At 38.9% G+C, this 144,179-nt stretch overlaps 5 protein-coding genes across 8 annotated transcripts in view; 4 read left to right on the top strand and 1 right to left on the bottom strand.

Moving 5' to 3' along the window:
* Nucleotides 1–3,650, top strand: part of LOC124167173 (glucose-6-phosphatase catalytic subunit 1) — an 8,923-nt gene extending 5,273 nt beyond the window's left edge. The window contains exon 5 of the mRNA XM_046545000.1: nt 2,532–3,650. Coding sequence (XP_046400956.1) covers nt 2,532–3,100 — 569 coding nt within the window. The 3' untranslated portion in view covers nt 3,101–3,650. The remainder of the gene's footprint in view (nt 1–2,531) is intronic.
* A 15,221-nt stretch (nt 3,651–18,871) lies between these two features.
* On the top strand, nt 18,872–41,287 carry LOC124166580. Of its 2 annotated transcripts, XM_046544145.1 has the most exons (6): nt 18,872–19,491; nt 19,626–19,783; nt 19,900–20,104; nt 22,701–23,589; nt 25,024–25,164; nt 40,290–40,378. In XM_046544145.1, the coding sequence occupies exons 1-5, from the start codon at nt 19,440–19,442 to the stop codon at nt 25,139–25,141; spliced, it is 1,422 nt and encodes a 473-aa protein (XP_046400101.1). In that variant the 5' UTR covers nt 18,872–19,439; the 3' UTR covers nt 25,142–25,164; nt 40,290–40,378. The 2 variants fall into 2 exon arrangements, with proteins under 2 accessions (XP_046400101.1, XP_046400102.1); XM_046544146.1 differs by lacking the exon at nt 25,024–25,164 and having other exon boundaries at nt 40,290–41,287.
* A 15,207-nt stretch (nt 41,288–56,494) lies between these two features.
* On the top strand, nt 56,495–66,474 carry LOC124167034. The gene is made up of 7 exons (XM_046544805.1): nt 56,495–57,194; nt 58,454–58,729; nt 60,671–60,760; nt 61,471–61,572; nt 61,790–61,845; nt 63,741–65,176; nt 65,832–66,474. The coding sequence occupies exons 2-7, from the start codon at nt 58,557–58,559 to the stop codon at nt 66,399–66,401; spliced, it is 2,427 nt and encodes an 808-aa protein (XP_046400761.1). The 5' UTR covers nt 56,495–57,194; nt 58,454–58,556; the 3' UTR covers nt 66,402–66,474.
* Nucleotides 66,475–79,080: 12,606 nt separating this feature from the next.
* LOC124167375 lies at nt 79,081–109,807 on the top strand. Of its 3 annotated transcripts, none has more exons than XM_046545394.1 (4): nt 79,081–79,259; nt 89,169–89,265; nt 99,373–99,465; nt 107,560–109,807. In XM_046545394.1, exons 1-4 carry the CDS (start codon nt 79,226–79,228, stop codon nt 109,661–109,663), a joined length of 2,328 nt encoding a protein of 775 aa, XP_046401350.1. In that variant the 5' UTR covers nt 79,081–79,225; the 3' UTR covers nt 109,664–109,807. The 3 variants fall into 3 exon arrangements, with proteins under 3 accessions (XP_046401350.1, XP_046401349.1, XP_046401351.1); XM_046545393.1 differs by having other exon boundaries at nt 79,081–81,297; nt 89,169–89,270; XM_046545395.1 differs by lacking the exon at nt 79,081–79,259 and adding an exon at nt 81,210–81,297.
* Nucleotides 109,699–142,359, bottom strand: LOC124167376 (hemocyte protein-glutamine gamma-glutamyltransferase-like). Its single transcript, XM_046545396.1, has 15 exons — nt 142,259–142,359; nt 132,828–132,877; nt 131,675–131,869; nt 128,837–128,973; nt 127,027–127,162; nt 125,875–126,101; nt 124,197–124,371; nt 122,587–122,844; nt 120,644–120,812; nt 119,419–119,516; nt 117,843–118,009; nt 116,621–116,744; nt 114,514–114,674; nt 114,140–114,276; nt 109,699–110,023 (listed from the first exon to the last, which is right to left on the bottom strand). The coding sequence occupies exons 2-15, from the start codon at nt 132,841–132,843 to the stop codon at nt 109,870–109,872; spliced, it is 2,154 nt and encodes a 717-aa protein (XP_046401352.1). The 5' UTR covers nt 132,844–132,877; nt 142,259–142,359; the 3' UTR covers nt 109,699–109,869.
* Nucleotides 142,360–144,179: the final 1,820 nt, after the last annotated feature.

Here is a 144,179-nt window from a genome sequence, read left to right as displayed (position 1 = left end):
AATCATAGATCATAGGTACTACACTGCTGTCTTCATTATGCCTGTTCTACAAGGAGTGTAAGCAAGGTACATATCCCATTGTTACAATTAGCAGTCTTCCATGTAGAGTGCATCTCCAAATTCACATTACATATACCCTTCTTATACCCCTGCTCAGGGCTTCAGTTCTTTACACTATGTATTTCTTTGCCTCATCTTTTGTGCATTTTGTATCTTTAAGTTTCTCTCCTATTATGTAGTCTGCAAATGTGTGCGTTTACAATGATTGCTGGAAGTTTGTAATTGCTTTTTCTTCCGAAATTGTCCTGCTCTCTTCCCTCAATCATTTCTTTTTGCTCATTTATATTCACTCTCCATCCTCATTTTCACCACTTTGTGTGCCAACCACCACTTCCCACTCTCCCATCTGAGCAAAATCGTAATTACCATGGATTTCATTTACATTAATTGCCTTTGCAAAAATAATTCCCTGGAACTGGGAATCGAACCATGGACTATAGGATCTCCACATTGGCCTGAGAAAGCCATTGAAAGGTCTGTGGATTGATTTCTGGTAATGGGGAATTTTCACCCATGGCAATTAATGTGAATTTCACCACCATTCATGTATCAGGCCTGAAATATTACAAAATATTTCATTATTATCTTCCCTTACAGAACTAACCCATCCTCTTCCACTTCACTGCGTTTCTGAAGGTCACTTGTTGGTATTTTCATAGTTATCACCAGAGAATAAATTTTATTGAAAAAGGGAGATGGCAATTTTTCCACAAATTTATTTTAAAATGTTTGACCCATTTTGGGCCATAAAACCGACATTTTACTTGAAAATAATGTGACAGTAGAAATACTTCTTACATTATTAAATAAATTTGTGGAAAAATTGCCTTCTGTCTTTATCATAAAATCAGGACGTCATTCCACTACATCTCACCTACCTCTGTTAAATTCAGAAAACATGATGTTGGTATAAATATACTTTCATTTGTATCTTTGAAATTCTGTTTATCACTTATTTTATATTTATACCTTTATTGCTACTTTTGTTTGGCTCAATTCCTATTCTATTTTCTACCTTATTAAGGCCCTCTTTGGAAAGGGTTAGTCTTTTGCATTATCCATGTCCATTCTTTCTGCACTTTTTACTAATGCGTCACATAGACTACCTTTTGTTTGACTCCTACCCTTAAACCTATGGATTACTCCTACCCTTAAACCTATGGACAATTAGTGGAGGAGATAACCTTTAATACAAATAGAAAGGGACATAGGAAACTGGTGTTTGTATGCCAACATGGTGCTTCTAATGTAGTGTCACTGATCCACTAGCACAAGCTAGTAGCCAGCAAGATTTTTGTCAATCTTTACTCTTTTAGAAGCTAGACTTCTCCAAAAGTGCTGGGCTCATATTATCTTGTGACTAATTTTTCTTCTGTTTGTGTATCTCCAATTATTATTTTTTTAATTTTTCTCACCAGCATTGCAGTCACATTCCCTAACACCCTTCCCATCTAAATTTTCCATCAACAGCCCTCACTTACTTGTTCTGCATGTTGCCATCCAATCAAAACTTTTGTTTCAGTAACTGTTTGTATGTATTACGTAATTGTCTCAGCAGTTATTCTGCAGTTAATGCAGTTATTCTGTTATTTTAGAGTGCTTCCCGGACTTAATGAGAGCTTTCTTCCCCAGTTCACAATCTTTTTAACGGAGCGTGGTCGCACAGTACGAAAAAGGCTTGGAAAACAGTAACGCAGTGCTCCCATGAATGCAGCTCGCGCACGATTGCTTCCATTTCACGAAGGGGATTCTAACGGAAATATTAAGCCTACCTAGCATCAATGCAGTAATTCCGATGATTTTGCATCCGATTTTATTTTTTTATCGATCGCGGAAAAAATTGAGCGAGAGTAAAAATCATGCGGGTATAATCTGCAACGTGGATAAACCACAGACGGATAATTGGAAGTCTGCTGTATATTTAAATTCTCCATGCCTTCCCTCAATCTCTGTTTATCCTTTTCCTTCCACCCTACATTCTCTTGATCCTGTACCTACCATACATCTGACACCTCACTATTGTGTGCATTGTTATTCTTTGTAAACCTATCAGTGCTAAGGTTTATGTCCAGGTAAAGGCCAATTTTTTCCTTTGTTTATCGAAACGTATTGCTGGACTGGCTTGTGCTTTTTGTCATTAATCCAAATGGTTTTATGCGATGACGGCACACTATCATTATTTCCCATCTCATGATGTATAACTTACTCATGAAGAAAAGTCTGCTGATAATCATTTCCTGACTGCCCTGATCCTATTCAAACTGTTTTTATACTTCACTCAATAGGAACTTATAAAGATGCTGTAGTACAGATGTACTGGGAGATTACTGAGAAGATAAATTATTCAAATCATTGCAATTAGTGGTGAAATGTAGCTGCTTCAAGAATTCTGTCATTAGTTCATATTAGAGGGATTGATAATGGGAGCTGACTTTGAAACTTGATCACTGCGATATTTTTTACCTCTCCAGGTGCATATGTTGCCAACAAAATAAGTTTTAGCTGGAATGAAGAATGGAGAAGAAAGCAAAAGCCGTGGAAAATGTTTGCCCTCTCTCTAGCCCCAATACTCATTGCTGTTGCGTCGTACTGGATTCAGAAAGGTTTAGGCATTGATCCTCAGAGGGCAGTACACTTAGCCTTCAAGTGGTGCTTTTCTCCACATGACATCAGCGTCCGGACCACACCTGTGTATTACCTAACCTGCTGTTGTGGCTGTATGTTTGGACTGGGGGTGGCGCTGTTACTCCAGAGAATGGCTGCTAAATTCTTTGCCCATGGCCATATTTCTTCTCGTGATTCCACCTTATATCTGCTGTATGGCAAGAACAGTTCTCTCTTCAATGTTGTACATGCCATCGGGATTTTTGCATCTGCATGTCTGTTATTCAAACTTCAGAATCAAATACCCACTGACACTGTGACTGTGTTCTATTTTCACCATTTTGCCCTCAACTTTGCTGCCCCTTTCCTTTATTATGCTTTTGTACCGATCATTCTCAAAGTCATATCCGTAAAGCTTAAATTGAAGAAGGATTAAGTTATTTTCTATGTCCTCAAATTTGCATCCATATCCCGTGATTCTGAATGTATAAAATCTTGTACATTTACATTTCCCATTAATGACACATTTATTCAGGGCAGGGAATACTAAGACTGTCAAAAACTGAAAATCTGTTTCGTTGGTAGTATAATTTTTTAAATTCAATTTGCATTATGACCACCTTTATTTATATGTACCATCCTGGTTGATTCTCCAAGGATAACACTATTATTTTTTAAATTTTAGATTGTTCAAATGTTCATTATGCATGGTAGCTCTTTGGTTGTCAACGTGATGACTACCCAAAACGTATTTGGTATCATGACTACAGAAACCTGCTGGAGTTTCAGTACAAAATTACCAACAAAAATTTCTTGGTATTTTCTCTATGGCCAAGAAATACTTCTTTCATATTAAATATACGTACATGTTTACCAGGAACAATAGCAGGAAGTTTATGGATGCCACCCATGCAAGGAAAATTTGTGTGATGTATTGTATTTGTCCAAGTGTTGTCACCTGAATAAAGCTCACACTTGCTGTGCAATCCACGTCAGGATCTAACCCAGGAGCATACATTTGTACTCTGACCCACCATTTTATTGTATAGTTACTTTCATAATGTCTGATAATTACCAACGATGAATTTAACTTTCAACATTATTCAGACGAAATGTTCATGATTGATGTAGTAAAAGGTATACATAGTTTACTGATGAGAGATGAGTATGAATTGACAACGAAAATTCAGTGTAGGCAACCCACATAACACTCAAGCAAACTTCTGAGTAAATTTCAGGCTACGTTCGTGCATATCACCATATGTAGTATGTGTCTCCTGTGTAATTTGACAGCTAAGTACCTGTCTCTGGTATCCTATGCCATCAGTCACCCGGTGCCAGTAGGAGAAAGTTAATGCCAGCCAATTATAGAACATTGATGCCTCCTGTGATCCACGCTCAATTTGGCAGTGTGGTCTGAATCACAATTTTGTTGAAAGAAAAAAAACTAACTACTATTTCAAAATGTGCATGCCTATTTTACTCTGAAATAACTCAAAAATCTAAGTCAACAGAAAATGTGATAAAGTTGTTCCCCAGTGTAATTAGTCAAAGGGTTAATTTTTATTGATCATTATGAATGACAGTTATTATAGGCTTATATACTGTTTTGTGATAATATGATTGGTTGAATTCTGTATTTTCAATCTTCAAATTATCTGCCTCCCATTTTGAGGGTAAATTTTAGCCAATGTTTTTATTTTTTATTTTATGAAATAAGGAAAATTAATCGGAAGCCTCATTACATATTTTATCTGACATGGAACATACGTAAAAAATACTTCACTATTTAGCATGTAATTAACTTCTCTTTTAAATTATTGTATCATAAAATTGAGTTGCTTGGTGTTACCCTTTATAATTTGTCTTTGAAGCATATGCCAGGGTAAGCATGTTGAATATTATTTACATATACTCCTATTCATTCTTTTCATACGTTCTTCCATCTCCTCATTTTCCCTACAGTTCCGAAGTTAGGTGTTATTAAGTGCAACATCGTGATTACTGTGTTGACTACTGGCATTTCCTCTTTTGTTTTCAATACCTCTTTGATTAGTACATATGTATTGATAGGTCTCCAATCTCATGCCTCATTTCTTTTTTTACTTCAGTATATACACATCCCATTCACCCATCTGCCTTGTTCTCTTCATGCTCCTTCCTCTATTTACTCTATATTTTTTGACCATTTTCCAATCTGTGGCATTAAGTAGGCCCTTGGTGCATTTTTTGATGGTCAACTTCTGGAAATTACGACATCAATTGCTGTTCTGATACACCAAGTGAAGGAAAGGGATGTGACCAATGGAATGAGAGCGTTCCCTTTGCTTGTGCTCTTCATTTAAGAGGAAGACAGTTAGGTCACTTTTCAAATGCAATGGGGTTTCAAGTTGAACATTTTTCTTCCTATTCTTACTACATAAATATTATGATATTTGATCAAGTTTTAATATGCTACTATATTGGTGCTTATGAAATGTTTTCCTTAAAGGCACTGTACATCCAATCACACTTCTTGCACCAAGTTATCTATCTTTGCAATTAGTTCTTTAAATTTCCTTTTTCTCTCCATAATGCTAGCATAAAGTCATGGGAATTTATGAAAAAAGGGAAGAACCTATTTGATATGCCAATTGGAAAGCACTTTCTCAGCCTATTATGCAGTTTTCAGTATTCTCTTACCCTTCAGCAGGACATTGACAACTTTTCTTGTTGCCATTAACTTCTCTCCCCTCCTGCACCACCATGTCAATCATTGTACTATGTATATCTCTTCCTTGCTATTCATCCCACCTTCTCCATCCTCCTCTATTTCCACATCTGGAGTACACTTCCAACTTATTCTCATCCTTCTGCCTTGTCCAGAGATAATGTGAGAAAGAAATCATCTGTGGTTGAGGTGGTGGGGCAAAAATTTTGTTCTTTTGAGATATTATCAGATTATTCCTTAATTTTTCTCTAATGCATAATATGTAATTTGGTTTAGTGTACATAGTTCTAATTGATGTATCACTGTGTAGAATAACCAAAATCTCTTTATTGTATTGATATACATATATTTTGTATTGGACAAGATAATGGAGTTCTTCTGTTTTGTCCCATTAATAACCATCCATGGCTGAAACAAATACATACAAGATTTTTTCTTGGGTTGTGCAGAAATATGCATGTATTAAGGTGGATATTTTGATCTCATTGTGATCTGTTGTGAACCTAATAGCAAAAATGAATGTAGTCATGCCGTGGGAAATCAAAATTTTGTTTTTAATGGATGTAAAAGCTAATGTCAACTTAATATGTGACGATTGTAAGAATTTGTGTTGTGGCCCTTATCCATATCAAGCGTCAAAAATAGTTACCCTCCCATTCTTTCCTTATGTGCATCATTTTTTGTGCATGTTCACTTTACTTAGCTATGAATTACCTTCTCCTGTGGCCATTTATATTCATAAAAATGTGATATATAGATATATGTATTTACTAATGAAGTGATTGCCAACTTGGGTGTTCTTCTCAGCATCTCATGACAGTTTTGATAAAGGTATTAATTAAAAGACCATCTATTTTGAAATTGCTATTTAGATTGGGGGCCAGAGGTCTTGATGCATTTTAGGCCATTAATATTCCTCCTTGCTAGGTCTATTGTTAAAAAAATACTCAAATGTATAGTTGGTGAGGATTTTATTCTATTTTACTGATTTTCATGTTCAAGTGATATGAATCGAGTGTTCATACCAAAAATTGGAAATTCAACTACAGTTGAGGACCTCAAATCCGGAAGACCAGAAATCCGGAATGGCTCACGGCTTACTTTGCTACGTAAGCATCTAGGTAGAGGTGTCATAGGTGACCACATGCACACCCTGCAACGCACACACGTCGCGAGAATGAATTGACGAGAATATAGGTGGTTAGGAGTAAAAAATTAACAAACAATATGGTTGATTTCCAACAGTAATAATACATTTAATGACCGAAGTAAGCTTTAGGAGCACAATACATAAAATACTAAATTGCCTGAGGATAATGTACTCTTGCCGTTGGGAAGAAGCCGGGCACGAAAGAGTTCCTTCCTTGTCTGAGGTCAGTAGCAGAGAGAGCGAGTCAGACCGCTTACAAGATCGCGGCCGCGCTCGAAGCAGGCGTGAGAGGGGAGGTGTAGGCAGAGGAGGGGAAACAGGTTTCACGCTGACGATTCACCTTACAATTGGGTAAACGGTGGCGGAAAGTAATTGAAGTTCACACATGCCGTAAAGAGGCCGACACCGTTGGTGAATTCACTATAAATTGTGAGCAGTTCACAGGACGCGAGGATCAGCGGCACGCGTGGATCAGTCAGGCACGACGTACTCTGGAGCTTCGCGAGACTGGTACTCAGGAGCTCGCGAATTGTCTCCTCGTGGTGAAGTCTCAGAGGGGTCAAGTCTCAGAGGTGTTAAGTCTCAGAGGGATCAAGATCTCGGAGGGATTGAGAAAGTGCCCATTATGGCACAACCCTTCACTATGGAAAAATACGAATGACGAAACAAGTAATCAGCTTCACTCTCCTTGGTTGTATGTCTTAGAGAAATGGAGAATTCACCTGTCCCACTTTAAATCAAAGAGGAGTTAATAAAAATGGGAAATACCTTTGGGAAGGCCCTGAAGACCAGAAATCCAGAAAAACCAGGAATCCAAAAAACCCTTTGGCCCCAGGCTTTCCGGATTTGAGGTCCTCAACTGTACGTCTTTCTTGATAAAAAAGTGAAAGAAAATGTTATTAGTGGAATCTGCAATGAACCAAGGTTCATTGTATTTTTAAGGATGAGGTAATGAAAGTCAGGTTAGCACGGAAGGTTCACTTTTGTAAAGAGAAAAAGGATGACCTATGTTTTAAGGAACTTCGACTCTATGCTGCTGAAGACTATCACTATTCTATTAGATCTTTTGTATTTTATTTGATCTTAAGTATGCATGTCTTTTTTTTTTTAATGCCAGAAGGTATATAAGGAGTTTAAAACTCTTGGACATATCACTGACAATAATGATGAAAATATTCACCTTGTGTGCTATAAGCATTGTCCTATTTCTAGTCATTATCTCTTTTTCATACAAATTAAACTTATGCCTAAATGTTGTCGTAAGGTAATTTTTCTCCATATGAATTTGAACTGCAGCGAGTTAACATTTAACCATTATGTAATGGATGCATATAGTATTTGACATGGGAAGGAGTCTAATCCTCAACAGTACTCTTATAACATTGGTTTATTATTGCAATAATTGTTTTTCTATCAATTGCTCTTTCATAAAATTGTGGTCATTATTCAGCAATTTATTTTACAATTCTGCCTTCTATTTTCTGTTTCTGTTTGACCATTTCTCTGACAGCATGTTTCTGTCTAATCTATTATTTTCAAGTTATTTTATCTCTGCCTTATTGTTTTTTTGTCACATTGAATCTCATATAGACTTATTGTATGCTAAGTGCACACTTGTTCAGTTTGCATTTGTGTGTCGTCATCATAACTGATCAACAATCCTAAGATTGGTTTGATGCAGCTCTCCAGTCAGTTCTCCTATCAGCTTATCTTTTCACACCTATGTTATCTTTTCACCTGTTTCATTTATTTTGTTTGAGGTCTTCCTTTTCCGTTCTTGCCTTCCACTTGTCCCTCGACGATTGTCTTCATCAGGCCATCATGTCTCAAGATGTGGCCTATAAGGTTGTTCCGTCTTCTTATTAAGGTTTTCATGAGGCTTCTCTTCTCTCCTACTCTTCTTAGGACTTCCTCGTTACTAAATCGGTCGATCCATTTGATCGTCATCATTCTTCTGTTGCACCACATTTTGAAGGCCTCTATCCTTGCTTTCTCCGCTGCTGTCATTTTCCATGTCTCACTTCCTTATAGGAGCATACTCCAGATGTAGGTTCTTATAAATTGTTTCCTTACTTTCATATTTAAGTTTCCCGCTGTAAGCAGGTCTCTCTTTTGGTGGAATGCTCTCTTCGCCTGAGCTATTCTGCTGATAATTTCTTTCTTGCTTCTCCTGCCACTTATGATCCTGCTACCCAAATAACTGAATTCATCTACCTCCACCAGTTTTTGCTTCCCAATTTTAATGTTAGTCTTGACGTCTTCTTTTATGGTGCACACTAATATCTTGGTTTTCTTTGTGTTTATTTTCAATTGATATATAACCATTACCTTATCCATATTAACCAGAATATTTTTCAAACCCTCCTCTGTCTCTGTTATGGCAGCTATGTCATCAGCAAATCTTAACATGCTTATTTTTTTCTCTATGGATATTCATTCCCGAAGCCTGTTCTATGATTTCATTAGTTGCTTTCTTGATGTAAACGTTGAAAATCAGGGGTGACAAAGCATAACCTTGTCTCACTCCTTTCCTAATTCTTGCTTCTTCACAGCTGGGCCCATTTTATCATTGCTACTTGGTTTTTGCATAAAATGTGGATGATTCTTCTGTCATTGTTGAGAACTCCAATTTCTTTTAGGATTCCAAGCATTGTGTTCCAATCCACATTGTCAAATACCTTCTCTAAGTCCACGACCCCAACGAGCATTGGTTTGTTCTTTTCCATTCTCTTCTCTATGAGCAGTCTAAGGGCCAATATTGCTTCCCTTGTGCCTCTGCTTCTTCTGAATCCAAATTGGTACTCATCCAAATACTCTTCTACTCTTCGTTCTATTCTTCTATAGACGATCCTTGTCATTATCTTCGACGCTTGCATAGTTAGGCTTATGGTCCTAAAATCTTTGCAGTTCTCCGCTCTTTTCTTCTTGGGAATAGGGATTATAATGTTCCTCTTGAAGTCCTTTGGTATCTCACCTGTCGAATACATTTCACTAATGATTTTGTACAGCTGGCTCAACGTCTTCTCTCCTGTATTTTTATTAATTCTGCGGGAATATTGCCAATAGGGTGGTTTCCTATTATTTTTTTATTGCCTAAATCGAAAGATTATTACTCCTGGAGTACGCATTTCACGCTTTTAGATTTTTACATGACGATATCTATTTTTCGCGATTAAATGAGAAGTGAAAAATTTCAAGCGCGCGAAAATGCGACGCGTATGTAGGAATGATGGGGAAAAGTCCGTGCGACGCATTTCTGGTTCCCCCGCCCGCCTTGTGAGGTGATCTTGATCAAGGCTCTGAGCGCTGATAGGATGCAGGATGCTAGAGGGTTGCTGAGTACCTTGCTGGCTGGTAGCGCTTGGCTTAAAAAAGGTTTATTAATACCTTATCAAACGAAGAAAACTTTCCGACCTTAGCCAGTTTTAATAGGTGATTATTAAGACATGTTTCCCTGAGCTCTGTGCCTCATGCATGCATTGGTAACCTCAGACGATGTATAACTCCTATCCTCTCGTGTAGGAACTAGGTCCCTGTGACGTCACGTGGAGTAGAATCGCATGGGCGCCAATCTGGCCTTTTTCAAATGAGGATAAAATTTGACCCTTGCCATTCGTCTAAACCGGTATTTCAAAAACCAAATAATTTGTGTATTATGAATACACTAATGGTGGGTAACGAATCGCAATCAATGCCTTTCGTTTTCTTTGATGAAGGAAACTACCCTATTCCGATGCTTTATTTATCCTAAGGTCTCTTACAGCCGCATCAAATTCCGATCTTAAAATAGGGGCTCCCATGTCATCGGCATCCACTTCCCTCTCATTCTCAATAGCATTTGTTCTTAGGCTACTTCCTTTGTACAAATCTTCCAGATATTTCTTACATCTCTTCCCTTTGTCTTCGTTTTCAATCATTAGTTCTCCGTTTTTGTCCCTAAGGGTATTAAATCTTACGCCCCTTTCCTTAAAGTGGTTCCTCACTATCCTATAGGCGGCCTCTACTTTTCCATGTTTAAGATTGTTTTGTACGTCTTCACAAACATTTTTCATCCAGGTTTCTCTAGGCTTCCGTGCTTTACGACATATTTCGTTCCTTATTCTCTAGTAACAGTTCTGTCCTTCCTTTGTTTTCGCAGCCCCTGTAGCCCTGTCATGGCATCTTCACAGGTTTTGGTGTAATTTTAATGGTCTACCTTACCCAAGGATAGATCTATACCCCCTCAGAACACCATGGCTTTTTGTACATGTTATTCAACGAGAGAACCCGCTTATCTATCTAACCTCTATACCTAGAGGTCAACCCAACATCCACAACCCAGTGGACCGCACTTGTTGGCTTTAAACTTGGCTATGAAGTATTTGCTTGTAATAATCATATTATGAGTTGTATTGCTTCTCTTTTTAAGCTATGATTTTATAATGGCTCAGGATTATGTGTGTCATGACACAATTGGTATTGAGTAACCCATGTATTGTACGAAAAGCATTTTTTCACTGGAAATAAATCAGAGAACTAGCACAATGTGATTTTATGGGATTGGCTATATTTTTTAATGACTTGGGGGATAAGGAGGCCTAAGTGCCCTGTAGATAGAGCATTGAATTATTGACTGTTGTTTTGGACTCATTTTTTTTTAAATTGGTCAGAGAACTCTGTAGTGACCTGAGGAGAGTGATTTTCTGAATATGTAGCAGAATTTGTTGGCAAGCCATAGATAGCTCAATTAATTGGTTTAATTAAAGTCGAGACTTATGGTAACAAAAGGTACCAAACGAGAAAATTCAGTCTTATATGCCAAACAAATTTTGACTGTTTACCCTTCGGATTTTTTATTAAAAAAAAAGGAGAGGATGAATGTGTTGGATTTCTGGTGAAGTTTCACTGAGTGCACATTGCTGTGTGCTGCGTGCGCAAGCACTTGACTGCTCCCCATATCCTCCAAACTGCAGTGACCACTATGCTCATACTATGATTGGTGAAACTGTGAGACTATGAGGAAGTAAAATGACATAATGTTGACTTTGCTCACAGGTATTAGTTTTTAATCAAAATTGATGAGAGCTCACAGAACCATCTTTAGTAGAAAAGGAGACCAAAGATTAAATTTACAGGCCAATTGTTTTCTTTTGTATCATGGCGTGAATTTCATTTGAAAAAATAAAAGTTAGTGAACTAAATAGTCAGTTATCTTAAACACAATTTGCAAAATTACTATTAACACGTTTGCAGCATTATGACCTACAGGTTGGTCACACCTGACTTCCTCACTGCTTGACAGGAAATTGACCTATTTTCTTCATATGAGGCTGTTGCCATTTAGTGAAAACAGAAGTTAGAGATATGAAACATAGTGTGTCTATGCTATATATGGTACAACGAGAGGTTGAGAGTGACCCAATGGTGGGTTTAACAAACATTCCGAGTGTTACATGACTCCACTGAATGCCATCGCTTAAGAATTGAGTTTGATATCTTAAGGTGGAAAATATGTAATGTGATTGGTGGCTCCAAGGAGACTGCAAAGAGGAGGCCCTATTCCATCCTATAGAAGGTTGATTTCTTTTGCCACTTTGTTTGTATTTTAATCGATTTTCAAAAGTGTCCACGGAACTGTGATAAGTGCATTGCGATCTAATTATTTTTCAATATATTGCAGTAAGGTCAGTAAGCAAATGCGAGGAATAAGTATTGAAGAGTTATTAATTTGATAAATAGCATCATCATGAATCAGGGGCGCAGCTGGAAATTAAGGCTAGGGTGGGATTTAGGAGCAACTAGACCTGAGGTGTGTGTGGTATAAGTGGGAGGTGCACAACCCCTCAACATTTTTGCAACATTTCAGTTCGATACGACCACTAGAAGCCATTCCCCAAGCACTTTTATGTTATACTATTAACTCTGTTTGAATCACTGGGGTAGGCGACATTGATTGGTAGATATTTTTTTCCATTTTGCAAATACGGGAGGTGCAATTTGGGACTTGGTTAAATACGTAAGTGCATAGTTGCTGTGCAATGCTGCAAACGTGTTACATTTACTACCCAAAATAACAATCGTGGCTAACCCATCTTTGTTATGCCACTGTGAGATAGCATTGTAGATCTCTAACTTTGCTCCCTCGAAGCACTTAGACTAAATTCTTATGATAATCAACCATAATTATTTTGCCATATGGATATTGCGAGTTGCAGGATGAAATATCTTACAAAGCAAATGAGTTGTGACTTGAAATGCACGTTCTCAAGAGGTTTACAAAACTCTCTCATGAATTCTGGTTTCTCCCCTTGCTACCTACTACAATTTACATAATGTTTCTGTTGCTGAATTTCCTGTCACTCTGTTTTTACGTGAATTTCTCTTAATTTTTGACATTTTTCTTGTTGTAGGTAGTGTTTCTCATGTCAGTTTGTCACTAAAGTTAATCAAGGCTGTACCCAGATAAAATATTTGGGGGGTCCATATGGAGGGGGACTGCATTTCATAGGGGTTTAATTTGGAGAGCTTCTCTTGAGACTCTCTCTCCAAAGCATTTCTGGGTCTGAACCCCAAATCGAACTAATTCTCCATACATGCGCCATGACTCAGTTCAGCCTTGAAAGTATTCTCATTGTGGTCATCGTCACTGTGGAAGAATTGTCTCCTTGTCCTATCGGTATAGTTTCTGTGCCTAAGTTGAGGTGCTGAAATCTCTTTGTGTGTGTGAATTTTATGTTATACTGCTGCTGCTGTATTTTATTGTATGCTATAGATTTTAACTCATGTAGTTCAACTCATTTTAACTCTTGTTCTCTCTATATTTCTAATATTTTGGTCCTGTCATGGTCCTATCCCACCTCTATTTATGCAAGCTTTTAGCAGAATTAGCTGTAATTTTGTTGTGTGCAGCAGAGTTCATTACAGTATATTTTTACTCAGCATTGAGTGGTTACTGATAAGTTGTACCATTTAGTGTGGTTAGTAAAATTGTGCTCGGATTGTTAACATTTTAAGTTTCCCTTTAGAAATTATGTGATAGAATTAGTTTGTATTGAATTGTTGATTTTGAATTCAGAAATATGTACTTGCTCAACTATTTTTTATACAATTTTTGGAAGTGTTAATGAATTTGAATTTTTCTGATGTTGTATACTGTTGTTTTGTGTCCTCAAGATAAAATTCTAGTATTGGTTACATTATGTATTAAGTTCTTGTGTAAAAAAAATCCTTTCTCTATTTAACTGCATTTTAAATAAAATATTAAGGTAACTATTGGGTTTTAATAGTGCTGAAAATTATCCTTCCTGCAGCTGCTGGCAACCGTAACTTTCTTATTTTCTTAAATTTTCCATCAAATGTTTTGGGACTAAAATAAAAAGAGGATGGTGAAGTGGGAACTTAGGAAGAGATTACTCAGGTTTTTAGGTAATGAAAGTTTACAGTGAGCATCTTCAACCCTTATGTTTTATTCTTATTTTCTCACACACATACCTTAGTACTCACAGGGTAGAAAAGGATGTTGAATCTGTGTGAGAGTGGTTTTTTTTTTCAATCATTTACTTTTTCTTGGGTGAGTCAAAGTGAAAAAAAATTCACTTTTTTCATTTTTTAACATCACAAGTCAGTTTCTTTTATTACAAAAACTCAATTTTAAAGCCATGAAAACACTTTTTCTTGAGCTAAATTAAATTTATCACATCCACATAAAGGATAAAATATAAATGGTTTTGATATGTAATTGTTTCATTCATTGGGTGCTGCAAAAAATTTGAACAATGGTAACATTCAATGTGCTGGTATAATATTGGCTGTTCAAAGCCCAATTGCATTAATTATAATTCATTAATAATTGATGCCTTTTATTTCTTAAGTACATACTTATATATTTTTTGTTTGACTTGTCCTGTGTCATGTTTGAAATGATCGCTGGATTAATAAAATTTCTACTCATTAATCATTATTATTGTATACCAGTCTACTCATCCCCAAAATAGAAAGAGGAGAAGATGGAGTATGACAAATCTCTCGCTCTCGGAGAAGCAAATTCAAGGTTTCCTTTTTTCAGCTAAATTGCTCGGGTACTTTATTTGTCCGAATCATTTATTAATAATGTCTGTAAATTGCTGGATAAAAGTGATGAATACCTGTTTCAGTGTAATTGTTCTGTGGTCAATGTTGGTAGAACAAGAAGTTCCCGCTTAACCCGTGTGCTCATATGAGTTTACTTGCTACATTTGCTCACCATGCTGCTGCTGTGAACGTACTTTTGCTTCGTCCCTGCTGTGTTTTCAGCAGTTAAGCTGCATGGGACGGATAGGTTTCTCTAGAGCGAGCTGATTAAAAGTTAAAATCAAGAGTTGCTACCTCACAGTGTTTCTCAAACTCAGTGTTTGGTTAGGATAGTTCTAAGCATCCCACAGGTGTGTGGATTTCACACGTTCAGGGTATGGGGGTCATTTTTTTTCTGGGCCGCGTCACACTTTGAGGATTGGTTTTTGGGTGTCCTTTGGCTTCTGCTTGGATTTGAACTTGGGGCCCTTCAAATAGTAGCCGAGCACTTACCATATTTATCTGAATGTATAGTCCCCCCTTTTTTTCCAGAAATGCCTGTAGTGAAAGTAAAGGGGGGACTATATTCAAACGCATTATTTAAATTTTTCCCGAAACTGAAGCCTCAAAATTAGGGGGGAGACTATAATCGGAGAAATACGTAGTACACTTGGCCACCATTCTCTCCAAAGAGTTGGTTAATCAGAGTCGATATAAACTCCCAGTTTGCTAATCACTTAATTGAGGAAAACTGCCAAAGTGTCTTCATTGCAAACATCTTTCATGCTCAACTTCATCATTGAGTACTCATCGGAGTTGGTCCAGTTCTCTTTGAGAGAGGACGTCCCGTATGATATTTCCGTCAGTGGAAGTTGATCATGATCTGGGATGGGAGAAAGTGTTAAGTGCTGTGAGTGTAAGAAAAATCTGGAATGTATGTGCAGGAATTAGTTTCATTTCAAGTGTGATTGATGAGTGCATGAAAGGAGACTGGCAGTGTATTTGATGTAATCCGGAGACCATAGGCGGATGTAGTGGGGGGGGGGGGGGCACAGGGTCATGTGGCCCCCCTCAGACCCTTAAAAAATATGCAATATTTTTAATACGGTCCCATTATCATTGTGTTTGTTTTATATTACGAGGTGTCCTTGTGCCCCTCCCAGAACAAAATCCTGGATACGGCCTTGCTTGTGCCTCCCCCAGGAAGAAATCCTGGATCCACCCCTGCCGGAGACCAATACATACATTGCTGCTGAAGGAAAGAATTATGAGGAGTGTTAACCCTTGACTGTAGGTGCGTACAAGAGGAAAACGTTTTCCGTGCTACCAGTGGGGCCTAAGGATATTTTAAACCTCTCTCTATGGAGATCTTTTTTGGTTTGGAGCTACACTTGTATTCAACTTCCACTGACGGAGATATCATACGGGACGTCCTCTCTCAAAGAGGACTGGACCAACTCCGATGAGTACTCAATGATGAAGTTGAGCATGAAAGATGTTTGCAATGAAGACACTTTGGCAGTTTTCCTCAATTAAGTGATTAGCAAACTGGGAGTTTATATCGACTCTGATTAACCAACTCTTTGGAGAGAATGGTGGCCAAGTGTACTTCGTATTTCTCTGAATATAGTCCCCCCCTCCCCTAATTTTGAGGCTTCAATTTCGGGACCCAAGTCAAAGGGTCACCCGGCCCTTACCCCAGCCACTAGACTAGACCCTCTATCCCTATCTTAACACAAGTCCGCAGTCAACTTATTGCGTTGCCACTGTTTTTTTTAACCAAATACATATTGCATTTGATTTTCAATAATTTACTTTTCCATGAGAATTAGCAACGTTTTTAAGCTTTGTAAAATTTGAAATGGATCTCTGGCATTGGTAACACTGAAGTTAGTGAACACAAGGCACTAAGACTATAAGTACTGAAGTTTCGTAACATATTTGTAACAAAACAAAAAATTCATTTAAAAGTATAAAAAACTGTAGTATGCAAAAAAATATACCATTGCAAAAAGTAATGACATAATAAATACTTCACAACTGATTCCTGTAGCAAAGAGGATCATAAATAGGGAGGAGGGTCTGGCTTAATTGCCGAGGAGTGGCCTTAAGATCTGACTAAGCTGGTTCTCAGGCCAGGCCTGAATGCATCCGACAGTTGCTACCTCAGTGGTCACTTCCCTTCTCCTGCACCAGTTATAGCTGACGTCCTGTCATTTGTGTTGAAAAATGTGCAACAGCTTTACTCGACGATAGGTCCTCTGAATATGAAAATGCTCATCAGCTCCTCCCGACGTTCGGTCCGTAATGGTTATTGGGAGATATCCAGCCTTTCCGTCCCAATTCAACAAAAGGGTGAATGCTAGAGCTAAGTTATTACGCCCAAGATTCAAAGCATCTATGTGGGAATTATTATGATCCTTGATAATTCAAAACAGCAAGGTAAGATCTTAAAAATCTTCAGGTTCACTGCTGTAGTTAAAGAAGGGTAACCATTGAGTTTCAGTCACTAATTGAATTGTATACATAAACCTGAGTAGTAGGCCCGGGGTTGTGGCTTGAACAAGATATCAACTCAAAAAAATATTTTCAGACATTTTCAATGTGAAAGGGGAGAGGGGATATTCATTTGCATCAAGTAAGTATAACATTTCGAATAGGTAAGGGCTGCTTTTTAAATGCTTACTATGCAGGGGTGCAGCTAGGAATTAAGGCTGGGTAGGGGTTTAGGTGCAACTAATACCGGGGTGTGTGGGGGTATGGAATACCCACCAGGATAAGCGGTAGGTGCGAGATTAATTAATACAGAATTTTAAGATAAATGGTGAGTTTTACGGTTTTCTGAGGGATATTTTATTAATCCTTGCACTATTGTATTAGTAATACCAATCCCATTAAGTAAAATGGATTAAACTTAAAAATTTCTCTGAGCTCTGGGGGGGGGGGGGTTTATCCCCAAAAACACCCCTCGGTGCACCACTGTTACTATGTATATATATTTTTATGCCACAAGTATAACCCAGTTTGGATAGGACACTGGGGAAAAGACAATAAAAATGAGAATCAACCAAATTCAAATATTCAGTGGCACTACCACCTTTTTCAGAGTCAACGAACTGGAGTGGTGAAAAAGGAGAGTTGAGGGAATGCGCGGAAGCAATTATTTGTTGATGTTAATTCAGGAGGATGAAATGCTTTAAGAAGCCAAATGTGTGCTAGTTAAATCAAGATCAACTCCCCTCAACCTTCGAATCAAGTACCATAGGGTGTCCTGCATCTCCCCCCACTTTGCATTCTTGATCCTTGTGGCTGCTTATCAGCTGGAATTTCAAGATATGTTGTTACAATGTTTCTCTTTTGGCATCCCCAACACCCGCTTAAACTTCATTCATTCAAATGAAACAAAAACATTGTCAACATTCACTTGAAATAAGTGAAGTGGCCCAGAAAGCCAAGTGTACCTGGTTCAATTCCAACAGGGCGTACCACTTACCTTGAATGGAGCAAAATTCATTTTGCAAACATCTTTCATTGAGGATGAGAACTAGTACGCAATAACTATGGTACAGTTTAAAGGGAATCAGTGATAGATGTCTCTCCCTATTATGGTATAATGAACAATTCTTCATAGAAATCGAAATTAATGAGTTGACCTAGAGGTCTCAAAGCTCTTGGGCCTTATTTTGATTAAGTTCCACAACTTTTTTCAATGGATCAAGTTTCCCAAAAAATATTTAATTTTCCAGTCAGCCCTGAAGCCTAGCCTTATATAGCTGTGCCTTATAATTTTCTTCTGCGGTGCAACTTATAAGACATAATGTAATTCATGAATGAAATTAGATGCATATTTAATCGAATCGAATAATTTAATATTTTTTCCTCTTCCACAAATGTCTTGGTGGAACATTTCTTCATTATCATGGATAGAATTTCTAATATGATAAATGAATCCATCAGAAGTGGAACAAACGTTTGTACCTAAATTTTTTCTCAAACTGTTTTTGTTCGGATATCGTCAGCTAAAAATGTCCAGAAACATCCGTATACGAAGGTTTTTTAATTATTTGCATCCAAGTTGTTTAAAGAAATTTCATTCATTTGATGATATCTGCCTTATGTTTAATTGTGTTATTGTGATAAAATTTTTATAAAAATTTTATTGACTCTTTTATAATAATACTATCAAATTTATTTTTCTAGAAGATTTAAAAAATTATATTGATGCACTTAAGGCTACATTATCCATTGAATGAAGCTGGTTGCTTAAGTTTTTGTAGTACCTATATCCTTCCTATGGTGCGCTTCAGTTTAAATTCGCCGCCATTGTCATTTTCATGTCCTGCTCTCTACAGTCCAAAAGCTTAATTAAGTAAGGTCAATAGGTAACGACAAGGGGTCCAAGAACTAATGGAGAATTTGTGAAAGGTTTATAAAAGTGTGTGTCATGAGCCATATTATTAGCTATTTTTATCATTGGTGTAGTGAAAGTGCTGTAACGGTGTAATATATTGAGCTTGGATCCGTGTTTGCTACCCGCGTATGGGTAAACGAATTATCTCATTGTATCGAACTGTTGCCTGTCATATGGGCTATGGAGCCTGGCGCCATTGATCAAGATCTATGTGGGATTCATTTACTTATTAAAACCAAACATTTGGTTGTTTTAATGAATTATTTCAGCACCTCTCTTTAATGTAAGAAAATCGTGCATTTGACAAGTGATGGATCCCAGAGTTGCAACAGAGGAAAGGGAAGACTGAATCATTGAGATGTGAAATACGAGGAATATAATATGCCATTTTTGGCATATAAATTAATTTCTCGTTAATTGGCTGTGAGATGTCTGTGTGATTTACTCGTCGCGAGAGTGATGCTGATCTCTCGGAGATGAAGATTCACGAGGATTTCTTATTGCTGAGCTGCTTCTGCATAATCAGTGGTAATTAAAAAGCTCAGGATTTTGTTGTGTTTTGGGAAACCTATCCCCGTAATATGGTTGGGTTAAGATCCTAGGCTGACTTTTTTGTATTTATCTCTAAGGTTTTCTTTAACAATTTTTAATTTCATTTGTAGATTTTGTGTCCGCCTCGAATGGAGAGTGTACTGATCTTCATGGAAGAACAATTCTCCCAGGGTTACATTTCGTACCTGGTCCAGATACTTGTACCCTTTGTGTCTGTGAAAATGGAAATCCGAAGTGGTGTAAGGCAGTACTCTGCTCACCTCCGCAGGTAAAAGAAATAATATTCGCGAGTTTGTTGTCGCCCATCGTTATAGATTCCATACCTAGCAGTTTTTCTTTTAAAAGATGAATAAAGTGCATTACAATCTATTATTATTATTACAGGAGTGCACATCATTTCGCTTGGGAAATTCTTGCTGCGAATTTATCTGCCTTGATGACACCCTCCCAAAAACCACATCTGATGGAACAGGGAATGAGAATGGTGCAGACCTTGGCCTGCGGCTCATAGCAAGTGCTGTCACAGCTATATTGTCTCTGTCTTTACTGTTCTTCTTAATACATCGTTTGCGACAGAGAAAAATAAGAGGTGAGCGTGATAATTTTCTTGGAGTATTATCTATGAATACACGAAAATAGTGGTTTTAGAATAGCGTCAGTCATGAATTCATCAGTGAGCATTTTAAGAATCCGTATTGATGTATCGAACGTGCTCGGTTTGCAGCTGTTGAGATTGAGGTGATTAAGATGATGATGAACTTTTTTGAAACTGAGAAAGCGAAAACAAAGTGTTTATGTCCGTTAGAAATTGTTTCAAAAATATTTATTATTTATTCTATGGAATTTGATATGTAGTCGTCGTTCAGTTAGAATTAGCAAGTACTGCGAATAATTATTAAATTTCTTTTGCCAGTCACCAATGTCAAAATTTGAGCCTACCTACTTGTAAATGTCCCTCATATCATTTAATAATTGATGAATTCGGTCTAAATATTGCACCCAAATCTGAAGCAAAATGCCTACGATTTGAGCTGTAAGTAGGTTTCAATTGAAATGGTGTCTGTTATACCTCATTAACCTGGAAATTGGGAATTAAGCTTGTATTTTCTGAACCAGGCACTTCTCCATAAATTATTACTGTATCACTTGTTTTATTCGGGAATTTTTTGTATTCATCATTTTAAGTCATCCTTAAAGCATTACTGAAATCGACCACAGAGGCAATAATGCATGGTGAAATGTTTTCATGAACTCCTTTGAAGTAGGAGAAATCTCCAGCATCAATTCGTGCAATCCTTTGTTTCTCATTGCTTTCTTTTTTATTTGTTCTTTTCTTTAAATCATCTTTTTCTTACTCTCACAGATTTTGTCAAGCATTTTCTCACTTATTTATCCATCTGTATCTCACCTTATATTTTGTGCCCCTAAACACAATTGAAAATCTTTACCAACAAGATGAAGGAACTGTAGTAGGTTGTACGCAGTGTACTTGTTCTGGGTGTTGATGTTCACATCCCTGGAGAGGAGTATAAGGAGGGCAAAGCTCTTCAATGCAGGGGCGAGGCAACTGTGGAGAGAACTCTGTAATGATGGGGTCACAGCACTACAGAGCATCAACAAACCATCAGCAGAAAATCCTGTCCATGTTATTTCCTGATTACAGTGACCAGTGCCAGAAATACAGTAGATTTTAATCAAAAAAGTGTAGGGGAGACTCTAGCAGGAAACAGAAGAACCCCTTAGGCAGCAAAATTGTTAGGACAGAAGAGAATGAAACACATATGCCCAGCCACACACTGGCAGCCATCTTGACTTCCCAAGTGTAAATGTGCAACTCAATCGTTCTTTCCTCACTGTTTTCAGTGGTAATGTAGGATAGTACCGTAAAGGGTTCAGTCAGTCAGTCTCCAATGTATTAATCTACTACCCTCCTTGCCGTGAAAGTGCCTGGTCATGAAGGAATGCCAGGGTCACAAAATGCATGTCTACAGCTGCGGGAAGTTTGTGTAAGGCACTTGTAAAAATGAAAATAAGTCAAATCGTTCCATTCTTTGTTTATTGTATCCCTACAAAAAGACAATTTTGGGATTTTGTTGCTAATATTCATAGCTTTTTTTGTTGAAATTTTTAACAATATTATATCATAATTGTTGCCATCCACTGTCGGTGTCAAAATGATGTGCTGCTGTACTTTGCAAATTTATATCTAGACTTCAGTGCATGCCATAATAATAAATAATTAATCATTTTAAAGGTAATTTTATTCTCAATTCTGGTTTATTTTTTGTTTTATGAAAACTTCAAAAATCATGGGAGTGAAATAAATGCCTCCACACACCATTAAATTAGCCGTTTTGGCAACTTCATAAACTTTGCAACTCAACATAGGGAAAACTACTGCTTCTACAACATTCATCTTCCACAATAAGTTGCAAAGATTAATGTAGATCAATGAAGCTTTTGTTTATTTTTAAAATGCATCTTTTGTTGTAAAATTACGAAAATGTTTAAACACACACTAATCCTACAGTTTACCTCGAAAGAAAAAATAAGATTGATGGAAACAATTCTTAATTTATTTTGAGTTTTTCTATGATCCGTAAATACATGATTTTTATGTAGTATAGATTATAAATGGGCATTAAAAAAATATGTCGGAGGGAACGAATGCTGCGTTGCCACGTCTCACGTGCGAAACTTTGCTTCCTGGTTTCCAAGTAGGCTTCCGCGGAGATTATGATGAATTCTGCTGGTTTTTCCGGGTACCCGGAACATGACATTAAGAGAAGTTATTAACATTCTCAAATATAAATACTATTATAGTTTATGAATCATAGAAAATTTGCAAATAATTAAGATGTGCTTCTATTGATTTTTTTTTCTTTCTATGTGCTACTGTAGGTAATGTTTGCTCAGTGGTTCATCACCCTCAAGAGGTATCTGACATAATTCCGAGTGTATACCATTGAAGAAACTTTTTGACCTCGGTATATCAGATTTATTTTACATGTAAAACGTAAGCTGTTTGGCGGTACAAAGACTACACTTGCTCTATCGCAATTCTCACAATATGCCATCCACGCAATACTGAGTTCCACTGTGTATTGTCTATCTGGTAGTGGTGATATTTTCATTTATGTTGGGCATATGAAATGGTTTGCTAAAATTCATCATTGTAATTACAGGCCGTCAGAATCGTCAGCTCACTGAAGACCAGCGGAGCTTGGGTAGTATTGGTTACATAGCTGGCAGCCTGGGCTATTTACCTGGAAGCATTGGTTACTTAAGTAACCAAGACCATATAGAATTCCATTATGAGGAACCCCCTGCTCACTATCCTCTCTGGAAGCCTCCTGGGAATTATTTCCCCAGGGGTGAGGCGCCTCCTCCGTACGAAGAAGCTGTTGCCGCGGCCCGAGCAGAGGCAATCGCCGCTGCCACTGCTCTTGGCGAGCGCCCCAATCCCCCGACCAATCAGACGGGGACGAGGTCGAGGCACAGGGAACCAACCACAGAGCTCCAGATGACGGAGGTCATCTTTGGAGTCCCTGTTGGTGTGAGCGGAGCACCAGGGTGTTGCAGTGGGTCTGCCGTCATGACGACTTCTGCCAATGTGGATGCCAGGGTTGGCATGGGAGCCGAGGAGGCCATTCGCTCGGATGCCTTCTATGAAGATGTAGCAGTCCTTCCGTCTTCGTCTGTGGATGGTGTGGTGACGTCAGCCATGCAGGAGGGCCCGTCTTCGATATCTGCTCACCCGTCGGTTCATGTTGTGGGCGTGGCGACCAGCCCGTCATCTTCGTCCGTGGTTACATTGGTTGCATCGTCCAACTTGGTGATCATGAATGACTTGAATAAGAGCACATGCAGCTGTCCCGATGACAATGATGATTATCGTAGTGAGTGTGAGAACTGCAAGAGTGCTCATGGGAGTAGGTATCTCGATCAGCTGGAACCGAATATTGCTCCACAAGAAACCATGACATTGCAACGTCGACCGCTCAACAATTCTCAAAATGCTGCCCATGGTTATACCACTAGTCTCACATTACCCAGTCAGAGCCGAAGGTTGCGGTAAGTAGATTTTCTGTTATTTCCTTGCAATATTAAGTATATGTTTCCCATTTCATTAATCACTCAAAGCAATGGGCATACATGCACATCCACATATCAGAACTCTCACAGTTCTGTGGATATATGTGTATAAATTTTTGTTGGTTTTATTTGAAAGTAATGTTGGTGCTTTTATGGCTATCAGTATACATTTTTACTGTCGTAATCATGTCTATTGTTTGTCAAATGCATATTCCGTGCGTAATGCATCTATAGGTACTTTTATTCTTAACTGAGAAGCATAGTTCCTGGGTTCTGTTAGGCTATTGGTTATATTAAACTGAACTACTTTGAAAATCTGTGATGTTAAGTTTAGGATTTATTTTCCCTATGTCATTTTATGCACGTATTTTATTGATTTTTATGTTGACCATTGCTAGTACACTGAGGGATTGAAAAGAATTAGTCGAATATGTACTGTTTTTGTTTTAAAAACAATTTGAAACTCTGATTTTTCCACTGTTTTTCTACTTGAAGACGAATTTCAAGGAACCTGTCCTGAGTTTTTCATTACTCCTCTATTATAGTGATTTTTAGAGAAATATTTTTTTAGCATATCGTGAATGAAGATTTAAGTATATTTTCATTGTGATGCTGCAGGAAGCATGGATCATCTTAGAATGGAGTTCAACTTAGATTCCTGCAGTTCAGTAAAATCTGGTTATTAGTTGGGAAACTTTTTGGGAAGCAAAGAAAACACCTCTTAAGCTAAATTTTACCACAAATTTGTTTGCATAGTACAATTTGAAAATGTTATTTTGTTGTGCCAGGCGTTGTCCATGATCTATTTTAAGTCTGGTAATTCCTTTTGGCACAGCAGTTGATAGGATAAATTTTTCTAGAAAGTCACCCAAAAGTAGCAATCATAATGGTAATGTTATGGCTTTACATGGCTTTGGGGGATTTGGTGATTCCTACAGTCTTTCTTACTCAGTGTGTTATAATTGTCAAGAGCAGTTTAAACCCTGTAGTTTAGGTGGTGGATCTGGAGATAGTTTAGTAGATGTATGCATGCTGTAGAAATAACCATGTGTTGGAACAGATTTACTGTATTCTTTCAAGTCATCTAATATTGTTGTTGAATTGGCAGGGTGCAATCCTTGCCTGCCACACTTAAGGTCATGGGTTCAAGCCCCGCTTGGCTAGGTTGCCCTTATTCAGGGCATAGATGTTTGCGATAGTCCATTGCTATTTGCTGTATCCCTCCAATGGAAAGGGCTAGTATATAGTGCTATTTTTGGGGTGATGAATTTAGAAATGAATGAGGATATAATAATATTACATGTGATTAATTTGGTTGGGGTGAGCTTTTGCTTCTGTGATTTGTAATTGGTATTTGCATGTTGGAGAACTAACCATTTAGCGAGCAACAATCCTTGTTTGTTGTCTCCGCAGACTACCATCTATTCAAGGAGGCACAGGGTCAACTTCTGTCCACGGTGCTCAAGAGAACTGGTTTTGTAATATGCCTGCTGCCTCTTCCACTTCTTCTACTTCATCAGAAGAAGAATAAGCCTTTGCGTCTTTTGGCCTAATGTAAGAATTTATTATATGTAAATACTGCGATACATATTAATTTCTTATCTATTACATAAAATTGGCTGCTTTTGATATCTTAATGTTCTTTCATTGCCTGATGCTTAGATTATGTGATTGACTGTGCTGCATTTACTCCACAATGGTGTACTTTTTGTGATATCTCACTAAAGGAAATGGTATTGTGTGTGGGTTCTTGCACTACATAATTGTGATGGGAGAATATCTGCACTTTTTCAACTGGCTTTGCTTTCTGGGGTTTATTTTGATTGATATCTTATGTTGGCGTACGTTGGAGCTTTTTTTACCTTTTTTCCAAGGATGAGTCTGTTCCTAAATTTTTTCGGTTCTCTGTACCGGTCCGGTTCTCTCCCATCGGTTCTCAGTTCTCGATACTCTCGGTTCTAAGGATGAACTCTTATTATCTGGCTTAATGGCAAATTTAAATGAACAACCACAGGAATTTCACTGAAGATGTAAATTAGCAGGGAAGCTCTGTAAAAAAAACTTAAGATAGTGTCCATAATTTCATTTGCCGAGTAAAAAAGTTTAAATAGGTAACACGTTGTTAAAGAATGCATCATCGGCCATTATGTCACGTTACATCAGGCAGCCACTGGTTCTTCCTACAGGTTTTGATTCAAAACATTCAACATTTTTACCCTATCTGGGTAAAATCTATTATTTCTTTGGCAGAAATATTGCCTGCAGTATTGAGCAGGTGTTCACTGAAAACAGTAGTAGTCGATGTTGATTTTGAAGGGCCACGAAAACTACGTTTGAAGCCCAGTTAACATACTACATAGCATCAGGATCAACTCCCCCATCTTCTGACGACATCATCCGTTAATTTGTTGTAACTTTTGGGTCAGTTCAAAATATATTCTGAATTCTGTGATGTAGCTTAAATTGTTACTTTAATTGACAACTTATTCGCATTCACTGCTACAGTTCTTATAACCTCAGCAATAAACTGCTCAACACGGCAGTACAGCTAATCCAAAATTGTAATGCAGTGTTGCGTCCTGCAGAATAACCACACTTTTCCATTCATCGCATAAGTTTATCAACGTACGAACAAGCTCTCCTAATGCATCTTGCCTCTATGTCAAAGAATTACTGTATATGTATATGATTCAATCGTAAGACCACTAACAGACAAAACGATTTTCCTTTGGCCACGTTCATGGCATGGCACACGGCGTTGCATAGAGTCGTCTTGTCTGAATTTCACGTGAATGGCGGCCAGCAAAAAGTCGTCTCAAAAGCTGGCAAAAGCCGCTTCAATGTAGCATTGTCTGTATTTCTTGCTTTAGAGGGTGCATTGCCAGTCCGCATTGAAATGGGCACTATGCTGTCAATACGTCGTGCCGTTGCAACGGCACGATTCGACTCGTTTGACATATGGGAAACTGAAAGAATGGCACTATGCTGTGGACGGCTGCAGGTGAAAAAGCGGCCGCGGCTACGGAAATGTTACAATGTTGGTGAGAGCGACTAACTGACGAATCCTTAAATGCGCGTGTTAGCGAGCAACTCTCAAAAGAAAGAAACGTGAACGCCATTCAATCGGAATGTAATACATGCATTTTTTAATCTTTTTTCACTTTTCGGGCTTGAATATGCTGCAGACCATTTTGGCTTTGGGTGCTAAATTCATATCCTTGCCACCGTACTGTAACGGTTCAAACCGCGAGAGCCGCCCGCTCGCCTCCCGTTCGATATCTCCCCGTACATGTGATAGTTAACTCTCCACTTCCCCAAAATATAAAATTGCCCCTACGGAGACTTACCGTTTCCGGGCTTAAAATCAAGTTCCCCAATTGTTCGTGCCTGCACGCACACTCACAACAGGATTTAAGGAAATCGTGGCAATAGCAAAACAAATAACTTCAATGACATCCCTTTTACAATTGATTTTTAATAACTGAACTACCATAGGTTCCAAAGTTTACACTGACACTAAAGTATTCCCCAAACACACACACAATAAATCCCCATTCCAAAATCCATCGGCGTCACCTCCAACATGAAATATGCACCTTCGGCTTCTCCTTCAAAATTACAATCGCACTTTCTCAATGATTATTATTTAAAGAAAAATGATGTTTCCAACAACAAAATATACCCACGCTCTTTGGCGAATGAACAACGTTAATAGTGTGACATCAAACTTACACAAAAAAACTTTCCGTGCAATGCAAGTATAAATTAGGCGTTAGTCTGTTCAAGTGGCCACCCGTCTTGAATTCGGGCTCAATGATCCGCCAAGTGACACTAACATTCAGATATTATGCTCAAGCTTCACCACATGCCGCACTTAAGTCTTGCAGGGCCGTGACTAAGACCAGCCAACAGTGAATTCACTAGGGCCTTATTGTGGGGAGTACACTTGGGACTTTCAAAGGGGGGAACAATCTGGATACAAAAGGATCTATTCGGGCTTTGGTAAATTCCAAGCTTACTTCCTTTATCCGATGTTCTCGCCACCCCTGACGAGCTGTCCTCGTATCTGCCTCCTCCACGTGCCGTAGCTTGGCTGCTGCTGCTTGTCACTGAACACCACTATTTGACTTCTGTCGTGTCAGACTGTAGGAGAGAGAGAGAGCTAGCCTTCTCGTCTCTCCCTTTTATCACCTCTGTACTTCCCAAAATCACCTCTGGTGCACTACAACGCCCTCTTTTTCTCCAGCCAAAAGGTGGGTTTTCAAACGCATTCCGGGAGAGAACCACTGCGTCGCCTCTCCCGGAAATTCACTCTCACACAATTTCACTCGACTTCACTTACATAAAAAAATATTCTACAATAAAAAAAAATAAACCCTTTACATAAATCTAGTACAGAACTCCGTAAAAAAAAGAATGCTAAAATTGTGAGCGTGCGCGCAGACGTAACCCCCCCAGCCTCGATGTTTTAAAGTGATGCGTCGGGCCGGCTCCGGTCCGTACCGCTACAGTACTGAGCTGGTTCCAAAGTACGGACTTTATTCCATTGGTTCTAGATACCAGTTCCACAGGCCAAGAACCGGCAGTACCAAGAACCTAGCACCGGAACTGACCCATCTCTACTTTTATCTAAATATCTGGCTTGGCATTGTTACATTTTTATCAGGGGTTTCAAAAGAAAAGGCTCTTTTTTATTTGGGCTTGCATTCTTAAATGCTGGCCATGTGTCTTATTGGTGATAAATACATATTTCATATTAACTCAGACATTCCTCACTATCTATTTTTCGTAGCTAACAAGTAGGATGTCCTCATGTAGTATTTTTTATATGCTCATACACATGGCGATGTATGTATTAAGCATTCATCTTTCATCACTTAAATGCCTAGATCTGCTCTCTTTCTTGTCTGAAATTGGCTGCTGGTTTATCAAAGCTCACCTGCATAACCCAGCCGAATCTGGATGATCTGATATGCTGCACTCTAAGTGACATTAGCATCCCCTTGAAGTGGTCTATATTGACCTGCTCTGATATTCTTCTTTTTCATCCCTCTTATTCAAGACCCAAATAAGCCAAAGTAATGCTCCACATTTGCTGTTTTCTAATGTGGCTACTTGGTCACAGATTCTCTTGTTATTGTCTGGAAAAATACAAGGGAAGAATATCTATTCAATCTTGAATTCATTTTTTTTTAGTCACAGATTTGTCCTTAAGTGATGAGCATGTATGATTTATTTCAATAGAGGCTAGTGAGATTAGAGAAAATTAGACCACCTACAGCTGAATAAGGAATAGCTTTAAACCATAGTCTGGATATCTACCCATTTTTGGTCTCCTTTGGGGCCACCATTGGACTTCCTTAACTCCAATGTTAATTTTTGGAGCAAATTTCGAGCAAAAACTCCTCACTTCACTTACACCCTTAAACACCCTGAAGGGCTAGTCTGTAACTGTTTTCTCCAAAAAAAAAGGGGGAAAGGAGCTTCGTCAAGTGCCTGCACGAGAGTTGTCGCCTGCCTGAAGTCTCTAGCGCTTTCCGCCAGAGAAAGGAGACAATTTGTTGCCTGGAAGAATACTAGTCTCCCAACCCAAGTCTGTAAGCCCTCTCAAGCGTCTTCCGGTGTCCCAGACGGGCACTTCAGCTATGTCCCACTCAAGAGACCAATGTATGTATCTCTTTCTTCCATGGAGAGAATGCGTGTCTTGACAGTGTTTTGTTGTATTCTCTTAACATGGCGTGTTTTCTTTTAAACCATAGAAGATTATTGCTTGTATATGAGGGGCATTTGGAAGAAGTGAGGCTGTAAAACTGGTGAGAAATTGTTGCGAGATATTAATAAACCGTTCTAGGTGAGGGAGGAATATTTCTGGCATCTATTTCAAGTGAGCCGTGACTTTGCACGATACCTATGCAGTGAACTTGAACCATTTTTAAGAAGTCATTCATCGGGTTTGATTGTCTGGACTCAAATAAATATTTATCTAATATACTCCTGCTTGAGGCAATATTTAATGTAAATGCTTTCCTTGTGTCACTAGCTAAATATGATGGAATTTTGAGAACTTCTTGTCAGAGTGATGATGTTGAAGTCAACCACCAAGGGATTCCTGCTGGATTTTTGTATTTTTCCGCGCTCATCTATTTTACCGTGATCAAGCAGTGATTTTTTTTGCACCATGAGCGATTTATTTAGAGTCGTGGGCTGTGATTTTTCGTCAAAAACTCCGATTGTCATTCTCTTTTGACATAAAATACCACCAGATAAATATCTTTGAATCGACAGGGTTATGTACCAGCCGCATGTCGGTAAATGGGCTCCGGTATATCTAAATTACTATGTAAAATAATGTTGTTCTGTAGGGAAAGAATGCTCTCACTCACGATCATGACAGGGGAAACACTTCCTCGGTTCTTTCGCTGTTCCTCCGTGGAAACTGACCTTGGAATGGATTATAGAAAGAATCTTCTAGTCAACTGTGCAAAAGAAATTCGGCCTCCTCTTTTGAAAAGAGAAAGTAGCCGACTGGAAAAATATTGGACTAAGAATGGACTGCCCGTAGAGAGTAGAGTTGAAAGGGGCATAAGCCATCAATTGAAAACATTAACTGAAAACCACCATTGTAGCGGCCTCGGAGGATAACTCGTGTCATCAGTCGTCACATATCATCGAAGTCAAGTTCAAGAAGTGAAGGATAAGGTTGCGAGTTGAAGGTCCCAGCGCTGCATTTTCGGAAGAAAGCAGTTGAAGAAGCATTCCCTGGTAGATTCTATCGACTCTTGGTAAACTTTCATGAGACTCTTCTTGTTGATAAGCAGAAATTCGAAGATTTGGATAATCATTTGCATGAACAGTCATGAAAAACTGTTAAATCGGGCAAAAAAATCTTGTGCTGGAAAAATTTTTATGACTCTAAATGCAGGAAAACGCAAAATATGGAAACACTAAGTACGGATAATTTTTACATTGTCCTAATAGGTAATGAATCGGGACCCCAAAAAGTAAATGCTAAATTCGGGAAAACATTGAATGCGAAGATATTAAATCCGGATCCGAATGTATTTACTAAAATGAACTTATTACCTTCAGCACAGACAGTGTGAACAGCTGTCCTTACAAGGTTTTTTTTTCCCTGTAAACATCTTTGTTACAAGCATTTTCATTGGATGCCGTCCCAGCATCAGATTTGCCTAAGAAATTTTTCATACTACTCATGGGCGAGTTTTCTCCCATATGGTCAGGAGAAACAGTTTTCTCAACCCAGTTACAGACTTGGATCGGGAGAAAACTGTGGGCAAGAACTCTTTCTCCAAAATAAAGAGCCTAAAGTTACAGACTTAACCTTCTGGTCTGAAAAGGGATATCAGTTGAAATATTTGAGTCAATGTTACTTGCATAGCATGTTTTATTTCTTTGTCTGAACTGCCCTCTTGTATGGTTATTGTTTTAAACTTCGGATGAACATAAAGTGAAATAAGGTGGTATGTAATTTGGAATCTGAAATAGCTGTGTTTACTGCTGACTGGTTTGTAATGTCACTTTATTGCAGGTACTGTTTGGTTCTTGTTGTAGCTTTTGAGCAGTCAAATGTTCAGCATCTTGGTTTATATGCACAGATAGGGATATTCCCCTTGAAGAATATCATTTGACCTAGCCAGTATTCAAACCCGTGTCTTTCTATTGACGTTCAGGTATAATTCTTGTTACACATCCTAGTCATCGTCTTCCTGGGCAAATTTGAGACTGGCTTATATCTGTGAACTAGATATGAGCATCTTAAGTCCTCATTTTTGCACTGCTGGAGGGATCATATTAATTAAGCTACTGTCGGAAAACCCAGTCTGAAATATGCATTGGGCCAAGATGGCTTGGTGGTGCAACTAGTAGCATATCTGACAGGCAATTGAGAGATCAGGGTTCAAATCCAGGCTGAGCCAAGTTACAGTTAGTTTCCCATATTTTTTACTAATAGAAAACATTGTTTTTAATTTACACATCGTTGAAAAGCTAACACTTTTGCCTATTATTCAAAATAGTCTTCATTTTTTTCACCACACTTTTGTAGACGGTGCTCGAGCTTTTGTATCCCTATGTCAAAGAAGTCTACCGCCAATCCACTGAGGAAGCGTGTGACCAGTGCTCTGACTTCATCGTCGCTCTTTAAACATTTGCCTCCTAAGTGTTCCTTTAGTTTGGGGAGTAGGTGATAATCTCTTGAGGAAAATTCCCAAATTTCTTCAAAAGCTCCTGAGTTTGACAAGTGGCATGCGTTCAAGCATTGTTGTGAAGAAGCACTACTCCCTCCATCAGTTGTTCTCTACGGTGATTCTGGATTGCTCGCCGGAATTTGGTCAATGTTTCACAGTATTTTTCTGAGTTTATTGTCATCCCAGGCTGTATGAAATCGATGAGGAGTACCCCCTTCCGATCCCTAAACACAGTCGCCATAACCTTTCCTGCCGACTGCGTTTGTTTGAATTTCTTTGGTGGTGGTTGTAACGTTTTTAAATATCCACTACTAACTTAGCAAATAATTTCAGTACAATTCAAAAACAAGCTCTACATTTTGAAACTTGGGAGCACAAAACAACATCAAAAAGCCACCATGACTATTACAATACCATTTGTACTACCCGTACTACCACTCACTGACCCAATGCCATGGACTGCACCAGTGGGGATCTTGAGTTCTGCCGGATTCCTTTCCTCCCGTTCTCTTCTCCTCTCGCAGGCGCCTCCTTTTCTCTGCGTTCTCTCCTTCTCCCTGCCGATCTTGAATTCTGCCGTATCTCTTCCTCCGCTCTCTCAATACGCTGCTACTTTAGTCTTTCTCCCGATCTTTCTTTATAACACCTCTGCCTCCTTCTTCTCTCCATACACGACTCTCCTTTTCCGTTCACAACAATCTCCCCGTCCCTCACTACCACTGTTAGTTTTAAATTATTTACAAACAACATGGTGGCTTGTTTACATTATGTTACATGGTGAACCGGAGTGACAACACAGATGAGATTGTTGTTTTGTGTTGGGGGTGTAATGAAACACCCACGTTTCATCTCCTGTGACGATAGAGTCCAACAACTTCTCCTTGTTGACTCCCCACTCACAATGTTGCAGGTTCAAGCGAGCACATTCAAGGCTTTTATCTGCCAGCCCAACGTTTCTGTTAAAGTTCTTTCAATTTTGCCTTGAGAAGCTTCAGGAATGTGTTCAACAAGTTCACGGACAGTGACCCTCTGATCTTTGAGTAGCTCACTGTTGATCTTTTGGAGAATCACATCCGAAACCAGTGGTTTTCCACTCCGTTCTTCATCGTGAACTTCCGTGCGACCCACAGCAGAAGCTCTGCATCATTTGCAGACGTGCTGAATGGACATGCAATCTTCATCATAAACCTCAGTAGGTTGCCGATGAATCTACATGGGCTGTAACTTCCTTGTGTGGAGAAATCTGTAAATTACTGATCAAGTCTCAAACTTGGCAGGAACGGGTTCAATTAACACTTCCATTGTTGACGGTTGTGAAGCCAACGCTGAGTGACGTAGTGAATTGTGGACGGGGTGGCTGCAAAAACATACCGTATAAGCGCGTGTAAGAGGCGCACCTTTTTTCCCAGATATTGCAGCCGAAAATGGGGGTGCGCCTCTTACACAAACTTCTTATCTTCCCCCCCTCCCCTTCACCGGTTGCAAGTTCAAGGGGAACTGTGTGGCCTTGGTTTTCAGCGTGAGTCAGTCATCTGAAACCCTGGGTCAAAATCAAGCGGCAGGCAGGGGAGTTTCTCCCTTAGTGACGTATTTTTAAAATGCTCCTGTTTGAATTTCTTGCAAGCATCGCGCCGTCACGTCGGTACCCCAGAGGTGAACATTGAAAAGATCGCGCGGGGTGATTCGCTCCGGAGCGCGCGCTAAATTTATTGCCATGAGTGGGCATCCCGCGGCATTTATACTGCATATAGTAATATTGGTGTCACAACCTGCGGTTGAAAAAATTCGAACGAGTGTGCTCATTGTTGGACTTAATGGTGGATAGAAGAAATCGGAAATGCTTATAAGTGAAGAGCGCTGAAGGAGAGGTCGAGGGGAAGAGGGCTCCCTCCCCTCCGTATTTAAAGCTACGAGCGAAGGAGCAAGGGAAGAACACGTCCGATCTTGCATGTGACGTCGTTGCCTTTAAAGCGAAGGGGCAAAGGCGCAGCAATGTGATATACGCAGTTTACGTTGCCGGAGTTTCCAGTCCGTCTCGTCTTGTTTGAATGCGCTTATGCTACGCTTGTTTCTTCCGAAATTGTGCTGTTTGGACTATGTTGAATATTAGTAGCCTTATTTTAGCTATAAATCTTTGTGTCAATCAATTAGAGCTCAAAAAACTTAAATGCTGTAAGATATACGTCGCGTTAGGTCTAATTCTTTCTAGAACCTCGTGCGTGTCATACAATTGCTGAAAGATATCGAGATATCTTCGAGCTCAGAAGGTGACTCACGTAGCATTTGACCTCCAGAAACTCGGGGAATTGAACCTGGTAGACCGAAAAAGGTCAGTTGGTGGAATGGGGTAGGGATGAAACACGTTTCCATTGTTCCCCTGCAACTTGATATTTTCCTGTGGAGTCTCGGAAAGGAAAAAAACGGCAGAGGCATTAGCTGATGGAGAGCCGAGTGTAGTTCCATTAGGCCCCTTGCACACACACCGATTTTGGACGGCCGGTAAAATATTGGCCGATATTTTACCGGCGAAGCGATGCTTGCACACACGCCGGATTTTTACCGGTCAAACGATACGTTGCTAAGTTTTTGAGCCGGCGTCGGCGATCCACAGTGACAATAGCCGGCAGCTAACCGGCATTTTGCCGGTGCCGGCGTGTGGTCGGTACGTGTGCAAGCTCCAATGCTCTCCCATTGTTCACTATTGGAATGTGGACGGCCGATGTTTTACCGGCCGTCCAAAATCGGTGCGTGTGCAAGGGGCCTTAAATCTACGACGTGGTTATTATCCTACGGCGCTGAGATTGCCCCGATTGTTGTTCAATCTCTTGGGAAAGCTCATGCCATTTGCCTGTCGTGTTTTGCCTTAAAATTTTCCACTGCTGCAATTCTATTGCAATAGTCCTGCGAGAGCTTTTAAACAAAATTGTTCGTGAGTAGGACAAGCAACGTAGAGCGATGGCATATGCAAAGAGAGGATCGGAACTCTTTCTACTCCCTCTTATGCCGCCGCAGTTATCAAAATTTCCTCTTTCAAATAGTACTGAAAGAGGACATTTCGATAACTGTCGAAATTCCAGGCTTACGTCTGCAACACCGCACGATAGGATAAAAAAAATGTCGCAAAATTTTTTTTTCATTATAGCTTCGATTCTCAAAATGGGGGTGCGCCTCTCACACAAGCTTATACGGTATGTAGTTGACAGGAATTGCCCTGAGGAAAAATTCCCCTAGACCAGGAATCGAAACCACAACCCTTTATCTTTCTGTGTCTAACATCTTTTAGCGTGAGCCTCAATACTAATAAGCCATGGGATATTAGGAACCTGGATACCAAAGTGTTCTGCACTGTGGCCCAGAAAGCCAAAGGTTTGTGGTTTAATTCCCAGCTTGTTCAGTGGCCCAATGATTTATTGCACACAGATACAGAAATTTCCACACTTTCTTTCCTCTTTCCACACTTTCTTTTCCGTGCTGTCCCTTCGAGAGCGGACTGTCGACTGCCAAAAAAAAGGAAGTCCACCCTCCCGCTCTCACCGCCCAGGAACGGCCCGCCGGCCAACCACACCCACACATTCAAACAGGCGGCAGGAGATGCACTCCCCAAACACAGCTTATGGAATTTTCTCTCAAGGCAATTCATGTCAGCTACCATAATTTTTTTTTCTAAATTGTTACAGTTGACTAATTTACCCTCTGTACCTGCCCAGTAATGGGCAGTAATGGGCACCCAGCCAGTAATGGACACGGGCGGACAAAACTGCTCTCAAAATCACCATTTTGACTGCTTTTGGTTTGAATTTTGCGCCAAAATATACTGCAATATATGCAGTTGGTAAAATGATAGAATTTGATGGAGTTAAGTTGGCATACACGTGACCAAAAATATTAAACACGGCTGTCACCGCGTGAATGGCCTGTTTGCTGTCTTACGTGTTTAGGTAGGTAATTATTTAAGTCTGATGTTATCCGTTAAGTTTGTTGTTTATTTTCATTTAAAATATAACCTCTACATTAAATATGAACTCAACTTCCATATTTTGTATTTACATTTCCAAAGTTATGAATTTGAAGCACTTTATAGGGGGTGTCCACTACTGGCAGCCTAGTTTAACTTGAATTCCAGTAATGGACCCTGGTGTGGCCATCTCTGGAAGACCAAATCCAGTAGTGGACACCCTTGGTATTCTGTTAATACCCTTCTGTATTTAGTTTGATTTCAGAAAAAAATAGATAAAAATCACTCTAAAAGGGTTTTCTTTCGCTATACGGAGGAAAACATGAATAGAGTGAATCGGAGGAATTACAAAAATTCAAAGCCATTGGAACTCCCTCTCCATTCGAGGAATGCATTTTCAACCCTAAAATTGAAGAAAAAAAGGTTAGAAGGAGACTAGGCCCAAACCTTCCGTCCATTATTACATCAGATTCATTTAAGATTTTTCTAGAGAAGAAAAGACAAGAAAAAGAGGAAAGGGAATTAGAAAAACTGATGAGAAAGCAGGAAAGAGAAAATAGAAAGACAGATAAATTTAAGGAAAAGAAGAAAATGATGATTGAAGAGAGTGACGATGATGAATCTTTTTCAGTACATGATGAATCTGATACTTCCAAGCTTTGGACTAGCGAAGAAGAAGATGAAGCGGCATCTTCTAAACCCTTCAATGGACAGGTTGAGAAAGGCAATTTCATTGTAGCTAAATTTTTATACAATGAAAAAACAAAAAGAGAAACCACGAAAGTGTTCATTGGAGAGGTGATGGATATTAAAGCAGGTCTAGTGACAGCAAAATTTTTGAGAAAGTCCACCAAGGTTGACAATGTTTATATTTTTCCAAACGTTGAAGATGTTCAACGTATTAAGTTAAGTCAAATTCTACAAATTATACAACCGTATCAGATTGTTAGAGGTCGGCACTACTTCCGAGGAATTCAATTAATAAAACATAACTTGGAAGTTAACATGTACAGTATGTATTTTAGTAAGTAGTTATCAGAGGACCTCAAGGTTGATAAAGTTTCTTTTTCCTTGTGTCATATCAGTTTTGAAAGTTAATAAAGCTACTATTTCTTTTATTAAAACTCTTTCTTATTTTCCTAACCAGTGTCCAAAATTGGGGTGTCCACCACTAGCTTCTCTGTGTCCATTACTGGCAATTCTGAGATGATTTTACAGATATGCAAGTACAGTAAAACTATGAACCTGCATGAATAACAGGATATGCAGACTTAATGAGAGAAGTCATTAGCTATCAATATTGATTATCAATTTTTTTCTAATGATAAAAGGAGACCTGCAAAAAATTATTAAAGTTAAAATTTTCTTAAGGGTGTCCATTACTGGGCAGGTCACCCTAGTATATCAGGAAGAAGGTTAACACTAGGGATGAGTCGATTCCACTTTTTTTCGATTCCGATTCCAATTTCGATTCCTTCAAATCGATTCCCGATTCTCGATTCCATCGATTCTTGTTCATTCTAACTGGTGGGATTTTGATTTATCTGTAGCATCGCCATCATTAAAATTTAAGAATTGAATGGAATAAAATAACTAGGGATGGACGGATCCAGGATTTTTAGAGCGAGATCTTTCGAATCAGATATTTTCGAATCCAAATGCATTTTCAAATTCCTGCCATTAAACAAAGTCATTATTCAAGTTTATTGTGGGTACATACAATCAATGGAATGCTTCTTAGATTTTCATTCACATTCTAATATTTTTATAAATTAAAAATTATTTTATGGGCTTTCAAGTTGTTTTTTAAAAACATCTTCACATACTCAGGGCCTAAACTGTTACACTTGGGTTTGGAAATGAAAATAGGAAAAATCTTAGGATGAACCACTGACCAGTGGCGTAGAGAGAGGAATATAAATATAAAAAACACAATTACTTTCCTTCATAAAAGGAAACAAAATATTTAAAAATCATGAATTTACAAAAATGAAAAAAATGAATCTTTGAAAAATGAAGTTTTTCTATTATGAAGGGCGTTAAAATTAGTTTGAAACCCTCTCCTTTGTACCCTGTTGTTTAAAAATTTTCCCCCTGGTTTTGGATCCCCCCTTAACAAAATTCCCCTGCCATCGACTTAATTCCAATTTTCCTCATGCACGTTTCCCCCGAATTTTACTTTCTCATCATTTATACGGACTTGTGTTTCATCCGAAAATGCTTCAGTATGGTGAGGTGGATTTAGCACATCCTCGGGATAACTTACGCCACAGTGCACGCACATGGCATTCATTGGTTCTCCTTATCTCAGTGGAAATGTTTACACGCAAGACATTTTTATCGGCGCATCATTAAATTGAATTGCAACTGTGCAATTAGCAACACAATTAACAGTATTTAAAACGGCATTAACATCATGTGTGACGAGGTGCTCAACCGCTTAGCATGAGGAAGAAGTGGGCAGCAGAAGCACGTAAAGGAGAGGTGGCGTAGCCAGGAATTTCGTTCGGGGGGGATTCAAAACAGGGGGGGAAATTTTAAAAAAAACCGGGCACTAAATAATGGTTTTTAAACTAATTTTAACACTTTTTCTAATCGAAAAACTTAATTTGTTAAAGAAAAATTTTGTAAATTCCTGATTTTTCAATATTTTGTTTTCTTTTGTGAAGGACAATAACTGTGTTTTTATATTTCGGGGGGTGAGGTCCGGACCATCCCCATGGCTACGCCACTGGGAAGGAGCACGTGAAGGAGAGGTGGAGAGGAAGGAGCGCGCTCCCTCCGTATTTCAAACAACAAGGCTACAAATGAGGGAGTCGGACGAAGAAATCAGATTTTGCTTCAGTGACATCGTTGCCTTCAAAGCGAAGCCGGGCGCGCTACGTGATACATGTAGTTGGCGTTTCCAATCCGTCTCTAATTGTTTGAGGGGTTAATGCTGCGCTTGTTTCTTTGAAAATTATGCTGTTTGGACAATGTTGCATATCAGTAAAGTGTAATTGTAGATAGAAAACTGAGTGGCAATCAGTTAGAGCTGAAAAATAAACTAATATCGTCAGGAATGCGTCTCGTTTGGTCTAATTCTTTTTTAAATCCCATGCATATCATCTAATTGTCGAAGCTATCAAGATATCTTCGGCCCCAAAAAGTCACTCTCCTAGCATTTGTCGTCTAGAAACAGAGAATTGAAGCAGGTAGGCCAAAAAAGGTCAGTTGGTGAGGCGAGTTAGGGATGAAACACGCTTCAATTGTTTTCATGTGATTTGATATTTTCCTTAGAAGACAATGATTTTTGGTCCGTGTGATTTCGGATACAAAAACAAACAACAGAGGCACGGGCTGGTGGACGGCCGAGGGTGGTTTTCTGAAATCTGCGACGTAGTTACTTTTGACGTGGTTATTATCCTACGGAGCTGAAATTCCTCCGATGATTGTTCAATCTCTTGGGAAGAGTCACACTATGTGCCAGTCGTATTTTGCCTTTTTTATTTTCTGGCTGAAAATCCTGACCACGGCTGAAATTCTACTCGCAACCTCTGCGAGAGCTTTCAAACAAAACGGTTGATGAGTAGGACAAGAATCGCATGCGACGACGCATTCGAAGAGAGAATCGGAACTCTTTCCACCCTGATGGGGCGTTGCATTCACTGAATCTATTATTTAAAATTTCGGATCAACTTCCTCAAGGGTTGCATTGATGAAACTGGGCTATACAAACGCGAATGTGTCTAATTTTTTTATTATGGACGCAGACGCGTGTTAGTCTAAAAAAGTTACGTATATAAAAAAAACCCGCTCTCAGTGCGTATTTATAAGAAACTTTTTTCACTGGAAAACTCGCTCTCTGCACGTTTTTATTATCATCAGACTTCAAATATCATTCGAAAATAAAAAAAATATATTTCGATCTATTATACTTTAAAATTGGTGGTCGAGATGAATTCTCCGAATGTGATTCATAATCGCAATACTTTGATTTGCCGTGATCAGCGGCTAATAAAAGAACGGAAAACGCATGCATTGCTTCCCGATCCCGAGGTTTCCAATTTTTTTTTCTCTTAGAGTTGCTCATGATCATGCGCCATTTCAGGGTTCGTCGGTTTGTCGCTCTTGCCGACATTTTCATGTTTCCGAGGCCGCTTAGGTATGCTAGTCGCAGCACCCGCGTGCAGGGCGTATCCTCCGCGCGGGCAAGGCTGACACCGCGGCCGCTTAGATGTGTGGCAGCCTTTGTGCCCCAAACTTATAGTCTATGCTCAAAACATTTATCTTCCTGGAATCGATGGAATCGGAATCGACTTTAGGCGATCGATTCTCGATTCCGATTCCGTGCCCGAGAATCGGTGGAATCGAGAATCGACATTTGGAATCGACTCATCCCTAGTTAACACTAACATGAGGGTTTATTTAGACATGGATTTTGTGTTTTAATGGTCTCTTCTCGTTTCAATCATTCAGCATTTGTACAGTGAGACAGGATTTATTGTGTCTAACGTCCCTGTAACTTCTTTTTGCAGGAAGAAGAGTGCTGGTGAACTTTGTTCACCTTCTGACAGAACTGAAGGCTCAAACAATGTGGATGGACAGCCTCCATCCGCCCCTCCTGAGGAGACGATTGACTCTTAGCAGTCATAGGTGTCCCATCCCTGCCCACTTCCTTCTAAATCCCATCACCTTTTGCCTACAGATTAAGAGGCCTGGAAATGTGGTGTCACTGCCTACATGTGTGTGCACACGTAATGTATACATGGTGTTGGAAACTGTTTGCAGGTAACGATTCTCTCCTTCATGTGTGATAGTGTGTGTGTGCTATGTTTTCGAATGAAAGGAAACGGTGTGATTCTGCGCAGATTTCAAGTTATGAGTGTGCACTTTGTTGAAGCTCAAGTATTGAATTTGTTGGATCAAGGTGTATTATTCTTGTCTAAAAATGTTACAGTATAGTAGTCTGTGTATATTGAGTCTATTCTCTTTGGAGGATAGTTAACTTTCCCAAATTTTAATTTTCCTATGAGTGATATCGAATGTGCATTTGACACACAAGGTTACCAGGTGTTATTTTGGCCATGACCGGTATACAGGTAGTTCATTTTGATATAGGTATAAGTAATATCTATTTATACACATATTTATTTATTTATTCATCTCTTATTTTTTTGGTGATCACATAATGAAGAAATAATTAGCGTGAAAAATAAGAAGCTAAAATTATGTATGTTTACATATGAGCTTGAGAAATGTCCTAATCAGCTAAAAGATATAATAAGAATTAAAGTTTTATCTGTTACAGTGTAAGTCTATTTATTTAGACTGTACAAATGATAAGAAACAATGTGAAACCTTGATATTCATTAGGTCATTTTTTTACTTTGACTGCTACAAGTTTCCTTTTTTGGAGACCTTACTGTTGAGGAATACGAGGCACCTGGAATCAGAAATTTGAGGCACCTAGACTTATTCTTATTTAGACTTTGCGGATTATCTGTAAGATTTTCAAAGCACTGAAGGAACAAGTGACTTTGTACGCAGTCATGCGCACGGGTGCAAAGTTAAATACACCAAAGGATGAAGTTCGCCATGAAAAAATATTATCCCGGCTAAGTCAAATATTTTTTCATGGCGAACTTCATCCTTTGGTGTATTTATCTGTAAGATGTCAGATTCATTTCTAAGAATGAGTTGAATGTAGAACAAGGCATTGGAATGACTTAAAAATTTTACATGAGGCATGTAATTAAAGGTACAAATGTGGATTTCAGTATGCATTGTGTAAAGTTGAGAAATTATGTGAACTCATGCTCAAATGCACTAGTTCAAGGTGGAAAATTAGCACATGCTCTGTCTCTGTACTAAAGAGAAAAATGCAGCTGAAAGATGTGAAATTTCATGCGCTGTGTATAGATGTTGATTTTTGGAATGCCTTGTGAGAGCAGACAGTATTTTTTGTACCCTATCATTTTATTTATTCTTCCCCATATTTTTTCATTCTGTTTTTATATAAATATTTGTGTAAGATTTGCTAAAATAATGGCTCAAAACTTGTTGACTTTTTTGAAATATTTTTTAATTTTTATGTCTAATGGCCTACAAATTTAGAGAGATTTAAGGACAATTTTAGAGATTAATAGATTTTAGAAAAATGCTTCAATTACTTCTTGGACAATTCCGATAGTCAGGAAAATAAACCGGGCTTATTACAAGCAATGTAAGAGGGCACAGTTTACTTTGCCATTGGTTAAGTTCCAGCAATTTAGAAATCAAGTCAGAGCAGTCTCTCAGTTAGGTAAAAGCTGTCGTATTGCTGACATATTTGGAAGTATTGAAACCATTGTGGGCTGGTGATTGTGTGCAAAAGGAAAACTTCACACTCATACCACATCACAATTTAATGTAGTTGAGGAATGCCTTATTTGCCTCTTGCTCAATTGTATCAAATATGGCTTAATGCAGTGTTGACACTAGGTCCTATGTTGAGCTTTACTCGATAGATTGCTCTTCCTCTAGGGGAAGGCAGATTTTTATTTTTTTCATCTCCACCCATCTAATAATCACTAAAATGAAATAATTAAGAAACACTAGTGTAATTGAGCAGATTTTATTACCTCAATTTACAATTGGGCAATTGAGAGAGAACCTCCCAGGATAAAATGATGCCAGCATGGTCAGTGAAGAAATTTTGTTGCCTTACGGCTCTGTAGAGCAACGGACAAGCACGTCTGATCTTGCATGTGACATTGTTGACTTCAAAGTGAAGGTGGGCTAGATATGTGATGTGTACAGTTTGCTTTTCCAGCCCATCTCTCCTTGTTTTAGTATGTTCATACTACGCTTGATTCTTTAAAAATTGTACTGTTTGGACTATGTTAAATATTATTATAGGCTTGTTATAACTAGAAAGCTTTTTCTCAATCAATTTGAGCTTAAAAAACTTAAATACTGTCAGAAATAAGTCGCATATGGTCTCATTCTTTTTTGAACCTCATGCATGTCGTCCAATTATCGAAAGCTATCGAGACGTCTTTGGGCCCAATAGGTAACTCACGTAGCAGTTGGCCTCAAGAAGTAGGGAGAATTGAAGCTGATAGATAGTAAAAGGTCAGTGGGTGAGATGGGGTAGGGATGAAACACCCTTCCATTGTTCCCATGTAACTTGATATTTTCCTTAGAAATAATGGTCTGTGTGGTCTGGAAAGGAAAAGAAAACAGCAGAGGCTGATGGATGTCCAAAGGTGGTTTTTTGAAATGTGTGACATAGTTACTTTTGACGTGGTTATTATCCTAAGGCACTGAGATTCCCCCGATGGTCGTTCAATGTCTTGGGGAGAGTCACACAATGTGCCAGTTGTATTTTTCCTTAAAATTTTCCACATCTGAAATTCTGTTGCATAATTCCAATGAGAGCTTTTAAACAAAATGGTTCATGAGTAGGACAAGCGTCACAGCGCATTGGCGTTTGCGAACTCTTTCCACTCCCCCTAATGGGATGCCGCATTCACAAAAGCATCGATTTAAAATTTTGGATCCAGATCCAATGACTTCAGTGAATTAGGATCCGAAGTATCCAGTGAAGGGCAATATCCGCAATATTTGGATCCAATCCTACCATCCCTAATTCATATTGTTGTTGAAGCTGGTGAAATTAATGATATTCATCTCCTAATTATGCTCTTTAATGCATAGGATATGTTTAAATCTAGCAGGGAAAGGAATGTGAATTGTTTTTTCTATCCTTCTCTAATTACCATGCAGTTACCATCGCTGAAGTATCTTCTTGTGATCTTATTTTGTATCAGCTACAGCCCAAAAACTATAAATGGTAGAACAATCATAATGAATTCATTTCTGCCTATGTTAGCATATTTTGTGCAAAGGAGACTTTTATATTCATTTTAAGAATACACCTGGTAATCTTTTGAGTGTGACTGTATATTTCAATTGGACAACTCATTAAAGTGATGTCACTTATTTTTATGTGAAATGAATGTCTTTTTATATGTAAACGTATGTGTAGTCTTGCATACTGTATCAGCCTCAGGCAAAATATTAATAATTGTGTCATCAATTGTGGATCATCATTTTAAACATATGCTGGATATGGTCTAATGGCCATCATAAGTTATTTAAAAGTAAATTGTTATTGGATTTCTGGATGTAGGCATTTTTTACTGGCTTCATTGGCCGCATTATGGCTTGTAGTAAAACGTGTTTTTTCCAGCCAACTGAAGTACTTGTGTGGCATCTCACTGCCCTGTGTCTGCTAGTACACTTAATTTTTTGATATCCCATTTTGATTGAATTTTAATCTCATCAAATGCAATAGTTCTGTTGCATTTAAATGAACGATTGTATACAATTTTTTTAGCCATGTGCAATGCAGATGGTGTTTTATTTGAAATGATAATCCATTAATGATTTTGAGAATTTTTTGTTATCATTTATTCCAATTTAATTGTGTTCGGGTATGTCATTCACTTATCATGCACTGTAGTGAATGGATACTGACATGGAGTTGCTATGCATCCTGATTTTTGTGGGCATGTCCTGCATTTTAGTTCTTAATCAATTGTTCACAAGCCAGTTTGAAATGGCAAAGTTAAACACCAATCATTGGTGCCATTTTCAGTAGTGTTATCTCAGTTTAAATTAATGCCAAGAAGTATTTGTGAAGGGAGAATAGTAATAAATGCACAGAAATTTGGTCATAACATGCCATGTAAAATTTCCTCATGAAAGCTCTTATTTTGCCTTTTTCCTCGTCTTGGGAGAAGCTGACAAACTTTTTTTTTAAGTATTATTTTTACACTTTTGTTTGCATTGTTTTTTATATTGAGTTCAATATTTGCAGCTATTGTTAAACATTAGCAGCTTAACTGATCCATGAAAGTGAAAGGAAAGAAGATCACATGACTGGTTAATGGATAGTATTAAAAAAATTATAGGACAAATGCTGGCTTAATGGAAAGCTTTACTTCATGGAATTTTTTGTTATTTTTTTAAGTTGCTAGCATTTTTCAAATTGATATGTTTTATTTGTATACTAAAGAGTTTTCACATTATGTAATATTGTTTCATTGTGCAGTATTTCACCTGGGACACATAGATACTTGATCTCTTTTTTCATCTATTACTGTTATAGTTGCCTTATAGTTATTGATGATTTTATAAATGTTATTCCAGGAGTAAAGATTTCTTTGCTATACCTATTAATCAACTGTGCAAAGCTGTCAACCTGATAAAAGTATACTTGTGTGTATTACATAAATGCTAATGTATAGCATTTTTTTATTTTTTAATAATATTCAGAATTATTTTTTGTAACAAAACTGATTGTAGCTGGTGAAGTACTGGAGTAGACTTTACCTCAAGTAGAATTGCATGCAAGGAATAATTACTCTAGTACTATTATTTAATTTTTTGAGAGGTTTTTTAATAATTTACTTGTTAATCATTGTTAGTTTTTGAGGATTACAATTTTTCTAACATTTCATTCCACAACTGTTTTGTAAAGCCACCATTCATGTAAGTGTTGCATTTAAAACCTCTTAGGAGAGCGTCATAATTCCACAAGGTTGGGAATAAATCTCAAATGATCCAAGCACATGAGTGATGTAAGCTTTTGCAAGAATTTTGTCTTAGTCAAACTCATCAAATTTCGTTGTATCAGATGATATGACATGGTCATTTGACTCTGTGAAAGAAGATATTCCATTGATGTAATGTCTGTATTTTATTTCCTTGTTTCTGTGACTGATAAAGAATTCCTATGTAGTATGACTGACCAGTCCATATTTCTCTCATGTTGTCAAGCTTATTATTGCTGTGGAACATTGCGTTTAGCACAAAGAATGCATTTATACATTTACAATGTATGTTTTTACTTGTTACAGCTTTGTATCTCTTGGGGTCAAAGCTTTGAATATGTGTTCTATGGAAAAACATTATTTTGCCAATGTCTCGTAAACTATTCCAATACAGTGTATCCTAAATTTGCATCTCATGGGGCACAATTTATTAATATGTTTGATAAGTAACTTAGTGTGTTAGTAAATAGAGAATTATTTTAAAGTAAAAATTCAGAGAATTGTAGGTTACTGTTAATGCATTGCAATGTCATTTACTGCTAAAAAATTGTAATTCATTCCATGGTGAAAAGAATAATCCATCACTTAATTTATCTTGTTCTTTATTGTAATTGATAATGTTATACAAAATCACCTATATCATCGTCAGTAAATCAGCATTCATAGAGAAAATGTTCAGTATCACATTTGAATTTAAAATAAATAATTGTTGAATTTATCCATTTTGTCGTCATTATTAGCATTACAACTTGAGTGTACATATATTTTCATACTAATACTTGCACAGTGGTTCATTTCTTCAAATTTGCATTACAGATGCATGCACTCGCGGCTGAGCTTAAAGCCACCGAGTGCGTCCACCAGGTTGCGGGTGGTGGTGGACCTTTAGATATAGAGGTTAGCTGCGAGATAAGCGAGTTCTCTTGTCGAATAAGCAGTCGTGGACAAAAAGCGGCGGTATTCTGAGGGGGTATTGGGCTACCCTTGGGTAAGGTAGATCATTTAAAAGATACCAAAACCTGTGAAGATACCGTGACTTGGCGACTGGGGGCCACCAACAATTATGCCTCTCATCACCCGGGGGAGAGGGCAGCAGCTCATCTTCACATGTGCGAAGTTGGAGACCATACTGGTCGGTACAGCGACACACATTCCACCACGGGCATGGTAACATTTACTTTAACGGCTGTAGTACTGCGATGTGGAAGGCAAGGGGAAACCACCACATTATCATCCCGAGGAGTCACAGCTGCTCCACTCAATTTATATAATGACATGATGGAATTCTCTCGGGTAAAATATTCCGGAGGTAAACTAGTCCCCCATTCGGATCTCCGGGCGGGGACTACTCGAGAGGGTACATCGGTCAAACGAGATAGAATGTTACGGATAGGAACATGGAACGTCAGATCATTTCGTACCTGCCGTAAGCTAGAGAACTTGAAGGTGGAGATGCGAAGAATGAACCTCGATGTATTAGGCATCAGCGAAATGAAGTGGCCCCAGGAAGGAGACTTTTGGAGTGGAAGCTACAGAATGATACACACGGGATCGCTAAATGGTAATGCTGGAGTAGGCATAATGCTTAGAAAGAGCGCCGGGATGCGTGTTAAAAGCTACCTGCAGTTTAATGAAAGGATAGTAATGGTGAAGATAGATACTAAACCCGTAGCTACTGTAGTGGTACAGGTTTACATGCCTATGTCAGATTATGAAGACAAAGAAGTAGAAGATGTCTACCAAGATTTAGCGGAAGTTATCAAGCAGGTAAGAGGGGAAGAAAATCTTATTATTTTAGGTGACTGGAACGCCGTCGTCGGCGAAGGTCAAGACGGAATAATAACTGGGAAATATGGGTTGAGTAACCGAAATGAAAGAGGAGAAAGGCTACTTGAATTCTGCACGGAGCACAGGCTAGTGGTTGCCAACACTTTATTCAAAAATCCCCTGCGAAGAAGATACACATGGAAGATGCCAGGAGACCGTAGAAGATTCCAAATCGACTACATTCTAGTGAAACAAAGATTCAGGAACCAGGTGAAGGACTGCAAAAGTTATCCAGGGGCAGATATCGATAGTGACCATAACTTAGTTATGATGAAATGCCACCTTAAATTTAAAAAGTTGAAGAAAGCCGTGAAAAACATATGGCAGGTTGAAAAATTGAGGGAGGCTCAGCATCAACTGGCTTTTAAAGAGGCTGTAGAAAATAAAATAGGGGAGGATACGACCAACAAACCAATGGAAGAGAGTTGGAAAACCATTAGAAGTGGTCTGCAGGCGGCAGCTGAGGAAGTTCTTGGTAAAAGAAGAGTCGTTATGAAAAAACCATGGATCACGCAGGAAGTATTAGATCTCATTGAAGAAAGAAGAAAATACAAGGCTGTGAAAACAGAGGAAGGACAGAATCGTTACAAGAGAATAAGGAACGAAATATGTCGTAAAGCGCGGAAGGCTAGAGAAACGTGGATGAAAAGCATTTGCGAAGACGTGCAAAACAATCTTAAACATGGAAAAGTAGAGGCCGCTTATAGTGTAACGGGTGTCTCTCGTCGGGTTTGCAAATTCAGCCTATTTCGACTAGAGGCCCGTCCACCACGTAAGCACGCGGATAGCTAACAGTGGAGTGAATAATAACAAGAAAACAAATAAGATAATAAGCAACGGAAAAATTTAAAGGTACTATCCAGGGTTTCTAATGACCTTGAAGAAAACGACACGTTTCAATAGTAGCTGTTACAAGCCAAGGTAAGATATTTATTTCTCCAACTATTTTTGGATATTTGGCAGCACACAGAAAGAACAACAATTTTAAAATACATTCTTGCCTCATCGGCTAATATAGCAATCCTAATCACAAAATAATGTTTTCCCCCAACTATTTTAATATTTGGCAGCTCACAGAAAGAACGACAAATTTACAATACATTCTCGCCTCATCGAGGCCTATAGAAATCCCAACCACAAAGTAAAGTTTGGCATAAGGCGCACGTGGTCCCGAAGACCTGACATAAATGCACATGAATTGGAAACAGCAAGGAACACAAGCCAAAATCAACGCTAAGAATTTAGATCCCAATAACGGGCACGTGACAGAAAATCACGAAAAGCAAAATTGAGCATTAGAAATCATCAAAGCCCTTTAGCCACATACCTCAATCCCTCACTCACACACACACACTGGTTTGAATTTTTAAGCACACTTGATGGAGAGATGTGGACTCCTGAAAGTTCGTAGGCCAAAAAGAGCTTTTTCGTGGCGAGCTCTTCTCTCTAGCATTTCCCTCACGGAGGGCAGCAGCAGCGTCGCACACTAGCAGACGCTTCATTCCGGTGGCACATACACCTGCGCGCGCCTCCTCGCCGGCGGGAATCCAAACTGGGCGCTCTGGTTAGTCTGCGCCATGCGTTAGCCTGACCTTTTCTCTTGCGGTGGTCAGCCGTCAGAAGAAGAAGGCGGGTATCGCCCAGACCATGGCCAGGGGTTACCAGTCCCTTTGCCGCGGACCCGTGGATCGCCAATGTCCTGAGTGCTCACAAACCTCAAATACATGCACCCAACTTTATAAAAAAAACAAAACACACTTGATTATTGACGTACGTGGCTATCGGATTTGAGTTTATTCCTCCCAAATACAGAGGCAATGAACTTAGATTAAAAAAATACGAAATCTAAAGAAAATAATTTGTGGCTGAGATAACAAAAGAAAATAATTTTTTTTTTTCTTTGGAGCAAAATAGATACAATATATTCACACATTCCAAAATAATAACAGAGTGCATTAGTATTTACAAAAAAAAACTTAACATTCCTCTAATTGCTTTACAATCAACATAAGGCAATAGAAACAAAATAAATATAGCTTTTAATCCTAACACCTCCCACCTGCTCCTTTGCCTCCGAACTTTCGGGATTCATTCTCCAACTTTTGAAGGTTACAATAGGATAGTGAGGAACCACTTTAAGGAAAGGGGCGTAAGATGTAATACCCTTAGGGACAAAAACGGAGAACTATTGATTGAAAACTAAGAAAAAGGGAAGAGATGGAAGGAATATCTGGAAGATATGTACAAAGGAAGTCGCCTCAGAACGAATGCTATCGAAAACGAGAGGGAAGTGGATGCCAATGACATGGGAGCCCCAATTTTAAGATCGAAATTTGATGCGGCTGTAAGAGGATAAATAAAGCGTCTGGCATTGATGACATTCCTGCAGAACTAATTAAAAATTCAGGAGAGAAGACGTTGAACCAGCTATACAAAATCATTAGTGAAATGTATTCGACAGGTGAGATACCAAAGGATTTCGAGAGGAACATTATAATCCCTATTCCTAAGAAGAAAAGAGCGGAGAAGTGCAAAGATCTTAGGACCATAGGCCTTACTACACATGCGTCAAAGATACTGACAAGGATCATCTATAGAAGAAGCAGAAGAGTACTTGGATGAGGACCAATTTGGATTCAGAAAAAACGAAGGCACAAGGGAAGCAATATTGGCCCTAAGACTGCTCATAGAGAAGAGAATGGAAAAGAACAAGCCAACATTCGTTGCTTTTGTGGACTTAGAGAAAGCATTTGACAACGTGGATTGGAGCAAAATGCTTGGAATCCTCAAGGAAATTGGGGTTCTTTACAATGACAGAAGAATCATCCACAGTTTATACAAAAACCAAGTAGCCGTGATAAAATCAGGGCCCAGCTGTGAAGAAGCAAGAATTAAGAAAGGAGTGCGACAAGGCTGTACATTGTCACCCGTAATTTTCAACGTTTACATTGAAAAAGCCATTAATGAAATCAAAGAAAAGGCATTGGGAGTGAATATCCATGGAGAAAAAATTAGCATGCTAAGATTTGCCGATAACATAGCCGTTATGGCAGAAACAGAGAAGGATTTGAAAAATATTCTGGTTAATATGGATAGGGTAATGAGTAGATATCAACTGAAAATAAGCACGAAGAAAACCAAGAACTTAGTATGCAGCAGAAGAGAAGTCAAGACCAACATTAAAATAGGGAGGCAAAAACTGATGGAGGTAGATGAATTCTGTTATTTGGGAAGCAAGATAACTAGTGACGGGAGAAGCAAGAAAGAAATTATCAGCAGAATAGCCCAGGCGAAGAGAGCATTCCACCAAAAGAGAGACCTGCTTACAGCGGGAAACTTAAATATGGAAGTAAAGAAACAATTTATAAGAACCTACATCTGGAGTATGCTCCTATACGGAAGTGAGGCATGGACAATGACAGCAGCGGAGAAAGCAAGGATAGAGGCCTTTGAAATGTGGTGCTACAGAAGAATGATGAAAATCAAATGGATCGACCGAGTTAGTAACGAGGAAGTCCTAAGAAGAGTAGAAGAGAAGAGAAGCCTCATGAAAACCTTAATAAGAAGACAGAACAACCTTATAGGCCACATCTTGAGACATGAAGGCCTGATGAAGACAATCGTCGAAGGACAAGTGGAAGGCAAGAATGGAAAAAGAAGACCCCGAACAAAATATATGGAAAAAGTAAAGAGAGATGTGAAAGAAGAAATACGTAGGTGTGAAAAGATAAGCTGATAGGAAACTGAGTGGAGAGCTGCGTCAAACCAATCCTAGGATTGTTGACCAGTGATGATGATGATGATGAGATGCATGTAAGTTGTCAACTCATATGTCGTTATGCTGAGAACGTCTAAATTAAATGTACCTTCTTATTTTGGCTTTATTTTTATTTTTTTCACTGGTATTCCATTTATTTAATTTATATGTGGTGAAATCGTGATTTATTATAAAGGATCGTGTATTCCTATGACCCCTTTAGCTTCTCCAGTGGTACGAGCAGTATTTGTTCTTGTGTAATGGAACCATGCCTGCGAGATATGCCATATGGTAGAAATTGGATGCCAGATAGGGCTGTGCAAAGCGCCCTATGCACATGTGTGTTTTCACTCGGCAGCCTGCTAGACGGAATGTCTACGCTGGAGTCGTGGGAGGCAACAGTGCACTGCGAGACCCAAGCCCTGCTTCCCCCCTATGAATTAGAATTTTTTATTTGTCCACAGTGATACAATACACTAGTTACACACTAGGCAGGTATATAGGACACGTCAAAATATCAAATATTAGTTTAAAGTACAATATACATATCGAATATAAAATTTTACACTGTGAAACCTTACATGCTATGTACTCAAATATTCATTATTGCTATGGAAGCATTTTTCAAGAAGATAAGTAAAAACAATTTTTTTAAATGCAAGTATTCTATTTTCACATTTTATATAGGCAGGCAACTTATTATATAGTTTCGTGCACATTGCACGGGGTCCTTTGGTGGTATGGGTAAAATTTTTTTGTGTGACATGTAGATCATTACACTTTCTGGTATTGTAGGAGTGTATACTATTATTTTGAATGAAATCGCTAAGGTGTTGTTTAGCATAGATTACAGAGTGGTATATGTATATACAAGGCACAGTTAACAAATGTTGATTTTTAAATAGAGGTCTGCAGTCTGCAGACTCCTCGAAAAGGTGGTGTTCACGGCTGACCCACTCAGCGCCATATCTAAGAGTATGCTCTCTATTTCTCTCAAGCTCGCACAAAAAAGAAGCAGAATTCAAAAAACTGTTTGGCACATCCAAGGTATTGGTAGCATGGATGAAACTCTAATTCAGCCTGAAATACAACTTAACAATGCAACAAATGGAAATGCTTTCATTATCAGGTGAGGTGGACCGAAAGTGGAGGTTTTTGCTGCACAGGTTAGGAGGGCTAGAGCTATGTTATGGTGTGCTTTACAATTAGTGCCGTCTTTACTGGGGCTATTTGGAGGTTGTCTAATGCTGCCTGAATCACCAATCAACTTTCATCTCTTTTCAGGGAGAGATCAAATTTTCAGCAAAAAAAAATCCAAAAAAAGTATTGCCCAACACCTGGGAAGTAAAAACTCTTTAACTTTTCTGCAAGATTAGATGCTATTTATTTTCCTTAATATTGCTCAGCAGGCTTTAGAGAAATGTAAAATGTCGTATACACTAAAGGGTGGATCCAGGATATTTTTCTGGGGGGCACAAAGGTCTGAGAGGCAAAAGATCTTCTCATATTTCGAGATTAAAAAGACATACAACAATTACTGAACGAAATATTCTCCTAATTATAATATGAAAGATATTAATATGAAATTAAATTAAGGCTCCGAAATACACAAAACAAAATGAATGTATTATAGCCGTATTAAAAATCTTGTCTAATTTCTGAGCATCTGGGGGGACACGTGCCCCTCCCCTAAATCCACCTATGTATGCACTCATAGTCAGTTAACTCTGCGTTACAGAGCCTATTTTTCAGTTTTGAATTCCTTAATTATCATACATCCATGCGCTTCACTACAGTTGATTGTGTGTGGTGATCGAAAATCCATACTATTATTATCTATGGTAGTGCCGATTAATTCATGATTGTATTTAATTAAATAATGTTCTTTTTTGCTTTTCTATTATGCATGTATTAAAAGGCGACTTTAGAGTTATGGCTTGTTTAGTAATTAAGATGAAGCAGAAAGATTGCTTGAACGAAGTGAAAGTTAACTTTGATACCCAGTCGTGCTATAGCGAAAACAGTGTATGTAATGCAAATTTGTGTTACCTGAGTGGTACCTGGTAGCTCTCTATGAAAGTGGGAGAAACTAGTCAAATTGCTTAGTAATTGTTAAATGCAGCTTGGTTAAAAGTTAGCTGAAATTGAGTTGGTGGTTGACAATATCTGTGAATGAACTTTTCTTGAGTTTGCTCGTGGGTAAGAGAATCTAAAGCAGCCGATAGGTTCAGGTTCCATCTCATTACCCATCCTCAAGGCAACTGAACCGGAGTCTGCTTACAAGGGGAGACCACGTACCTTCCTCCCATTTTTTCAATGCCGTAATTTTTGTCATTTGGGATGGCAAGCACATATCTGAACTGGTAGTGGTTGTATTGAGGGGGCCTTAGTTTGGCTGTTATTAATTAATTTTCATGCAGTACTTTTAACAATCCTTACATAATTCCAAAATAGCACGTGTTCATGCAGTAAGGTCAGTTGGCATAATGGTTAGCATCCCCAACTCCCACCCAGGGGGCCTGGGTTTGGGACTTTGTCACGGCAATATATTTTGTAGTCTTCATTTTGATCGTACGGTGACAAGTATTTCATTAATTTTAATCGCAGCAAGCATAGGCACAAGAGAAATATTTTATCATCATATTGGTGTTACGATATTTAAGCGGTGCCATTTCGAACTGTCAGATTAGACCGCTATTTGCCCTCGTAGGAGAGCACTCACTCACTCTTGGTGGGCTCACACTTTGTGCTTAACCATCATGTGACATTTCCCTTCTGCTTAGGCATGAGTGTTTCCAAAAATTGGCTTGCCGAGCCTTATTTGGCATCGATTATAAATCTATTCCATAATTTTTCAGTTCTTCCTACTTCATTTTTATCCCATTTAATCAATATTCGTTGGTAAATTAGCAATATAGGGTAGTTTCCTTCATCAAAGAAAACGAAAGGCATTGATTGCAATTCGTTACCCACCATTAGTTTATTCATAATGTACAAATTATTTAGTTTTAGAAATCCCAGTTTAGACGAATGGCCACGGTCAATTTTAACCTCATTTGAAAAAGGCCAGATTGGCGCCCATGCGATGCCACTCCACGTGACGTCACAGGAACCCAGATGCTATACGAGTAGTCAGGAGTTTTACATCGTCTGAGATTACCAATTCATGCATGAAACCCAGAGCTCAGGGGAACATCTCTTAATAATCACCCATTAAAAAAGCTAAGGTCGGAAAGTTTCCTTCGTTTGATAGGTATTAATAATCCTTATATAAGCCAAGCGCTACCTGCTAGCAGCCTGCGTCGTAGCGGTGCTCATAGCCTCGCACCAAGGTGGCCTCACACGGCGGCTGCCGGAACCAGAATGACGTCACACGGTCTTTTGCCCAGCAGTCATACTTAGCCGTCGCGTTTTCTTGCGCTTGAAAATTTTCACTCTTAATTTAATCGCCGAAAAATAGATAGATCATCAATTAGATAGTAATTTAAAAATCTAAAAGCGTGAAATACGTACTCCAAGAGTAATAATCTTTCGGTTTAGGCAATAAAAAATAACCACCCTATTGGTGATAGAAAAATTGAGCGGGTACCACGTAAAAAAAATATTTCAAGACCCTGTTTTTGTCGAGTTAAGTATCGCTTCTGTCCCCATGGTTCAAATGACCTCAGCCATGGGGGAACCACAACTATGGGGGAACTTCAAATACCCAGATAGTAGAAAAAGGATGCGTATGTCCTGAAGTCTCTTGCATTGTACTTCGCTCTAAACAGCGTGTAATGCCACAGAATTTGCAAATCAACGGTGACTTTTCTCTTAGTTTTCTTTGGAAATTAATACTGCATTTTCATGTATTTCAATTTATTGCATGGCATCCTTTGTACGTTTATTGCTTTGCTGTTATTTAAATTCCGTTTTCCTACTTTGAAGTGCTAATCGTGAATTTTATCTACAGGACGGAGAAATTTGTGTCACGAAGTTTTAATCGTGGATCGCTGATGCCAGAGAGAGAGATTATACGAAACCCTAGGGCGGACTCGCTGGTTACACTCCTGGGCCGATCTCTGGAAGCGTTTGCTTATCACCTCTGCACCGCAGAAGGGGGAGAACAGGAAGGAAAAAGGATGGAGGCGCCGCCGCGATAGGAGCCCGACGAAGTCTCCTGGGACGGGATGGGGAAGGAAGGGATGGGACGAGGAATACCGCGCCGTCACAAAGGCGGGCGGGTCCTACCAACAGCGAAACCAGGCATCAGCCATTGCTATTCTAACGATTTTGGAGGATTATCCTATGAGGAAGAATAATCCAACGAAAAAATCGCAGAGGATAGCTGATGCCAGTGGGAACCAAAATTATCAATGATATTTAAGTCGAAAACACACGACTGTGAAACTACATAAACTTTTCGCCAAGCGCTCCGATTGGCCTCGAGTTTGCCCTGTAGCCGTATGCTCTGGACTACTCATGACCACGGTCTTAGAATATGAGACTTCGGATGCTTTGCCCACGAATTTTACAATAGAGGATACTTGAGGGGACCTCATAATATGTTGTCGCCCACCAGTGGCGTAGCCAGGAATTTCGTTCGGGAGGGGTCCAAAACCAGGAGGGAAATGTTTTGAAAACCGGGCACTATGTAATGAGTTTTAAACTAATTTTAACACTTTTCACTGTCGAAAAAACTTGATTTGTTAAAGAAACATTTTTTAAATTCCTGATTTTTCAATATTTTGTTTTCTTTCATGAAAGACAATAATTGAGTTTTTATATTTCGGGGGGGGGGGGGGGGTCCGGACCCCCCCTGGCCACGCCACTATCGCCCACCGCGCATGTAAATGGGTTTACAGAAGTCGCCACTCGCGTCGCTGGCGGACAAATTGATCCGAGTTTCAGGGGGAAATAAGACGTAATTAGGGGTATTAATTGGAACTTATATTCATGATGATGTGATTTATCAAATTCTTGACTCTTCAACACTATTCCTTGCAATGACAAACACTGTACTGCAAAACATTGGAAGAAAGTGGATCGCACTGCACGCATCACCGCTCTGCGGACATTTTTGAAAACCGATTAAAATGCGGCCGAAGCATCAACAGAAATCAACGTTCTGAGGGACGGAATTGGGCCGCCTCTATGCAGTCCTCTTGGCTTCACGTGACGGAGATCGCGATGTATCCTAAGCATCTGGCAACAAGACGAACTCACGGTAAATCGGAGCGCTTTGCTGAAAGTTTCTGTAGTTAAAAAATGGTGCGTTTTCGACGTAAACAAGATCAGTAATTTTGGTTTCTGATGGCATCGGTTCTCTATGGTAAAATTTTCGTGACAATTCTTCTATACCCTGTAAATTGTCCGGTAATAATCAGCTTCATTTGTGCATTAATTTCAGAAATTGAAATTTGTTAAAATGAATCATTGATGATAGGTAAGAAAATGTGTAAACAAGCTTTGACACATTATCTATAAAAATGCACGCGGTAGTATTGTTTATCATGGTGCGTACATTGAATCATTTTAGGATGCTCATCTATGAGAGCTTCAAAAATAAGGGATGATACCGGGCTGTCGCAGTCGTGATGTTCAAATTTATTAGAATTGGTATTTTATCACGGTTTAGCGGAAAAATATTTTTTCTGTCACTAGGTATTAGTTTTTAGAATTCGATCTTTTTCCCGCAGGATAATATTCGGTCGTTGCATCAATACTGTTACCTTGTCGAAAATACCAAAATTTATTTTGTAGTGAGATGATTTACGTAAAATCGTTAATCGTCTAAGTAGCGAAAATCAAGGAAATTCGTGGAATAAAGCTACGAGACGGGTTCGTTTGGACAATTTAGTTTTTTCTCGTTAAGTTTTTTACTTGAGTACTGGCCGCTATTATCCTATCCAATGCGCTACGGTGAAATCTCAGTGTTTAAAAAAATACCCCTTCCTACCGGTTTCAAATGCGTCTGTTTTTGATAACGCAAATATTTTAGGTGGCAGAGAGTTTCTCAATAAGACTATTAACTTCGCCAGTAATTGTTAATTTTATGCGGCCTATATATTATTCTTAGGTGAGAATTTATTATGCTGTGTGAAGTTTTCGTATTTAAAAAATGATTTATTTTCCGTCGCACGCAAGATCTAAAAATGAGCAGTGAGCGAATTCTCGGCCATGAAGCCGTGACCATTGTTGGAGATTACCGTGGTTACCCACTATTTCGGCCTCCACTTTTCGGAATCATCCATCAAAATTTGCAGTAGTTATTTCAAGTGAGTAAAACATATTTCCAAAGTTTGTCCCATGTAGTTTTAAAATGGTATTATGAAAAGTATGTTTACGGAAATTAATTAAACTAAGAAATGCGCAAGAAAGAGCACCGGCGTCATATTAAACTGAAATCCCAAAATTTATGATCGCAGCGATTCAGCCAAATGCTCATTCCTGAACGTCACTTAATCGATGTTCGTTTTGCAAAGCGCTCTTCATCCTTTTTATTATTAACATTTAAGTTAATTAAGCCTCCCGAAAAACCTGGTCTTTAACTTTTCTTGAAAATCGTAATTCGAACCGTAAAATGAGCGAACTCGAGAAAAATCGTAATAAAACTTTTTCGCATATTTTATCGGGGAATCTGCGAAGGAATTAAATGTGTTATGTATCGAAATGGAATTTTTTTTATTGAGTTACGAACTAAATGATTGCGTGAAAGATCTTTCCTGGTGTTTTCAAAGTTTATTTTATTTTTCCCCGTCGCCCATAATCACCAAGTGTGCAAGGTTTGCTACCATTCGTCTTGATAATCATTCCCGTTGCGATTTGATGGGTAAGTTCCAAATTCGACCGTAAAATTTCGCAATCACGTCAGAATTTGGCGCAATTGTGACCCAGCATTGCTAAAAAAAATATTCGTTTCCAACATTTTTGGAATTAATTGCTGCGAGCCGTGAATTTCACCATTCAGAAACATTGTGCAGTTGGAAAGTTTTGTTCTTTCGGATAAATATTCCTTGTTTTATCTTCGAGAGAAGATTTTATTTCACCAAGTTACAGTAGATAAACGTTTTTACTGCGAAAGAAAAATTTACATTGAGCCGACAACACTTTGAATACTGTCTACTGATAGTCATAATTTTTGTGTGCCGTTCTAAAAAATACTTTCCCGGCATTTCAAAACTGTAATAAAGGTGAAGAGCAGTACTTGAAGACTAATTGATCGATATTGGTCAGTAAAATTCTCTGCTAGTAGGAATAACCGCCATAAATGTCCTATCATTAATCACCATTTTGCAATTTTATATATTTCAATCGCAGATTTTGGATCGAAAAATCGGATTTCTCTGTGCGTTTAGTTCTTGAGTAAGCCTTAGAAAATCGAAAACGCTGTTTTTTCGATAGTGGAGCCAGTTATCTCCACTATCACGGCAACCCACACTACTGAGTTGCTCAAAGGAGAGGCGTAGATGCCAGGATAGTTTGCTGCAAAGTTTCATCATTCTTGATTTTAACATTCCATTTTCTTCCTCACTAGGACAAAATTTTAGTGGTGACTGCCAAAAAGTAATTTGATCAAGTCTGGTCATACATCGAAAATAATAATCTCAAGAAAGAATCCAGAGCAGACCACCTAAAAGATGGACACCCCATACTCAAACAGACCAACCACCCCTTCTAATCCAAAGTCTGTGATGGAGATTATTATACCTCCAATATTCGAATTCAGAAAACCTCCTCCCTCCAGGGCACAATCAAGGGCAAATCTTACAAGGGAGGAATATATAAACATCTTGGCTCAGCCTCAAGTAAGGTAAGTTTTTATTCATAATCATTTAATTATGCTGATTGAGAATAACTTCAATTCAGCGCATGTAGTTGACGCTTCTTAGTGAATGTAATAAAGTATTTTCAAAATAAGGGCAATTGGCTCAAGGAACTGAATGTGATAGTGGTGCCTTACTGGCAAAGACTTACACATAGAGTTTTTGGTAAGAAGTAATCACAGAGTTATGTAAACATAACATTTTGGTTCATTTCTTTCCTTTCCTTTGTCCAAGAGAAGGGTTAGAAATTTTTATACGAACTCAGGTTTTTCTGGCATGTTGCGGAATGTGCACTTAGTCCATTTGCAAATATATGAGTTGCATCATTTATCTCTCCTCATCTCTTGGGTTTTGACTTTGTTGCGATGCCAAGATTTTTATTTTAATTAGGCCTATGGCTAACCTATCGGGATGAATAATGTGATTGCTCCATGAAGGACTTTTTAGTAAACTATCCCTGGTTTTACTATTGGAACTGAGATTGCATACACCAACTCAGTCCAACTTGGTAAATGAAGCATTCCAAACAAGACTGGTCTGCAAGAAGGCTGAGTTGACACACCTTCAAAACCAGCCTGAATTCTCAGCTTGAACTCAAAGAAGTGGTTTATGCATTAAATTGATCCAGTTCAGTGGCGAATTGTGATCCCTATTTGTTATCTTATGGAAATATATGTGTAAATAATATGTAATAAATATGAGAAACCACGGATTAACTCAACTTGATAGAAAGATGCAATATGGAATGAGGAGGTAACCTGAAGGAGGTAAAAGGAAGAATTGATTGGTAAAAATCAATATTTTAAATTTATGCCAGTAAACGTACCCTGTCGGCAAACAACATGCCCAGCCTGCTCTTCTTTCTATTTTCAGGCGGCTCTGTGTTGAGGCTAACGTGAGATCAGTTGGGAAACGTAGAGTATGTTGGGTAGTTAACTCTTGGGCTGTGGGAGTTCACGATTTTAGCTGCCAGCCAGTGCAGGAGAGACCCCCTGTGTAGGTGGCACCCCCTGCCACAAGGGCTGCTCTGGTTTAGAGTTTAGCCTCTTAGCGATCCTTATGGTGAGGGAAAGTACCCAAATACAAGATATCCAGGTAGCCATAAAAATTTTGGATAAATACTGCAGTCAGCGTGCAAACCGTATAAAAATGTTCCCTCACTCTTAAGGGTTAAAAAAAAGTAAATCTGACAATCCTCATCTCTATTAGTCTGGTATGCACTAGAGGGGGACAATGTGCACTTTGTGTTCAAAAAGGGTGGTGAGGATTTTTAAGACATGAGCATGAACATGTATGGGCTGAGGGTTTGGGAATGCTCAGCCTGTTAAAGAGGAAGCAATGTCTGCCTGTGGCATCGTGCTTACTATGTATACCCATGTTAAAACCTGAGGCTCGCGGAGATAGTAATTCGGGGGTATCAATCCTGTTTCATTCAAATGAATTTGGATTTGAAAAAATATAGGATTCAAAGATAAGAGAGGATTCAAACTTGAAAACCTTTACGAAAAGGGTCAGAGCCCATTCTCTTTGGGCGACTACCTTGTCACAGTGTTTCATGTTCCAATGACGGCTAGAGCTGTGCTACTGGCAGGACAATTATTAATTACTGTTGATGTTGTTATACAAAAGACACATTTGCGATGGACATGGGAAACCCTTCCATCTATTTCATGAAAACATGGAGCAGGATCAAATGAGCCTGGAAAAACTTTGCCGTTGGAATTACAACGTTATGCTGTATGTGTTTGATGGATATGAGCCGGCAACAACCGAAGCAGAAGAACAAAATGGCATAGGAGAATGGTGACTTTGTTTGTGACATGGAACAGATAAATCTTCCTCCATTCATGCCTAAGATATAGGGTCAGATTATTTATATCCATCTCTTAGACCTCTGTTAATTCTGTAAATGAAATATTTTTTTCCAGGCCAAGGTTGAGTGATGTGTACATTATACACCATACAGAGGTAGTGCCTATTTCACCCCGGATTGAGGAATTAGCTAAACCCAATTTAAGGTAAAGTGATAATTATGCCCTTACATATATATTAATGGTCATTTAATTAGTTACATCTATTGGAACCATCCCTTAGCATTTAATATGTCATACTTTAACTTTATGCTTGACCTGTTAAATTTTCCTTAAAATGTTTGATAGAAGGAATATGATTCTGCTTCTTCATGTGCCATAATGCTATAAAGTATGGTGAAATAGCACATCACACAGTGCTCAAGTGATTTTATTTTTAGATTCTAACCCTCAGATAGCATAAGCTGTGTGTGCTAATGTTGTGATCCTAAATAAATTTCAGTTTCAATTGACTTCTTGTTACTAAACTTTTTTTTGCAACAGTCATGTGTAATTGAAATAACAGGCATGGAAAGCGAATAGTATCCTCGCACTCCCAAGCTTTGCTTGAAATTTGGCCCTAAAATAAGAGAATAAAATTGATATCAGTCCGCACTGAATACGAATGAATGTGATTATTTTGAACATTATATTGTGTTAACAAGTTTACCAGCCTTGATGGCGGCAGAGTAAAGTCCTTGCCTGCCACACAAGAGGTCACAGGTGCGAGTCCCACCTGCGTAGGTTGCGTCTATCCAGGGCATGAATGTTCGTGCATGTTTGATTGTTAAGTTGAAAACCTGCTGTGAACGGTCAATGGTGCTGTTTTTGGTGGTGCAGGAATAAATAAATAAATAACCATTTACGTCAATTTACAGATATGTGAGAGGTCTACTGCTTGAAATGGAAGAAATATTGAGTCCAGAAATTGTTGAAAGGCTGAAGAGGCTTTTGAATGAAGACGTTAGATCTATTTATCAGTAAGTTACTACTAATGTACATCTATTTATCAGATAGATTTTTACTTATTGATGTAAACCAGGTTAAATAGTTGTATTTGAATATATTTTATGCTTGATGATAAATTTTAATGGTTTCATTATGGTGTTGCTTGTTTAGCTAGCTGTTATATGTCATAGCTGCAACACATGCTGAACTTCAGATTGTATAATCAACATTCTCTTTAATTTTTTTTAGGGAAGCCGATGAAATATCTAAGCGACCTCAAAGGCCTCCCACACGATCACCAGGAAGTAAGATTTATATTTATATTATTTTAACCTTCCTTAGTAGCCCATAAAATTTAGATCCGGTATTCATGAGACCCTTTTGAATATTTGATGACGAACAAAAATCCTTGACGTGTGAGGTTGTATAGGGTACGGAATCAGCACTCCTACCTTAAATGTGTGATACTTACACTCTTACAGCTACATCTGGAGTCCCTCACTTATCCTAGCTTAACTGCCACACTGCGTAGAGTTTTCTGAAAGTATCAATGACCTTATATATCCTCACCTTGAAAACTGTCCATCACGTCAAAATGGCATTATTAATAAAAGAACGAGTGAAGAGGTTGTTTATGATGACCTGAATTTGACGTAGGATTTTTTCAAATTAATGCAAGAGCACGCAAATTGTAGTTTTATTTCTATTACGAACACAAAAAAATTCCAAATCTCTACTTACAGCTGGAATGATAATAATAATTTGTACAAATATTCTGTGATTATTGAATATCTACGTTTTGATATGGAGACTAATAATTTAAAACGAAACAAGTTCGGCTATCTTTAAAGTAAGGAAATTAACCGTCAAAACATGATGTACACTTTGATGGAAATCAATATCTAAGTCTATGAAATCAACATGAGATAGTTTCGTCCTCACTGAGGAACTTAGGTTATTTGCTGAGAGTAAGTAAGTGCTTTAGCACAATAAAACCACAATTTTGCTACACTTTGGCTCTTGTAAGGAGCAGATTAGAATATTGAATCACAAGCAAGAATTGCAAGAATTTGCTAAAGATACTAGTATGCACTCTAGAAAATCGAACATGTTTGGTTCTGAGTCTGAATATATAAAATGTGCAAGGACATGTTGTAAATGAAGGTATTTGGTAAAGTTTGTACTACTTTTATGGTTGTGATATGTGATGCATTTATGGTTTTTCCTGAAATTGATTATTGCTTTTGAATAAACTAAAATCATTAAATCAGTGAATCCATTGCAAGTACTACCCAGATCCTAAGCCCTCCACAGAAGCAAGGAAGTCCTTCTCAGTAACCTCAAGGATGTTTAATTTTCTGGACAATAATTTCTCTCTCTGCTCTGATCTTAACTCACATAAGATATGGAAGTTGTTTAAATAAACTAAAAGCCAAATTTGAAAATTTTCCCTAGAATAAGATATGGAAAGTATTTAAATTATTTAAAAAGCCAAACTTGAAAGATTTCTCCAGGAATGATATCTAGCACAAATATTTCAATGTCACCATGCATATTTTTTTAATACACCCAAAACCTTAGCAGTGGTGAGGATAAGATTGTCAACTGTTTTTCAAACCCCAAGGCTTTGCCTGCATCAGTCATGTCTGTCACATTCACTCTGCATTACTCCACCGTGAGCCATTTTTTTCATGTGGTGGACACAACCAGTAGTCCCCTTTACAACCAGCTGGGTTTTAAAATGGGGGTCATGGGATGGCCAGACCCCAGTAATTGATGGAAAAATTGAAAAGATGGTAATGTTTCAGGTGGCTCTCCAATGAGCGTTTGTATTTCTCCAGCTTAGCAAGCAATGTTTAAAAATAATGGATGAATATGTATCTAAAGGCCACTTGTCTATGCATATTATATCAGGATCAGATCTCAGATGAATTATCACTGAGAGGTATTGCCTACCACCAAGGTGCTATGAAAAGTAAAAAGCCTCTCCCAAAACAACTATGCATGTACCTTAATCCACTCCTGGACACAGCCTCTCTCACAAATGAATCCTTATTTACATGTTTAGCACTTGATTTTATTGGCATCTCCAGTTTCTAACGTGTCACTTCCTTTGAAAGTGTGTTTTGGAACCGAACTGACAAAAATTGGAATATGTATTAATTAAGGGCCTATCCTTATTATTTATCCTTACCTGCAGGGAGGCAGAATCGTCCTTCAAGATCTGGTGCCTCTCGACCACCAAAGAGGGCTTCATCTGCTGATGGGTATGATTCTGGGACCAGGGGAAAACCCGGTTCTCGTAAAAGGCCAGGGACTGTTGGAGGAAGGCCTGAGGCTCAGGGAGGAAGGCCAGGGACTGTTGGAGGAAGGCCTGAGACTCAGGGAGGGAGCCCTGGGGCTCAGGGAGGAAGACGGGGTAAGGGTAAAGGACTGGGCTCACCTAGCTGGAGCGAGGGTCACTTCAAAAATAAAAAAGATGAATGGACGCACACCATGGCTCTTAAGCTGGCTGAAAAATTGTCTACATATGTTGAGTCAGTTGATGGACAGCTTAGCCCTACGTTCAGGAGAGAAGTTCTGGAAGAGTGTTTAAGGAAAAGATTGGACAAAATGTTTGTGGAAGCGGGTGATATCCCATCACAAGACACAGAGAAGCTTGTGGAAACTCTAGCTAAGCAGCTGGCTGTATGGATGGAGAAATTCATGCAGGATCTGGAGAATGGAGGTGATGGTGATGTATCCCTTTCTGATATTCCCACTCTTGGGTTATTCGGTGATGCTGTGAAGAAAGGAAGACTTTCAGCAGATGTTGAAGGAGCAGCACCAGGAGAAAGTGCTGCTGGAGAGGAAGGAGTGGCTGGAGAAGGTTCTCCAGATTTGGCCGCTGAGGAAGGCGATGAGAGGAAAACGGGCGAAGATGATGCTGCTGAAGGTGATGCGACCCCAGGTGAAGGGGAGGCTGTAGAAGATGGAGAAGCTGGTGCTGAAGGTGGAGAGGCTGGTGAAGGTGATGAGACCGGGGAAGCTGGTGGTGAGGATGGAGAAGGTGGAGAGCCTGAAGAAGGTGGTGAGGCGGAAGAAGGTGGTGAGGCCGGAGAAGGTGGAGAAGCTGGTGAGGGTGGAGAAGGTGGAGAAGATGGTGGACCACCGGGAGATGAGCCTCCTGAAGGGGAGGAGGGTGCTGAAGAAGAAGAGGCTGCTGAAGAGGGTGAGGCTGTTGAAGAGGTGATTGCTGAAGTAGATGAAGATTATGAGACCGGGGAAGAAGAAGAAGCCCCCACTGACCAGGGAACTGTTGGCATTACCAAAATGCCCACCACAAAAATCACTGCAGACATGACACCCACTGCTGTAGTTGCAGTAATTATCAGGGACCTGGCAAACATGCTTGAGGAAAGGTATGGTGTTGAGGTCGACTGTGAGTCAGAGGAGACGGCAAGGATAGTGTCTCTCCGTGAGCAGGAGATCAAGGCATTCCTCATGGAAAATTGCAGGAATTTCATCACATCCCTCAGTGTGGATGGCTCTCCCGAGTGGGTGATGCGAGCAATTGATGCTGCCATGGAACATCTGGCCCAATGGATGGAGAGTGTTGTGGGTGTTGCTGAAATTCGTGCCGAGGAGAGGGCAGCAGTATGTATTTCTATGGAAGTCTGTTTTTAGCTTAGTAGTCAATTATTTTGTACTCATGAATTTGATTTTTAAATTGCTAGATTATTCTCGTTAGCTACTTTTGGGAAATACTGCGTTGAATGAAAACATTTTTGCCCAACATTTTACTCCTCATAATGGGAGCAAAGAGATTTCTTGGAAATGCTCCCAGTGAGAGGGAAACGTCGAGCAGAAAATGTTTTCAACGCAGTATTTCCCAAACATAACTTACAGGATAGATGAGAGAAGCAGCGAAAATCTCATATAAACAGTCTTCGCCGTCATAATAGGTGTAGACTAATTAATTGGCGATTAAGATATTGAAAATGGTACTCCTTCAAAAATGAACAGACATTGTTGAGGTAACAATGAGTCTTCTTATTTTTGCGAATGAGTTTTGACCAATGTGAATGTCATCTATGCTGCCTTTGCGTTACTATTCAATTCCTATAATCGGTAATGTGGTAATTTTTATCCTGCATGAGCTGATTTTACTTAATTTACCAATGCAAAGGAGCAGGATTTTGAATTCCTCTTTGAATTGCAATGGAAAGAGTTTCTTTTCATAAAAGATCACCTTTTCAGGAATATTACTGCTTATTGTTCATGTATTAATTTGTTTGTACCTCATCTACAGAATGAACCTCCTGCTGAAAGGCCTCTAACTGCGGAAGAGACTGGACAATGGGTTGGAAGATTAGAAGATGGAGTGAATAAGGCCCTTTGCTGGGTGAACTGGCTTAAGGATGCTGTTGATGCAGCTGAATTGCGAGGCATGCAGTGTATGCGGCGTAAAATACCTTTCTCTCAGCATGTTCCCAAGGATATGACGTGGAGGTGCTGTACGGAGAAAGTTAATCCTAGATTTGGTAAGGGATCATGGAGGAGGGAGGTATGTAATCGGGGCAAGCAGTTTTTAGAGATGAAGAAAAGCTTCACCGATGCAACTGAGAAGTGGAAAATAGAAATTGCCTCTGCAACTGTGTTAGGGGTTAAAAGACCCAGCTGCTCCTCAAACCAAGATAAAAGGCTCAGCAGTGTCTCAAATCAAGATAAAAGGCTCAGCAGTGTCTCCAATCAAGATAAAAGGCCCAGCAGGGTCTCATATCAAGATGAGAGTCCCAGCAGTTTCTCAAGTGGAGATAAAAGGCTTAGCAGTGTCTCAAATAGAGAGAAAAGGCTTAGCAGTGTCTCAGGCCAAGAATAAGATGTCCATTACAGATTTTGACAGTGAAAATATATTTCTGTATCTTGGAAATAAAATGACTAAATGTGCTTAATCATTGTTTTTTTCATATAAAAAGCTGGAACCTTTTCAAGTTTAAGGCAAGACAGAATTCAATAATTATTGAAATGGCTCTAAAAAGCAATAAATGGGTAATGAATGATAGGGAATGATTTAGCTCTCATAAACCTCACAGTTTGGATAAAGGTAACTATTTTGACTAAATCTAATATGGAGACGACTCGTGAGGGCTAGGCAGGTACAGGGGAAGCAAGGAATTAAGGCTACGAAGGGTTTTAGGTGCAACCAATATTGGGGAGTCTAGAATACCCACCAGCATAAGCAGGAGGTGCCCGGGGCCCTATCCCAGAAATATTTTAAGAGTTTCAAAATGGTGAGTTTACAGCTTTCTGAGGAATATTTTATTAATCCTTAGACTATTCTTTAAGTAATATTAATCCAAGTAAGTAAAATGGATTAAATTTTAAAATTTCTCCACGCTCTAAGGGGGGGGGGGGTTATCTCCAAAACCCCATTTCTGCTTCACCACTGGGCAGGTAAATAATGTATCTCAGTGATAAGTAAATGATAAATAAGGAGCATCCCAATGAAGAAATTGAGGCACTTTTGCAGTGACTTTATTTACTGGAAAGTAATAATATGAAATCTGACAATTCACTGAGGCCCTTGCATGTGCATTTGTTCCATCAACCAGCCCATGGCCCTTAGGTCTCTCTGTTTATACCCTTGAATTGCATTGGGGAAGACCCTAAGGAATGCGTTTATATTAGGACCCTAGTTCAATATACATATTTATTAAGTTTTCAATCATAATACAAGTAAAATAATGAGGAGACCCCTATTTTTCCAATTTTTTATCCATGGCATTTTTTATCCTCAAGTTATTTGAAAAGAAATTTGACGATGCAGCATCGTTAACCCTTTTGATAATAAGGTGATGATGTCACGATCTTATGCTGAGGGATTCGCTGCTTCTCAGCCACTCCTTGCAACAGTCTAGTGTGGTTTGTTGTTGTACACTCTCTTGCAAGCGATTCCTCTCCATGAAAGTTTTCCCTGAATGAGAAAATGCATCAGAAGGCTAATTTCATCACCAACTCATGAAATGAGAGTGGCCATTTTTGCATTTTCTTATTTTAAACTTGAGAGAATGGCAAAATGTGGAATTTTTTTCACATTGAATTATGTACTGATTTTAGATTTTTGGGTGTAAATGAACAAACTGATAGCATAAAAACTTCAATGACCTCTCCTAATGGAGCAGTCATCCAAAAAAGACAGTCAAAAGTGATGGATAATTTATTCACGATAACTTTCTTTGCAATTTTTACTTTAGTTAGTTGTTGCGGCATATTTATCAGCATCCTTTGCCCCTTTACATTCAAAAACTATTTGTTTTGGGGGTGGGTAAGGGCAGAAAGGGAATTCTAGCCCTTTCCATCCAGCAATTATGAGAGGAGAACGTTTTCCCTGCTAAAAGTAGAATAAGAATATTTAAAATCTCTGTATAGGGCTCTTTTTTTATTTTATTCAACATAAGTGTCCTTACTATTTTCAAGTACATAATATTGTACAACACTTTGGTTGGCACTAAGTTAAGTTACGGTTTGATATGTAGGGGTGGTGCCCACAAAACGGCATTGAACCCTGCAGTGGTACTTCAAAAAAAGTTAATTAGAATAATTGCCAACAAAAATCGTTTTGAGCCTTCTTACCCCCTATTTGTTAGTCTTAAGTTATTGCCATTAAAGTCCATGTTTGTTTATTAAACTTTAAAGTTATTTTTTTTTGCGAAGTGGTAGTTTACCAGCAATTTCTGGAACCGAGCATGGTTATAACTTTGGAATTGGTTATAACTTAACGTAGGAATGTTAATTTTCTAGTTCCTAAGCCTAATCTTTTTTTATTTAAAAGATCATTTCTTTATTTGGGGCTGAAGATTTTTAATAAATTACCTTGTTTGATCAAAGAGTTAAAGAGTATAAATAAGTTTTGTAAAAAGACCAAAGATTGGTTGTTATCCCATGATAATATAAATGATTTTTTTTGATGTTTGTGAATAATATACAAATTATTATATATTATTTTTACATTTTTGTGAAAGGAGGAAAAAGGAGTTTATTTTGTTCTGTCCATATATTATACTTTGCTCTTGTTTATTGTAAGTTATTGTCACATATATGTTTCATAGTGATAATGTTTCAAAAAATTATATATACTTTCTTTTTGTTTTCTGGTCTGCCTTGAAATTGATTTTTAAGATGGTAGCTCCCATGCTGGTTTTTTTAACCATTGAAGCTACCTAAAGCTCCATTAACCTTTTCGAGCCGAGCTCCTTCGCGGGAAGTTCCTTTTGGCTCTACGAAGGGTTTGAGATTTTCTTTTTTGCCCCGTACGGAGTTTTTTTTCGGCTCGGGACTGACCAGGTAGTCGCTTCCTCCCCTTAATGACCTTTCCTAGTGGGGATAATCCTCGACCCTTTTCCCCAAGAGCAGCCCATCCCGGCGTACTTTTGCGGTCAGTTAATTGTTACCAGTGCAATTTTAATTTTTTTAAATTGTTACTGTTGCATTAAATGTCAGTTCATCAATGTATTCCTTTCATTTTGCAATGCCTGTAGAACTTTTAAACGAAGTTCTACGGTTATTTTTAGGGTTTTCAGCAAAACGGCATTATATCATAGACCAACAAATACTTTAAAGGGAATGAAATCTTTCAATGTTCCTTTCAATATTATTTTAAAGCAAATTTGCTTGTATAAATATAAATTCATATTACGCACGAAATAAGAAAAAATACAAAACACTGTTTCTAGAATAAATTTCCCATCCTTCTTTTGCATCCGGGCTTTGGACCGGCAATAGCGAAGTTAAAAATTTTTATGTTTTTTTTATTTAAACTTTTTTTTACTATTAATTTTTTAAATCTTTTTATATTTTTGTGTTACATAAATCATTTGACAGGTGCACTAATAATTTTTTTGAGTGTGAAATATTTGAAAGCAGGGTGCCACACACAGTCCTACATCGCATATAGCACACATGTAACGCGACTCTCTTCTTCTGCCACTCTTGCTACACACCACACACTTCCTTGCAAGCGATTTTAATGTTGAAGAGTCAGATGTGTGGGAAGGGAAATGCATATCGGTTAGCCTAGTTGGTAGATCTTGCTGTGATCTTCTTCCTTTAGCCATTCTGTTTTGCCTGAGGTATGTTTCCAAAATCTCCCGAATAAGGTTGAGCTGGAACTTTTCTATCGGTATCCTTTTTTTCCATAGGAGAATACTTACACCAATATACTCTTGGGTCTTCCAGTTGGAGGATGATAAGTTTTTCCTAGAAAACATTAATGCGCTAATGTGTCCCGAAATAAGCCCGTGAGGGGCACAAAGCAGACCACCTGGATCCTGACCAGAGAAGCAAGATATGAGAGTAATTACCTGGGTGGTGCAGTTCTCTTTAATTCATGGTATGGGCTGCATCGCACAGCAGGGTTCCACAGAAACCATCCCTGGTATAGGTAGCGGAATGCGTACAGATAGTTAACGGCTAAATTTGAATACACGCCAAGAAAATTTTGAAAAGAAAATGAGCTATTCCGAGAAGAGTGAGGTTATCACCTTCCACGTAAATATTTCAGTAGGAGAATACTTACACCAATATACTCTTGGGTCTTCCAGTTGGAGGATAATAAGTTTTTCCAAGAAAACATTTATGCGCTAATGTGTCCCGAACTAACTCTGTGAGGTGCAACCTGACCAGAGATCCAAGATATGAGAGTAACTACCTGGGTAGAGCAGTTGTCTTTCCTGCAATGGTATGGAATGCTTCTCACAACATGTGTCTACGTAAAACATTCCTTATCATACATTAAATTTACGAATTTTTAGGATATGCATTCATCGGTATTTATAGGGAAATTCGTTTATAATACCTTTGTATTCAAAGGTTGGTAAGAGGTTATTAAAAATAGTCGCTGTAATTTTGGCTCACGACAAAGAACTGAGAGAATCATATTTAATACATTACGAGGGCTTTTTTTCATAGAAGTTAAATCGAATATTCTATCGAATTTCACCACAAATGTACATCTAGAATGTAGCTAACAAAATAACGTATATTTTTAGATGTAAATCATTACAATATCGCTCCTACAAACTTGCTAGTGAGTTATAAAAATAACAATTAAACATCTAACCTTAGCGTCTCCAAAAATTGTTCTAGGTGATGATCAACTCCGTTAATATGAACGCTAGAATTCCGTTTAAAATTTAGAACCAATCAGCAGAACATACAGAATGTAATTCCTCGCATTGATTTTCAATAAATGCAACATGAACGTTTTTAGTTATTTTAACTTATAAACAAATGTGAGGTAGTGGTTTAATAACAGAGGTAGCAAGGATTATTACAGCACTCGAGTGATACTCCCTTAACAACACTCGCACCGTCTCTCTACACACATTCCGCGCGACTGACTGCGCGTCACCCTCCTTACTGGCTCTACCGTCCGAGTTCCTCGGCGTCCCCCAGAGGGGCAGCACCTGCCGGACCATTTCGAACAGCCCGTTGATGACAGTCGGCCTTTCCTGATTTCAGGGCCGTCCTCGGCCCGCTCTTGCGGTTGGCTGACCTCTTCTTCTACAGCATCGGATTCCTCTTGAATCGGCTCGTTGGCTCCCTGGTCTCCGAGGCTGCATGGGGGTGGGTTGTCATCTTCTTCTACAGCATCGGGGTCCTCTTGGATCTGCTCGTGGGCTCCCTGGTCTCCGGGGCTGCATGGGGGTGGGTTGTCATCTTCTTCTACAGCATCGGGGTCCTCTTGGATCTGCTCGTGGGCTCCCTGGTCTCCGGGGCTGCATGGGGGTGGGTTGTCATCTTCTTCTACAGCATCGGGGTCGTAGTCTGGTGGGGGTTGGCACCATGGTTTCATTCGATCTGCACAAAAGACCGAATGAAACCTCCTCTGGGTTCTGGCTGCTCCTGGGATGTCTGTCAGCAAATATCTATCCCTGGGGAATACCTTCTCCACCCTGTATGGTCCCTTAAATTTGGGTGCTAGCTTTCGAGACGTTCCCGTCGCCTGGGCTTCTCGCTCGACTAACACTAACTCTCCCCGCACGTATTTTCTTGGCTCCTTGTGAGCTTCGTCAAACCTTTTCTTCTGCCGCTCCTGACATGTTACCATCCTGCCTAAAGCTTCCTTCCTAACCTCCTCTATCACTTCTTTGCTCAATTCAGGTTCATCTTCCTGCAATGTCACTACAACTCGGTTCCTTAACGCATTCCGCGGGCGGTACGCGAACAACAGTTCATGTGGACTGGCTCCCACCGTCTTGTTCTTCATCGAGTTCATGGCAAATTGAATGTCTTTCAAGCGCCCATCCCAATCACTTCCATCCTCCGTTGAATTCATCGTAGTGATAGCTCGAGTAATTATGGCATTTGATCTCTCTACTTGTCCATTTGCCCTAGGCGTTGCAGTGGCGTTCTTGATGTGTTTTATCTGATGCCCCTCGCAAAATTCCTCAAATTCTCTCGACGTATATGCCGTTCCTCTATCCGAGATGATACGGTCCGGACAACCAAACAAGCTAACTATCTCACTCAAGGCCTCACAGACTGGTTTTGACCTCGTGTTTTTCACAGCTCGTAGTACTATGAACTTCGTAAAATTGTCTTGGTACGCGAGGACGTATTCACTGCCTCTTTTGCTACGAGGGAACGGTCCTAGGTGATCGATGTTAACGGTATGAAAAGGCGTACCCTCGCGCTTAGTTGGGTACAGTATTCCTTCCCTTTTCCCGCCTGGTCTCTTGTGGTACGCGCATTCGATACAGGCTGCGATATATCTCTTTATCCTTTGTCTCATCCTCGGGAACCAGAAATATCTTCTCAGGTGTTCCAGAGTCTTTTCTTCTCCGTAATGTCCCATGTCATCATGGCTCCCCTTTATGATTCTCCAAATCGCATCTCTTGGGACCACCCAACGACTTCCCCCCTCCACTCTTCGACATATTCGATGGTCTCTTACTACATAATCAGTGTGCACTTGCTTATCCTCGTTTGTCTGTGCTGGCTTTTTCAATGTCGCATGTATTTTCTGGAGACTCGGATCTTGCAGCTGCATGGTCAACAGCCAATCCTCCTGCTGAATTCTGGTGGTGAATATTTTTGAGTCCACCATCTCAGGTTCTACCGCTTTTTGCATGCTCTCTCTTTTTGCGTAAGGCAGACGATACGGACGTGACGTCACGGGTTTGTCGTCATTCAAGTCAATGCTGATGCTGGTGAAGTTCGCCTTGCCTAACTCGCTTAAGTTTTTAGCAAAACATCCCCTGAATTTATTTACGAGGTCGCATAGTGCCCCTTCGTCTTGCGTCGTCAGGTTCTCGTTCATGTGTATCTCGTCTTTCTGGATCCGTGACTCCTCTTCCACCTTCCGCACTTGAGAATTCTTTCTTTCACTAAGGTCGGCGTTTTCTCTGGAAATGGTGAGTCTCCCAAACTCCTTTTCGACCCGAATTCCTGGTTGGTCTAAGGCACTCCGCCCTACAATGATAGCATCCTCCTGAGAATTTTCTGGGACAATTAAAACCTCTACTTCCACATTCACATCGTCTACTTTCAAGATCATTCGTTTCGTGCCAATAGCTTCACAACCCCTTGATCCAAACCCAACTAAACGCTTCTGGCTCGCCTCATATTCGACTCCTAGTTCTTGTGCAACGTCTCTTCTCAGGGTGACAACATCGCTTCCTAAATCAACGAAGCCAACCACCCTGTCGTCGTTTATCTCTATCCACTTGTGGTACTCGTCCTTTATGATGCAATTGGGTCTAGTGATTTTCCTAACGTTCCACTTTTTCTCATTCTGGGTCGTTCTCGGTGTTGCCTGCAAACAATCTTTCTGCATATGTCCCGTCTGCTTGCACCGGTAACAAATTCTCTCACGGGCAGCTACTCGGCACTCCCTAGCGAGGTGCCCCTCTTTTCCACAATTGAAACAAACGCCCTGGGTAGGCGTCCTTTCGCCCCTCACTTCCTTGACTTCAGCCCTTTTGTCAATGGTCACAGGAGGTCGATTGTGAAAGTTTGCCCTATCTCCCAGTTTGGCCCTATCAGTGACACTCTCGTATCGTCTTATCTTGCGTAATAGTCCTTCTACATCTTCAAAGTCACACATAGTCAGCAGCTTCACTAGTTCCTTATCCCACATGCCATTTAGAATGTACTTGATAAGGGAGGCTTCATTTACTTCACCACGCCTAGCGATAGTCTTCATCGCGTAAACATATGACTCATGCGTCTCGCCACGCTGCATTCTTCTCTTTGTAAGACTCAAGTGCACGTCGGCTTGGTCCTCCACTGATGGGAAACAATATAATAGTCCTTTTTTGAACGCCTCCCAAGAGTGTACTTCCTCGGCTACGCTATTCAGCCATAGTTTCGCCGCTCCGCGTAACTTACTAACGGATTGGGCTAACAACATCGACTCGTCCCATCCGTAGGCTGATGCAATGCTCTCTACTCGCCTGACCCACTGTACCGCCGTGAACCCCAGGGTTAGCGAAGGTTCAAACTCCGGCAATAATTGCTCTGCTATTTCTCGATAACCCACCATACTTTTATCAAGAACTAACGATTGCCCATTTAAAAGCTCTCGTTCACGTTCTAGAAGTTTCCTTTCTCTCTCTAGCAATTCTCTCTCGTGTTGCAAGAGCGCTTGTTCCCTCTCCGCTGCGCTTCTAAGGGCGCTACTCTCTCCGACAGGATACCGCCAATTTCCCAACGACGGTTCTCTGCCCTTAGTAGGCCACACGACAGTAGCCTCGCGCGGTTGCTCACCGGGTCCTCTTGACTGTCTATCCTCCTTAGCCTTGTCTCTCGCGGCATACGGCGTCGACGCAGGCAGAACCCACTTAGCGGTAGCCTCTCGGTGCATCTCACTATGCTCCCTGGCCACGCCGGCCTCGCTCTCCTGCTCTCGACATGTTCCCGCCAATTCAGTCGCGTCCCTTCCTTCCGCAGAATGGACCCCGTTGAAGCTACCTACGCGACACCCGCCATCCCACGACGCATTCGTCGGACTGGTCATTGCTACACTAGAACCACACTCTCTCACCTTACTCAGTCCGCACTGGGGTTTTTGATGTTCTATCTATTGATGGCTGGATGTGCACGAACAACTCCACCGCAGCTCGCTGGTCAATCCCACTTCTGAACTGTGAGGTAGCTTCATTTATTAACAGAGGTAGCAAGGATTATTACAGCACTCGAGTGATACTCCCTTAACAACACTCGCACCGTCTCTCTACACACATTCCGCGCGACTGACTGCGCGTCACCCTCCTTACTGGCTCTACCGTCCGAGTTCCTCGGCGTCCCCCAGAGGGGCAGCACCTGCCGGACCATTTCGAACAGCCCGTTGATGACACAAATAAGTGACCATGAGCCACAGATATATACAATAGATTGGCAGTGCCTATGTTTTCCTCACGGTGGCGCTGAAGCCGGCCGGCAGAAGAATTTTGCGCAACTAGCCATCTTGCTTTCACCGACCGTTGCTCATGTGCCATTAACATACGTGTACTTGAGAGGCTACTTTTCCTGCTTTTGGAGCTTTTTAAAAGAAGAATGGTGAACCACTGCGTTATGTGGGGGTGCACATTTAAGTATACTACGAGGGGAAATTTTCCTGGGGGCGAAAATGTGTCTCTACACGCGTAAATAATAGATATAAGGAAAGCATGGTTTGCTTTCAGTAATGTCTCCGCTTCCATCTCACAGAGCATGAAAATATTTTCCAAAGCCTTTTTTTTGTACGTATCGCCACGAAATTTATATCATGTGAAGTGCAGGTTCTGCTCTACCTTTTTAAATTTATTGTTGGCAAAATTCACATAGTTGTAGAAATAGCATCATGAAACTGTGACACGTTATTTTTGCTGAAATGCAAATTGCTCTCCAAAACAAATTCTAAAGGTGTGTGACGGAAGCGGATATTTACCGGAGTTTCTGAAAGCGATATCATTTCAAATGCAGTAGCTTCATATCTCTAGGATCGGTAATTAACCCCTCAAGCGCGGCGGGCATTTATTTAAATACCATCCCAGCGGCCGGATGAGATTAAGAAGACTTCACCTTATTGGCATACTATCATTCAATAATTTATATCGTTCATAATATACGATCATTATCATTAAAAATTTTTGTAAACTTGCATAATGTAGTGCGCTACTATATAATAATTTTTCAAGCGTTTGAATAAATATAGGCGTTGAGTTTTTCGACCGAAGTCGTCAATGTGCTGGTTTAAAACGGAATTTCATCGAATCATTTTAAAAATTTCTGAAGGCCTAAAGTCGTTATGAATATTTTATTGGAGAGGGAAAGCATTTCTTCAAAAGATAGAGCAATTTGTTTTAATCTAAAATACAATATCTGGTGGAGAAAAAAAATTATATACAGTAGGTCAGGAAGCGTACTGGGTACGCATGACGGCGTTGAGGGGTTAATAACATGTGCATTCTCTGTCTCGGTGTCTGTGTTTTGATGACGGAATCATCATGATGTTTTCAGTTGTGTTTTCTGTGTTTACCAAGACAAGACTTTCTCCAGTTTCCATTATGTCATATACTTTCCGCTGTTGCATTATTACATTGTATCGGAATTTTATTTCCGTTGTAGTATCATTATTTATTTAGATATGTAGAGCGTGTATTATGCACCTTTAACTCTATCTGGAAACTTAACGAATTTCTTTCAAAAGCATAAGTTTTGACTTTGTTAATATCTACTGAGTGAAATTCCGAGAAACCGATCGCTTAAATAATGGTTTGCATGTGCTCGCGGTGAAATGACACGGTCACATTCATTATAATTCAACCTTTCCATGTAGCACTTATCAGGTATTTGATCATTTTGTGGCTTCTATATAGAACATGGTGTCTGTTATAATCACTTATCCCGGTAAGATAGAAATTCTAATTAAAAACGTACCCCCTCATGATGTAAGATTTATATTATAGTCTGCTTCCCCTTCGAATATTATAACAACATGAAACTGATTATTGATGATCATGGATCAAATCGTTGAGTTTTTTAAGCCAATAACTTCTTTTCAAGTTCGCTATTGGGTGATCGTGAGGGGAAATCCAAAACACTGCCTATATAAAATAATGTAAATTATATTTCTGATGCTTAAGGATAGGAATTCAATCGCATTGACTCTTTACGACCTCAGAAAAGCATTTTACAGCACCAAGCAGCATGCCTTGCTCAGAAAGTTAGATCATAATGGGTTTAAATAGGTTGAATCAAATTTAATTACGTAATATTTTTGGCCCGATTACTTATGGCAGTGAAAGGTTAGGTAGCATTGCTTCTACGTTTTTCGTCTAATTGACAACTCTAACTGAGCAACAACTCTTTGACAACAAAAATACAGTAAGTGGAAGCATCAAACCTTTGGAATTTTCGAATTATTTTGTTTGAATAGTGTGACAATGTCGCTGGTAAATCTAAGGGTGAACAATACCATGTATTCACGATTGTAGGCTACCTTCCTACACTAGCAGACGACGTAGTTAACCATTTTCCCCATCTGCTACGCCCCTTCTACATTTGGGACACAATATTTTTTTTTCGAGATAACTCATGCATATGGATTCCAATTCCATAATATTGAGCAGGAACCGAATTAGTATTAATCTTAGCTCAGCTTATATTACCAATTTCATAACTTCGTCACGGTTATGTTCCGCTCAAAGATTGGTTAATTTACCACGTAAGTGTCAAGATAGGTCCCTTTCTTTTTAATTGGATACATCTTAAACGAAAATGACAACGTTTTCTATAGTTCATAGCCTTAATCAATGCGCCATTATCTTTCACAATGTAATTTTCCTCCAGTTCCCTACTTACGCAAACGCATAGGTCGGTGAAAGCAACATGGCCGCCAGCAGAAAGGCATGGCTTCACCCCCCCCACTCCCATTGCCAATCTATTGTATATATCTGTGCCATGAGCACCTTCCTTGAGTGGGTCACTAAGTGCCGGGATGGGCCGAGATAATCCCCACGCGGACAATAGAAAAGGGTCGGACCTCTCACGCCGAGAGACCCTAATGGCGGTTGGGACCCACTTGGCATGCTTGACCGCGAAATCGTGAAAACACGGCCTTTGGCCTTTTGCTTCGAAAACGTCAAGCCGTGATAATACGGCCTTCCTTCTTTAGCATCAGAAAATTCAGGCCGTGAAATCACGCCCTGCGTATGGAAGAGGTTAATTTTGTGCTGTCAAAAAAAAAATGTACATTCAAGGTTGGAGTAATAAATTCATTCATTCAATTCATTTTTTGGGGAGGAGTTGTCCTGGTATTCTCGTCTCTCAGACTTGGGACCCAGCATGACAGGTTGCCCGCCCATTACCTCAGTCACCTAATAACCCTATCTTCTCAGCCACTTCTTGAGTCCATGGTCAACTTATTGCTTTACCACTGGTTTTTAAAACAATATTGCTATTTGATGCACAAAGGTTAAGAAAAGACTTAGCTTTTCTTAACCTTTGTGCATCATGAAGGAGTTTCACCATGTTACGCCAACCACCATCGCATTTAATATTGCTATTGATTTTCAATAAACTCTTCTAAAATAACCATCATTTCTAAGTACTGTGTTATTCTTACACAACTGTGAACCCCAAATTTGTTCACCCATTCACTTCTCAACTTTCCCTCTCTCATGAAAATCCTAAATCAACCCCTGCTTCCGCACAAGAAGTACGGAGGCACGCCAAGCAAGAGGAGGGTAGGGCAAAATCCATGCGGCCTCGGTCCTTGGGGATTCATGTTTAAAGAGAGTTTGAGAAGGGCCCGATATCAGCACCTCCATCACTTTTACCCGTACAGCTTGGTCCACTCACGGCGGTCCTAATTCCTCAAAAATATGCAATAGTAACGGGTGCTTTATGGACCCCTTTTTGGTTACCGCATATTTTCCCCGCTCTCCAGAATCTGACGTCCATTTCCCAACTGAGATATCGCAATCCAAGAAAATGTGCCCTGGAAGCAGTTGCTCCAATGCTATTTCGTCCATCTCAGGAAATGATTAAAATAAGTGATTACCTTAATGAGCAAGAAGGTGGTGACCAAGATGATTGTCGACGCGGGCCTTGGGCCTTGCCTTGCCTAGGGCTAAGCCTTGAATAGAAAACAATCTAGCATCGGAAGATGTGGACTTAAAAATGAAAACTGAGGCGAGTTTAATTTTTTCTGGTGTTTAGACGAGAGCCGAATTCCTTCAAAAATTTTGATCTAAATGTACCTGTAAATATTGGTCAATCTTTCCGAAAGCCCAAATTTCACAGTATTCCCGGTATTCTCTTTTTCCCCCTCTTAAACCCTTTCCACTACTTCTCTGGGTTCTTCGGGTTCTTCTTCATTTTAGTTCAGCAACTACACAAAGAGGCGCTTTCATCGTTTATTTGAATTTTGGCACATTTAATTTTTTTTGGAAATTGGTGAAATATATCCGCACTATTAATGGATAAGTTGTATTCATTAGTAATTTAATTATATTATATATAAAATCACGAAATGTCAAAGGGTTTGATTTCTGACCTGTTGCCATTACATGTCATTTCAAAACATTCCGTCACGCATTGGACTCCTATCACAGGCTGGCGTAAATGGTCAAAGAACACCAAAATTTTGCATAGAAGTTATCACATTTTTTATATTAATGACTGGTTTACGAAGAATATACACATTTTATCATTGTCATGGCTGGGATACCGGAAATGTGGAGAAACCAAGGTAATATCTATTCTCGAAATACAATAGTTCCGCCGTACGGTTCAGAGAAGCAATTTAACGGTAAAAATCCTGCGAAAGTGCTGACTTCGACTGTAAATAAAAGTGAGCTTGTATCATTTTGCCTTCCAAAGAATAATTTAAAACCATTGGATAAACAAACACAAGTTAGTAGTGACAAATCAAGTTCGGGTGCATACAGCAGCAATTCAAAGCAAGATACTATTGGCAGGCAGCAATGTAACCCGGTTAATATTCGTCTGTGTAATTTTCTGAAGCAGCAACCTTTGCCAGAGAAAGCATCTCCTAGTCTGAAAGGTTATAAGTATGTGCGAGATGATTTTGTGGCCTTACCCTATTGGAAACATGCTGATAAAGATGATCCGCCGGTAAGAACGCTTTTTAGAGCCAAGAAATGGATAGATTCTGATGAGCAAGGCTGTAAACGTGTTAATTGTGTGGTAGAATGTGAGAAAATCGATTCGAAATATTGTTCATGTTCAAGAAAAAGAATTGGTGTGTCGGTAATTAGAAGAAATAGCGTTAATCAACCCTGTCACGACTCGGTGAGTTCATGTTTCGATCAGAGGAAGCAGGAGAATCTCAAATTATTTATCGGCGACAAACTGGTAAAAAAATCAGAAATTTCCGGTTCATGTCAATTTTGGAATGAGAATAATAATGGTAAAGTACAATACCTTAACAGGAATGAAAATTGTCATCAAAGTCACAATCCAAAGCGGGTTTCCTTCAATGAATGTGATCTGGAAACCATAAAAGTAGCCACAGTTCAATCTTCAAAATGCGTTTATTTAAAACACTCTGGTGGATCCTTCATAACATCCAATAATAAGGTGCTGCTCCAAAATCCATCGTATTGTGTTCCCAATGTGGTTCATGATCGTCCTTCTAGCACACCGACAAAGTTAATGGCACCCAACCTACGAGATGTATCTGGCAGAACGCAAAGAGTAAAGTTATGTAATTTAGAGAATTCTTACAAGGGGAAATACCCAATTGATTCTCAATTGTTGACTGAACCAGGTAATGTGATGGGTGATCATGCTAATAATTCAGAAGAACTGAGGCGGAAACCTGAATGGGCACCATGTGAAGGCACCTTGATGCTGAAGGATGATTCTAAGCTGGGAGACTCCATTTCTCAGAGTATCAAGAAGAAACCAAAGACTGTGTTAGATGTACTGGAAGTGGACACTTTGGCAAAAGCTAATAATATTCTTGAAAAAATAGCATGCACATTAGACCAAATAAAAGTTCTCAATCAATCAACGGACACACATGAGTCAAAGAAGCAAATTATTAAAATGGAGGGGGAAAATTTGAAAATAGGAGAATCAGTAAAGGACAATAAGGAAAACCTAGAATTAGCCTATAATGATGACAAAAAAAGAAAGCAAAACAGCATGAATATATTCTCTGAAAATGAAGCCAGCACACCATCTCGGAATGAGGGGGAAAAGTTAGATAGGCCGATGACTGAAAAAATGTGTGGTGATGCACATATGATAACCGTAGATAATGTTGGGCTAAAGAAGGACCATCCATCGAAAGACAATGGAAGTGATGATTTAAATACTATACCTCTCAAAATCACAAAAGCGGTTTCTGCTTTTAAAACTGTTGAGACTAGTGCTGTTTACAGTTGTAAGTTGTATGCTACTCAAGATCTACAGGGCAATCATGATGCAAAGAAGAGCCATTCAATCAATATCTTAGGTCAAGTTGAGGTGGACCAAAAGAAGAAGATTGTAAATTCTTTGCTGGAGATGTCTCCCGACCATAAAGTCTCTGGTGAAACTAAAAGGGAATCTTTTAATCCTCAGAATAAAGCCATTCCTCTTGATAAAGCAGTTGATCTAGTTTCCCCATCTTCTCCAAAAATGAAAAACCTGAAGAAGTTGCTCAATGAAGGAATTGATCAGAAGAAAATGACCACAGTGGCGCTGCAATCTGTCCTGAAGACAGCTATCTCACCAAGAACCTCATCTATGAAGGACAGTTTTGAATATTCCATGAAAGGGTAAGCTATGAATTTACAAATGCAATCTATATTGTTTTCTTTCTATCATCATCATCACTGGTCAACAACCCTAAGATTTGTTTGATGCAGCTCTCCACTCAGTTCTCCTATCGGCCAATCTTTTCACACCTACATATTTTTTCTCGTTCACATCCTTCATTACCCGTTCCATGTATTTCATTCGAGGTCTTCCTTTTCCGTTCTTGCCTTCTACTTGTCCCTCGACAATAGTCTTCATCAGGCCGTCATGTCTCAAGATGTGGCCTATAAGGTTGTTCCGTCTTCTTCTTAAGGTTTTCATGAAGCTTCTCCCCTCTCCTACTCTTCTTAGGACTTCCTCATTACAAACTCAGTCGATCCATTTGATCTTCATCATTCTTCTGTTGCAGCACATTTTGAAGGCCTCTATCCTTGCTTTGTTCGCTGCTGTCATTGTCCATGCCTCACTTCCATTTAGGAGCATACTCCATATGTAGGTTCTTATAAATTGTTTCCTTAATTCCATATTTAAGTTTCCTGCTGTTAGCAGCTCTCTTTTGTGGAATGCTCACTTTGCTTGGGCTATTCTGTTGATAATTTCTTTCTTGTTTCTCCTGCCACTAGTGATCCTGCTTCCCAAATAACAGAATTCATCCACCTCCACCAGTTTTTGCTTCCCAATTTTAGTGTTAGTCTTCTTCTCTTCTGCTGCATGCTAATATCTTGGTTTCCTTTGTGTTTATTTTCAGTTGGTACGAGGGTTGTACCAAAAGTAAGGTTCCCATATTTTTTACAAATACAAAACTTTGTTTATTTATATTGATTTTCACATCGTTGAAAAGTTTACACTTATGATTATTTTTCAACGTAGTCTCCATTTTTTTCGACGCACTTTTAAAGACAGTGGTCCAGCTTTTCTATCCCTAAGTTGAAGAAGTCTCCCGCCAACCCGTTGAGGAAGTGTGCAATCTCTGCTCGGACGTCATTGTCGCTCTTGAAGCGTTTGCCACACGAGAGTTTTGTTTCAGGGATATAATGAAATACCCACGCTTCACCTTCGGTGACGATATAGACCAACAACACCTCCCCCCCCTAAAATTGTTGAAGAAATTTGCGAGCACAGTCAAGGCGTTGCTGCATGTGTCCGTCAGTCAGCATACGGAGGACCCAGCAGGCACACATCTTGCAATAACCTAACGTTTCTGTTAAAGTTCTTTCAATTGTGCCGTGGGAAGCTTCAGGAATGCGTTCAACAAGTTCACGGACAGTGACCTTCTGATCTTTGAGCAGCTCACTGTTGATCTTCTGGACAATCCAAAACTGGCGGTCTTCCACTCCGTTCTTCATCGTGAACTTCCGTGCGACCCTCGGCAAAAGCCCAGCAACATTTGCGGACGAGCTGAAAGGACATGCACTCTTCACCATAAAGTTCAGTCAGTTGCTGATGAATCTCCAATGGCGGTAACTTCCTTGCAAGGAAAAATCGGATTACTGCTCGATCCTCACAGTTGGCGGGAACGGGGATCATCACTTTCATTGTTGACGGTTGCCAAGCCAATAATGAGCGACACAGTGAATCGCGGACTGGCGGACTCGAGAGTAGGGGAACCACTGCTCACGGCAATGTTGTGGGATTTAGTCTATCACCTTCGCTCAACATTGTAGCTCACTGGGAACCTTACTTTTGGTACAACCCTCGTATTTACCCATTACCTTACCCATATTAACCAGAATATTTTTCAAATCCTTAACTGTTTCTGCTATGATGGCCATGTCACCGGCAAATCTTAGCATGCAAATTTTTTCTCCATGGATAGTCAGTCCCGAAGCCTTTTCTTTGATTTCATTGATTGCTTTCTTTCTTGATGTAAACATTGAAAATTATGGTTGGCAAAGCAAAGCCTTGTATCACCCCTTTCCTACTTCTTGCTTCTTCAGAGCTGGGCCCTGATTTTATCATTGCTACTTGGTTTTTGTATAAACTGTGGATGATTCTTCTGTAATTTTAGAGAACTCCAATTATTTTCATGATTCCAAGCATTGTGTTCCAATCCACATTGTCAAATGCCTTCTCTAAGTCCACGACTGCAACGAGCATTGGTTTGTTCTTTTCCATTCTCTTCTCTATAAGCAGTCTATGAGCCAATATTGCTTCCCTTGTGCCTCTGCTTTTTCGGAATCCAAATTGGTACTCATCCAGATACTCTTCTGCTCTTCGTTCTATTCTTCTATAAATGATCCTTGTCAGGATCTTCGACGCATTGGTAGTCAGGCTTATGGTCCTAAAATCTTCGCAGTTCTCCGCTCCTTTCCTGTTAGGAGTTGGGATTATAATGTTCCTCTCGAAGTCCTCTGTTATCGCACCTGTCGAATGCATTTGACTAATGATTTTATACGTATGGTTCATTGTCTCTATATACTTATATTTCTTTCAGTGGCATAGGCATATAAAGTGTAGGTTTTATTCAATGATATATTTTTTAAAATCGTCTTTGCTTTTGCAATGATGAGAAGAAATTGTTGAGAAGCGGAGAAAATCTGAAAACAAGAATTTTCTGTGCCTATGTAATGCCTGTGTTGTAGTAGAGGACTTGGATGGTGATAGCTGACAGGGAAGGCTGTTGCTGAGGAAAAGTTAATATTTTGAAGGGTTTCCCTGCTTGTGACCTTAGACTTCGGCATTTTGTTGTGTTATTAAGTTTTACTGTGGAAAGTGTTGATGGTTGTTAACAATCTCAGAAATAGTTCAGTTCTAAAAATGTATAAATAAGCTGTATTAATAATACTCCACAGTGCATTTTCCAACCATATCACACTGTTGGTATGGGGTTACTATTGGGTGCCTTGCGTTGCCTCTGCTGTGGCACCAACCAATATCATTAACATCCCTTTATCTTCCATTTCCTAGCAGATACGCTGAATTGTTATGGCATTGCCTTGGTGTTTTAATGCTTCAACTGAAGGGAAAATATACGCATGTGTGCTCCCGGGAAACTATAGGGAAAATTTACCCTCTCATCTTACGTGCTCTCCCAGCCCCTTCTTGATTTCATGGCTCATACTCTTTCATTCTTGAGAGAGACAATCAGGAACTCTCACTCTCACCCAATCAAGTGCATCCCGTGATCTTTAGGGGCAATGTTCCATAGCCGTTTGTATTTCGAGTAATTTGCACAGGCAGTGGAAGACTTGCAATAAAGCTGCTGTGCAGCAGAAGGATTACCTAATCACTTTACTTCTTTTGTTAGTTTTGACACTTGGCTTAATAATGTTATGCATGTTCAAAGTGAAGTAACTAGGAATATGCTTTGGGGGGATGGGAGGGTCTGGGGGGCAACCCCCCCCCCCCCCCCTAGGCAACTACCATAAATTTCGGTAAACTTTTTGAAAAATGGAATACATATTGCATCATTTTGGCGCTAAGAATTTAACCTTAAGCAGATGCAGTTATTAAGTATATGTCAAAACTAGATAAGAGTTTTGAATAATATTTTTGTCCGAGGCTTTGGGGGGGGGGGATCTTTCCCCCTACCCCCATAGTTACGCCACTGCATGTTCAGCACTATTACCATGGGCCAAATGCCCTCACCTTCTCTTGGCTGTAACTCATCATTGGCAATTGGAGTTTTGTTGGTCGGTTTGGTTAGTGTAGCATCATCATATTTAACCATTATATCATTTTAAGCCCTCAACCTGTTTAAGTTTACACAAGCTCATGAAATTTGTATTAAGTTTGATTATTTTGGTATTTAGGATTTTTTACAATATGTTATAGTACGGTAATCCTTGCCCTCAGAAGTCTTGTAAATATGCAGTTCATTAGCCAATTGAAATTTCAATTTCATTGAAAAAAGAAATTTGATGGCTGGAGAATGCTGTGGCATTGTCAGCAGTACTGAAAAACAATACTGCTGATTAGTGGTGGCAGATTTATATATACTTATTTGCTTGGTACTCCATACAACAATGTCACATTACTATCATAAAAATAACAAATGGCATCACTCACCATTACTACCCCTACTGGCACCATTCAGTATTATTAGCAGCTGAGTAGCATGAACTCATTCCAGTTCTGCTGTAAGCATCATACAGCTTTATCTTACAAAGAAGTACTGTTAGATCTGCCATAGTTCAAAATTTCATCTAATTATTTTCCTGGACTGGTGGAGGTCTTTTCCAAGGGTCTAAACACTAAAGTTGTCAAGCTCTATGACTATGATTAAATTTGCAACCTGAGATGTACCATTGGTAAAGGAATGGAAAAAATGCATTGCAATTTTTTTGCAAATATGATTGATATGACGTCTGTTCAGGGGCGCCGACTTATAAAAAATATTGGGGGGGCCCTTATCGAGGGTCTTACCCCGGGAAGAGGTTAAATTCAAAGTGTGTCTCAGCACCGTAACACTATCATAATTCACACCACTTGTTTTCAGTTAGCCTGCTTACTACCTTAAAATTATTTGTTTTAACACATTATTGAATGTATTTTAAAAGGTATCTATCGTCAAGCATGGGAAAATACCAATATATTTTTGTGATTTCCCAAAGCATTATACTATAACTTAATTATTTTCTTGAATTATTGAGGGGGCTCCGCCCCCCCTAATGAATCTTTGAGGGGGCTCGGGCCCCCTCAGGCCCCATGAAGTCGGCGCCACTGCGTCTGTTTTCTGTTTGAGTGCAATAAATGCTAATTCATGCAAAACATAAATGGTTTTAAGTAAACAAGTTTCCAATATTTCTACAGTTATGTGCAATTCACACATGTTACCATGTCAAATAACAGCATCCCACTAATTGTAAAACCAAGTGACCCGGATCAGTGAGATGCAAAATCAATTTTGTTATATATATCTATTTTAAAAATAGGCAACATGAATTCAATGCTTTTTCAATGTAAATTAATGCTATGAATCACAAACTTCAATTTCATTACTGTGAAAAATGCAAAACTTTGTATGTATGTATGTATTGCTGTACATATATCCTTTTGTCTAACCAAGAGCCTAATGCAAATTTTAGTGTCAGTGCAAACTCTTGGGCTTCAATTAAAATTATAAAGGTGGCAAATGCAATTACGTGTTGGGAACGTATCTACCTTTTCTTGCTCTCTCTGCCCTTCATTTTCTTTCTGGTATGAACTCTTTCTCTCCATTGAGGGACTACATGATACATACATTATTTACTAATATCGGATCCTCCCGTCTTCTGTAGCAGCCACATTCTTTAATTTAACTTTGATGTTGAAACTCCATTTTGAAATGATGTCAGGGATTGGGGTTTGTGCAACTGATGGAATGTACGAACTTCACATTAATTACATGCTGATTGCTTTTCTTTGATCTTAAGCAGTCGGCCAAGTTGTGTTTGGTCAGCTATATTGCGTGGTGGTAACCAATCTAGCGAGATTGAGACCCACTGGTTTGAACAAAATGTTTCGATCTGGGCGGTGTGACCCATTGCTGGGTCACACTTCTGGTTGTATCTTATAGATTACCATGTTTAGATGCACCAAGTTTTATGTCACAATTAACATCGAGGTCAAAGCTACTACAAAAATGACAAGAATGGATTGCCTGTCTTTTTTAAATCATCCATATGGGCTATAACCCTTCATATCAATGGATAATTGAAGATTTACTGTATTAGCTTGCATGTTATTTTGCCAGTGTCAAATGATTTTTCAGTATCATCTAGAAAATGGATTCCGTCATATTAATTCATTTGATGATTTGCTAATAAGTCAACTAAGAGAAAATTGAAATGTTAATGCTGGCTCCAGATATCAAAACATCTTGCATATAATGAATTTTATTATTATTTATTGTAATTGATTTCTTTATATTTATGTATTTATCTTTCTTAATCTTACCCTTATACTTCTTTTATCTTTATTTAGCCCATATCATTGCTTAAAATGAAATCATGATCAATTTTCAGAGTTATTCATATACCGTATAAGCGCGTGTAAGAGGCGCACCTTTTTTCCCAGATATTGCAGCCGAAAATGGGGGTGCGCCTCTTACACAAACTTCTTATCTTCCCCCCCTCCCCTTCACCGGTTGCAAGTTCAAGGGGAACTGAGTGGCCTTGGTTTTCAGCGTGAGTCAGTCATCTGAAACCCTAGGTCAAAATCAAGCGGCAGGCAGGGGAGTTTCTCCCTTAGTGACGTATTTTTAAAATGCTCCTGTTTGAATTTCTTGCAAGCATCGCGCCGTCACGTCGGTACCCCAGAGGTGAACATTGAAAAGATCGCGCGGGGTGATTCGCTCCGGAGCGCGCGCTAAATTTATTGCCACGAGTGGGCATCCCGCGGCATTTATACTGCATATGGTAATATTGGTGTCAAAACCTGCGGTTGAAAAAATTCGAACGAGTGTGCTCATTGTTGGACTTAATGGTGGATAGAAGAAATCGGAAATGCTTATAAGTGAAGAGCGCTGAAGGAGAGGTCGAGGGGAAGAGGGCTCCCTTCCCTCCGTATTTAAAGCTACGAGCGAAGGAGCAAGGGAAGAACACGTCCGATCTTGCATGTGACGTCGTTGCCTTTAAAGCGAAGGGGCAAAGGCGCAGCAATGTGATATACGCAGTTTACGTTGCCGGAGTTTCCAGTCCGTCTCGTCTTGTTTGAATGCGCTTATGCTACGCTTGTTTCTTCCGAAATTGTGCTGTTTGGACTATGTTGAATATTAGTAGCCTTATTTTAGCTATAAATCTTTGTGTCAATCAATTAGAGCTCAAAAAACTTAAATGCTGTAAGATATACGTCGCGTTAGGTCTAATTCTTTTTAGAACCTCGTGCGTGTCATACAATTGCTGAAAGATATCGAGATATCTTCGAGCTCAGAAGGTGACTCACGTAGCATTTGACCTCCAGAAACTCGGGGAATTGAACCTGGTAGACCGAAAAAGGTCAGTTGGTGGAATGGGGTAGGTATGAAACACGTTTCCATTGTTCCCCTGCAACTTGATATTTTCCTGTGGAGTCTCGGAAAGGAAAAAAACGGCAGAGGCATTAGCTGATGGAGAGCCGAGTGTAGTTCCGTTAGGCCCCTTGCACACACACCGATTTTGGACGGCCGGTAAAATATTGGCCGATATTTTACCGGCGAAGCGATGCTTGCACATACGCCGGATTTTTACCGGTCAAACGATACGTTGCTAAGTTTTTGAGCCGGCGTCGGCGATCCACAGTGACAATAGCCGGCAGCTAACCGGCATTTTGCTGGTGCCGGCGTGTGGTCGGTACGTGTGCAAGCTCCAATGCTCTCCCATTGTTCACTATTGGAATGCGGACGGCCGATGTTTTACCGGCAGTCCAAAATCGGTGCGTGTGCAAGGGGCCTTAAATCTACGACGTAGTTATTATCCTACGGCGCTGAGATTGCCCCGATTGTTGTTCAATCTCTTGGGAAAGCTCATGCCATTTGCCTGTCGTGTTTTGCCTTAAAATTTTCCACTGCTGCAATTCTATTGCAATAGTCCTGCGAGAGCTTTTAAACAAAATTGTTCGTGAGTAGGACAAGCAACGTAGAGCGATGGCGTATGCAAAGAGAGGATCGGAACTCTTTCTACTCCCTCTTATGCCGCCGCAGTTATCAAAATTTCCTCTTTCAAATAGTACTGAAAGAGGACATTTCGATAACTGTCGAAATTCCAGGCATACGTCTGCAACACCGCACGATAGGATAAAAAAATGTCGCAAAATTTTTTTCTTTATAGCTTAGGTCCTCAAAATAGGGGTGCGCCTCTTACACGTGTGCGCCTCTTACACAAGCTTATACGGTATTTAGAAATGTGGCTACTAGTATTTTCAATCTTTTAATTCTCTGAATATGTTGTTTCCCGATTGAAGCTTTTGCATATATTTCCATAATTTTTTCAAGGGATGAAGACAGAAGCGATTCCACCAGAAATAAAGCTACAGCTAATCAGAGCCTGCCTACTACACAATCAAGAATCATCTCCCTATCTCAACCCAAAGTAAGGTAAAGAAAAATGAAATTGTGATGGCATGTAAAAAAATATCCTTACTTTTTCAATATATTTTAAGAAAAAGTGGCTCAATATTTTTGCATTAATAATTTTTCTTAGCGTAATCATTCTTCTGTGTTAGCAGTGTGTCATATATTTAAAACTACATGTTAGGACGTTTGTAGGCTACGTACCCCAACAACACATGGACATCCGACGGATGTCCGTCGGATATCCAAGGCGGACGTTGCGGATGGGCCACGGATATCCGAAGGAAATCCGGCGATATCCGTCGGACATCCGTCGGATATCCATATGTCCCAAAATCCGATATCCATAGGACGTCCGCTGCCGGATATTAATACAATTTTTTGCATATTGTTGCAAGAATATACACCAAAAAGGATCCTGCACATGATAGACAACCCTATCAAGGTGGAAGGAGTCTTCATGTCCCAAATTCGATATTCTTGCAACAATATGCAAAAAATTGTATTAATGTCCGGCAGCGGACGTCCTATGGATATCGGATTTTGGGACTTATGGATATCCGACGGATGTCCGACGGATATCGCCGGATTTCCTTCAGATATCCGTGGCCCATCCGCATGTCCCAAAATCCGATATCCATAGGACGTCCCCTTCCGGATATTAATACCATTTTTTGCATATTGTTACAAGAATATACACCAAATAGATTCCTTCATTCGAATGATTAATGCTTTAACTAGTGACTACTGATTAAATTAAAAGAAACAAATTTGCATTAAAAACTATTTAATATTTCTTATTTTGTCATTTGTAAGGCCTTTTTACATGATTTGAGTTATTGCATTCAAGCAAACTGACTTTCAAAATTAATGTTACTTCTTAGGAATTGGATCAATTTAAATTTAGTGAATCCAAGAATTTGAATGGAACAGGTAATACCCTGAAAGTTCAGAAAAATGATTTCCAAGGAAGATCGTAACATCTTATGCTTTGAGATTTCAATGGTTTGAAGAATCACATCAACAATGGCATTGTTTATAGGTAAAATCTATATACCCAAGCTTCCAACTATGACTACTAATAAACCTGAGATGATATAATTTCTGGGTTTGCATTTCCATATCAATGAATAAATTCAACCTTGTAAAGTGACCTTAATGAAAAATTGTAGCAAACAATAGTTAAGAATGATTACCACTTGGTTACAGTTGAATATTGACAAGAACCAGATAAAACAATCGTTTGATTCATCATATAAATTTCAGCTTATAAAATTAACAAAAATGGCACTTCTCTGTGAACAAATACAACATGCATGGCTTTAAAAGACAAAATTATTAAACATACATAAGTTATGGAAACATATATAACATGGAAACAAATTTCATGCTTACATTGGCACAAAATAAACTGTCCATATAGATAAGACCAATGAATTCACTTAATCTCTGAACTCCAAAACACTTCCCTGGTGAAAATGAACTGTTCATGAACCGTTCAAGAAGCATTAAACGAAGTGTTCAGAGCCTGTTCACTAAGTGTTCATGAACTGTTCGGGAACCGTTCACGGACTGTATTTTGGCCCATTGAACCGTGACGAACCGTTTCAATAAACTGTTCAGCAGGTGTTTCCCAGCTGTTCATGAGGTGTTCAGCTGTTCATGGAGTGTTCTGTAACCGTTCAGGAAGCGTTGCACGAAGTGTTCAGAACCTGTTCCCGAAGTGTTCATGAACTATTATTATGAACACAATGATGGCTGTTTTCCTTAATTCATGATGATATGTTAATGATCATCAATTATGTAAAATAGTGAATCATGGATAAATTATTTCATTTAGTAACTGTGGAGGAGATGTGCAGAACTAGAATATCTGTTCATGAAGCGTTCAAAAGAATATTGAAACAAGTTAAATAACATGCACAGTAAATATGAACCTAATTGGATGTATTTCAATGACATAGAAAACACATTTCATGGGAATAATAAGAATGTAAAGTTTCTACAATATAAATATTTACTTGATTTGGAGGAAAAATAAGATTAATATGTCCAACTGTGCAGGAGCCGTGCACAAGGCATTCCGTTCATGGGCTGTTCGTGGGTACCAGGTTAGAGCGTGCGAACAATTCCCAAACACTTCATGAACGGCCCAGGAAATTTGTGAACCGTTTGCACAGTACATGCACAGCTTACGAACAGTTCATTTTCACCAGGGTTATGACTAAGTAAATACAGTGCGAAAATATGTGAGCAGAGCAATGCTTTGTAGATTATTTTCACGGAATGCACAATAGTCTAAAATGAGATAAACAACGAAATAATAAACACCTGAGTAAGAGGAATGACAAAGTATTTCTATTCCAACGTTACCTTTGTTAACACACAATGGTTAGGCACACAACTTCACACAAGTTGGGTGCCTATAACATGGTGCATTTTCGAGTAAATTGATGCATTCATACATTTAGACAATGACTCCTACGAGTTAATGTACAGTGTAAACATGCCTTCAGGAAGAATGTGGATCAATAGATACGAATTATCTTCATCAACCTCCTCGTTACCATTTCCGGGGATTACATGGTACATTTGCACCTCCTTGGGCTCTTCATGCTCCTGCAGTAGCTATAGAAGTTTTCTCTTCCGGTCTGGAGAGACTGGAATGTTCTGATCCCGGCATTCACACTGTTGTTTTTATCCTCGAAGGACCTCACGTCATTTACCAGAAGATGTATTTTTCTGCATCCTCTTCTAACTGTAAGGCATTAGCGAATATTTTACTAAAGACGTAAATCAATACGTAAATGATAATGATCGGAGAGAGTTAATTGATGGCTATGTCCTGAACTGCTCATTAATTACTATAATTCTTCGACATATTCTCAATAGTTATTCATTTGTGAGAAAAACCCTTCATATACGAGTTCATTGAGATAGAGAATAATACTTAAATGCCATAAAGAACAGCTAAAAAATGGATTCTACTGCGAGAACTGATATTTAAACTTAATCGGTCTGAATGGATTTTATTTTATCACGCAAAGATCATACAAAATATTAATTACACTGAGAAATAAATTAGTCCTGAAAGGCTAGATACACACAAATTCGTTGGTTTACTATCGAATAGAGAAAAATTTTCCGTTTACTTACATTTAAATGGTCAGTAAACAGTAGATGGGTCAATGATGCTGACAAACTGTATTCTTCTAATCCCTTTTTGCCAGTCTCCACTGCAAAAAAGGGATCATTTTCCTCTTCCATGGCGTACGTCAACGTAAATTTGCTTGTAAAATAAGATTTTACCGCACAGCTAAATTCACAAAGTCAAAAATACAGTACCTACGAATGTAAACACAACTTTAGTGGCGATGGCTGTGGTCGCTTGTTATAGTCACATGTTATATAAGATGGCCGCCGGTCGTTAAGGCGCAAGTTTCGAAATACGATTTTCCAAGTCCAAGTATATTTGTCGTGGTTGTTTTCCGCTGTTCCCAGCTTTGCAGCTGTCTCCTGGGGGGTACGTTTAGTAATAATGCAGGCAGATTAGTTTATCACGTTTTACAGATTAAAAGAGTTATGGCATAATAATACTTGACAGGGAATTAGGGGATAGGGATATGGGAAGGGTTGAGGGCACATCTGGGGAGGCGGTATTTTGGTTTCAGCGGAGGTTCGTAGTCCCAAAGATTTTTTATCAGTGCATTATTTGTTTTATCAAATGTAAGGGCAAATTTTTATAGAGCAGATTTTAGTTTCGCTAGAATAGAAATACGATTTTTAATCCGTTATTATTAGATAAGTACGTAATATAATGGTTCCAACGAAAAATATAATAATTATCACTGTGGAGGAAATTTGTAAATGCTATAATCACCAATTCCAAACTATAGGTGCTTGTATTCGACAGAAAACCTATATTAATAATGAGCGAAAACCAAAACTTGCAGGAAAAACTTCGAATGCCAATTCGAATAATTTTTGCATTCAGAGTTGCTATTTGTATTCAGTTAGTTTTCATCAATGAATTTGCTGTAACTGCATTGGTATTGTGCAAATCTGAATGCAATAATGGTTACAATTGTATATTATTGTTATTAAAGCTCTGTAACCTATGATCATCCCATTCGGACATTTTTCGGATCATCCGACTTCGGATATCCGTGGGAGATCCGACGGATATCCGGATTGCCGGCAGACCTAGATAGGACATAGCGGACCTGAAACGGATATTCTCCTTGCATTGCTATATGCTTGCATTCGACAGAAAACCCGCATTAAAATGAGCGAAAACCAAAACTTGCAGGAAAAACTTCAAATATTAACTCGAATATTTTTTTGCAGTCAGAGTTGTTATTTGTATTCATTTAGTTTTCATCAATGAATATGGTACAACTGCATTGGTATTGTGCAAATCTGAATGCAATAATGGTAACAATTGTATATTATTGTTATTATAGCTAAGTAACAGAATATCCTATAATCATCCCATTCGGACATTTTTCGGATCATCCGGCTTCGGATATCCGTGGGAGATCCGACGGATATCCTGATTGCCGGCGGACCTAGATAGGACATAGCGGACCTGAAACGGATATCCGTAGGATATCCGGTGTTGTTAGGGTATATTCTTATATGTAATTGTATGCATAACTTTATTATAAAAAAAACAATATTTCAAAAGGATATGTGTATTCAGCTGTTTATATAAAAAAATATTAAATGCATACACTTACCTTATGTGTTCCTAATGGCCCTGTGAAGAACTATTCAGCTGGCCTAAACAGCAAAATCAATGAGGTCTAACTGTATTATGATTGATATGGGAAACATTCTGCTTTGCCATATTGTTGTATATCTTAGCATAGTTAATTCTTTTGAATGCATTTATCTGCTAGAATTTTATAATTTTCTGGAAACAAGACATAAATTCATGACTCAGTTTTGGAAATTTAGTAATATTATGGATCCAATTATGTACCCGATTCTTGCTGTGTTAATTTAGGTAGTTTTCATAATCACCGTAGAAAGTCATATATGTACATAGTGCTTTTGAAAACTGACCTATGAAAAGAAAACCCATGATTATGACATAAACAAGACTGGAAGCAAAACTTTAACAAAAAAAGTGTTACTAATCCATCCTTAATTCAATGTTCATAATATTCAATACATTGTAAATCCAAGTATGACATATTCTAACTGGTGTGGCACTCAAAACTTTCAAGGCCAGTTGCACTGTGATAATTCTGGGCGCCTCACAAAAAAAAGGTTTGTTTCATCTCATGGTGTACGAGGTTTGTGATACAAAATAATCCCTGCATCTGTCTAGGCTGGTTCTTTAATATGTATATGTGGCTGCATATGTGTGTAACAAACTACTTCAAACTTTTAAGAATCTCAGTACTTCCAGTGAGAAATTTACAATTTGATTTCAAATTTTCAGTGCTTGCAAGAGATATTATCACTTGGGCTGTAGGGCACATATCTCTTTTTCAATTTTCCACTCTTTTTTAATGTTACTGGCTACTGATGAATCTTACCCCACTACAAATGCAACGTTTAGAAACATATTCTGGTATTATTTGCTCCTAATCCATTTTTTATTTTGCTGTCTAATGGTATTATTTTTGGTCGATTACATTCACAAGAGTAGAAAAACTATGTTTTGTTAGCTCAGTAAATGCATCTTTGTATTATGTATATTATTTTTTATCAACTAATTAAAGTATTGTATGTTGCAATGCTGAATGAAGTCTTAGTGGCAAATTTAAATAGGCTTTTTAGGTACACTTCAACATCCTCATTCCATGAAAGTGGTGAAAATTCTTTTAAAGATGCAATTATTAGGTGCCAAAATTTTATTCAAATTTATAACAATTGATTAGAATCATTATGTCCCTCCATTATTAGTGATCGTAATTATCACTACTTGATTCCCTAAAATATGTAATTTTTGCGGAAAAATTACCTGTATAGTCAGTGTTTAATAATGAAAAGACTTAAATCGCATGTTTATGGATATTCAACCAAATTTTGCCATTTTTGCGATAGCAACTTTTGATATCAATGTGCTGGGTTCACCTAAAATATCTATTGCCGTAAAAAATTAGTATTTGATTCAATGGTTTTGTATTTTTTTAACCTCGTCATAAATTGTGAAATATGTCATAATGGTGAAATAAATTGTGAACCTATTATTTTGATTTTTATCTTTAGCTGATGAATTTGCAATGCAAAAATGGATCAGTGAACAAATTTTATGTTACAGATTTATTGTTAGAACATGATACGAGGATGTATGGATTTCCGAAAATGATAGAAAAGGGTGCTTGTCATGTGTGTTGAGTGGTAAAAGTGTTGAATGAAGCAACAAGAACTTTTGCCTTGTGGTTGATGCGGCAAATGCTGATCCCTTGTATGACAGAATCACCTCAAGTGTGTGGTCACCCATTGCCTGTGATTGTATCTGCCCCACTGCACTGTCATGCGGGTTATTTGGAGGTCTTGTCAGTCCACAGCAGCAGCAGCCCCGTGACACCAATGTGTGCCCAGCTATAAGCTTTTCATTTGATTCTGTATTGGTTAAGGCATCTGAATGAGATAAAATTTCATATGACCGAAGGGGAAGCATGAGGGGGGTGAGAATAAGATTTGTTAGTCCAAATAAGGGACACCCTACTGTTCACAAATATGGTGTGCTTTTTAGAGGAGGTGATTGCCAAATGAGGCCATTTATGCCATGAGGAAGGGGTAGGGAAGGAAGTGCGGAGAGAGATCCAGTGTCAAGATTAGTTAATTATTTAAGTTACCAAGTTAGATCTCAAGAAAAGTCCAAGGGGGCCATGATTAATCAGTACCCCATGAATGTCCCGTTTGACAGACCTAGTTCTGTACTAAGCAATCAAGCAGGGATCGGGCAGTCTCTGTAAAATATCTGCCATCACTGGGTTGTGAACCCGAAACCACAGGGTGGGCGGGCTTGTCACTTTTCACCATATTAAACCAATCTCCATTTGCACAGTTTTTGAGATGATGTTCCCTCAATGATCATACCAACTCTGTTGAAACTGGTTGGAATTAAATTACCTCTGTGGAAAAATGCCCTTCTCTTAATTGCATTAATATATTTGATTTCCACCGGATAAAGACTGAAAACACACTCATATTTTTGAAAAGAATTAGTTTTAAGACATTGTGTTTCAAGCAAGAGGGTCAATGACGTGCCTCGTAGGTGGCAGAATTTTGTTCATGGGTCATTCAAACGTTTGACTCTAGGCATGAAAAGAGTCTTAACATTTGTATAGCAATTAAATATTTATAAAAATAGTTTAGCATATATGTACATATAATGGTAGAAAATCAGGATTGACCTTAAGCTGCTGGATTGAAATGCCCTCCATTGGTCACCCTTCCCTGCCAAATTTCATTTAGGCCTTCGATTCTCTCATGCCTGCATGGCCACTCCCAGCTCCAAGTGGAGCTTTTTATCCATGTAGAGAATGGTGGCCGTAATTTTTCAGAATTTGGAAAATTTATGGTCTTGTAGTCTCAATAGATTGGGCCTCCTTTGCTTCCATAGCACTGGAGTGTTTTATCCCTCTTTCCCTCCCTTCCAACCCTTTCCTTTCCCTGGAGGCGCCGGCGGGCTCCGATCGCGACGGCGTCTCCATCCTTTTTTCCTTCCTCTCTCCTCCCCCTCCCCGGGATTCCTGGCGTATAAGCCCCTGGCTTGGTTCCGGGCCCCGGTGCGTTGTACCCTCATCAGGGTTCGCCTTGAACCCTGAAAGTTCTAGTCTCAAATGACCTCATATTACATGTTGGAAATAGGCAGGATACTTTAAAGTATCCTGTGGGAATCTGTGCTCCTAGGGCCCTAAATACTATGGACCTAAAATTGGATTTTCGGGGCTTAAAAAACTCTATCCTAATGAAAAATCTGAAAGGAAATGTCTACACAACCTAATTTTTTTTTGGCATTCTCCTTAGGGTTTTTATGATACAGTGTTCTGCAATCCACCAAAGTACGGCCCTCACCACCTATTTCCCCTCCACTACCCCTCTCCCTTGGGTGTAAGAGTCAATGTCCCTGGGGTAAAGATGTATGTAAATTCAAATTTTGTAGAACTGTTCAATGTTGTCTCTGGTGTCATGATTAATATTGCCAAATTGTAGCATGTCACCATGAAAGCTATTTTAAGCATCCATTTTACTGATTCTCATATGTATTTATGTAAATTGTTAACCTCTTATTTGAGCACTATGTCAGTTCAGTTGAGAGCATTACACTGGCTATTGGTACGTCTTTGGCAATAATGAAAGCAACCAGTGATGGGATGGAGTTGGGGGATTGAGTTATTGTGGCTACCATACTGCCATAATGTATTTGAAGAAGTACTTGAGAATGTGTCCTCTGATAACAATCGAGAATTACTCAAGCTAATGATAATATTCTTTGAAGTATTCCCTCTGGGTGGCATTCCCCTTGGGCATTAGATGCCTAGTGCTCAACGGATATTATGCCATTTTCAGTTATTCAATTATGGTGTGGGTTTTTCATTTGCAGTTCCCCAGGCTTAAGAAAATGATCTTGTGCATGCTTTACTATTTTTTCTGAATTTATATACTTAGATGTGGGTATCCACTCCACTACATCTGCATCTTCTCCCTACTATGACCTGCAGTTCTTAAAATACTCGTGAACTGTGTTTTGTCTGGACTTTGAAAATGAAGTATTAACGTGGACATCAGAAATTGGAATCTGAAGAGGTTTTCAAATGGTTTGCAGTACCTGAATGAGGAGTTGATAGGACTACCCTTGGTTTATGGGTCACCTACAGGGGGTGAAAAGGGAATGTGATACACACTATGAGGGCATGTGAGGGAAGATCCAATTCATGGCTGAAAGCATCATCTAAACAGCAAGACCTTTCTTAGTTATCTATTGTAGTTATCTAAAATCGATGACTTCGTTATCTGTAATACATTTACCACTGTTAATTTGAGAAAGCTTTTTAATACCCTAGAAATGTGCACTGTGCATTTCATGTACCCATGCAAGAATGGGATGAAAATTCTTACTACCATAATGGTTCCCAAGTTGTTGAGAACAGTCAAATGATAAATGATTATGCAAAGAGGCATGTTAGACTAAGTGAAGACTTCAAGTCAATTGAGGAGAAAGAACTTTCAAACTCTATTTCTAAGTGTTCATTTTTATCGTAACACAAAACTACCAAATACCAATTTTCAGAAGCAGATAGTAATACACTGAAAGTGTACTTTATTTTAGTTCAAATGCACTTGCATTGCATGAGCAATTGAAAAATAAATTGATCGTACTTGATTGGAATTGTGGTTACACTGTTAAGCATAGAAAGTTACACTGTTTTTAAGCTAGCACAATTCTTAAAAGGTTATATCTTTTACACGAGAAATATTGATTCTGCGAGGGAGAAGAGAGGGTGTATGGGAAGTGTCTATCTGTGTTAGAAAGTGGTGTGGGTTGCACCGATCATTAGTGCCACAATGAGAGGTAGCTGCCACAGGGAGTGGATCAAATTGTGGGGAACCGTACTTCATAAATGCTTATATGGAGAGGTTTTTCAAAATAAGTGAAATGTTCTCATTTTTTACATCAGTATAGTGTTTTTTAACCCCAAAAATCCATTTTTGATCCTTTGTACTTGGGGCTTATAGCGAACGGGTGTCTCTTAATTTAAACCAGTCGAATTTTAGCATGTGTATGTGAAAACTTAAAAAATTAATTTTGGTCATGTTGAGATTAGAAAATTGTAACCTTTACGAATGCTGAAAAATGTGGGTCAGCCATCAGTACAGGCGCGCTAGGTATTTATAAGTTCTAAGTCCGTCAAAGCCTTGAGTAGTTTTTTATCCTTAAATGGAACTTGCTCTCAGAATCACGTTGTTGTAGATTAATAGCTAGTATTCAATTACCTGCCATCTTTCATGAATAATGCTATTTTTAATGACAAGAGGCTGGGATCAAATTGCATTCATTTTCATTTTATGGGTGCATGGTCACGATATTGTTCTCTGTCAGTAGTTCTTTATCCAAAGAAGTTTTCATTTTCACTTAAATGTGTTTTTTTTATATTTTTAGATACATTAAAGCACTGAAGACGGAATATCAAAATCTCTTGGATAAACCAATACTTGAGAGACTTGATCGATTGATAGAGCCAATGGAAAAACTGTAAGTTGAGAGCATGAAAATTTTCTTTCTTGTATCTACCTTTTATTCTTGTATTTTTAAGTTTTTCATTACTTTGTGGCAATACTGTATTGAGTTTCAATGTTGGGATGGTATCACAAATCTCTTAGTTGTTTATTAGGAAAAGAGATGCTCAAGTCACATGGTGCAAAAATGTGTTTTATTAACCACCAGAGGTTTACATTTCACTGTGATTACTCCAGTATCCTCTTTGCCAAATCGCAGCGCACATCTAGATGCTTACTGAGACCATTCCAAGATTCTCTATTTTATTCATGCACATATTTTAATCCCTTGGTTAACATTTCTATATTACCATTAAGATCATATTTAAGTTTGTATGTGGTATAGTTTTTTTGTCAAACTGGTGCTGTGATCCACCCTAATGTTTGGATTGACAGCATATTTGAAAAATGTATTGTATGAACTCCATTTAATAAGGTTTGGATTTGGTTTGAATTGACTTTATCCTCATTGATTGTGAACACTTTCTGAACTATCCACGTGTGCTTTTTTTTTCTTCTGTATTCTACATGCATTGCTTCTTCATATTTTGGGTTATGTATTTTTGAACTTAAGTACACTGGTTGGAGAAATTTTTTTATCCAAATACATGTAATTGTTAAATATGGACATCCAAGGCTCTTTTGCTTAGTGGCAGCGCAACAGCTATCCAAATTTGGGGCTTGGGTTCAAATCCGCCAGGGTCTCTATGCTTCAATTTTATTCTCATTAGCTGGAAAATGTTTTACTTAAATTGTTTGGCCTTGTGAACCCATTTAATAGTTTGTCTGTAGAATGGCTGACCGACAGCTCTCTGATTCACACACACTTCCCTCGCTCCGTTTCTTTTCCCTTCATGATACTATAATGTGCCGTAAAGGTCTTGCTGTTTGTCTCCACCTCATGTCAGTCAGGGGCAAAGTCAGTATAGAATTTGGGGGGAGGGGGTCATGACTTGGGTCTGAGGAGTATGGAATGCCACCCTGGAGAGAGGGGCATTCTTCCATGTTAAATTTTAGTTACGCCTCAAACAATCAATTTTTTAAATACCCATTTATTAATTAAAATACCCTTGTCAAATTGCCCTGAAATTATTTAAAATACCCTAAAATTTCATTTTTATTCTTGAAAACAGATAAAATTGAAGAATTTTAGGCATTTAAGGATGCAAAAACTATTAAAATAATAAAAATTAAAAATTTTTGGTAAAATTTGGGGGGGGTCATGATCCCTGTTGAACTTTTAAGGAGAGCCAAAGGAATGGCATTGCCATATATTGCAAGAGAAGCAATTTCATCTGTCGTGCCTTTGAAGGAAAGTGAATTATTCACAATTATTACACAATTGTGAAAGAGAATTATTCTCGTAGACTTCCCTTTGAACATTGAAATTTTATGATTCTCTTGGTTGACTTGAGATGGTTTGTAATCCTTTTCCGTGGGTGGAAGCGTGTGCATGTCTTGCACGAAAGCCTATTTTAGTCATGTAATCTTTTAAATAAGTATGTACGTAATTAGCTTACACCATAACAATGTTGTAAAATATATGCCAGTGAAACAAGCTCTTATGATTTTTGAGTTAAAGGTAAATATTTTAAGTTTAGTGGGTGTAGAAAAACTTCCTCTTTGTGTTAGGAATTACCATGTTATTTTTGGGTGATGTTATTATATTCCCTTGTGGGCAGATGCTCTCTCCATCGAACTATTGTGGTTCATCATCTCTGATAATTGTATGCTTAATTATATGACTGTCCATATTTATTTTGATCTGAAGTGGAATATATGTATACATATGCTCATACATCAGTCTATCGAGTCATCAGTCAACAATCTTTCTTTCCTTATATGCATGTTATCGACTCACCATTGTCCGGCAGATATATTTTTGTAGTATTTATTTCTCTAAGCTTAAGTGATGCTATATGTTATAAGTATTCCTGATGTGGTGTCATCTATGGAGTTACAATTTCTTCAATTTGTCCATTTTGTGTTTGCGAATTCAGCAATATTGCTCTCAAGATTTAACCCTTAAATAGCAGTTTTTTTTCGGAGTTTTATTTTGTTTTTCCGTTAAAAACAGCTTAATTACTGTGCAAGGATTCAGGTAAACTCTTAGTTTTAAAATTCTGTTGATTCGTTCTTGCTGGAGGGGGTGTGCCCATATGGGCACACTAGCCGTTCTGGCCACCGGTCTGCATTCTGCAGAAGAATTGCTCGAACCATCATAATTCTCATTTTTATTGCTAGATACGCCATATATTTTTGCATTTACCTTTATTACTTCTTTTATTTGGCAATTTGAAGTAATTTCAAATCATTATACTTTATTTTTTCGGTGTAAACGTTTTTTTTTGTCTGTCCAAAGAACTTAACAGTATAAAACTCAGATTTGAAAACAGTTATTGAATGAAAAAAAACACGTTATCAATGAGTTTATTTAAAAAATTATTCCTAAATTGCTGGTGGAGTCTTTGAATACTATATATTGGGTTTTCAATTGCCGAGTATGATAGTCAGAATTTCATTGAAGGCAAAGACCTGGGCACTTAACACATTCCATTCTGAGCGCACGCGGGAAGAATATTCTTCATAAGAACATCTGCGTCTATGGAACGGGACAAATTGGTTATCTCTGCCATCATACCTTATGTCATCACACTTTCTATGAATAGTTGCACTTGATTGGGAATGTTAAATACGACCACCAGGTCTGGGAAAGGCACATCTTCGTTACAAAAACACTTGTGCAATCTCTCGCCTAAAGGCTTACTGTGGTATATTTGAACCAGAATTTTCCGTGCAGATCCAGGCTTTTACAATGACAGCATCAAGGAGATAGCTTCGTGTGGACCATCACCATTCTTTCCTATGATAACATTCCGGTACCTGTTGATATTTTGATCCGTGAGATCAGTTCCGCCCATCTAAATATTGTAGCTAGAGACCACTGCTGGCTGCCTAACTTGTGCCATTTTTGAGGTAACACGTGGGAATCTCGTGACCTTTGTGAGTGGGTGTACACATTGGCAAGGTGACTTGACAGTCACTACGGAATAGTCAATCTATCTAACAACAACAATATTCCCTTTTTTTCTCCCGTGCGAAAGCATGGGAGCAGCTTAGATAGCTGTTTTTTTTCGATAAATGGGATACCTTTGGGTATCCTTTTTCTCAGAACTGTTCCAGTACCCTCATATTCTTGAGACTGACTTATAGGAGGAAAGCTAGTAAACCAATTGTCAAAATAAATGGAATAGATTTATCGCTTGCTCTAGTAAATTGCCCAACATGATAAGCAATTAGGAAGAGCATTTAGCTACGAATTTATGGTAGTTATTTTTTTCTTCAACACTCAATCCCTGCTATATGCTGAAGTCAACTAAGTAATCTTGAGGAGTATTCAAACACTATATTTTTAAGCCGAAACTTATAGGTTACCCTTATGAACTGTTTGCAGCCATGATTACCAAAATATTTTATCATGGATTCATCTTGTTTTAGCTCGAGGGTTGGCACATAGCTTTCTAAACAAACGTACTTTATCATATTTATGAATGGCCTAAGTGCGCACATTTTGCCGCTGTTATCGTAGTGATTATTATCTGCACAGTAAAAAACCCTCATTATATTTTGCAACCTTGTGAATGGCATTATACACCACAGTGTTTCGGACATCATCGCCACTCTCCCAAATATTCTCTTCCTGCAGACAGCAATAACCACTCAGAATAGAATTGAATAGAACAGAAAAATAAATTTCTTCCGTCATGAACATTTCGGACACCTCAACTAGGAATTTACTGGAAATTCAGCAAAATTCATTTGGAGGAATATATTCTCAGCGGATGACACGTCATCTCGTGCCTATGCGTACATCTCGGTCATTTTGCTGTCTCCCCCAACCTTTTCAAAACTAAAACTGACGGAGCTTGTAATGGTTGCTTGTTAACTTTCACCTTGATTGTCTCCTTGCGACTTACAACCAGGGATTGGACTTACAATAGTTGGAAAATCTGACCACGAGTTCAATGAGGTCGATGTGATCAAGGTTCAATCTACTTTTTATTATTTCAAAGTTTTATACGCGATACAAAACGCTTCACCATTAGCTTCATCATTGTATTTATCAAACGTCCTTTCCCCTTCCACCATGCCCTTGATTGTTGGGTATGTATACCAGTGGTAGAAAATAGCCCTATCATTCTTCATACTAGATAGTTGAGCAAAGTATAATGCAAGCACCATGAATAAAAGTGTTGAATAGTATAAAATATATTTTTTGTATTAAAAATTAATGGAAAAATTACAGCAAAAATATTGAAGTAGTTAAAATTGAGTGACATAAGAAAAAAAATGAAAGATTGACAAAAAATTAGCGTATAACATTGAAATTATTTGATAGCAGACCCAATAACGACGTTTGTAGTGAAGGACACCTGCCAAAAAAGACACCCCCGGCTACCGGCTAGCGTGCCCATATGGGATCACCCAAAAATAAATTCAAATTCCTTGTCTCATACAAAAGATATCACATCGCTGGCAAAAGAAACCGAAGTTGGCAGCATTCATTATGGGGATAAGATTAAATACTTAGCCGAGTATAATAAATAAAAAGGAAAAAAATCGCATTTACTGAAGACACATAGCCATTTTTTTCTCTTTTGCCTCCTCGAACAGAGTGAGCAAGAATACCTATCCTGCCACAGTCAACTGATGGAATAAATGCTGACCGTAAGCACACGAACCGAATAAAGTGATACATTGTGATCATTTTTGGTGAAAACAGCATGCTATATAATGTTTGGGTCGGCATTTATACGAAATTATTTAGACCACTGCAGCTGTGCCCATGTGGGCACGCTAGCCGTTCAAGGGTTAAAGGTCATTCGTTGATTGTTTATTTTACTTTGCCAGCACTGAGAACAGTGCCTATCTGCATCAGGAAAGTCGGGTTGAAAAGGTTTAATGATTTGAGTGTATGGTGGGGTCATCTATATTGAAGAGAAACACTTGAATAGAAATTTTCAGAATTCTGTATTTTCTTCTAAGCCTTTCCTTAATGTTACATGTTGCATGATGCTCTTCTGTTGTTGTCTTGTCTTTATAAGATATTTCCAATGTTTCGTCCTTGACTTTCTTGTTCTGGGGCTGGAGTAAGAGCATGGAATAATTCTAAGTGCTTTGGTATTTTAAAATTTATCCTATTTGCTTCATTGCTTCAGAAAATGCATTTTGTTTTTAATGCTATACATATCACCCTAATTTCCTAATTGGGCTTCACTGCCAACATTAAAATTTTCATTCTGAGTTATGATTGAATTCTTTGTTGGGACTTTAGTGCATAACAATTAATTTAATTATATGCATTTCACCTTCCTTAACAATGAAGTTTTATGTTTTAGTCATGCAATATGGAAAGAATTTATTTTAAACCTCCAGTAATGGAAACATTTTTCTTGAGTAATAGGGATTGAGGTATCTAAATTAAAAATTGGTCACATCATTGGATTTCAAATTTGGGATGAATTCTAGGCTGAAATGTAATGTTTAGTCTATTAAAAAAAATATTTCCCAAAAAATAGAGGAATGGAGAAGGCTAACAAAGTGGGAAGGAAGTTTCTCGAAGAAAACAGTTTTTGATGTAGAATACCTCGTATGGTCTTGTGACTCAAGGTTCTGTGTGTATGATCCATTTATCTTCAAATGTGTGGACCTGGTCATTTGATGTGGTCACTGTTGGGAGTGCAATAAGACGCAGGATGCCATAGGACTGCTAGAGTTTATTGCAGCACGACAAAATACATAGACACATATAAAAATGGTAACCGGAAGTAGTAGTGTGGAAAAAACAAAAAACACAAAATCAAGTAGTGAAGGGGATAATGGGAAGTGGACAAAAGAAGGTCACATGTTTAGCAACATATTTAAATTCCACAACAGTCACTCCTTCTAGGTTTCTGCTTTCTTCATTCCATAATACCCAGGAACACTACTGTCAGCGTCAAAATGATGAGCCGCTGTACTTTGCAAATTTATATCTGGACTTTAGTGCATGCCATAATAATGAATAATGTGTAATATTTTTTCTTTCTGGGTAAACGGTAGGACTAGATAGTGTTTAAACATTTTCATTATTTTACAAAAAAATATACGTTTTAAAATATGCAAAAGTCATTTCATTCATTTAAAATAATGTTTGCAACTTATTGTGGAAGATGAATGTTGTAGACGCAGTAGTTTTGCCTAGGTTGAGTTGAAAAGTTCATGAAGTTGACAAAATGGCTAATTTTATGGTGCACGGAGTCATTTATTGCATTCGTGTGTCTTGATTTTTGAATTTTTTGTCAAACAAAAAATAAATCCGAATTGAGAATAAAATTTCCTGTAAAATGACGTAATATTCATAATTATGGCATGCACTGAAGTCCAGATATAAATTTGCAAAGTACAGTGGCACATCATTTTGATGCGGACGGTAAGCTGTGACCTTCAGTCAGTTCCCTTTGTCCGTTGCTTTCTGTCCATTTTGTACCTGATTTAGGAAATACAATTTGAAAACAGTTGGGCCTGTTTTTGCAGACGTTTAATCCATAATTTTCCTCTAGAATTGCCTAATTTCATGCAAAATTTTCTTGGCTGTGTTATGGAGAAATGCAGACTTTATGGCAAATGTTTTCAATTCTTTCAAGTGCCAAAAGTGCTGTGTGGGAAGTTGGCACTCACATAAGCAGCATCCCGCATTGGGCATTTAGCCGGAAATTTGCATAGAGTAGGGCTTGGGTGGCATGTGGGTATCCTGTACTGGTTATTTGCTCTGAATTTGCACTAATGGAATATCCCAAAATTTCATTGAATAAGCTATAAATCTCATGTATACAAAACTGAAAGTTAAATTCGCTGTTTTTTATCACTGAAATGACCCTGGTTATTGTGGCTTGCCTCCACAGGCATTTGATCTCAAAATTCCCCTGATTTTTTGAAAAATTTTAAACCTGAAAGCCTCTCGCAGCATTCATTATTAATATCCATTTCTGAAAAATTATTCGTGCAATGTGAAACTCTTAAATACACTCTCATTTCGAATAATAGGTATTCTTAGTGTATCTGTGGGTAGAAAATTATGAAGGAATTCCATTAATAGAAGTTATCTTTTCAAGTTCACACCAAGTTACTTTCAGCAAATATAAATTTTTTTATTACGGAGGCTTCTGCGGTGAGTTGATTGGTGATTGTTTTTCGGGTTCATTCCGCGTTGACTAGTCAGACTAGACATTTTTTTCTTTGTGGCACAAGGTTCTAGGGTTCTAAGGTTCTAAGTCTTCTTTGTGTTCTAGGGTTCTAAGTCTGAGGATATGTATCCCTGAGATGGTCATCTTCTAAGCAGATGTGACGATGGCAGTCACCATCACGGAGATATTTTGGGGTTTGAAGGCCCCTCGACGTACGTTCCTGTCCCTCCTAGAATGTGCTGATTGATTCTTCTGCTGATTTTTCTGATAGTTTTTTTCTAATTTTTTCGATGCAATTTCAAGGGACCAGACTAATGTTGGCTGGGATTGTACTCAAAATTTAGGACAGGACTGATTATCTCTAACTTTTTTTCAGTTAATATGTTTGGAAAACATATTCAGCAATAATTAACTCTATCTACATAAAATGCTGCCAGGAAAGTGTTTTTTTGGTGGTTATAGTCAGCTTCCTTGAGTTTGCACAATATTGCAACCACTTTAGTTAACACAGCATTGTCTATTGCGTCTATTGACTTTTCCCCTTATCACTCCTGCTGTCAGGAGGGTTTACCCATAATAATTTTACACAACTACATCTGTAAATGAGAAATATTTGGTTAACACTGCATCATTAGTAGCAAAAATTAGTTTTTATTGTATAAGATTTCAGTAGTTTTTGTTATTTTCAGCTAGCTAATTTTATTATTCTTTTGGACAGAATAATTTGATTAATAGCATGGGTCAAACTGGCATTAAAAAATTTAGAATGCATAACTAGAAAAGAGCTAGTATAAATATTTACCATCCTGTGTTATGAAAAATCTCAAAATATTGAAATATTGCAGACAATCTTCAACGATCGCCAATTCAAAACCGCCTGTACATCCATCTCGAAATCCCTCACCCAGGAAAACTAGAACACCTGTAAGAAACAAAATTGCTGAGGGTGACCAGAAACCCAACTGCACTCCCACTGATGCTTGTTTGAAAAAAACCAAATTACGGCCAAAAACCACACCAAATAAGGCCAGAGATGCAACAGTACCTCAACGGGGGTTGACTGCCACTATTGCAGCTGAATCATCCAAGAACAAAATGAAAAATGGAAATTGTGCTCAAGATGTAGTAGGCCGGCCTGTAACAGTGTCTGCTGATCACCAGAGACAAGGCAGCCGTGTATCATCGGCTCCTTCCCATTCAGGTGATAGGGAAAATGGGCCGAGTCAGCTTGATGGTTTGGCAAAAGTTCAAGTGGGTTCTCCTTTGCCAACGGTGCATGAATGTGAGCAATCTGGGAGGAAAAGGAGCCAGAGTTCTGGGGAACCAGTTAGATTGGGGCTGGCAGCATCTGAGGGTAATGCCGGGGAAAGAGAAAGCTATGAGTGTCTGAGAAATCATAGTCTTATAGATAATTTGGAGGATGAACCTTTGCCTTCAAAGAGGTTGAGGGCAAGATCGTGCATCAGGCGGAAAGAGAAAATCCGTCCTAGACGTCGTAGATTTACAACATGCTGTTTTCCTTTAATGCCCAACCCAAAATACTTTTTGACGGACTCCTTTATGAGCAATAATTCTGAGGAACCTAAGACTCTAACTGATTCAAAGAAACAATATGCAGATGCGAGTGTCAATGTTTCTCTAACACTGAAGAGTGAAAACATGGATGCGTCTGTGCAAAAGACTGAGGAGGTTCTGGTGAATTCTTCTCAGGAAGGCAACAACCAAATAATTTTCAATGTCTATCAAATGACACCAGAAAATTTAGCATCTGACAGGAAGGATGAATGTAGCGATAGGAAGGGTCAGCTGAGAGAAGAAGATGGTGAAGCCACACTAAGGCTAGAAGAAGATACGTCAAATGCAACATCTCAGGATCATGTAGAAGAGGGTTCTTGTAAATCCCATGTAGAAATTTTGGAAAGGCCTGGTATGACTGACATAAGAGGCTATTATCCATGCAGTTCTCCCATTTATACCACTGGTGGTGCTTGTGGAGAAGGAGGTCCTAACAGGAGTCAAATTGAAGAGCCCTCCCCGAAGAGATACGTTGCGTTACCACGCAGGCAGGATGGCAGAAACCTAGGAGAACTTTGGGGAAATGGTGAGCGTCTGGTGCTCACGACTGAGTTGCCCCAATATGTGCCCTGCCAGGGTCATCTAGGGTCTCTCGGAAAGGGTCGTCTACCTTTCCCAGTGAGAAACGTCGTCTGTGAATGCTGTGGCCGGGATGGTACCAGTAACGTCAGCCAGGTTTTCACATCCTTCAGTTATGCTGAGCCGCGGACTGTATCTTCTGCCCCATCACTCGAGGTCTCCGATAGCCACCGCGAGCTATGCGTTGAATGCCGTCGCATCATGAAGACCTTGCCCAAGTTGAAGATCCGGAAGGGAAGGCCATTGTTACGGCCTCTCAAAGAATCGAGCTCAAAAATCCCTCATTCCCGGGAGCCGGTAAGGTGTCAGGGGAAATGCCGGGAAGAAAGTGTACATCTTTCTCAACCACTTGGTGACCTTTCATTGGGAGTGGTCAGGGATTGGCTGAGAGATTCTAACGTGGATCTCCGGAGATGGTCAAGTGAGTTAACCGTCAAGGTCGACGTTGGCACCTCGGTATCCGGGTTTCACGTCGCTAATCTGTATTCAGGCGGGACTCGTATCAATCGGGAGGCGAAATGTGCAACCGATATGGAGGTAGATCGGAAAGACGTTGCCTGCTCCGCGAAGACATCGTCCGTCACGGTCATTTTGGAGAAGAAATACTTTAAGTTAGGTCAATGCATGACCAAGGAAGTTACGCCTAAGAAGAGGAGTAAAGTCACGCCTGTTAGAACTCTTGCTAGAGTTCCCAATACCCGACGAAGGAAAATACTGGTGATGAGCGGTGTTTATGTTTGTCTATTTACTTTCTTTGGTTGGGTCCTTCTACTTCCGTCGTATTACATAAAGTGATAGGAGAAATCAGGGCTGTAGTAATATTGTTTAAGTTTTCGTTGGTAAATTGTTTATTGTCTTTGTGATCATTTACAGCTGTAGCATTGTATCGCTGAACAATTGTTGTTTAGAAAATTAAACAGTACGTTTCATACATCAAAACAGTATTTAATTTCAATGCTTGAGCTTAATTGGTGATATTACGATAAATGGCGGATTGTTGTTCATTCCTCGTCCTCATCAAGGCATTCGAAAGTGACAGCTCCCAGCACGTCAATTAGTTGCTTGCTGGCAAAAGTACACACTAGCTTGAGAGAGCCAGGTTTCGTAGGAACGAAAGTCTGCTCCAGCACCACGGTTTCCAAAGGTCCAATATCCCTGAAAAAGAGTTTTGGATGAATATTTTCCACTTTTGCGATATAATTACCTTTTACAGTTACAGTTTTACCATCAAAAAACAGTGTTACACTTATTTGCCTTTTGATTTACAGTGATGGGAGTTAAATGATTTTTATCGTTGACTTGTTAAGATGTATTCACTATGTTCACCGTTCAAAAATAAAATTTACGTCAGGATAGGGACTTCTGCTTCCATTAGGAAAAATTGGTGGTAAAGATGAGATAAAGATAAGAAAATTACCTCGAATTTGCTCGAGAATGTTTGGAATGAACTATTTTGGGCTTTTTACCCCTGAATGCAAGTCGCACATCGCAGGGTATTTTTAGGGTATATCTGCCATAATGGAACACATGGTGGCATTAATGGTTGTTATTAAAGTATTCTACGGATTAAGGTAGGTTTCCATGGAGTACTTTTAAAGAATTCTTCGAGCACTTCGAGCCCCTTCCATCAAGCACTTCCCTCTTCAGTTCAAAGTAAGGCCTACTCCATTTCATTCTATCTAAAACTCCTTTTCTTTTCCTTCCTCTCCCTCGTTTACCCAACATTCTACCCTCTAACACTGTTTTGAACATCCCCTTCCCCGCTAAGTACTCGCTCCATCCATACCCAGCTAGCACAGAACAGGCCGTTGCCCCTTAAATTACGGCAACTTTCCATCAGCGATACAGAAACGGCCGAATACGTTGATATAAACATGACGGCAAAGAAGCAGCAACGAAGGGGCAAACATCCCGTATCGCAAAAGTATACCTTCCCAAAATCCCAAAGGTATAACTTCTGTTTCTCGTATCTCATCTAAAAGCTGCCTCTCCTCACCCACCATGTCCGAAACTTCGTCTTTTCTCCTCCTCTCCGTCCACTTCACCTTCTCCATTCTTCGCCACACCTTCATCTCGAATGCCTCGAATCTTGCCTTGTCCTTCTTTCTAAGTGTCCATGTTTCTGCACCATAAAGCGCTACGCTCCAGATCAGACTCTTCGCTAACCTTTTCCATAAACTCTTACATAGCAAACCTCTCAGAAGCTCCTTCCTATTCATGAACGCCTCCTTTGCTAGTGCAATTCGCTTCCTGATGTCTATGCTACTGTAGGTATCCATTTTATCACTGTATCCATTTTTCATTATATGCCCATGTAGTTGAACTGCTCAACCAGCCCAAGTTTTTCACCACCCACCTTTATCTTTGCTCTCGTATTCCTCACTCGTGCTGCTTTACAAAACGGCATAACCTTGGCCTTATTGTGATTAATCTTCAACCCATGCTCCTCGCGGCGCGGCACTCGTCTAACGCATCCACTATTGCCTGCAGTCCCCTTCCAGACTGGCTAATCAGCGCCTGATCATCCGCGAACCTTACCGCGTGAAACATCATTCCTCCCACTTTTACTCCAGCTTCCAACTCGTCCCACGCTTCCCTTGCCATCTCCTCAGCGAATGTGTTAAAAGCAGCGGCAATAAAGGACAACCTTGTCGTACTCCTCGGCCAATGCTTGCCCACCCAGATTCTCCGTCCGCTACCCTCACTTGCGCAGTCTGGGCCATGTACAGATTGCGAATCAGTCGCCTATCCCTCCAATCTACACCTATCCATTAACTTAACCCAGTTCACTCTATCAAATGCTTTTTCAAAATCCACGGAAAAGCATACGCGTCCTGGTCATATTCTACGTTCCTCTCCACGAGGAACCTAATTATCGCTATTGCTTCACGAGTTGACTTCCCTTTTCTAAAACCAAACTGAACATCGCCCAAATACTTGTTTGCCCTCGCCTCCATTCGTTTATTCAATATCCTCAGTACCACTTTCGCCGCGTCCGATATTGAGCTAATACGGTCCTTTAATCTCCGCATTCCACAGCTTTCTTTTTTTCGGTAGCGGTATTAGAACCGTCTTCACGAAATCCTACGGCCAACATCCCTCCTCATAGATCCTACGTACTAGTTCGAAAAAATCTTTTCTTACTATCCTTCCCAAGATTCTTCAGTAGCTCACATGGGATATTGTCCACGCCCATAGCTTTTCTAGCCTTCATATCACGAAGGGCTCTCTCGATTTCCGAATCTAATATCCCCGGCCCAAGATTATCCTCCTCCACTTCACTTTCCTCCTCTAAAGTCAATCTCTCTGGCGTGTTCCTTTCATCATACAGATCCTCCACGTATCACTTCCATCTGCTCTGTACCTCTTCTCGCTCAGGTATCTTTCTTCCATCTTTTGCCTTAATTTTGGACATGGCTTGCCCTCTTTTCCCGCCCGTTAGCGACTTAACCTTGGCGTACTTCTCCATCCTTCTAAACATTTTTCCATTTCCTCACTCTGTCTTTTCCACCAAGCCTGCCTTGCCCTCCTAGTTTCACGTCGTAATCGATAATTTAGTTCCCTATATGTACATTCTTTTGCCCTGTACTGTGTCCACGTTCTTCCACTTCCTCCTCTCCTCCATTTCCCTTATCATGTTCTTCGGTATCTATGGCTTCTTTATCCTTCTGCTGTCAACGTAGCCAATTGACTTCTCCGCCGCTTTGACTATTCCCGTTTTTATTTTATCCCACCCTTCCTCTACAGTCTGTGTACTTCCAATCTCCCGGATACTATTGTCCACTAGTTCCTGATAATCTCTCCCCATAGTCCCCTGTAGCACTTCTGCATTCCATTTCCTCGCCTTCCTAACTTTCATAAGTCTTTTGAATATTACGTTGCATTTCAGGAGCACTAGGTTGTGGTCTAAACCCGCATCCGCTGCAGGGAAGCTGCGCGAGTTTTTCACACGATTACATAATCTCTGTAGTCTCTCTCATATCTCCCCATATCTCCTGGACTTTTCCATGCGTACCTTTGCTCTTTATGATGATTGAACCACGTGTTTATGATGAATGATTAATTTCTCTTGCAAAATTCTGCTGCTTTCTCGCCCCTGTCGTTCCGCATTGCTTATCCAAATTCTCCCACTTTGTTTCCATCCCTCCCTTCCCATACTGAAGCGTCCCACATACCCCATCACAACCAGATTTTTCTTACCCTGAGTTTCTCTAATTATTTCCTCGAGCAGTTCATACGCCTTATCTACTTTATCTTTCCTATTATTGCTTGTGGGCATGTAAACTTGAACCACCACAAGGCTGGTGGTTCGTGCCTCAATTACTAACACCAGTATCCTGTCGCTCATCTGGTCTATACCTACCACACGCTTTTCCATCTTCCCGTTTAATGCTAAAGCTACCTCTCGCTCCCCACCACTGTAAGTAGCACTATACCCATCACTCCAATAGTCCCCACTGTCCTTCCACCTCACTTCGCAGAGTCCTAAGATATATATCCTCCCATTATCCATTTCCCTTTTGATATTTTTTACTTCCCTGCCCTCATCATTGTCTTCGCATTCCACGTCCCTACATTTATTGCTGCCGCCTTCTTCCAGCTTCTTGGCCTTCTTTTCCTTTCTTTTTTGCTGCTGCTGATGATAAGTCTCTGCAAGGATTTCGCATGTTGACAACCCCGAGGACCTTGCCGACCTCGCTGCCGTGAACTACACCCGCCCTTTGCAGACGGTTCCCGTTCGATGAGTATCCGAGGCTCATTTGGTTGTATTTCATATTTTTAGGGACGAGATAGTTGGTATGGTTTCTCACTTCATGATTCACCATGAATCGAACTTGAATTGGGTCGGTTGCTACCGTCACACCCTGGAAATAACTCGCCATGTGTGGGGTACTGACTATGTAAAGGGGTAAACAGGTGGGTTTCTTCCAAGTATTCGCGGCTGCATTCTAGGTAATTTCAGTATTTTAAATTCTTTGTACCTGCTTATTTATGGAGGGCACTACTTGACCTAGAATTCTGCATAAACAAGTTCAGGTATTTGTTTGAAACCAGACCATGTCTCATAGCAACAGTCAAGCCACTGAAAAGTGACTCATTCATTTTACTTCTCATGATATAATCGATTAAAATTAGGAATTGCTGTTAATGTCTGTGGTTTCGTTCAAATATTAATTTTTACCTTCGAATTGATAGAATTACAATAGTCTCTTTTAGCTATGCGATGTAAATGTGGAACAATAGTGAAGACAGTCGCCACTGCTCTCTTACCTGTGTTCAATGGATTTCGATTTTGTCACGCCCGGGCCATCGAAATTGAACTTAACATTGGTGAGTTTCTTCTTGAGAGGATTTTTTAAGGTAAAAGTCATTCTGGCTGGCTTGTTGACGCTGGCCTCACTTGGAGCCTGAAAGTATATGCAGACAAGTTTTAGCTGGCGAGAAGCCGTCTCTCATTCGGTAGGTAGAAGCGTGTATTTATTGAATATTTTGAACAAGACTATTTCGATAAAATGTTTTATGAATGCTTAATAGTTATTCGTCAGTCCAAGCGGAAATTAAACTAAAAGTGAGCTTGAATTGCGAATGGAATGGGGCCATTCGAATCACAAATTAACGTGAGGGAAATAGATCTCTGAGGTTACCTTAATGTCGATAACGGGCTTCAGTACTTGGAAATCATCTTCTTCTGCCCAAGTTTGCCTTGTTTCTTGGACGGTCGCGATGGCGTATATCTTCATGATGCAGTACTCCACCAATTTGTCCAGGTAATCGTCTGGCGTCACCGTCAAGCGTAAAATTTCCTCTGAAAAAGATGCGGAAAGGATTTCATTAATGCATTCAGGGCTGTGTCGCTTCTAGTGAAAGGGTGCACATCCCCTTGCTGCTCGGGACTCCATCGATTTTATCTCTTTCTAAAGGAGCTGAGGAAAATATGTACGGTCAACTGGGATAACTGTGGCCCTTCGTAGATAACATTGGCTCAGAGACGTTAAGAGATTCGTAGTTCTGTATTTTGCCATTGGCGATGTGCTATCGACTTATAGTTTTTGCATCACTCGAATGGCAGCAGAGCTGGCTTCACTCGTAAATTAGTTTTGGTTTTAGTTCCGTAGAATATAAGGAATTTTGGACTTTAACTGGTTATATATACATTGATACATTTCAAGATATGTATTTTCCTGGCAGGAATGTTGCTTTTTTATGTTTCATTTTACCCGAAAATAATAAATTTAGATGTTAAAATCTAGGAGCAATTGAAAATAGTGATTAGAGAGATATTTGTGTGGGGTATCTTTCCTCCAACTCATGGTTCAGAACTGGATTTGTATGCGTTAATTAGATTGGGCCAAAGTGACGCCAACTCAAGATTTATTTATTTATTTCAATTACCCATGAAAACAGCACAATGAGGCCTTTACATCGGGAGTTTACACAATCAACTACAGACGATCTCACACACACACCCATGTCCTAGAAGGTGGGACTCGAACCCGCGACCTTCGGTATGGTAGGCGAGGATTTATTTCCGCTGCCATCGAGGCCGCTAAATGATAACTTTTTTAATTTTTAAAAGCATAAATCCTGGTTGTAAAAATTTGTAGAGGTTCAGAAACAGCATTTTATTGATGATACATAATGTGTTAGTCATTGTAACCAGTCAATATACATTGTTAATTAATTTTAAAATTATATAAGTTTATTTGTTTCCTAGAAATCATGAAAAGTTAGGGCTGAAGTTACACCAGTTGACGGTAGCATATGCTTGGTATTTTCGATATTGCTTTTTATTTATCACCTGCCTCTGTCGCTATATTCTCGAGATACAATGCTGTTTAGCACTGAAGCCTTAAAATGATTTAAAAAACGTCGGTCAGCGAGTAATTTAGGAAGTGTGTAGTGTTCTATGCCATTTGTGCATCGTTATTTTGCGTAGTAAACTCGCATTATACCCGTATTCGATTCTTAAAAAATATATTATATGATTACCTACATGTTCTTTAATGAAAAAATAAATGTTGGATATTTATCGATTAAGAACTAGAGCTAATCGTCGATCGTGATGCATTATTACAAGACGAGAGGGGGATGAAACCGATGTTGTTTTATCTAAGATACATTTTATATGTAGCTGGGAGTGTTTCCACGAGGAAGAGTGGACGATTGGAGGTTGCTGTATGAAGAATCTAAGGACCCTTGAAGACATTTATTTGTCTGGGTGTTTGGGATGAGAAAGGAAAGCTAAAGTATAATGTATTTTTGCTGTGATACCTAGTAAAAGAAATATCGACTTGATTGACGATATTGGCGATTGTTGACTGGATTAGAGAACGCAGTCAGTGATATTAGCAGTTGGTCATTCTTTTATAATAATTTAAATGAGCTACAAAATGGTATCATTGAAAAATTCCGAAGACAGGAAAATCCTTATGCTAAGTAAATTTGGGAAAATGCAAATCTCCGCTGGGAGATTTGCATTTTCCCAAATCCTTCGATTGACTCGCCAAATATCCCTCTGGAAGAGAATAGGTGCTAACCGCCTTTTATTATTGTCCTACCTATGGATGATTACTAAGTCAATCGAGAAACAAGTTTCGGAGAATTTTTTTCTCGTAGCCTTACCGGCGTTGGTATCTTTCTGCTGGAATATATTTAAAATTGTCTGGAATTATTGTATTCTTCTGATATTCAAGCCATGTATTTGGTCATTAATAGTTTCAATTCGAGTGAAATGTCTTATGTGCAACTTACTTGAGTTGGGTTTTATCGTGAAACTTCCTGACGCCTTCTTGACGCAGTGCGCCTTCACTCCTGTGTAGAACACGCTTCCCGCTGACAGCAAGGCTTGCACGTTTCTGGGCTCTTTGGACTTGTTCTGTGGACGAGGAGGACAATGATGATGCATAAGAGGACATTATCGGGTGATTCATTCAGTAAGAAATAACGCTCCTTCTTGACTGGCCGTAGTTTGTGTTTTGGGGTGTCTTATCATTCATTTTAAACTAATTATTTCATCTGCATATTTTCATGACAGAGTAGCCCTTTTTCAGCAATTGCCTGTTATCCGGAATGTGAATATTGCATTTAAAAACAAATAGCAAGGTAAATATTTTACATTGGAGAGACAGGCAAATGTTGGCAGTAATTTTGTTCACCCTTATTAAATTTCAAGATGATGGATCAAGTTTCGAACGAGTATTACTTCACATAAAAAGACTGGTCTAGAGGAGGTGATGTATCGCCTTAAGAAATAAATAAACAGGCCATCGTTTGTCGTAAGTTCCCTGGAATAAATGATTTGTACAGCATGAAGTGTTTTGGAGACTAAGTTAGCCCTTTCTAGCACTGCTAACTTTCTAGCTGCTTCTGGGAGAAATTAAGTCCCAAGACTTCTTATATTTAAAATATGAAAATTTTCTCATCAGTCATCATTATTGTGGCTGCTACGTATTTCGCCATTAAAACTTACAGCACAAAACAACACGTAGTTTAATTTTTTCCTGAAAATTTATAAGTTTTTGATGTTACTTAGAATCAACATTGAGTTAAAATGGGTTAAGGCGACAGTCATGACGAAAAGGCCGCTGCTCTGCTCCAAGAGCCTTAGAAAGAAGACTACTAAACGGTGTGTTGACACTTTAGTGTAGTAAGCGCAACTCTATGGATCACAAACATGCGGATTCAAAATCAGAACGATGCAGCTACTTAAGCAGAAAATTGAAATTTCGCAGCGTTTAGTAAATAAAAGCGGAGTGACGTTTGACAGCTTATCCCGAGTTCAAATATACGATATACTGCACTTGAACCTTAAGCTTTTGATGAATTAAATTTGATTCGTGGTCAACGATGCCAAACTCGTAAAAAATGACAGGACTTCCAAGTCGTGTTGATCTAATTTCCACAACTTCCGCGGATTCAAATGTGTAAGCTGCACAAGCCGGTATGTTTCATTATCTAAGGTTGAATTCAATACCTCAATGACCACAGTCACGCTGAAGTTTTCTCCGAGTGGGACCCTCTCTAGTTCCTCCAAGTCGAAGGTGACGTCTTCTGTGGCGGAGCTGGGAATGGCGTAGAACCGCTTGGCTCTGTCAGTTCCCCTCACGGCGTTCATCAGGGACAGTCTCTCCGCCTCCGTGCCTGAAAACACCGTTTGAAATTAAATAAAAACGAAAACACATTCATTCAAAAAATCATTCATGCCCCTGAAGAATAGTGCGGGGATATATTATGAAAATTAACGAAAAAATACGTTATAGACCTGTGAGAGCAATTGATGAAATTGACAATTTTAACTTTCTAAGCTAATATTTTGTAATACGACAGCAATAGGGTGGTTTCCTATTATTTTTTTATTGCCTAAATCGAAAGATTATTACTCCTGGAGTACGTATTTCACGCTTTTAGATTTTTAAATGACGATATCTATTTTTCGCCATCAAATGAAAAGTGAAAAATTTCAAGCGCGCGAAAACGCGACGCGTAAGTAGGAATGAAGGGAAAAAGTCCGTACGACGCATTTCTGGTTCCCCCTCCCGCCTGGTAGGTGACCTTGATCGAGGCTCTGAGCGCTGATAGGACGCAGGATGCTAACGGGTAGCTGAGTACCTTCCTGTCTGGTAGCGCATGGCTTAAAAAAGGTTTATTAATACCTTATCAAGCGAAGAAAACTTTCCGACCTTAGCCAGTTTTAATAGGTGATTATTAAGACATGTTTCCCTGAGCTCTGTGACTCATGCATGCATTGGTAGCCTCTGACGATGCATAACTCCTATCCTCTCGTGTAGAAACTAGGTCCCTGTGACGTCACGTGGAGTGGAATCGCATGGGCGCCAATCTGGCCTTTTTCAAATGAGGATAAAATTTGACCCTTGCCATTCGTCTAAACCGGTATTTCAAAAACCAAATAATTTGTGTATTATGAATACACTAATGGTGGGTAACGAATCGCCATCAATGCCTTTTGTTTTCTTTGATGAAGGAAACTACCCTATTTAAAAGAAAGCACCAAAATTTCCCGTTCAGAAGGGCGAAGGGAAAACAGTTGATTTTCAAATGTTTATAATATGGGCAATCATTATAATAACAAAAATGTGTGTGTTTGAAATAATTTATTAGTATTTGCACAAGATATGAAGAAATGAGTTTTTTTCTGTATGACTTCGCAGATTATTTTACGACCTTAGGATAAAATGAGGGCCCCAGAAGAAATACCCACCAAGCGTATGCAACGATATGCCTTAAAAATATCTGTTTTTAGTAGTTTGATCAGTGAATTGAAATTCATTGAAATACATTTGAAGCGTCCTTTGGGGAGTCGAATAGCTATCAGCATGAGCGTTTACACAAAGCAGTTAAGGTATTTGTTGCTCACAGAAACCCAAAAATGTTCATTACAATTTTTGCCAATGATAAAATTATAAAAATGTGAGTAATAAATGCTTATTTTTCAGGCGAAGAAATGTTATGAAAATCAGATATTTCGATTACCCATTAAAATTATTGTCTCGGAATTCTATCTGCTTATCGTCATTTGGTTGGATTCTTACCTTCTTTAGCTTTGTATTGGTCCGTTACATCTTCTTTATCCATATCTCCGTTTGGGTCAAATATCCATGGCGCCTTAGTTAATACTACTCGGCCAATGCTGAAAAGACATTGATTTATTTTGGGTTAGACAAAATTATGCGCTTCGAGGTAGGAATACATTATTATTGGAAACGATAAGCGTATTTTTCTCTCTTTAATATTTCTTTATCCATTTTAATTTGCAACGCAGTCAGGAAAACAGTTAAAATTAACGCGCCGGTAAGTACGCAGTAAGAAACTAGTGATGCATGGCACGTGAAAAAGATTTTCCATAGAATTTTATTATTTAACAGAACGTACGAATACTGTGGAGCCAGGTCCCATTCGGTAGTCAACTCGCGTGTAGTATGCTTTTTGCATTTAAATTCTTTGTGAACATAAATGGGCCAGGTTACTGCCTCACAAAGTATTTTCTTTTGGAAAAAACATAAGAGAATTCAGTTTTTCCATGGTTTAACTATTATACTATTAAAACAAAGAATAAGCAGAGTCTACTTTCTACAGAAAGATGTAGTGCTTAGAGAAAACTTTAGAAATACCAAATACGAGAATTCGGGAAGGAAATTCGTCTGTATTACGGGACTATGAGACAATGGTTATTCTCAGACACATTTTTGTCCATGAATGATTGGCCATTTTGTCTGAACGACAGCGATTTGTATCAACTATAGTGAATAGTGTAAGGAAATACATTTTTACATTTAAAATTCTATATGTATCGTTAATAATCTGCGTCCTCCTCATCTTAGCTTTGCTTTTTATGTTGAGGAATGTCACCTATCTTGGTTTTATTTCGTCACGGTAAGTCGAAAGAGCTGCAGTGAAGTGAGTTTTTAACAGCATAATCACATTGAGATCTCCTTTTGAGAACAGAGGAGAATACAATAACGAAAAAAATATTGAAATAGTTGTATTAGAGCGCAGCACAATGTCGCTCGATAATTATATGTTTAGAACTGTGGATAAATTTGTATAGTCTGCGGAAATAAGTAGTTTCTGCCAAGCAAGGGATGAATTTTACGTGAGATAATCCTTTATATGAGGGTTGGGAGGAAAATTTTAAGTGGACAAAATTTGAAGTCTCAACTTTGTTTATCCCTGAAGCTGGTGTTGCTGTGTTATATTAAATGTAAACGCCGTCGCGATTTTGTGTGCGATTTTATTATGTATCACATTTCGACTTACTGGTATTTATGACAATCTATTTTCTCGTATCCAAGCTCCACGGCTGGGTTCTCCTTCCAGCGAATCAAATCTGCGTTGACCTCAGCGAGGACAAAGGGTACGTCGTAGTTGTAGCTCACTGCTCCAGCTTTGACTGCCTCAAGTGATGCTGGACCACACTGGTAGAATCCTGTTTTTAAAAGAGAAAACGAGAGATACCTATTTTTGAATCAATGGAAATTTAATCGGTGGGTCATCAAAATTCAGATTTTTTTGTCAGCCACGCCACATTCCAAGGATCTAATCAATTTTTTTCTGGGGGATTCATATGAATAGAGTTTACTTATGAGTAGAGTTCATACGTGGTAGATCCAGATGGAGTCTTCGATCTCCTCCATTTTTACGTTGTAATACTTGTCCACGGTGAGGGTGGTGTTGGCGTCGTGGGCCGACACGAGGTTTGAAGGTATGGGCAATTAGTGAAGATTTTTCTGGCAGTGATGTTATTAGAAAGAAGACGGAAGAGGCTTTAAATAATTCTATTCAAAGCCTGCACGCCACGCAGGATTTGTGAAGGATTTTCTTATACCGAAGGCCCTCAGGATGTCCTCGACGAAGAAGAGACTGGTGTTGGCGTTTTTAGAGACGTGTCCAGGGAGTCAGAGTTGTTGCAAATTCTACGGCCTCGTATAGAAGGAGAGCAAAGGAAGGAGGGCTTGTTTTGTGTGGGAAGGCTGACAGCTAGTGCAGTGCAGGTATTGCTGTTTGTTGGTGGTGTCGCTATTTCTTATTCGGTATGGGAAAGGGAAAGAAAGAAATTTGATGAAGGAAAGAAGAATCAGAAAAAAAGTAAAGAAGGATTGCCGTTTATTGATATTTTTATTGGTATGGGGAAAGCGTGGGTGGGGACAGGAAGCGAGGCAGATGGGGAGGAAGGATAGCACGAGGCGCGATGGTTATTCATCCGGAGGTTAAGTGAAGCGGTGGTGAGACCGATGTAGAAAGCGGGCCAAGTATTGCATAGAAGGATTCTAATCTCTATGACACTCTCCTCTTTCCCCTCCCTCTTCCCAGCACTCCCCTCTCTCTCCCTCCCACTTTCTTATCCCAATCTCCTCAGCCTCGGGTCATCCTTTCAGTCCTCACTTGTCTCCTCGAAGAAGACAGAGAAACGGCCGAAAATTTGAATCTACACGTGGGAGTGTTTATTTCATCTATGCCTTCAATTTTGTGGGATCTCTTGCATTTATATATATTTATTGCCTTTGGTGCCCTTCCAAATTTATATAACAACGTCAATGTCGTTTATAAGTCGTCATTTATAAGGGGGATCGATCCCCCTGGGCCACCTTCCTGATATTGGCCCCTGACAATACCACCATCTGAGGCAACACTGAGCGATCGTTGAGATAAATGTGTATGTAAATATGTGTGTGTATATAAACCACCGCTTAGAGTCGCCTCTGATGGTAATCTTGTCAGAGGCGCGTGTGAAGGTGAGTGAAGAAAAATATCGAACTTTCCTTTCTGCAGCTTAACATTTAATCGTCGACTAATTTCGATACAATGTATTATTTTCAAGGATAGATAGTAGTCTTGAAAATGATTCTGTATCGAAACTAGTTGACGATTAAATATTAAGCGGGGAAAAACAAAATTTGTTATTTTTCCGCACTTAAAATGGAGTTCTACAAGGTTAAGCCCTCACCAATTAAGTGCCTAAAAAGGTGTATACGATCGATCACCCCTTCTGAATGAAGACACCTCTTCAGAACGAAACGTCACTGTCGTTTTCTCCTCTGTAACAGCAAGCAACTTCAGGTGGGATCTTATCACTTTGACTTTTAAACGCATCCCGTCGGAGAGGAGGAAAGGTTCGTCGGCCATGAGCGCCGACGCACGTATCGGAATCTGAAAAAAGAGGACAGCAACCGATACGTGAGCCCGTTTCTCTCATAACCCACCGTCGCTGGTTTCCTGTGGGGTGGCATCGATGGCCTGCCAGCCTCCGTATCCCTTGGGCAGATCGGGCCTTGCCATCCAGACGTCGTTCCACACGTGGTAGTTCCAGATGGAGTCCTCCCCCATCGGATTGTGCGGGTCGTCCTCGATCTCCTCCATCTTCGCGTTGTAGTACTTGTCCACGGTGAGGGAGGCGTTGGCGTCGTGCGCCGACACCAGGTTTGACACCACCCGAGACGGTATTCCCAGGGCCCGACAAACTGAAAACGCACATCAACAATATTCAGCATTCTCGAAATAGTTCGCAAAACCAATGTTATTTTGACCGAAAATCGAATTTAAAGGTATAACGAAAGGCAGGCCTGTATGTCAATCGGTAATCAACCAGTAATCATGACGATCGAAATGGTTTTATCGCATTGAACTAATTATCACATTTTATTTCATTAACGTTGGGGGAAAGTACACACGATTGAAATGATGCGCTTAATTTTATGTGAAGGGTCCTATGATGTTGGTGTTTTTACTTTTAAAAGTTGACAGTAATCTTATTACGAAAAGGACTCCTTGATGGTCGAGGTAAGGAAGATCATTAAATCAATCTGTAATCATTCATTAACTGTAATTATATTTATCAGGGATTCCCATAAAATGTACACTGCATTTAATTTCACATGTAATGGGAATAGCTACCGAATTTCTGCTGTGTATTTGAAGTGATTGATCGTTACTTACAAGTTAGTTAACCTTGTAACTTTTAAATATAGAATTTCATAGCCTGGTAACGAAAAAGTGCTTTTTCCCATGATGCCATTATTAATCGTTGATTTGACTATGGGTGCTTTCCATTCATCGAAACACGTCGACTTGTGTCGCGGCTTTCGTCTTCCATTTTATGTGTGTTGCCGACTGTTGTGACACAAGTCAACAAGCGATTACGCGCCGGAATTTGAGAATTATTACGAGTTTCTGTGAGTCGGCAATAGTCGACTCGTGAGTCGCACCCTATATAGTTAGCCTTCCTCGACCATTCTTGGATAACATGAGTCACTGCATAAGTGACTTCACCACCGAAGTAGTTTTTATGAAGCCTACATTAAACCAAACTTCAGTATTTCATTTTCGCATCTCAAATGAAAATTTAGATATTTAGGTCCTCTAAATGATGGGAAAGTTATAAGAAAATGAAAATATTCTAATTTGGTATTGCCTTGACGATACGTCACACAATGCAAAAGCGTGGTCGGCAAAGGAAAATAACATGAATTTTTGAAATTTTACCCTGAATATCTGAATTTTATCAAAGTGAGAAGAATATAGTGATGTCTATCGATTGTCCCAAAAATAACGAAGTTCTCAATTGATTTCATAATTTTAACGCCACGTGATTTGTAGGATATTACAATTCTTGGCCTGGGTCATAAATGCCAAATATGCGTACTTACGTTGTAGTGAATTAAGTTTTAGCAGTCCCCTATAAAAATTTCCTTCCTAATAAATAGTGACCAAATATCGCGATGTATTTAGGTTGACAAAGTGGTTTGGATTTCATCACATGAATATTATGTCGTATATCTCCCCATTCAAAATTGAGTGTTTTATGACCTCTAACCTGTGGTCACTACGCCGGAGAACACCCAGCACTGGCCGTATTGCACTTCCTTTTTGGTGCGCAAATACTCTTCGAGGATGGGCACTGATCCAGTCCATGCAGAGGGAGCCGTGCCATCGGCATAGTCTCCGTCCCATCGGCCCATCAACACGCCCAAATCGTCGTTCGAATTCACCTGCGAAAAACACATAGTAGTAGAGTGACATCATCGAATGATTAAGGCGTTGGAGATTTTGGTCTGAGTCTTTTCAAAGCCAATTTGTATTGGCCTCGCTCCTAACCTCCCTATGTGCAGGAACTGGGGAAAAGCTTTCGTGTATGAGTTAACGCGACATCAAATCACTCCCTCAGTGATTTAACCAGGAGGTTGGTATGGTTAGGTGAGAGTAAAACTCACCCCGAATAAAGCCACAGGCGTTAAATCGGATAAATCAAGTGAAGCTCGTACGTAATTGAAAAAAAAACATCCACTGTCAAGCTGCCGGATTTTATCTCATTCATTTTACACTTCGCCTAAAGTCTTTGTATCTGAAATGTTATTATTATCACAGGTCGAAAAGAATACTGTTGTAATTATTTATTCGTGTTTGTAAGAATTTATAGTACGATAACAGTATAATATACGATAATAGTATTACAGAGAAATATTGAGTGGTGAAATATTTTATTAACCTTAAAAATGGTAAAAGTTGTTGTGAGGAAAATGGTGACTTTGGTCTGAATTAATGAAGATAACGACGGCCCCGAGTTGACGCACCTTCCCTATTTCAGTGGCCCAAATCAGTTTGTGGTTCTTGGTTAGCATTCTTGTTAAACGAGTAGTGTGCAATATTTTGAGTCCAAGGATGTGGTGAAAACAGCGGTCGACTCACGGCGCCCAACCAGTGGGAATGTATCGCAAGACTTCCTCGAGCCACGAGGAGTCGCTCATGCTTCATGCTTTGCTGGAGAATTTTGGCCGAAAGTGTTGTTTCACAAATATATGCGAAAGGGCAAACTTGTACTCAAATATATTCCCCTTCTCTAATATCCTTTGTCTCCAGAGAAAGGATCAATATCAGCCTCAGGCATTCAGTCCCTATGTATAAAGCATTAGGCTCTATTAAGGTATTTTTGAACTTGAGAGACCAGAAAAGAACGTCTTATTTATATTCACAGTTTACTTTTGTTGTACATGGTTTTTACCTCAAGATAAATTTATCAAGCATTGATACCTAAGAGACTTTATTAATGTCAAATCATTCGCAAGCACGATATAGAGCTATTCATATTCGAAGAGTTGATTTGATTTTCGTGTTTAATGGCCATTTTACGTAGGTGTGAAAAGATTAGCTGATAGGAGAACTGAGTGGAGAGCTGCGTCAAACCAATCCTAGGATTGTTGACCAGTGATGATGATGATGGCAATTTTACAATGCATAACAGGCATATAAGATTGAAAACATGTTTACTACACGTGAAATACATTTAGACATGTGTTATATCTACGATCAATCGTGCTAAAACTTTTTACAATTTTTAAGACGCATTGTCAGGAAGTTAATGGTTTGAAGACAAGGAAAGGAATTCAAAAATTGTAGGCTTATTATTAAAATTTTATTCCATTTTCGCAGTGGAGCTGGTTTATGAATGTCGATGGACTTGTGTTTAATTATTAAATATTGCGAAATAAACTCACAATTTTCGAGATGGCCCGAACCATTTTGATGGGGTTGCCCCTGTTGGCCGGAGACATGTTCGTCCTCTCAAGCATCAGCATGCAGGCGGGAAGGACGCAGTCGTCGAATTGGCCGAACACCCAGTGCCTGCCCCTGGCAGACCCATAAGGGCCCACCCAGATCTTGCCGATGTCGTTGAGCACATACTCGTGGAGTTTTCTCTCCTCACACATGTACACCAAATCACCTGCAAGGGATGAGAAAGTGTTGGAGAGAGTGATTTTGGGAAAGGGAGGTGGTTTTCTGCAGAGAAAGATGCGAATATAGGTAGCTGACTGCGGCCGCAAAACATCGTCAAAAATTCAAAGTTTTGTGCATTTTAAAAACAAAAATACTTTGTTATATTCCACGCTTAATTTCGAATGGTACGACCCGGGTTTCTGCGTATCATGCTATCACCAGGTTACAGAAACCCAGGTCTTATCATTTGAAATAAAGTGTGGAATATAACATAGTATTTTTTTTAACATGAAACAGTTCCACAAAGTAACGCTGGAAACCGTGTCTTACATTTTTTGTGCATTTTTTTAGAATAATTTTCTCAGTGAGACAATTCTGAAAATAAATTTGAAACCGAAAAGATGGAAATTCTAGCTAAAAAAAACAGCTTCTAAATCGCCAATGCTGCTATTTTATGTGTGTTCCATATTAGAGAAAATTTCAATTAGTATTTTAATTACATTTAATAAGCTAAAAATTGAAGATATTTGTTCAGGTAACTTACAAACTTAGAAAGTTATTAGAAACCGCTACATAACTGTGCCTCATGACGCAGTATTTGTACTCGACGATTTTTTCCCGTATTAATCAAAGGCTTTCAATGGAGTCCTCGTTAACGTCAGCCCTATTTTTTTTTCATTATGAAATTTCGAGTTACGTATTTGAAAACAAACGCATCACTATTATTTGAACTTGATGCAATATCAGAACAGTTTTTAGAATGCTAAATATCATAAAATTGATGGTAATGCATTCATATTTGAAGTAATCAATTTTTTGGAACGCACTCGAATTTTTTTCGTTGGGTATGCGTGGGGGAAATCGTAACTTGAATGCGCTCACGAATTTTAGCATGTGCACATGGCTATATTATACCCGTGTCATATGGTTACCTTTAGCCCATGGATTGAACAGCAGGTAGATCTTTTCAGGGTGCTTGAACAGTCTAGTGCGTCCGTAGCCCTCTTTGACCTTGGTCTCCACCTGGAAACTCCATTGACCCACTGGTGCATCACATGGGCTTCGGATCTGTAAGTTTAAAATCAGTGTTGCGTCATCCTTATCCATGGTCACGGCTGTGATAATTTACTTTCTCTACACTGACACTTTTTTGTCTTTGTTATGTGTTCATCAACGTATAAATCTAAGAATGATGTACGAAATTTTCGGTCAACGCTTTGATATATTTTTTCCATTTTCTTCACGGCTAAGACTGGTATGATCACATTAAATTGATGCATGAAGGCATGAATGTTATTAAAATGTTTATTTGCAGCAATTATATGGCATTATAACTATTTGACTGAAAACTGTTAACCGAAAATTTTGCACATCATTCTTAGACCTATACTCCGAGACGCTATTAAAAATTATATTTATCAAATTTATTTGTTGAAAGTGATTGTCAATGTAATGTTTTAATTCAAATGTGTATCACATTGATAAGTGGAATAAGGCGAGATTCGTTAATAACGGACCATCCGAAATTACTAGTTTTATTTAAATGGCTACGAATTTATATCCGTGTTATGAGAACTGTCAAAATGTCCATACTAATACATATACGCAAATAGTCTATCGATGTTGATGAACCCCATTGTTTCCTCTCTCAGCTGAATTCAAACCTTTATCAATGTTTTCATGCATTGCTTTTTCTTTCCAGCACTAAGAAAAACATTTACTTGTGTTAATCGCAAAAATTACCGGAGATGTGATAAAATTCATCCTATATCGCTTTTGTTCCAAGGTTCACGGGCGTAGAAAAAAATATAGCAGAGTTTGAGGGTTTTTGAGAAGCACTGCTGCAAAAATAACACCTTAGAATCCTGTAGAAATATCAGGGGAGATGAGATGGCCGTCTTACTGAGAGTGGCTGGTGAAGATGGCCATTTGTATGACGTCGTCATAGGGAGAAGATTTTGACCAATCCACTTCACACTACCACTACCCCATTCGGGGTACTTTGGTGGATGTTATGAAGAGAGGATGAAAAATGGATTGGAACGATCTAGTCGTGGGGAGTCGAGTGAGGAAAAGAACGATGAAGTGTCGGGTGTGGTGGGGGAGGAGAGGAAACTTCTGAAAATAAGAATAAGGATAATGGGGGGACAGGATACGGAGCTATCAGACACTAACAAGTGGGTAAGGATGGAGGTAGGTAAGCGAGGAAGAGGTGGAAGGAACAGTGTTAGTGGATGTAATGCTAATTATTTGGCCTTATTGTGAATTGGACGGGGAAGTTATAAGTGGGAGGGGGCTGGCCAGGGTGAATAGCTGAATTTAACTCGTAAACGCACCTTAAGAAGACGCATTACACATCTGCGGTTGAATTTTTCGTTGTCGTTTTACTTTTTTTATACTCTCGCAATAATCATGGAATATTCAAGGTATATGTACTTAGCATCGTAAAAATATACATTTATCTCAAATATTTATATTTTATATTAGTATTTTCTTAGTTGTAAGTTTTTTCGTTTGTGACCCAGGCAAACACCGACATAGACATTTTATATATATCCGAAAATTCCTATTGTAGCGTAAGTTATAAACCAGTTGCACGCCACGAAAATAGTCAAACTATTACCGGCTGTGCCGTAGAATACCTTTCCAAACAAATATCTTTTCCAAAGTCTTAATTTTTAATTTGAGTGACGTTGAAACCGCTATGGTGTGAGCATTTTGTCAAATGCCTCATGGACGTACCTCGACAGAGACGAAGTCGCCTTCGTCCTCCTTGAGCCTCGCTTCCCACTTCTCTGCCTTCTCGTCGGGGAAGCTCGCCAGGGTCGGATTGACGTCTGCCACGCCCTGGGTACCTTTCACTGTGTGCGGGTTGGGCCCTGGAATTCGTTGAGAAAATACACAAATCACGTGTTGAGTCTCAGCGGCCGCGCTCCCTACTCTACTCGTCAGCTGGTTATTGGTGAAGAATCGTTCCGAAGGAAGGGATGGCTAACATGTGGATGCCTCAGATCTAAATTCAAGATGGCCGTATGCGAAATGTTATTGAAAAATGTAAACAAAGGCAGAATTTTAAAATCCAGGTGTATAGCAAGTTATGTATCGATTGAAACCGATATTATTCCAATATTTGGTGAACAATTATGATTTAGAAATGATTTTCCGTTCAGAACCTCGTGGAAAACATTTTTGATGACCTTCCTTACGTTGGTATTTGCTGCCCGTTCACATTATTTCCTGGCTAAAATATGTCTCGAAATCGCATTATGGCTTGAATTTGTCGTTATCAACGTATGGCCAAACATTTTTGATGAATATTTCTGTATAAGGAATGTTAATAACTGGAATAGCTTTGACCCAACGTTTTTAATAAACATTTTCCATAACCGGAAACTATCTCGATTTTCATAATTGCAGGGAAAAAATCTCTTTCGGATTATGAAAAGGTAATTTTATCTTGTAATTCTTATCGAAGGATGCATTTTGAAGCACAATTTTGCTCTGGCAATGATTTTTCATTTCAAATCATTTTTTTAAGTTCCAAATACCGCTCTCGAGTCGCCGTTACAATGTACATCCACTTGTTATCGTCCCTTATTCTCTAAAATTCATTCTTTAGTCGATCGTTCGGAAAAATTAATGCAAAAGTGTCCATGGCTTCCGGGTTTCACCGTAGCCTCCGGTTTCCCCGCGTGAGGTTTGTTGGTGACGACAATGGGTGCTTTCCAATCACCTTGCGCAGACTAGCTCACATCGCAACAGATTGAAACACACTAGCGCACACTGAAACAGGCGATTGGAACGCATCTGCGCTGGTGTGTGGACCGACCGGCGGCAAAAGTTGAATGTTCAAATGACCGGTAGCTTTTGAACTGACCTTCGCCACATTATTATTGAAGAAGGATGATAAATGTTCGTATATTTCATTTTGTATTTAGTTAAAGCACTATTAAGTATTAATTGAAAGAAAATAATGGAACTATCGCTACTTATAATAATTACCTCTCCCGAACTGCTACAGTGCCGGCAGTTATACCATGGAAGAAGAACATGGTTATACCAGTTATACTTATAACATTTTAGTTAAATAGCTTACATTCTCCATTTCTAATTTTTTTGATAAGGACAATTACTCTAGAAAATCTACTAGCCTCCTCTTGCTATCGTTCTTTGCTCATGCGTTATATCAATCATTACGTTTGACGAAGATAATATTATATTTCCCAAATTACGACCTTAATTAAACTTATGTAAGACATATATAGATGAAATTATTGTTTATTATTCTCAAATGATCATCATACGTATCTTTGAGATGGTGGAATTCATTCATTCATTTTCCGTCACCAATATATTTTCCCGCCATCACAAGTTTTGTCTGCTAGCGCAGACGAACGACGGTGCAAGGTGTGTTCCCATCTGTTTAGCGCAGATGACGTCACAGCTGCGATTGGAACACGCTCTGAGCTAAACAGTTTAAAACAGATCAGCGCAGATACGCGATTGGAAAGCACCCAATATCACCGGCATTCCAACTGGCGTCGTCAGGTCGAGTGCTGTCGTCACAAACACAATCCTCGCGGTGAAGCGTAGAAGCTATGGAGACATTTGTAAATCAATGGCGCGGAAAACTAATGGCTAGATTTCCTACAAACAGATTATATCTGGTATTTCCATGATTTCAGGAGGAGGATATAGTAAATTGAAATTCAACTCTTGCATACTAGTGTCCAAACGGTGCTAACGCTAGCGTATCATTACAATGGGACTTATTTTGAGCTACCTAGAAGTATGGGGCCGTTGCGGGTAACAAAACAAGCTAGTTGATCTAGGAAGGTGGACAAATCATGAAGTAGAGCAAAGAATGATTTACTCTTTAGAATTTTAGTTAACATCTCTTTGGGATTTAATCTTATCTCCCTTCCCACTTCCTGCAAAAATATTCTTTTGCGTTTGCCGTTTTTCCTTTTATCTTTCCCATTAAATACATGAACATAGTACGTCCGTGCTGTTATTTGTGTATATTGTTGAGAAGATCATCATAAGAAAGGACAATGAAATAACTTCATACTGTCAATAATTATTTAACATTATTATCTGTTATTTTTTTAAAAGATATGTTTAAATGATTAAAGGGTGTGTAGTTTGTATCATATGTTTCCACCACTTAATAAAAATGCAATTTAAGGCAAAGTTTTCATTTTCGTATTTAATAAACCATTCCGCATTTAATAAACCGTTAGAATCAGATGCACGTTTGCAGTCAATCAGCACTTTTTCTGTCTCTTTGTTCACTGAGGAGTTTTTTATTTACATCCCCGTCAGAACTACGATGCAGTCTATTTTATTTAATAAATTATTTTCCTGGGTTGCGCAAGACTAATTCCCCATTTCCGCCAGCATGTACATTTTCTTGCAGTTATTTTGGGTTTAAAGATTGGAGATTAAATGTGGGAATAAAATTCAACTTGAGAATGATGGTACGTACACAAAATAATTCTTTCGAAATAAAACTATTTACATAAGAGTGAGTGTGGAGAGGAATCGTATTTGGATCGTAAATCGGTGTTGGATAGTTACCAAAGTTGAAGACGAGGCGTATGTTGTCCTTGTCCGGTTCGTATTTGCGTCCCACGAAGCGGATCTTGAAGGTGAAGGCTTGGCCTCTGCGCAGGATGGCTTTCGGGGGTTCCAAGTGGACCAGCTCGAAGCGATCCGTGTGGTGGGCCTCCGCGTTCTCCAGCGGGTTGTAGTGGACCCATTCCACCAGCAAGGCTGTCCAGGCGAAGGAAATGACGCCATAGTTAGTATTCACTTCATACCTACCGATTAACAGTCTTAGCGAGAGCTTACGACTTCGAATTCGCTGAATTGTCAAGGTGTAATTGGGTGGATGGGAAAAGAAACAGACATCGAAGTGAGGTGGAACGACCAACGTAGCTGTTGTCTGTATTTCAAAAATAAAGGATCATATTCATATCTCTCTTATACAGCGACCCTGTCATTAGCTCGTATTTACTATGTAAACATTAACGTCTCCGCGCAGGCCCGGAACTAGGGCGGGGGGCAGAGGGGGCATGTGCCCCGGGTGACAGATTTCAGGGGGCGGAATTTTTTAAAAGCTTATAAAAAAGTTATTTAATTTTTCTAGTCGATTTATTACTATATTTATAACTGAATAATTAATTGAAGACTAAATAATGGATTTATAACTGAAAAAGTTATTTTTCTAATTAATTAATTTTAATAATTAATCAAAGAATAATACTAATAAAACTTCTTAGTAGTAAACATACGGCGTGTAATTTTAACTACCGCATCTCAAAAAAATAGCTTACGGATGTGTTATAATTTAGCAGTGGGGGAGAGAGGGAGCGAGGGGGGATCAGGGGAGGGGGGGCCGGCAATCTGATCTTTGGCCCCCCTCACAAAACTCGCATTTCCGGCCCTGCTTCCGCGGCCAACGTGGTTCTCGTCTAGATTGCCATGCTACTGTGCCCGTTTCCCTCGTATTTGCTGCACAAATAGCTGAACTGCAGCTTCTCCTCATCCACTGTGTCTCTTTGGTAACGTATTTTTTGGGTAGAAAAATGCGACATTGTTCTCAAATGCTTCGTAAAAAATATCCAATGATTGTAACAATCTGAGAGCAATAACTCTATAAAAATATGTGCATCATTTCGTTAGAAATACTATTTATACTTGAAAGCAAAATTTTCACCATCTAACTTACCTGATCTTGAGGCCATTTTGTTCCTTTGTTGACTAAGTCACTTCTTCCTCCTGAAATGGATACTTAATTTCAGTGAACAGGGTTGATTTAGTAATGGTAAGAAATCATATATTTCGACATTGAACATCCCCATTCGGAGTTTTATTTGATTTGAAATAACACTTATCTAAGGATGAGTAATCATCTTTTTCTAAGAATATGAGCCAAGGACAAGAATAGTGTGTTGAGGCATTCCAGAAAACTAATTGTTCAGATTTCCAGTGCCTATGTTCAAGCGTTTCATTAAATAATTAAATAATCATTTTTTGTGAGTCACCCACCCTTGATTGGCGTGAGCTGATATTCAATCGTGCCAGGCGAAACATGATGGAACTCCTTCATGTTTATTTATGTATTAGAAAGGAAAGACAATGGCAGGTTCCGCAATTTATTAATTACTGCGATCGGTTTCGATTACATAGTATCATCACCAGGTCTGGCAATCATTCAGGTAAATTGTGGAACCAGCCCTTGTATTTCCTTTCTAATACATCGTGAGTTAATTTGTGTGCAGCATAAAGGGGACGGTGCATTCACTTTGTTTTCCGTATTCCACAATTCAATTTCAAAGATTCAGAATCCCATGGTCATGCCGTGGAGTCTACGGGCGTTTTACAGGGGGCTCCTTGTTATTTCTTACGGATGGAAGGCCAGATGTTTTGCGTCATCATGAAGCTCGTTTTCGGAAAGACACCATTTAAATGCTAAGGAGGGCATTATTGACACCACCTTCCACTACCTGATTTTCGCCGACCCGTATATAACGGAAAATTTGGATTGCTTCATCGATAGTAAAATTTCTTTATTGCCTCTAGTTCTCAACAGTGGACAAAGGCGTTTACAACGTGAAATAAGTTGTTCAACTTTACCGTGTGGTGTGATTCACAGGAGAAGAGGAAATGTAGCCATTTTTTCAATACCCCGTTTACGATGTCACATTTTATCTCGAAGTTCCCCCTCCCCTCCTAACTTTCACTCGATGTCGGCCTTTTCCCCAATACACGACAAATAGTGATGCTCATGGTAATATGCTCATAGTTCAAGACCGTGCCTTGGATTTCGTCGTAAGTAGATCACCTCGTACCCATATAAGCCCATCTGCAAGGCCCCAGTGATCAGGGTCGGGTCTAGCTTACCCCATCCCATTGAAACCCTCCCACCCCGAATTTTACCCCCTCTCCAGTAACCCTCGCCCGAAACTTTTCTCTGGTAACGGCCTTGATACACTGTCCTCTTGACTCACTGTGGCAGAGGAGGTGTCTTTGTTAAGGACCTCGACCTCAGCAGAGAAAATGTGATGTTTTAAAGAGAGAACATTTTGCAATGATGTGAAGGCGGGAAAAAGTCCTTAATTATGTCCAAAACAGTTGCAGTTTTATTATTGAAAAAAGTCTCTCATTAGTCTATCGGAAGTGTTTTTGTGACGATTTAGCTAATAGTTCTTGAAAAAATATTAGATTCGCCTGAATTCGCAGATATGTGAATATTGTCCCAATTGGCGATTGTTCGAAAGATTATATACTGTTGGATGGATGTTTTCTTATTTTTCACTGTGGAATTAGTGCGTCATGGTTTTTTCTAAACGATTTTTGTCAAATTAGGTTGCTTCTTTCACGATAAAAAAAAACTCGTGATTTCCACACCATTTAATTAAACACTTAACGATCGACCAATGGTTTCGACACTTTGTGTCATTTTCAAGGTTCAATTTGATTTTCATTTTCACTTTGAAAATGACACAAAGTGTCGAAACCATTGGTCGGTCGTTTTAAGTGTTAATTTAAATAGTGTGGAAATTACCATTTGTGTTTTAATCATCGATATAGCTACAATATTCCACAAAATTAAGTCTGAAACGATTTTATATGCTTCTTTCACATTTTTTGTGTTTCACTGTCAAATTTTAGGTATTACTAATACGTTTGCTGATACCGATTGTAGAAATTTCAATTTTTAGCTACCATTTACACTAAAAAAACAGCAAATAATGGGAATGTATTCATAAGGAAATAGTGAGACGCATGCGAAAAATTGTCAAAAATTCCCATCTTACGTGGTATAAAGCAAAGTCGCAAGTGCTCTAATGCTGTGATTTACTCCCAGGTCACTTACAATATCTTGCCGTTATAATTAGAATACACAGGAAATCATATTTTTCTTGCGATATATGATGGGTCTTGAAAAAAAAAAAGAATTGATGCGAAATTTTCTGTCAATCCAAAAATCAATGAAACATTCGAGACAAATCAGCCAAAATTTCATATTACCTGCAAACGTAGTTGTGGTAAAAGGAGAGATTACCTACATTCATTACTACTCGCAGGACAACGAAGGAGTGTTCCATTGAAACGTCAGCCTTAAATTTTCTAATTCGGCGAGAAACCCGAGAATTTATTAATATAATTCGCCGTGAAAAGAGGAAATCTTATGAAGGAGAGATTGTATCATCACGATTCTTGGGCCATTTTGTATGGAGTATGGGTTCGGCGGACTAGGTTTGTTTTGAAAATTGGAAATGATCACCACATCAAATAAAAACTTAGGCTTGATGATTTAAGAAATGTCCCAGGAAAGCTTTTTATATCAGAGAAAATCCCAGCATACCGAAGATGGACGAAAAAGTCACACACGCTATCTAAAAAAAGTTGTGAAAAATGTTTTATTTGATGAAATTAGTGAAGATTTATATTGAAAAGGACAGAAATCCCACTTTTCCGCTGAGTCGAGACATATTCAGCGATCTAGTAATGATGTTTATAAACTACGGTCACATTATTTAGTTTTCAGGCTACGTGACCACAGTGGAATGAGTAAGAGAGAAAAGAATCCCGACCCCCTTACAGTTATATCGCCTAATTGTGTACAAAGTCATCATTCTGTCTCGTCTCCTATTTCTGAACTTTAGTCACGAAAAATACTTGTGTCTTTGTTTTTCACATTCTATAGCAATCGATATTCAAATAAAAATTGTTGAGTGAGCCAATTCTCGAATCAGTTCGCGAGAGTTCCTTCTTATATCGGAGAAAATGATTCCGAAGTTCCTTTCTGTCCATCAGCGCCACGATCTGGTCGTGACATCGGCAGGGAAATGCTAAGAGATGGCGTTACGGTAGTTATAAATAAAAAAGATGGCGGCTAAAGGTAGCTCATTATTTTGAGATAGCTTCAGGGATAGTGTTTCATTTACATTATATCATATGAGTTCGCGGTGGTAGGCTGTGGTTTTTTTAAATATATCTTATCTTTTACAGCAAAAGAAAAGAATGTGTCTCATCATGTTATCAATCGTTGTCCAAAAAGTTGTAGCAGCCTGCTCCCATAAAAAATGATGTAAATATATCATCCAGAAGTGAAGTTGCTTAAAATACCCAGAATGAGTTTTTGCATTGGTAATAACGCATTGTAATTTCAAAGTAAAATACCGTTCAAAAACGAGAAAATTTCACGAAGACAACTTCCGCTGAGAACTAAACCTCTATCTAAAAAAAATGGCGGTAGAGCAAGCCAAAATGTTTAATTGCCAATGAAATAATGCATTTGGTTCAATGAAATATTGTTTTGGGAATAGGTTAAACGAGATCGAAAAATCGACCGTTGTCCGCGGGTAAGGGCATCTCAGACTGCGCGCCGTGCGCCAGCCGCTGACCAAGTTCCCGCTTACGAAAGAGATCAAGGGGTGGTGCAAAATTTTTAGATCCGACCATTTACTCCAGATGTTACTAAGAGACCAAGATATTCCAGCATCACGCTTGTTGTTAAGCATTCTAAAAAAATCCTGTTTTACAAACCTGTGTCGCATTGACTGCAGCTAAGTATATTTGATTTTTGGTCCTAAGTCGGGCATTTATTTTTTAAACTAAGGTTTCCCTTTACGGTAAGTTTCTTAATCTTTTTCAAGCTTATGTACAGCTGAGTATGAGATAAAAACAACAATGAATTAAGTACGCCAATTGGCGTCAAGCTGCTTACAGGCATTACGTTTTGTGGATAACTCGAATTACATTTACGTCTTATTAGTCCAGGGAATGAAACACTTTGGCTTGCAATTTTTTCAAACTGGATGGATTTACTTGAAAATTTGACAGAAGGTAGGAAATACACCTAGGATCAAAATTTATGTCATGCCGACGAGCGCGTTTATCCTGGGGGTGGTTTCCACTTCCTCAGGGTGGACATTTTTATTTTTTTGACCATAGCGATCGATGTAAAAACTAATTATAAGCAGAAAATGTTATATGCAATTTTTTTCGTGACATGAATATTTTTCGAGTGATTCGCGATTGTAAGTTACAGTTTTCCGTCGAAAAATTCAACGCTTTTATTTGTTTTTTTTTTCGCAAATAATAAGAAAAATATGCATTTATCAAAAAACTGTAAATTTTCAAATTGTATCTCATAAAACAACAATAAAAATTCTTATTTTATGTTTCCTTGGCTACCAATAGGACTCGATATAGGGCTTGTTAATGGCTGGCTTTTGTTTGTCAAACGATATATTTTAGAGATTCAATGTCAAATAGCGAGAAAACTATGCATTTTCGAGAAAAATTAAAAAACATTAATTTTAATTGGTTCTACAACCTTTCTTTAGAAACATAAAAGAATTCTATAGCATGAAAGGGTCTAGCCGATCAAGATGGTGAAAAGTGTCCCCAGAGGTTTTGAAAAATAAAAAATATGCTCTTGAAGTAGGTACTTCAAAAATTGTTTCCCCAAAGGTTCAGGCCCTAACAATGAAAATTAACCGAAAATAAATTGAAACACGATTTTTCGTTTTTTAACCATAACTCCAGTTTTTATTTTTGACTGGGAGATTAATTAAGAGAAAGACATTAAGTTTTTGATGATGACAGGGAGACTTTTCCTTAATTTGAAAATGTATGCACTCTTACGTTCTACCATCCTGATTTTTTTAAACATTTTTTTACCGAAAACTAAACTTTTGCAAAAGTTTGAAAATTTCAAAATTAAATTAAAATTTTTAGGGAACGATAGACATGCCGAAAAAATTTGTTTTTACCCCTATATCAAAGTATAATCCTAATTTTTTCGGATTTTTAAAATTGGTGGAACACTCAAAAACACGAATAACTGCTGTGCGCCATTTGCATCTACGTATTCCAGGAGGATATATGATTTGATTGTTGAGGGCAACGATTGTTGATCAGTTTGTAATATTATTGATTGAGTTTAAAGATTAACATAAAAATGCCTATCTCACTTAGATGAATCGTAATAAATAACAAGGAAATATGTTTGAAAAACCAATGAAATGTTTTTGGAAATTTTCGAAAACCACAATTCAGAGAATCATAATCCACATTACCGGTATATATTTTTTTGTGCTACACGTTCGGCACTGGCTTATACACTCAAATTTACACCAAAATTATCACAAAATCCAAAAATATGACTATAAACACACAAATGTGTTTACTGTGTGTGCTGCGGAAAGACTGGGCGCCATGCAGTATTTTTTGCATCGTGTTATATGTAATGTATACATAAATGCCCTTTTAGTTATTTACCGTTGCACACCATTAGAATGAACAAACCGCCTGCACCTGAAGAAATTCTCAAAATAATTTGAAATAGGCTGAGGAAAAGTGGGATAATATTGCAATTCTATTTATTCTGGGTGCTCTGTTGAGGATTGTCCAGTATTAGAAGAAGACCAGGTTGACGCTGACGACGACGATAATTATTTATATGATGACGATAAAAATTTATTTTTTACTGTGCCTGTATAAGTTTTATTTTTGCCAATGGATATAAATATTTAGTGCATTTTTGTGTAAATTAACTTTTGTGATAATTTTAGTATTTTCTCTATTTATACCTAATAAAGTAGTTGAATGAGCATTGAAATATGTCATGGGGTGGTTTTTAAGGGTTGAAGAGTAACAAAATAAAATTAGTACATATCTTAAACAACAGCATTTTTAAATTAAAACAGTGACAAATAATTAATTTTTTTAGGGTAAATGATTTTTTTACGTTATCCCCCAATAAGGGTTATTTTTAAGGGTTGTAACATTCTGAAATTATGTTCCAGAGCAAAAAACAATCATTATTCAACTAATTCAAACTGAATTTTACCCGAATAAAACTTTCAAATGTAGTTCTTTAACTTTTGGAATTTAGGGTTAGTTTTCACCCCTAAAAAATAAAAAGCGCCCATCGGCAAAATATAGATTTTGAAGGAAAGGGCAAGATTAGTCTGATCCCAAATTTTTATGCAGATTGATTCAGTTATGAAATATGTCAAGGTTTTGCACTTTTTGAGCTTCATTTCCTGAACTATATCTCTCACCTCTAGTTACTTCATACAATCTTTTCCTTTATTTTCGTCTCCATGAAATCGGGATCGGCCATCTTATTTCGTTTTTTATTGATAAGCTCATTCAGTTTATCGGAATATCAACTCCTATCTAATTTATTTCATAGTCACTTTGTAATGGCAATCTCAAAACCTTGACCCTTTTTGAGGTCATGTTGAGGACCTTTTGGGGCTGATGAGGTTGAAATGGCTCAAGTATTTTTTACCTTTCTTTCTCGATTCACTAGAGAAGCGTTATTTTAATGCCCGCGTAGAATTTCTCAGCTATTAATAGCCCGTGGGTTCGCCCAGTTCTAAAAGCTCAGATGAAGATTTGTTCAAAAAATTTTACAGCTCTTTTTTAGAATACTTATCCCTGAATTATCCTCGAATGTTGAGTATCGGCGAATTCATATATCGTGATGTGTGTGCAATTGATATTTGAATCCTTGTGTTGAATTTATATTGTGAAAGACTAAAGCTTGTCGAGGGGAGCGATGTTTTATCTATTCGTGGGTTCGCATTTCACAATTCTTTGATAAGAATGTTAACTTCCGTTTTATGTTAGGAGATATTTTGGCTGGGAATAATATCATTACAAGTTCTGTAATACAATAATTTCACTTTGCGAGATATTATGTTACGAAGAATCAAGCGTCAGAAGAAGATGATTATATTGATAGACATCTTGGTGTATTTATCTCGACCGATTTTATCTGCTTTTAAGCAATAATTAATTTTTCTGATCGCCTTCAAGCAATTTCTAACCCAATTAGATGATAATTGTGGCAACAATCATTCTTTTTTTCTTTGCATTAACCACTGACTATATGTACCTGCCAAGCCCACGTTAATTGAGATTGACTTTGGGCTTAAATTCTGTGATATCATTAATGCATATTTTTATTGGGCGTTATCGATGTACACAGATGTAACTGTGAAGAACTTATCTCACTCTGTTATGCCGAAGTAAATACGCAGGTTATTGTCGATGGATAGGATACCGTAAGCTTTAAGCGCAAGGGGTTACTTTGGGGTTACTCATCAGGTAAACTTTGTCCCACACTTTTCGAACAGTTTTTCAGCCAACATATTGCCATAGTGAATACTGTTACCATTTGGTGGCAGAACTAAATAGAGATTCCTACAGTTTTCAAGGTTCCAAAGAATGGGAAAAGTATGGAAGACTAATGTGATGGGCAAACTTCCTTCTTGGATTAACAATGATCCTTCAGTAAAAAAAAGAATCATAGCCACGAAATATCACGCGTGGGACAAAGTACCCCAAGTCACTGGCCCAACTTAAAAAACAATCACAAGGGAATTTCTGTATAATTGCTTTAAATCCGAAATTCATGTAACACATTGTCATAACCCCAAGAAGTTATATAGAAAACATTTAATGTAGCATAGGTTCACATTTACTGATTTAAATATTTTTTGTTCGTACAAGTAGTAGGTTAGGCGAAAGTAAATTGTAAACTGGGCGCCACCTTACGGTAAGAGAAACACATCCCTGCGGAAAGTAGGCTACCAGTTCTACCTAAAATTGCTAGTAGCTTCTAATAATTTTTTTTAAAGAGGCGGCAAAAATTTCTTATCATTCATCGTTGAAACCTCCGAGAGCCTGGGACTCTAAAATCCTAATTCCGTGGCAACCTTTTATGAGAAGAACTATCCTTAATTGTGCATAGCCAAATGATATTTTCTGTATTTGTGATCGTTACCTACTTTTTTTCCTCAGTCTGCGTGTCAGAGAAATTAGTCTCGCGTTATTTTTTAGTGAACTACTACTGCTGGAGGCTGAAGGGAGTGGTTTTCTTTACGGTTACGTGTGCCCACCCTATCGATGGCTCGTAATATATAATGTAGATTTCCGAATATGCAAATACGGATGCAGATGTTGAGAAATAAGGTCATAGCAATGCATTATGGTGTATTAATTATACAGTTTTCCACCAGAGAGTATTTCCTCTCATAGGTTTGCCTAAATGAGAGTTATTTCTAAATTTTCACGAACGTCCTATTTATTTTTCAAAAGTTCGGGAAAATGTTTCCACTCCCGCAAAAGTAGGGGAATTTTAAAATCCTAAATCAGTGACAACCCCAGATAACAAGTGGATTAAACTCTCTCGGTATTCCAACCGGGTTAGAAGTAGCGATGCGACATTTTGACTGCTGAATCTACAGTCTGCCTCCAAGAACCCATGAATTTAGGAAATTCTTTCCCCGGGAATGATAGTTGAATAATCTGCGAAACGTTTGTATGGAGCCAACTGCAACTCGATTGGAAGCCAAAGTGAGAGTTGCATCCACTCCGCATTCTCGGGGAATGCAACGAGTCAATAGGTTGGTTTCCTATTATTTTTTTATTGCCTAAATAGAAAGATTATTACTCCTAAGGTACGCATTTTACGCTCATAGATTTTTAAATGACTATATCTATTTTTCGCGATTAAATGAAAAGTGAAAATTTTCAAGCGCGCGAAGACGCGACGGCTAAGTATGAATGCTGGGAAAATCCCGTGTGACGTATTTCTGGTTCCGGCTGCAGCCGTGTGAGATGACCTTGGGGCGAGGCTTTGAGCGCCGCTACAATGCATGCTGCTAGCAGGTAGCGCTTGTCTTAAATAAGGATTATTATTACCCTATCAGACGAAGAAAAATTTGCGACCTAATGCAATTTTAATAGGTGATTATTAAGAAATGTTTCCCTGAGCTCTGTGCCTCACGCATGCATTGGTAATCTCAGACGATGTAAAAATCCTATCTACACGTATAGAAACTAGGTCTCTGTGACGTCACGTGGAGTGGCATCGCATGGGTGCCAATCTGGTCTTTTTCAAATGAGGTTTAAATTGACCATTGCCATCCGTCTAAACTGGTGTTTCTAAAACCAAATAATTTGTATATTATGAATACACTAATGGTGGGTAACGAATCGCAAGCAATGCGTTTCGTTTTCTTTGATGAAGGAAACAACCCTAGTATCTGTTTGAGTAGTGTCTGTAAACAATCCTTTCTACAGTAAATTATAAATAATTAATTTAAGTGTTTTGGGCTGGGTACTTACTCTTTCTCTCTCTCTCCCGCCTTCGTGATGGGCTTCGCCTGGTTTTCGGGGTGCACTACAACTGAAGGAGACTTAGAAGAGAGTGGCTCCCTTGCGGTTGCAACCTCTGCCTTTTTGTAGTCTCAGGAAACTCACCCCCTCTCCCCCCTCCCCACCAACTGCACGCGGAGCCGCCCCACCGCAAGCACAAACGAGCACCGGATACTCTCAACCGCCTCCATTTCGCCTCCTTATTAGTTTCACCGAGAGGAAGGAAGAATTGACGGCATCTCGAAGAATTGGGGCAGGGCGATGGGCCACTTGGCACTTTCCTCCTCCTCATTCAAATATGCAGCCATGAAAAACCTACGCGATCTTCCTCGAGCTGTGGGAAATTAGCTTTATGATTCATTTCTTACCATGTTTATTTCTTGTATTGAAATACAAATTTTCAGTAGCGGTGGGCACCTTAGTGGTTATGGGCTGTAATCGGGCGATGATTGCTTTTATTGGAGGGGTGTTTTGATGCGTTTATTGCACTTCCCAGGAGGAGCATCATTTCAATGGGGCATGCATCGAAATCAGGCTTTATTTATTTTTTTTACGTTCGGTTTAGTCATAAATTAGGGTCCCCTATTAAGATAACGTTATTGGTCATATTCGTTTTTATTACTCAAACATAATTCTGAATATAATTTATCACCTGTATATACAAAAAACATTAGCGGAATGATAATTTTCAGAAGATTTATCAAGAAATAAATTCAAAATTGCCCAAAACATCACTCTATTTTAAAGTTTGTGGTCTTTATCATGTTTACAGGGATTGTTATGGCTTTCATTTGATATATGTGATTTTTACATGTGTTTGAAATTGTCACTTTTTGTCAAAAGTGCAATTTTTGAACATTTATAGAAAAAACTTTTTCAAGTGAAAATCAGTTTGATAACATTTTTAAAACTAAAGCAGCATGTTTATAGCCTCTAAAATTTTCTAGCTTGGCTGATTTGGTTTAGGTTTCATAGGAGCACAAATTGATAGTTTTGAGTAATTTGACTGGTGGGAAGAATTTTTCTGAGTGCCTCACTGACTTCAAACACTCATATCTTGGAAAATACTTACAATGGGCCTTTAATATTTTTGATTTTTCTTAACCAAGGCTGAAACTAACAACAAGGAAAAAATGATCAAAATCTGAGATGGTGGGTGAGTATACAGTGGTGGTTGATGATCAAAATCCGAAAATTGGTTGAGTGTACATGGAGTGACCCATATATATTTCATACATCACGTCAGTGAAGAAAGTATTTCTAAAAATTCGATTCTTGATTTAAGAATAATTTCGTAGACCAAAATCTTCAGAGGATCACAAAGGGGTAGGAATGTTAGCAAAATAATAGGATTAGATAAGACAATGTCACTCAAGGAATTCAATAATAAAGCTCAAGTGATGCTTACACATAAAATGTATTATTTAATTCTCGCTCTCAAGTATTAAGTGTATATGTATACTCACGCAACTTTAGCGTATAATAATAAATGAATTCTTAAATCATGTTTATAACTTGAATGCAAAAATACTGTTGATTTAATCTTCACTCAAAATGCTCTTACTCTAATTAAGCATTTTATTTGTTTTAATTTTGTAGATACCTATGTTATTTTTTCAGTATTCGTGTGTGTTTAAGTTATGATGGTGAGTCAAAACTGCATTGAACAGACATTAAAAGGTTATCTACGTAACAAACGCATCGTACGGTCATAGAGAATATATCTGTTCGATCTCTCCAGATTTTGACAATCATGCTGCATTAGGCTATCAAAGAAATTAACTGTTGAAATCAAAAGGTAAAAATGATCAAACATCCTGCACCTATGTATTGGTTGTTATTCTATTAAATTATCGATGACCTGAGTTTACAACATTTCTAATAGTCCATC

This window comes from Ischnura elegans, chromosome 10, assembly GCF_921293095.1.
Source record: "Ischnura elegans chromosome 10, ioIscEleg1.1, whole genome shotgun sequence".
Lineage (NCBI taxonomy): Eukaryota > Metazoa > Arthropoda > Insecta > Odonata > Coenagrionidae > Ischnura > Ischnura elegans.
Note: the sequence above shows the minus strand (reverse complement) of the source record. Positions and strands in the feature narration are given on the sequence as shown.

Bases quoted from the DNA above. Each gene is read 5' to 3' on its own strand.
- LOC124166580 (XM_046544145.1), top strand. From the start codon at position 19,440: ATGAAGATTCACGAGGATTTCTTATTGCTGAGCTGCTTCTGCATAATC. The intron at 19,784-19,899 runs GTAAAAGAAATA...TTATTATTACAG, and splicing joins TACTCTGCTCACCTCCGCAG to GAGTGCACATCATTTCGCTT. The intron at 23,590-25,023 runs GTAAGTAGATTT...TTGTCTCCGCAG, and splicing joins AGTCAGAGCCGAAGGTTGCG to ACTACCATCTATTCAAGGAG.
- LOC124167376 (XM_046545396.1), bottom strand. The intron at 128,974-131,674 runs GTAACTATCCAA...AACGAATTCCAG, and splicing joins ACGCCTCGTCTTCAACTTTG to GGCCCAACCCGCACACAGTG. The intron at 127,163-128,836 runs GTACGTCCATGA...TTAAACTTACAG, and splicing joins GCGACTTCGTCTCTGTCGAG to ATCCGAAGCCCATGTGATGC.
- LOC124167034 (XM_046544805.1), top strand. From the start codon at position 58,557: ATGGACACCCCATACTCAAACAGACCAACCACCCCTTCTAATCCAAAG. The intron at 58,730-60,670 runs GTAAGTTTTTAT...ATTTTTTTCCAG, and splicing joins TTGGCTCAGCCTCAAGTAAG to GCCAAGGTTGAGTGATGTGT. The intron at 61,573-61,789 runs GTAAGTTACTAC...AATTTTTTTTAG, and splicing joins GACGTTAGATCTATTTATCA to GGAAGCCGATGAAATATCTA.
- LOC124167375 (XM_046545393.1), top strand. From the start codon at position 79,226: ATGGCTGGGATACCGGAAATGTGGAGAAACCAAGGTAATATCTATTCT. The intron at 81,298-89,168 runs GTAAGCTATGAA...AATTTTTTCAAG, and splicing joins TTTGAATATTCCATGAAAGG to GGATGAAGACAGAAGCGATT. The intron at 99,466-107,559 runs GTAAGTTGAGAG...GAAATATTGCAG, and splicing joins ATAGAGCCAATGGAAAAACT to ACAATCTTCAACGATCGCCA.